This window comes from Rhinolophus sinicus, chromosome 9 (genome assembly GCF_057876585.1).
Source record: "Rhinolophus sinicus isolate RSI-liver-muscle chromosome 9, RSI-T2T, whole genome shotgun sequence".
Taxonomy (NCBI): domain Eukaryota; kingdom Metazoa; phylum Chordata; class Mammalia; order Chiroptera; family Rhinolophidae; genus Rhinolophus; species Rhinolophus sinicus.
The window spans coordinates 26228077-26350551 of NC_142509.1; the positions used below are offsets into that span (position 1 = coordinate 26228077).

Sequence of the window (122475 nt, forward strand, 5' to 3'; positions counted from 1 at the left end):
ACAGAGGTTCAGAAGGATCAAGCAAGTAACACCCACATTTTCAGACCGTCTGACTCAAAAGTGGGGAGAGAGGTCCTCAAACTGCTGAGCAGATCTGCTCACTGGCTTTTCTTATAAACTTTATCATAGGTATGTATGTATGTATGTATGTATGTATGTATGTATGTATAGGGGAAAACATAGTATATATAAGTGTCGGTACTATGCAGTTTCAGGCATCCACTGGGGGTCTTGGAATGTACGCCCCACAGATAAAGGGGGACTACTGTATGCGTGAACCAAAGGAACCCAACGGAGTTCCTCGCCCCTCACTCCCACATCCCAAGGAAAGCAAATGTCAGGAGCCCATTTGCAGCCACCTGGAAGGGAAGCGATCACTGAGCCAGAAATTCTGTGTTGGGCTAATGCAACAGAGCATCTGGGCATTTGTGTAAAAGATGGATCCCTGAGTGCTTCTCCGCACACTTGTGAAATCAGAATCTGCCAGGCTGTGGCATCCAGCTTCCCGGATGGTCCCCAATGATTCCTGCCTCCCAGGGAATCCCCAGTACCCACACTTTTGTCCCCTCCCACCTTGAATAGACCTGACCTGTTATCTTAGACAGTTCAGGCTGCTTTAACAAACATCCCATAGACTGGGGGACTTAAACAACCAGCATTTACTGCTCACAGTTCTGGAGGCTGCGAATTCCAACAGCAAGGAGCTAGGGCTCACTTCCTGGTTCATAGATGGCTGTGTCTTTTTGCTGTTCCTCCCACGGAAGAAAGGGGCAAGGGAGCTTTCTGAGGTCCCTTTTATAAGGGCACTAGTCCCAGTCATGATGGGGGCTCCACCCTCATAACCTAAACACGTCCCAAAAGCCCCACCTCCTAATACCACCACCCTCTGGCCCTCAATCCCCAGTGAGCAAATGTTAGGATGAGAATACACACCCCATCTATCTCTCAAAAGCAAACAAGCACAGTCAGGGCGGCAGCAACCTAACTCCAAGTCTGGAAACAGATTTTTCTCCAACCCTGCAGGGGCACGTTCCGCCAACACACACAGTTTGCATTAGGTTCTCTTTAGAACACTTAACAGCTCCATCTGCAGCTTTGGCATTTGGGCTTTCAGAGCTTCCCCAAGAACTGTGGGTAGGTCATTTTTCTTATTTACCACCCATCAGAATCAAGGGATGGTCTTTCTCAAGAGTATACTCCAATCTCCTTCCAGAAAGCAGAAAATGCATGTCATGTATTAAATGAGGGTTTTCCAAGCTTTGGAGGGGGAAAAAGTGCAAGTTGACTGTACTCCAGGAACCCTACTAAATACATATTTATATCTTTTCATCTATTCAACAATATTTACTAAGCACCTAGTCTTCTAGGTCCTAGAACATGGGTGAAGAAAGCAAACCAGGACCCTCTAGGGATTATGTTCTAGTGCACATACGTACAGAAAAAAGCCTAAAAATATTTAAAGTGGTAACGGTTATCCTGAGGATTGTGATAATGGCAGATATATATATATATCTGGTTTAGAAGAATATTTATAGTTGTGGGGGTATGCTCACAATATATTGCTACATGTAAAGAACTGACTACAGAAAAATATGCAAAGTATGCTATTTTTGCTACATCTATATGGGGTGTGTGTGTGTGTTGCTAGCGGTAATTTTTGTCTGGCGGAATTATAGAGAAATTTGTTATTTAATTTTCTTTCTGCTCTTCTGTTATGCATTGAGCACACACAACCTTTATAAATAGGGGGAAAATATGATTTATTAATAACAACCGGAACTGTTATCTAGCCCTAAGTTATTCTACCCGTTGGTCTATCAGAATACCTGAAATTTCTCCATTAGGGTCACTCATCTGATTAAACATTGTGTTCACAGGGGCTCCTGTTAACATACTGAAGAGGCATAGCACACTGGCCTCTCATCATCTGTGACACGGAAACGTGAACAGGGAACCTAAAACTGAACTGTCACATTGGAGAGCAGAGCCTTCGTGGCTCAGTGCACACAGACAGACAGTGAAGGGGATGGAGGCATCTAAACCAGGGAGGGAAAGTGGGGTGGAGGCAGCCATGCCCCTTCAACTGCTCCATCATCCCAACCCCCAAGAGTTATCCTGGAGGCCAAGTCCGAGCTGTTGAAGGCTAATGAACAACCTGTTTGCTGAAAGGAAAAGGAAATCTGTTTGTAAGAGGTTTTCTTAGTAGAGAACGGCCCTTCCCACATTTCAGAAGCTCCATCTGGGGTAAATCACTCTCCCTGTCAGAGCAGAACACCCAAGGCCTCACTCACCCATCTCTCTCTCACTGTAGCATCCGGATGGCTTCAAACGTCGCCCTGTTTTGTACCATCTGACAGAGGAGCAAAGGGTCCTCGGAATCACAGGGAGACAGCACAGGGAGGGGACGGGCCAGCCGGCACAGAGAACGCTTCCTGGTAGAAGCCTACTACGCGCACTTCCATTTTACTGCTTTCTACACTTTGGGTATTCGTGGTGCTTGAACTCAAGTTCTCCTCAAAGCCTTCCTCTGCCAGGATACTGTGACCGAGCAGACTTAGGGGTGCGGGTTGGATGTGTGATTTAGCCAACATCACTTAACAAGATAGTAGCTGACACAGGCCAACAGACCCCGATCTCTGACATTACTTCACTCTGAGTCTCCATTACAGCTCGTTCTTCCTGCCCTCCCAGGAATCTGAGGCACAGTAATATTAATCATCATAGGAAGGTTAATATTAAAATAGAACGGGACCCAAATTGAGACAGACAAGTTCAAGTCTATCACCCTTACCCCAATCCGACCCGTCAGCAAGTTCGATCAGCTCTTCCTTCAGAATATAGTGGAAATTCAGATCTTCCTTTCAACCAAGGCCACCCCGGTCCGAGGAGCCAGGTCTCTGTAGCCGCCGCCTCCCTGCTCTCCTCCTGACTTCCACCCTTTCTCCTCCACTCCCACAAAGCAGCTGGAGCCCTCTCTTCAAAATATAAATTGGATTGTGTGTCTCTCCCCAGCTTGGAGCCTCCAGCAAATGACCTCTGGCGACACTTAAAATCTCTGTGTCTCACCCTGGTCTACAACTGGCAAGACCTGATCTGTCTGCACTTCACACCTCGTCTCCTGTAGCACCCCCCTCACTCCCCCTGACCTTCTTTCTATCACTGGAAAACCCCCAGCTCTCCCCTTACCCCACCCTGTGGCCTTTGTACTTGTTCCTCCTTCTCCCTGGAATTCTCAGCCCCCAGGTGTCTGCACAGTCGGCTCCTTCTCCCCCTGCAGGTCTCAGCTCAACGTCACCTCTTCTGAGAAGTCCTCCCTGGGTCCATCCAAAATCCCCCAGTCATGGCCATCTCATCAGCTGGGTTACTCTTGCAAAGAATTTGTCACCATCTGAAATGAACATGGTCACCTGTCTGTCTATTTGTTGATTATCTGTCTTCCTAGACCATGATACACACACGACCGGGCAAGAACCAGGTCTAGTTTGTTCAAGCACCAAGTACACAGTAGGTGCTCCATAAATATCCGAGAAGAAAAGAAAGGAAGGAGATGGGAGGGAGGAAGAGAGGGAAAAGGAGACCTGTGTGGGCTCCACAAGCTAACATCTATACCACGGCACCAAATACACAAGTGACAGTTAGCTAACCCACAGCCAGCACACCAGGAAGCTGGTCCCACCCCTCTGCCCACACCTCCACAGTGGGTGCTGTTTGTCCCCTGGCATGAGTCTGGTCATAGCATACTCTTCTAACGAGGTGTGTCGGGACTCAGCCACCAATTTCTCCTTGAAGCTTATCACCCCATCGTGACTGCTTCTCCTTGAGTCACGTTGGTGGCTCTTTCTTGACTCTCATTCTACAGCATCATAATAAGCCCGAGAGAAATAGCCGACACCTATAGAATTCTGTCTTCCAGGGCGTGGCCCAACACGAAAACGTTTCACATGTCCCATACTGATGGCTGCCCAGTGAGGGATGTACCATTATCCTTCCCATGTTACAGATGGGAAAATCAAGGCTCGGAACATCCAAGGTCCCAGGGCTGCTCGGCAACTGGGCTATGATTCAGACCCAGGGAGGCTGAGTGCAAAGTCGGTGCTTTTAATCACTGCACAGGACTTCCCCTGGCAGAGTGAAGTCTCTGAGAAGTCTCCCAGCTGGGAGGTTCTGGGGTACATGCATGGCCAGATCACAGGCTCAGCGGTCCACACGTAACTGGGGAGAAGGTCAGACCTGCCCTGTGCCAGAACCCTTCCCCCTTTCTCTTCAAGGAACAGAAGCCCAGATCTGATTCAACCATTGCTGATTCCCCCAAATCCCACTTTCTCCCTCAGGCAAAGAGAAAGCAATATTCATTCTGCAGGCTCTCGGAATGGTGAATTTGCCCATCAGGCTGACTCTGCAGGCTGGGGAGAAAACAAAGCACTTCAGCACCTACACCTAATAAACCTGGGAGACGTGGCAGCAAGGATTGCTGCTGGGAGGGAGGGCAGGGGCCGGGAGATGTATGGGGCACCAGTGGGAGAGACATGGGGGTGGTGGAGCCCAATCTTCTGCCAACCTCAGAGTTATACACTTCAGGCCCAGTTCGTTGTCCCCATAGGACCTCAGGGACATGCGACCTCTCCTCCTAGCCTTAGGGAGATTAGTCACACACAGAGAGGAGGCAAGTGTTAGTGTATCATTGTGAGTATGTCTACGTGTGCTTGGATATGTGTGTGAATTGTGTGTCTTTGGATACACAACCTCAGTGTGTTTGTGTGTCTTTGTGCATGTATGCATTTGTGACTTTGTCTCTGACTACACCTTTCAGATACATGATATCAATATTCCTTTCAAATAGCCTTTGGAGAGTTTGCACAAGGTCCGCATTCCCCTCCACTACTGAGTGTCATCCAGCCTCATCTTCCTTTCCTGAATGTCAAGGTGCCTTCTCCATTGCTGACCACAGGGTAAATCTTGGAGGTGGTCTTGGGTTATATTCAGGGATAAATGAAGATCTGTGATGGTGATACACTAAGAAAATGAAACGGGTGGTCCCAAGCCCCTCCCTGATGAATACTCTCCATTCTTGCAAGTCAGCTCTTGTTCAGAGCAAAGATTTTAAAATTCTGTATTTATAATCATTTTTAATTTTTTTTGCAACATGTGCAGCCCTTCAATGTCCGTTTCCTCTGCTTTCATAACCTGGAAGCTATACAAGGAGCTGACAGCATCACAAAAATCAAAGCAGCCTGAGTCCAAGAATCATTGCATGGAGGAATGCCTCCCTAGAGGGTCTGACCCTCATCAGAATTTGCATAGGAGAAACAAAGCTTTGTGATGTTAAGCCATCACATCCCAGAAGGGTTTGCTTCTTACTGCAGCATTAGTGAACTTATCCTGGCTAATACAACACCTAAATCATCTTATACATCCCTGATGGTAGATACAAAAACACGTTGGGATACACTGGACTTGAGTATTTCTAAGGTCCCATTCATCGCAGAGACATGCAGATCCTAACCTCTTATGGTTGCATAACCCTAATACTCTCCCCAGATCACAGCACTGGAGTCTCTGTAAAGATAAAATCTCATCCTGACATAGCCACTCAACCCCCTGGAGTATGAGGAAATACATCTAAAGATGCCGTCAGGCCCTCCCAGAATGGCAAAGCATGAAACAGAACATTTTGCCGTGAGCTTCCCATGTTTACCACCTCCCTCGGGACTCAGCCAACTGCATGTCACCCTACGCTGGAGCAGTTCTGGCCAAGGAGTACGAGAAGCCCTAAGCACTGAAGAGGCAGCATGAAAGGAACGCATGAATCACTTCTCCACTGGAGATCCCTGTTTCTTTCTGAGTAAAATCCAAAGGCTGCATGGAGGGTCTAAAGAGGCTGTCACACACTTTAAAGTGCAGTGGACCTGTGAGGTTTTATTATTGCCCTTATTATTATGTAGCCTTCTCCCCATGAAAGCCCTTACAAAACCACCTCCTCCCTCAATGCTCCCCACACCTTCTCCTTTCTGGAGCCCCGCACTGTATGGCTAGATGAATCAAAAACCAACACTCTCCAATTTCCAGGACACTCCTGGAATCATTGTTTGTTTTCCAAGAGGGTGGCTTTTAATTCCTCGGTAGGTGAGACCCTGGCTTTTATTTCCTCTCTCTGCTGTCATGGAAACCAGCACACTGGCAACCTGGCGCGGAAATAAGAACACGGGTTTCTTCTTGCACCAAGCAGAGGAAAGGCTGGGACAACTTCAGGGCAGGCGGAGAGAACTTACGGTTGTTTTGCTCTCCCTTTGTGAGGCCAACAAGGGGACATTTCTGCAGCGCCCTGGGACTGACTCCAGGACCATGGAAAGCTCCTTATGGAGTTGGAGGCTGCCCCTCATTCTTGACTTCTACAAGACGCAGAGTACGTAAGGTGGGAACTGTGCTGTGTTTTTAAGAGTGCCAGAAGCACAGAGAGGAAATTTCAAGTATCGTTTTGTTCCCAGTTCCTCCAAGTGTGCCTAGAGGGTCCGCAGCAGGATCACCTAGGGCCCCGTCCCTTTGGACACCTGAACCATTCTCTTCAGGGCAGAGCCCTGAATTGGGAAGATGTATTTTAACGCATAACCGTAAATAATTCTGATGCACATTCAGGCGTGAGGCTAAATGGACTAGTGTCACACCCGCATTTTTCAGGTGGGAAAATGGGCTAGTAGAGGTAAAGTATATTTACCAAGTTTAAACTCCAAGTTGGAACCAGAACCCACATCTCCCAACTCCCAGATTTGTCTAAACCCCCCAGCACTGCTCTGGGTTGTACCCCAAGGACCTATGCTGGTGGCCCCTGGAGAGCACATGACATAGTCACGCTTTGGAACATCTCTCTGAGGGTTCTCTTCTATGTCACCAATTCTTCCTGGGAGAGGCAAATCATCTTACCATCATATTCACATCCCTGGGACCTATCGCACACAGATACTCAATATATGTTGTTGAATTAACTGATCAGTTCACGTGCCAATGAACAAACGAACCAGTGCCACTCAACAATGGAGAATGATGTCTCTTAATGGAGCTATAAGAAAAACTCACATTTATTGAGCAAGTACCACGTTTCCCTGAAAATAAGACGTAACCAGAAAATAAGCCCTAGCATGATTTTCAGGATGACAGCCCCTGAACATAAGCCCTAATGCATCTTTTGGAGCAAAACTTAATATAAGACCCCGTCTTATTTTCGGGGAAACATGGTACCATGTGCCAGTGACAGGACTAAGAAACACATTTACTGGCACCACACAACAATCAGGGGAAATAGAAACAATTATGACCCTCAATTCAAAAATGAAGAAATGCAGCTTAGAGAGGTTTAGCAACTTACCCAAGGGGCACACAGCGAGCATGGCAGAGCTGGGATTCAAACCCACCCAGGTGTGCTCGGTACAAAGGCAGAGTTCCAACCCACCTTCTCTGGGTGTACTTGTCCTTATAAATGGCCTCTTGTGCACCAGGAAGAAGGTTAAACAAAAGGACAATCAAACCCCTCTGATGTTTTTGGTTACTAGCCATAGCCTCTGTGTGGGGTTTACCAAAGAAAGTTTCCATTCGTTCATTCATTCATTCATTCTGCAAATATTTGTTGGCCACCTAGTATGTGTCAGGCCCTATTCTAGATACTGGGGTGCAGTAACGAACAAGACACACAAGGTCCCTACTCTCGTTCACGGAGACAATTGATAAACAATGAACTAACCGTAGGTATTACCATATTACATAGTGCTGTGTGCTAAGAAGAATACAGCAGGGTACGGGGATAGAGAGCAATAGGACCTGGTAGGAAACAGAGACAAGAGCCAGATGCCAGCAGCTGTATCTTCAAGAACTCCTAAATGAAAAGTAACATGTCAGGCAGCCCACTGTTTGGCATCAAAACTACCAAAGCTTTTGAGTGGTTTCCTCCATTGGACTGATCTTACGTTGTCTTTTTTTTTTTTTTCTTTAAACAGAATTGTCCATGGACAGATGGAACCTGAGAGCTGGAGGCTATGATGGATGCTCCCTTCCCTGGCCTGCCTGGCCTTTCTTCTGGTAGAGACAGCACTGCTGTGAACAGCGAGGGTTGGCAGGAAATGCCTGCTCAGGTCTCAGAAATAAGGACAGACGCTTGTCCATTGACACTTGGGTTCGTTGGGACTCTGGATGCAGGTAACAGAAACCTTCTAAATCTAACACTAGGAATCAAAGGGGACGCTGGTATAAGGACACAGATGTGTTTCAAGGAACAGGGACTTGCCAGGTCTCGGGAGACCTGAAAGAGCAGGCAGAAGGCCCTCAGGATGCCTGCTTCCTCGCTACCTCTGCTCCGCTGCTGGTTCTCTCTCTGCACACAGGCTATCCAGTGTATGTGACAGGGGATAAGGCAGCGGCCTACAGCTCCTGAGTTTGATGGTTTTGCTCAAAGGCATCCCTCTGACACGGGTCCTTCTAGTCCCAGTGCCAAATTCCCAGGGAAGTCTCTAATTGGTCCATTTGGGGTGAGGGGGTCCCCTTTGGGCCAATCAGTTCTAGGCAGGAAGATTGGAACTTCATTGCCCATATATGGCCCCTGAGGGAGTACATATTCCAGGGACCCTGTGCACAGAGGACAGGGGCGGGCGTGGTTGTAGTTTTCAGGAAAAAGGGAATCAGTGTGAACTGTGCAGAATCTCATAAACTTGCCATGACAGTGACACACCTTGGGCCCTAAAAACAAAACAAAAAAAGTGTATACTCTGAGCACTGGACAATTTGGTCAGGGAGGAACGTGGGGTCCATCCTACATGGAAACAAGTGATGGATGTGAGAGAGTTAAGCCAAACCCATGAACTTTGAAAAGCACCCAACTCTACTCAGTAGGTTACGGAAATGGTCTCCATACAGCTCTGAGGCAAAATTATAGATCATCACTCTAATTGAGTGAAATTGGCTGTACATTAATATTCATGATTATTAGAGCAGCTAATTTTCCTCTTTATAGAAAGTGAGTGGGGGATCATTTCAGCTGCTACTTACTTTTCCTCTCTCATATTTCTGCAGGGGAAGTGAAAGAGAATAAAAGACATGGCACTCAGAATCAGCCATCAATTTCTAAACTCTGGGTAATAATTAAGGATTTTTAATTGCTTTGACCTCTTGGAGGGGGCTGGAGAGAAGCATTCTATGAATATAAAATGCACAGCCATGAGCCTCTAGGATTGGCCCTTTTGGCTGGATACAAGCAGATTATCTAAGTGAGAGAAGTATCCATTCCACTGCCCCACCAATCTACCAGGGATGAGAATAACAACAAACGTAACAATAACAGTATCCACAGAGCCCAAGCAGGGTGATGAAGGTACAGCCAAAATGGGATAAGAGCACAGGCAGGGTGACGAGGGCATCCATGCAAGGGAAGGGTGGCAGCAATAACAGGAGAATTGTTTCATTGGTTGAGCAATTAAATATATTGATGATAATGGGAGTTAGATTTCTCACCATTGAAGAGGGGAGTTGCAAATATCAAATATAAAAAGAAAGAAAAACCGGAATGAATTCTATGGTGATGGATTAGAATCAGAGGTATCAATGTAACTTTATGGTTTTCAATATATAGAAAAAATATAGAAATAAATAGAGATGTGTATATATGTGTACACACACATACCCTGAGGGGTATTTGGAACTGTGCTGCTCAATAGCAATAAACACTCTTACCACCCATATCTTTTGTTCTAGTATCCTCCACAACATTGAATGAGGGCTCCTTTGAGAAATGGTTGATTCCAGGGCTGGCTCAGGGAAAGTATAAGATAAACCTGGAACATCTTGTTCCAGAAAGTAAAGAAGTAAAATGGGGGTCATGTGGAAGGCAACTTACAGGGGCTCTCACTGGCCCAAAATGAGGCGACCTGAGCATCAAAATAGATGAGAATAGTAATGGATCCTAACCCACCAAGTAAAACAGGAAATGAGTTCATATTGGTATAAGTAAAGGAATGACTAAATTAAATGTTGGATGATATTTACTTGGTTTAAAAAAACCTTCCCACAAAAAGACTTACTAACAAAGTATTTTACAAAGAGAAAAGGAGTAACTTCACAGCAGAGAAGCTTGACAGAAACCACCTTAGTCACATGATCAAACTGAATGGCACGGGTAATGGGACAAATGGAAATCGCGTGTCACCTGACGGGATTCAATGAGGACACAGTGCCACCCCTAGTGCTATTCCTACCAAAGATGCACGACCTGAATCTATTCCTGAGGGAACATCAGACAAACCCAAAGGGAGGCACATTATGCAAAGTGACTGGCCTGTCCCCTTCAAAAGCATCCAGGTCCTGAGAGTCAATGAAAGACTGAGGAGTGGCCCAGACTGAAGGAGACTCAGGAGACAGGACACTGCGTGCAACAGGTGATTCTAAACCGAACCCTTCGCTGCAAAGGACATTGTTGGGACAAATGGCAGGTCTTGAGTGGGGTCTGAGCGTTAGATGGTTAGTAACGTATTAGGGTTAATGTCCTGGTCCTAATCATTTGATTGTGGTTATCTGGGAGCATTCCTTGTTTTAATGAAATTGTATTCTTGGGGGATTGGTTCCAGGACCCTTCTCCCCACCATGAATATCAAAATCCACAGATGCTCTAGTCCCTTACAGAAAATGGCATAATATTTGCATATAATCTATGCACATCCTCCCATATACTTTAAATCATCTCTAGGTTATTTGTAACATCTGATACAATGTAATGTAAATAGTTGTTACACTGTATTATTTAGGGAATAATAACAAGGAAAAAAAAGTCTGTACATGTTCAGTACCGACACAACCATTGTAGGCCTAACTACGTAGCACACATCAGCAACAACGTAACTTATTTTTCCAAATATTTTTGATCCACTGTTTGGTTGAATCCATGGATACAGAGGGCCAGCTGTATTCAATTCAGGATGACGGGACATCAGGTTGGCAACTTTCTTTGAGGTGGCTCAAGAAAAAAAAAGTTACTTGTGTGGAACTTGCAACTTTTCAATAATAATAATAGTAACATATGCCAATTTGAGTGCTTCCTGTGCACTTTTCATAACTCTGTGTCTGCCTTACAAATAGCCTTACAAAGGATTTCTGATTTATTCCCATTTTACAGATAAGGAAACTGAGGCTTAAAGAGGTTAAACACTGAGGACAAGACCATGACTTCTTTTATCCTACAAGTACTCATTTCATCTCTGGGGACTGTGCCAGGAATTGGGCATACAGTGAGGAATAGATGCTTCTAGTCTAGGAGGGGCTATCGGCAATGACCAGGAAGAAAAACAATGTTGGGGAGCAGGGGGTGAGCCAGGTCATGTGGACCTCTGGAGACCTTAGTAGAATATAGATTTGATTCTAAATCAATGGGAAATCATAGATATGATTAATTCAGGAGAGTGACATGATCTGATTCATATCTCAACGGAACTCCCTAATTGTGGAGAGAGACTTAGATGGGCCAAGAAGAGAAAGTGTGGGGGCCAAAGAGCTAGTAAGTGTCCCCCCATCTTGGGATCTACCTGGCCGCTGTAGGAGCCACTCTGGGTGCCCGCCCCATCCCTCCACACTTTTACCATGTCTAGGAACCCTGGCCCGACTTCCAACTGCTGTGCCAGCTCTCCCATCCCTGCCTTGGGCTTTCTCTGGCTGCCCAGGGCAAGTTGCAGTGCCTGGAATTCATTCTACCTATGCCAGTGGGAAAGCACCCCTCATCCAATGACTTGTCAATTAGTGGATGAATTCCACAGCTCCCTCGCTCAAGAAATATTTAGTAAAATGAGCCATTTCATAGCAGCCTCCAACAGTCCATGTTACATGTCAAAGTTGGGGGGCTCTGGAAGTAAATGAGGTCTGGGTTCTAACCCCAGTTCTGTCACTTAGTGGGAGACAGAGGTGAGGGGCATATAGGCGCCTTAAACCAGAGCCAGTAAAGACCCCTATTTTGTGTTTGAATATCTTCTACTTTAAGTCTCCCCAACAGTTGACACCAGCGTTGTCCAGGAGACCTGTCTGCAATGATGGAAGGTTCCATATCTATGCTGTCCAGTGTGGTTGCCACTAGACACAGGTGTCTACTGAACACTTAAAATGTGGCTGAGGAACTGAATGCTTCATTTGCTTTCATTTTCATCGATTTGAAGGTGAAAAATCACGTGGCTAGTGGTTACCACACTGAACAGCACCAGTCTCCATCCTGGGACAAACGCTAGGGCACAGCTCCCTGGAAGGGAGTGGGAGCCGCAAACCACACACCCACAGCTGACCTGACCTTTGCCACATGACCCTTGCCTTCTGGTCCCCAGCGCCATCCGCAGGGCTTCTCTCACCCTGATCCCGTGGAAACAGCACTGTTCCTTTACAAAGATGCACAATCATTTTAATGAGAACATACAGTGCTAAATTGCATCTCTCTCGCTCTTCCTTGTCTCCTGACACAATTCTCCCTCTAATAAGATTCTCCCCAGCTAACCCATTTTCACAGCAGCTATTCTAAATGGCCATCTTCTGGTTGAGCGGGGACTTATGCGAGGTGCGGGGGATGGGAGAGCAGGAGGCACAAAGCCAGAGGGATTTAGGTCTCTTTTCTCACCTCCTTGGGGACAGGCAGGTAACGTAATCAAGCCAAAGGCATTTCCCTCACGCCTGCGGCTGCCCGCTGCGAGGCCAGCTGACCAGCACCTGTCGCGTTCCGGGTGCGGTTGGCAGCAGAAAGTGCTTTGGCCGCGGGAGAGACAGGCCTAGGGGTCTCGCTTCTCCGGAGTGAACTTTCCTTTGCCCTTTTTGCAAAATGAAAACAGAGACCGTTTCTTGAGAGAAGAGGAGTGGAATTTATTCTCCAGCACGAGATGGTGGGAGGAGCTTTCAGCCCAATTTGTAGTCTGACAGCTAGCTCTTCAAGTGCTGAGACATACGAGTAGCTAAGCGTAACAGGAGTAATTGTTTCCCTGATCCGTTGTATCCATTCACACGTCACGGCCTCTTTAGCTCCATCAGTAACTGACTCCATTCCTTTCTCCCCACCTCCACAGATTCCTCCAGCCCAGCCAGCATCAGCTCTCACCGCGAAGGAGGAAACAGCCTTCTCAAAGGTCTCCTTGCTTGCTTCCTGCTCCCTGACTCCCTCTCACCCAGAGAAAAGGTAGCAGGTGGGACAGGCCACGTTCTGACGCCGTTAACAATCGATCCCCAAAAAGTTCATTACATGTAACAATCAGGGCTTATTTCCTGCCCACTCTCCATTCAGCTAGGACATCACTCCATGTCCCCACTGGCAGGATTCAATTCCCCTAACACTGATGGTTGCTCCTGAACGAAAATGCTAAGCCAACCAGTGTCTCCCCCAGGCCAGCCACCCCACAACCCCCAGACCCCAGCACGCTGCAGGCAGGCGCTTATGTGCTCAGGCTGGGCCCTGTCTCCTCCTGGGCCAGGTTGTGACACAGGTCAGGGGACTGCGGAATCTCTAAGGGGGACAAATTACCATTTCTGTCAACCGCCTTTCAGCAGTTTATGTCAGGAGAGGAAAAAACCACACGGGGACGTGGTCTATTCCCACGTCCCTTGGGCACCCACACCAAGAATGGCAACATAGTGAGTTCTCAGCATGGATTAATTTGAGATTTTACTTCATGGCTCTCAGAATTATGAAAAGGCAGTGTATGCGGGATAGGCCATCCTGATTTTTTTATTGTTGAAATGATTGCATACCAGTAGCAGAGTCATCTGGTAAACAGGAAAGAGAAATATTTTCCTTGCATGGCCAGTGCCAATTTCACCCCTCATGGGCAATTTTCCTGGCCAGGAAGAAGGAGATTAAAAAGGAGGCTTTTTGGTTTTTTTGTGGGGTTTTTTTTAAAAGAGCCTGAGCAGAAGCCAGGATCTGAAATCCTGAGTTCCTCTCTGGTGGGGGCAACAGGACAGGGGTGAGGGAAGCTGCAGCCAGGGGCCAGGGTTACCTGTGTAGGCGCCAATCCCAGTTCAGCCAATTAACATCTGCAAGTGATTGAGCTGAGCCTCAGTCTCCCCATCTGTAAAATGGGGCTATAAATAAGGTTGTTTGAGGATTGAATGGGAGAGTGAAGGTGCCTACAGTTGGCACTTGATGTTACGAGGAGCTTTCACGTTTGGGGGTTGCTTTGGCTCCTCATGTCCGTGTCTTCCCTATAAGCCCACTGCTGCCCTTCCTTCAGGGCCAGCTCCCCGGGAAGCCCTCCTGGACTTGATTTCCTCGGCCTCTGAGGGTGTCAGTCACCTCAGAATCTCTGTACGTTATTTAGGCCTCAACTATGAACTCTGGATATGTCTTGTCTCCCCAGAGAGACCACAGTGTCCCTGGAGTTGGCACCCAGCTCTGATGTCTTTGTGTCCCTTGCTGCACCTGGCAGGGTTTGGACACATGGTGCAACACCATCCCCTATGATCAGTCGTCAGACCACCCTGAGAGGGCTTCTAAGTGCCAGGTAGGCCCTGCCCCTACCCCTGCTTAACACCTTCCAGGGACCCTTGCATCCCAACAGATACTGTCAGCTCTCAGACAAGCTCCACACCTCGGTGACCCCACTCCCACCCTCCGTACCCACTCACCCATCCTCCAGCAGACACAGCACTCAGCTCTTATGAATTTTCCAGACTCTAGCCCGTCCCTGGCCACAAGCTGCCCCACTTCCAAAACTCCCGCTCTCCTCCCCTTACCTCACCTGCCAGTGTACCCTCTCCTCCTTTTGGTCACAACCTCCTGGAGAGCAAGGGCCTTGCCTGCCTCGTTTCTGTCCACACCCCAAGGGCCTGGAACAGTGCCTGGCACAACTATAGGCACTCAATAATTGTCCAGTGAGTGAGTGAATGACTACGTGGACTTCTCGACACTCCGTTTTACTGTGTTTCCCTGAAAATAAGACCTAGTCAGACCGTCAGTGCTAATGCATCTTTTGGAGCAAAAATTAATATAAGACCCAGTCTTATAATATAATAAATATAATATAATATAATATAATATAATATAATATAATATAATATAATATATAATATAAACAACTGGGTCTTATATTAATTTTTGCTCCAAAAGATGCATGAGAGCTGACGGTCTAGCTAGGTCTTATTTTCGGGGAAACACAGTACCTAGAGAATGGGAAATCAAGCTCCCTGCCTGGCTAGCAGAAAGAGGCGTGGCAGAGAAGGAAACACCCTTACAGACATTCACTCCGGAAATTCACAAGAGGGAGGCATGGGGACACAGGAGTGACTGCTCAAGGCAGCCACCAAGTATTCACTGAACATGTGCCGGACTGCTTGGGTTCAAATCCCAGCTCTATCTCTTACTACCATGTAACCTAACCTCTCTCTGCCTCAGTTTTCCATCTGGAAAATGGGAATTTAACCTCCCCCCACCCCACCACCACCAAATAACATTTGTCCCATAGAATTATAGTGGAGGTTAAATGAGATAATACATTTAAAGCAGATAGCACAGTGCCTAGGACATAGTACAGCAACATCAATCTTAGCTGTTCTCATTACTATTATTTTTAATGCTATGAAAGGAACAAACTGCTGAAGGGGTGCAGAATGAGAGAGAGAATGTATTTAGTTAGGGTGATCACAAAAAGCTTCACCAAAAATTCAGTTTGGCTGAGAACTAAAGGATGAAGAGAAGCCAGGAGGGAGAGCTGGAGGAAAGAGCATCCCAGACTGAGGGAACAGCAAGTGCAAAGGTCCTGAGGTGGGACAGAGCCTGATGCTTTCAAAAACTCGAAAGGATAAAGACTGAGAGGACCTGTGGAGGAAGCAAGGTCAGCTCCCCCACCTCAGTGCCTTTGCACATGCTGTTTCTGCATAAAACACTGCCCCCCTGTCCTTACTCTTATCTCTAGCACAGCTCCTTTTGCCAACTTGACTCTTATTTATCCTACATTTGCCAGCTCAGAAGTCACTTCCTTGCAGAAGCCTTCCTTGATTTCTCAGATGGGGTCATAACTTGTTGTTACACCTGTATTCATTTCCTAGGGCTGCCGTAACAAATTGCCACACACTTGGTGGCTTTACTCTTTCACAGTTCTGGAGGGCAGACATCTGAAATCAGAGTCAGTAGGGCTCTGGTCTCTCTGGACACTCTAGGAAAGAATCCTCCCTTGCCTCTTCCAGCTTCTGGTGGCTGCAAGTGTCCTTTCTCTTGTGCCTGCATCATTCCACTCGGTCTCTATCCTCACACGTCCTTCGCTTCTCTCTTACAAGGACACTTGTCATTGGGCTGAGGACGCACCTAAATAATCAAGGATGATCTCATCTCAAGATCCTTAATTTAATTATGTCTGCAAAGACCTTTTTTCCAAATAAGGCCACATGTACATGTTCCAAAGGTTAGCATATGGACATAGCTTTTTTTTTGGGGGGGGGGCACCATTCAACCCACTCAATCTTTTCATATCATATTGAACCTTTTCCTCACTCCCTTAACCACAGTTTGCAATGTCCTATTTATTTCTGAAATCATTTGGCAACAAGAAGGCAGATCCCATGTCTGCTCCACTCACAACCGCACCACCAGCACCCAGCACATAGTAGGTGCCTGGCGTGTGTTTGTTGAACAAAAAGACCGCTGAGCCCTGAGCTCCTGGAAGATGCCTCTTGTCAAGGACATGGGCCTCCAGCCAGAAGTGTGCTCAAGACTTTACAGCCCCATAAATCCATGGCTGACGGCGTGATTAAGACAAAAATGCAAGAAATTTAATTTCCCAATGCTCAGCCTGCAGGGCCTTGGAAACTCATCCCCCGCCCCCCAAACCGATAGCCATGACCATTTGATAAAACACCATGTGGCTTCCTGTTTCCCAGAAATGGTTCCTGGGCCCAGGGAAGAAGCCACATTCGGTCCCCTTGATGTCACGTGAGCATTGTAATTAATGTTTGATAGAGCTCTTCCTAACGGCCTGGGCTCTCTGTGGCCATATCAGTAACAATGACATGTACCCAGCCAGTCTGCTGATGGGTGCAGTTCAAGAGGAAAAGAGAGAGGAGAATCTCAGAAGCAACTTCACACACATTACAGGGTAAAGGAATGTGGCCGTGGATTTGTAGGATGCTTCAGGCTTTTCAGTGCCCATCTGTCCTTGACCTCACGTGACTCTTGCGTTGGGTCTCTGAGAAGAGTAAAGCAAGGATCACTCACTCCGTTTAATGGAAGAGAAAAGTGGAGCCCAGAAAGGGAACTTTCCAATTCATGCAGCTCACAAATGCTCCAGGACCTGACCCCACATCTCAGGACCCCTGACGCCCTCTCACAACATTGATGGTGATAGTGAGAAGGCCAGTATGAGGGCAACTGTACCTAAGCAGTGGGTCAGGTCGAGGAAGACCTGCTAGAGTATTCTACAGCATGTAACCATCTACGAGTTCTGCCAATTTAGTTGGCAAACTCATCCTAGAAAAAGTGCTACATACCTCATTGCTGAATATCACTATGGTCACCTTCGAAGTACTCCCCTTGGGAAGCTGTGCACTGACACCAGCGCCTAGTCCACCCTTCAAAGCAATTCTGGAACTCTTTTTCTGGAATGGCCATCAGAGCTGTTGTATTACCCTTGATGTCCTGAATGTCATCAAAATGTCTTCCTTTTGATATTTTCATTATCTTCGGGTAAAGAAAGAAGTTATGGGTGAGTAGGGAGGGTGTTCCGATACAGTTATTTGTTTACTGGCTAAAAACTCCCTCACAGATAGTGCTGTGTGAGCTGGTGCATTGTCGTGATGCAAGAGCCATGAATTGTTGGTGAAAAGTTCAGGTCGTCTAACTTTTTCACGCAGCCTTTTCAGCACTTCCAAATAGTAAACTTGATTCACTGTTTGTCTAGTTGGTACAAATTCATAACGAATAATCTCTCTGGTATCAAAAAGCTTAGCAACATCAATGTAACACGTTTGCGAACTTAATTGTCAGACCTTGTACAATGTCCTCCTCTTCTGCAAGGTCGTAAGAGAAGAGAGCCCTTTTCAGCGTGGACTGGAATTAGGTGCGACAGTGCAGCGTCCCCCAGGCACCCAGACACCTGCTGACACAATCACTGGGGACCTCGTTCACATGCAGATCGCAGTTCAGCGGGCCTGGGACGGGGCCTGGGGTTTTGCGTTTCTACCCAGCTCTGGCTGATGCCAATGCTGCTGACCTCTGGACCACCTCTGAGTGACGGGTGGTAGACAATCTGTGCTAGGATGCTGCAGGCTTGCAAGGGCCATTGTTAAGTAAGGACCCTCCCGTGGGGCATTGGATGTGAGCCCCTCAGAGATGCGGAGGTCAGCTGGAATGGTGGCCACTCGCACTCTGAAGCTGTGAAGGATTTGGATGTTTCATACACAGGAACTTTTGGCAAATGGTCCCATCTCCTCCAGCCTCAGTTTCTCACCTGTGAAACGCAGGCTTGGGAGGAAGGGGGTTGAGACTCATAGTACCTGAGCTTTCATCTGGCTCCGACATCCCAGGACTCCAGGAATGAAAAATGCAAAGTAGCCTCTGAAGCTCCATCTATAAGATCCCAGCATGGCCCTGGCGATGGGCATCCATTGCTTAGGTCTGCTCAGCATCCATTCCCCATTTTTCTGGTTTCAAGTCTTCATTGTCCTATGGGGAACCCTACCTTTCTCACTTGGTGATGGTTAGACAGGCTGACCCTGTCACCAGCTCCAAGGTGAACACATGGCCCACGTCTGTCCAATTAGAGTGGCTCATGGGGGACATGTGACTCAAGCTAAGCCAATGAAATTCAGCCATGGGACTTTTGCTAGAATGTCTGAAGAACGGGCCCTCCCCTTTCTATCAGGGTTACTAAACTAGTAAGATAAAGGTCTGGTATTGCTGGTGGTCATCTTCACCACTGTGTGGAAAAAGCCTGCCTAAGAGCACAGCTCACCCTAGGGGAAAGCAGAGATGAGAGACACCGACTGAATCACAATGCCTTCTGGTGGACACCTGCATCCAGCCATGCCTGAAACCAACATCTAAATTTTTCAGTCCCTTGAGCCAGCAAATTACCTTGCTTCAACCAATTTGAACTGAGTTTCTAAGGCTGTCAATCAGAAGAATCCTGATTCACACACTCTGGATTCTATTCCAAAGATGAAGACAGTAAATTGGAAGACAATCCCTTCTCACTCACACAGCGGGGGCCATTGTTGGCTTCAACAAATTGCAGAATGTCAGAGCTGGAAGAGCCACCTCATTATACAGAGAAAGAACCTGAGGCCAAAAGCGTGGACTTGACTTTCCCAAGTCCACACAATACAGTTACCAAACCAGGACTCACGCCCGGTTCAGAGTTCCTTCCTTTACATGCCAACAACGAATGAAGACATCCAGCTACCCCACCTCACAGCATCCCCCAAACACACACATCAAATCAAAATGACCTTCCACTCCCCGTCACACTGCCTGAACTGCCACCATCAGGGACCCATTCCTCACTGTCTTCTGTTTCCAAGATGCATCTAAAAAAAGCATAAACCTAGAGAAGGATGGCAGCTAGACTTATTAGTAGAGTGATGCAGCTAGAGAGGTTGCGAATTGTCACTGGGTAACTTTCCAGATGGGGAAACTGAGACTAGGAATGGGACCACGACCGGCCTCTCCACTTTCACAAGGGCATTTGCCTACAGCAGGCTGAAAGCAGAGCTGACGTGTCTCTGGGAATGACACCCGAAGGGAAGAGAGAGGTGGAAAACACCTGGGGTCAGATGGTACCAACTTCTTTCATTCACCTGAACTCAGATGGGCCAGCGGGAAGCATGAAGACCACAGGCTGACCAGGACACAGGCTCTAGACCTGGCCCCCCTGCATTTAAGAGTGTAAAGAACCTAGCAAATTCTAGTCGTTCTTTCTCTGTGGTGAGAACCTCATATTTGACCCTTAAGAAATGGGTGTTGACATCTCTTTGCATTATCAGAGAAAATGCCCAGCCAAGAAATAAACCGCCACTTTTATTTACAGTGTATTTCTCGGAACTCCGAGAAATGCTGTGCTTTTCTGCATAGACCTCAGACCAAAGTGTAATTTGTCACAATACATCAAACTTTACAGTACATAAATCTTTCCCTACCTTATAAAAATATACGAAGAATTGCTCACTCTTTACGTAAATTACTTAGGAATATCCAAGTTGTACACATCATTTTGAAAGGATTTCAATTACTGGGAAGAATTGTTTCTACCAGAGAGAATTTTTGCAGTGGCTGCAGGAACAATTAAAATAGGATAGAGCAGGGGTGTCCAGACTTTTTTCAACGTTTTTTACCAAGGGCCATATGCAGTAAAATACACAAACAGCCGGGCCACTCACTCGAGGTGAAGTACGTATTGCCTCACCTGGTTTATTTAAGTAAACTAAATATATTTTTGGAATTTGCTGTGGGCCAGTAAAAAATGGATTGCGGGCCGCAGTTTGGACACCCCGGGATAGAGAGAAGTAGTACCAAAATGCTCTTGGGGGAAAGAAACCCATCCAGATGAGCAGAATGTGTTGTTCTAACCATGAAATGTCACTTTCATATTGAAGTTCAGTCTTTCAAAGTGTGTGATAGAAATAGAGTAATATTGTAAACAGCCTAAGGGCAAGGACTATACCTAGTTTTGTTCACTACTGTATTCCTGGCACATAGTAGATGCTCAATAAATAACAGCTGAAGAGGAAGGGAGGGAGACTGGGAAGGAAGGAGGTAGGGAGTTGCTACAGAATGTAAATGTATCAGTTATCTACTGCTACAATAATGCTCTATAACAAATGACCCCAAAACTCAATGACTTTTCTATTTGTATTGCTGCTCACAAGTCTGTAGGTTAGCTGGCAGTTCTTCTGGCCTCAGCTGAGTTCACCCACATGTCTGGCACTCAGCTGGCTGTTGGCTGATGGACATAATTGGGAAAACTGGGCTCTTTCCCACATGTCTTTCACACGCATGTGTCTTTCATGTTCTGGTCTGGACATGTTTTCTGGCTAGCCCAGGCACATTCTCGTGGTGACTGCTGAAGTCCAAGAATGCAAGTAGAAATATGCAAGCACTTTTTCCAGCCTCTCTTTGCAATGTTTGCTAACATCCCATTGGCCAAAGAAAGTCACATGGTCAGACCCAGATGCGGAGGGGCTGGGAGGTAGAGGACAAAGGGCATGACTACAAGAAGGACACTAACTGGGGCCATCAATGCAACCAGCTTACTACAATCATGATACCCAATTCCCACCCGCCTCTACCCCACATTCAATGAGCTAAAGCCCATGGAATAAGACTAGAAAATAAGATACTACAGGGGCGGCCGGATGGCTCAGTTGGTTTGAACACGAGCTCTGAACAACAAGGTTGCTGGTTTGATTCCCACATGGGCCAGTGAGCTGCGCCCTCCACAACCAGATTGAAGACAACAAGCTGCCGCTGAGCTTCCAGAGGGGCGGCCGGATGGCTCAGTTGGTTAGAGAGCAAGCTCTCAACAAGGTTGCCAGTTCAATTCTCACATAGGATAGAGGGCTGCGACCCCTGCAACTAAGATTGAAAACCCTGACTGGACATGGAGCTGAGCTGCACCCTCCACAACTAGATTGAAGAACAATGACTTGGAGCAGATGGGTCCTGAAGAAACACTGTTCCCCAATAAAAAAAAATAATGATAATAAAAAGATTCTACTGACCCCATTCTTCATATGGGAATAGTCAGGGCCCAAAGTCAGGCTCTTTAGTGAGAGTCATATTTATTTAAACCAGCAACTGCAAATCTACAGGGGACAGACAGACAATAATTACTGAACCAGACCAGGCAGGGATGGGGTGAACCAGAAACCACTCCCCCTGCCTCCCCAGGGATGACGTGACAGCTTAAGCCAACAAAGGCCACACAATGTAGCCCCAAGGCCGCCAGCTAATTATTTCAAGAGAATCTGGAAATAGGCATTTTGAAGTGAAATCATATTTTCAAGTTAGGCACTATTTTTAAAGCCATTTAACCACATTGAGGACCCTACCTGACTGTAGCCTGAGCGTCCTTGCCCTGATTGCAAACACTGCATTTGGGGGCTCTCCATCCCAATCTTGAACTGAGTGACATTGCGTCACCATATGTGAGAGGTCAACTATGTTCAGAAGAAATGAAGGCTGGAACTGTGTCTGTCTTGTTTACTGCTCTGTTTCCCAGCCCAGAACAGGGCCTGGGATGTAATGCTGGTTAGAAGGAAGGAAGAAGACAAGAGACAGAGGGTGACAGGAAGAAGAAGGAGGCGGGAGGGAGAAATCCACGTTTATGGAGCATCTGCTGTACATTATGCAAGCGTTTTATACACATTTTATGGACCGAGCTGTGTCCTCCTCAGATGCGTATGTTGAAGCCATTACCCCCAAAGTGACTGTATTTGGAGATGGGAACTTTAAGGAGGCAATTAAGGTTTAATGAGGTCATAAGAGTGAGGCCCTAATCGGATAGGACTTGAGTCCTTATAAGAAGAAACAGATCTCCCTCCCCCTCCCGCTTTCCCTCTCCCTCTCTCCTGATGTGTGCACAGAGGAGACGTCGTGATGCGGGCACAGCTAGAAGCTGCCAGCTGCACACCAAGAAGAGAGGCTTCAACAGAAACCTACCTCTTGGCAGCACCTTCAGGTCTTCAACTTCCAGGCTCCAGAACTGGGAGGGAGTCAATACATCTCTGCTCTTTAACGCCCCCTGTCTGCGATATTTTGTTATAGCACCTAAGCTGACTAATGGAACGCACAATCCCATTCAATTTCAAATACAGAACAAAGACATGACATCAATAAATCCCCAACCCAGAGAAAGGTAAACAAACACCTCACATTTGTGTATTATTTTACAATTTACAAGCCCTGGGGCGGAGAGAGAAAACTTTGCCTCTATCTGTCAAACGAGAAGACTGGGACTCAGAGAGGCTGAGAAATTTGCCCAAGGTCACACAGGGAGAACACCAAGTCAATCCCGAACATTGAGAGCACTCTTCCCAGGACATCCCAGCACGTCCCACCTGACACCAGGTCTGTCTTGGACAATACTCTGCCCAGATCCACTCAGCTCCACTCCAGCCTCTCTATGTGGCCACCACCACCAGCCACTCCCTGGGTCTCTTCTTTGGGGCACCGCCCTTGACTGCTGGAGGCTCTCTGCTGCCGCCCAGAGGGTCAGAAGTGCCTGCACATTTCTCCCAGGCATCCCTTCACTGACGACTGTCCGGTGCTCGTGTATGAAAGCCCAGCTCCCTTTCCTAGACTAGGGGATGTGACACACTGCAGGGCACGCCCCCAGGCTGAGGCTACTCTCCCCGGGACTTCTCTGAAATCGTGCTTTGTCTGGCATTCTCCTTTTCCCTACCCTGCCTCCTCCACTTCCTTACGTGTCTCCCCGGGACACATAAATCTTTGTCTCAGGGTCTTTTTCTGGGGAACCTAACCCAAGACCAAATCTCAGTGAAGACACATGCCCTATAACAAGCCTGCTTTTACGCCCTGGGCCCTGGTACAGTGGGAGCCAGGCAGAGCCTGGGGTCTGAATGGAGAATCGCACCTCTGTGGACATTCCAAAGGTAGCAGCCACAGAGCTTTGGGGACAGCTGGGGGTGAGAGTGGAAATGGCGGCCCGACCAGGGATGAGAAGAGAATGAGGCCCTTTGGCCTTTTTTGACTGTTAGTGTGTGTGTGTGTGTGTGTGTGTGTGTGTGTGTGTGTGTGTGTGTATGTGTGTGTGTGCGTTTAGTGTATAAAATGGTTGAAGGCAGATTTTTTTTTAAAAGATCACCCAAACATAAAATAAGCAGTCTACATATTGGGGGTCTCTCCAGCCAGACTGTGTGCGCGTGCTTGAACAAAAATAGGGCCGTCCCATATACAGAGTAAGTGGCATGCCGAAGAGGCGTCAGGAGTGTGGGTTCTAAAGCCGGACTGCCAGGATGTGGGTCTTGACTCCACACTTCCTCGCTGTGTGACCTGAGGCAAATCACTTCACTTCTCTGTGCCTCCATGTCCTCATCTGCGAAGTAGTGGTGATAATAATGTCTACCTTGGAGAATCAGACAAGTTCATGCAGAAGGGCACTCCGCAGAGCCTGGCATACACAAAGTTCTGTAGCAATATTTGCTGTCACCACCACCATCTCGCCATCACCATTATCAGAGATATTATAACTAGCGCAGCTTCTGGCAGGATCCAGCCTGCAGATGTGTTTTGTTTAGTCCAAGGAATGTTGTTGCTTTTTTTCAGATCTATTCTGTTGCCAACATTTCAAATTCCAGAGACTTCACATTAAAAGGCAGATTTCTGGCTTGTTGAAAAGCAGGACCATTGGGCAACACATAGCCCACATTGCCAAAGGGTAAAAGCAGCTAGAGGTGGTCATGGCTGCCCCTGGCTGGGAGGCACGGGGTCCCCACTTGCTGCAACAGCGACTCGGGTCGCTTCCCTCACGCACAGGCTGTGTCTCACAGGCATACATGGCGTGAGCCCTGTGCTTCTCAATACACAGGGAACACATCCTCTGCGTACATTTGTACAGCATGGTTTTTTGCAAAATGATACTTTTAAAATTATTTATTGTTTTCAGCTACAGTTGACAGTACTATTTTATATTAGTTTCAGGTATATAGCATAGTGGTTAGACATATAATTTATGCAGTGATGCCCGATTAGTCCAGTATCCACCTGGCACTATATATTATAGTTATTGCAACATGACTGACTGTATTCTCTATGCTGCATTTACATCCCATGATTATTTTGTAACTACCAATTTGTACTTCTTAATCCTTTCACATTTTTCACCCAACCCCCATCCCGCTGGCAACCATCAGCTTGTTCTCTGTATCTATGAGTCTTTCTGTTTTGTTTGTTCATTTAGTTTGTTCTTAGGTTTCACATATAAATGAAATCACATGGCATCTGTCTCTCTCTGTCTGAATTATTTCCCTTATCATAATAACCTCTAGGTCCATCCATGTTGTCGCAACTGGTAAGATGTCATTCTCTTTTATGGCCGAGTAATAGTGCATCATATATATGTGCCACATCTTCTTTATCCAATTGTCTATTGATGGGCACTTGGGTTGCTTCCATATCTTGGCTATTGTATATAATGCTGCAGTGAACACAGGGGTGGAGATATCTTTCTGAATTAGTGTTTTGGATTTCTTCAGATAAATACCCAGGGGTGGAATTACTAGGTCATAAGGTAGTACCATTTTTAATTTTTTGAGGAACCTCTATACTATTTTCCATAGTGGCTGCACCAATTTGCAATCCCACCAACAGTGCACAAGGGTTCCCTCTTTTCTCCACATCCTGCCAGCACTTGTTGTTTGTTGATTTATTGGTGATGGCCATTCTGACAGGTGTGAGGTGATACTTCACTGTGGTTTCAATTTTCATTTCTCTGATGATTAGTGACATTGAGCATCTTTTCATATGTCTGTTGGCCACGTGTTGGTCCTCTTTGGAGACATGTCTATTCTGGTCTTCTGCTCATACGTAGATTGGATTGTTTGGGGGTTTTTAATGTTGAGTTGTATGAATTCTTTATCAATTTTGGATATTAACCCCTTATCGGATGTATCACTGGCAAATATCTTCTCCAATTCAGTAGGCTGTCTTTTCATTTTGTTGGTTTCCTTTGCTGTGCAAAAACTTTTTAGTTTGATGTAGTCCCATTTGTTTATTTGTTTCTTCTGTTTCCCTTGCCCGAGGAGATAGATCAGAAAAAATATCACTAAGAGCAGTGTCAGACAGTGTACTTCCTCACTCATACAGCATTTTGATGACTCTGCAATTCCAGCCTGTGGTCCCACCATCCCTTATTTCACAGGACTGTTACTATTGAACATGGGAAATAATTCAAGTTTCTCACATTGATAAACAACTGCGACAAATGTCCTGGGACCTACAACTTTGGGCACTTAGAAGAAGGTTGTTGGGAGGGCAAGAGCTGAAACATCACAGACACCCACTGTTAAAAAGATTTAAGACGGGAAAGAGAGAGTGGATGACAAGAGAAGGAACCGTGCTGAAAAGGGGGCTGGGCATTTCAGGAGTCCTCAGGATAACTGTTGGGTCTCCTTTCTCTCTTCTGTAATAGCAGTGTGGTTATTAAGTCATCTAGGGAAGATGTAAAGAACCAAAATGCATTGCATGATCCCCAGATGCAGGGTCCTCAGATCCAGACACAAGCTGAGGCTCCAGTACCCAAGTTTGAGTTCTCAACTCATCCAATACCCCGAGGCAAATCTCTTTATCTCACAGAACTTCTATCTGTCCTCCAATAAATTGGGACAAAGGCCTAGGTCTTCCACCCCAACAGCAACAAAACCACTGGCTGTGGTGAAGGTTGAAAAAAATAATATCCAAAATAAATCCCAGTTGAAATGTTAAAAAAAAAAAAAAATGTGAAGGTATAAACATCCTATAAAAAAGCCCCAAAGAATATTTTATAATCATTTAAAATTTAAACCCCTATGGAGCAAAAAAAATAAATAAATGAAACATAGTACCAAACAACAAATTGAGAAAAAATATCTGCCACATACATGACAAAGGGATTTTTTTTTTTTAAGTTTTTACAATCCATAAGAAAAATGACAAAAAACCAACAAAAATTACTGAGGAAGGGACATAAACAGGCAATTTCAGAAGTATACAAATGGCTTCTCAACTCATAATCAAAGACCCATCAATTAAAAACTGTAAAGTGCTGTTTTCCCCTCTCACTTGTCAAAAATCTTAAAGGTTAATAATATTCAACATCTGGGAGGCTCTGGAATGCAAATTGCTACAGTAGCTTTGGAGGGTGATTTGGCAAGTGACCAGACTGGTAGGGTAATGGGCAGACCTTTTCATCACAGCCGTTACCCTGCAGAGAACCTGTTCCCCAGAACTCTTTGCACAGCCTAAAATGTTTTAGGTACAAGGATGTTTATGCCGTGCTGTGCGTTAGAGTTCTGATGGTTCATTTTAGGTGTCCAATCGACTAGCCTTGGGTGTCCAGATTAGATGTGACTTCTGGGTGTGTCCGTGAGAGTTTCCTGATGAGATTAGCTTTGGATGGGGTGGGGGCAACTCAATAAAGCAGATGGGCCTCCCCCATGTGGGTGGGCACCTTCCAATCTATTGAGCGCCTGAATAGAACAAAAGGCCGTGGAAGGGGAAGTGGCCCCTTTTTTCCTGCCTTTGACTGAGCTGGAACCTCTTATCTCATCTTCTTCTGCCTGGAACTGGATTTACACCATCAGCTCCCCTGGTTCTCACTCAGGCATTGGACTCGGGCTGAATTGTATCACCTGCTCTCCTGGGTCTCCAGATGGCAGGTGGCAGATTATAAGGCTTCTCAGCCTCCATATTGTGTGACCAATTCTTCATGATAGATTAGCTAGATGATAGATAGATAGATAGATAGATAGATAGATAGATAGATACATACATACATACATACATACATACATACATACATACATACATGAGATAGATGATAGACAGACAGACAGACAGATAGATAGCTCTACTGGTTCTGGTTTTGTTTCTCTGGAGCAGCACCCTAATACAATAGTAAAAATTGGAAACGATTTCACCAAAAGCAATGTCCTTCGCGTGGGTAGTTGATTGAGGACCGTGCTCTCCCGGAGCAGGACGGAGGGGCGGGGGAGTGAATACGGAAGGAGGACGAGCCAGCGCAGGGATGCGTTACCAAGTCGGCCACCATCACCTGTGATGAGCGGCTCATGCCGTCCACCGAGGGGAAGAAGGGGGCACACTGCTGCATCAGCTCCCATTGGTCAAGGACCAGGGGCATGGACTCTCTGGCGCCTCCAGGTGGCACACTCAGAGGTTGCAAGCAGGATTCCGAGGGCGCGCGTCAGAGAAGCCCCCAGCACGGCTGGCGGAAGCCTGCCCAGTACGGCCATGGCTACAACAAGAATGATGGTGACCTGGCCCTCCGCGCCAATTTGCTTTGAGGCAGGGGCTGGCTGTGTAGTTCAAGGTTGGCCTTACCTCTCTCCGATGGCTTGTCATGAAGATGTCACCTCCCATGGTCCAGGCCCCCTTGAACTGTCACAGGGGGGCTGTGGATCCACTCAGCTGTGTATGGTCCTGCCAGTGGTTTCTCCTCTCCAAGGGGCAAGACGTCTCTCCCATAGCGAGGCCCGGCGTCATGCTGGATGGAATGACTAGAATTACAGCTCTGCAGCTGTCATTCCTTTTCTTCCCCTGAGCGGATCTCTTTGTCTGATGCTCTTCCACCCAACCTCCTCGCATTTCCTTGGACCGCTGCAGAACGAGCTGTCGTCTTAGGGTTTTCCCTTCTGCTCCCGTACAATAAGCACGAAGTCCTCTCAGCCTTCATAAGGCCTCATGCTTGCTAGTAACCCTGGGAGGGACTGCAGCGGACACCGTGGCCATGCCTTCCCAGGACGCTCTGTCCTCGGGAACTGCCCTCTGTTCTGTGAGCTTCTAGTAGAGCTGTCAATCATAGCTTTCCTGGCAACAGGTGTGGCTATCAGAGAACCCAACCCCCGAGGCCTGCCCGGTTCAGGGATACGCATGCAACTCAAGCACAACCAATCAGAAGTCTTCCCTGGGAATGTCCCTCTAGAGCCCTGGAAAAGAATACGTATTGACCCTGGGGTCGAGATGCTGGAAGGACGAAAATTTGGATTTGCCAGCCACATGTTCCTGCCACTCAAAAAGAAACCTGAAAGAATAACATCAACACATAAAAAGAAACAAGAGCCAAGACAGGGAGAGAGGCCCAGCGGCATTGCTTCATCCCGGGCTTCTGTTGTACCCATCGATCTCGCCACTCCCATCTTTCCCAGATACACGAGCCACTAAAACACTTTGGAGCTCTAGCTGGTTTGGCCGAGATCTTGTCGTCTGCAACCAAAAGGGTTCTGAGTTCACCAGAAATCGCAGTGGGGTGGGGCAATGAAAAGGAGGTGAACAAGGTCTCAGGACTCAGAGTCATCTTTATAAAAGGAAATTGAATTGTGTCACTCCTGCTTAAAATGCTCCAATGGCGTCCATCACCCTGAGAACAAAATCCAGATTCCTCACCATTGTCTGGAAGATCTGTCAAGGTCTGTGCCCTCACTCTGCCTGCACTCCAGCCCCTCCGGCCTTCCCTCAGTCCTCCAGCATGCCTCAGGGCCTTTGCACATGCTGTTTCTTCACCTGCCAAGCTCCTTTCCCTGCTCTCTACCTGGCTCACTCCTTTTCCTCTTTTAGGTACCAACATAAATGTCCCCTTTTCAGAGAAGTCCTCCCCTCCCCCAGTCATCCAACAGAAAGCCTGTCAGCACATTTAGTCTCTCTCATCGCACCCTGGTTTGTCGTCATCATAGGACCTCCTCTGAGTTTATTAATTAGTGTCTGTCACCGTTGCTATGGCAGACCCATACCATGTACACTCGTGTACCCTGCCCTGGACCTGGCACAAATTAGATTTGTTGAATGAATGAATATATCAGTGAGATAATCTAGCTCAGAGGTTAACAATAGTCCCCTGGGGCTGCCCTGGGTTGGATCATCTGGAAGCAGGCCCTAAGAATTTGGATAAAAGTGCTCTATTAGGAAATGTTCCCATGACAAACCCATAGCCAATCGCACAGACAGTAGCCTTCACTCAATACCCAGGGAGCTCTGGGGACAGTGTCAGTCCCATGTTAGAAGTGACCAGGTCAGAGGCAAGGAGCTGGAACATTTATTATTATTATCACTGATGGTGATGGCTACAGAAGCATTAGGAAGTGTGTGGTGGTGGTTTTTGGTTGGCAGTGATTCAGGGGATGCTGGCATATCATGCCCAAGGACCAGGGATGCCAAACACCGTACAGTATCACCCAGTCCCGCACAATAAAAAGTTGTCCCATTCCAGATGTCAAAAGCACCCCTATAGATGAACACTCATCTACTACCGATCCCTTCTCTGACAGATGAGGAAATTGAGGCCCAGAGAAGGAAAGTGACTTTCCCGAAGCAACACAGCAAAAAAGACACGAAGCTAGGGACTAGAACACTAGTCTCTTCACAGCAGCCCTTGAGTCTTAATTCCTCCTGAAACCTAAAAGAGAATATTCTAAGCCCCAAGTGCAAAATCCCTTCTAGGATTCTCGAGGGGAGAGCCAAACCCCTGTCCTTCTCTGGGTGAAGTGGGGAGAAATCAGACTTTCAGACATTAGAGGCCAGTGCCGAAAGCAGATGAGCAAACGAAGAAGAGGGAGACAGTTTTCACCAGACAAATTCTCACCCTGCTCAGTTTCGACATTAAAATGAACTAACTTAATTTCATGCCATATGCAAATCCTTACCAGCTGTCGGCTCTGTAATCACAGGAGACAATGTAATAACTAAACAAGAACAAAAACGCAGCAAATACAGGCTCTGGGCAAGTCCATTGACAGTGGGTTTTATGTCCCTGGGAACTCAGCAAGAACAGAGCATTTAGGGGGACATCTGGAAGAAGCTCTGTGCCCAAACGCCTCCCATCTCCTTCACAAAAACGCCTGCAGCGATAATAAATAATGGCTAAGGACTGATCTGGTCCTTGCGTACCCTGAGCCCCTATGAACTGTGAACATCTCTCTCTAGACCCCACAGCTTCTCTCCAACTATCAAGGTTCAGCTCAGTCCAGCCATCTGGACCAAGCGCTCAGAAGTAGCCAAAAGATGTCTCCGGCTCACTGGGTTTGGATCCCCCTACCCGGAACCAAAAGGGTGGAAGGATGGCTGCTGGCAGGAGTGGGTGGGGGGGCAGTCTTCCAACCTGAAGACACCACGTTCCTCTGCCCAAGCTAAAAATCATAGCAAACATTTATCAAGTGCTTACCATGGGCCAGGAGCAAAGCACACCACGTTCTGTGAATTAGCTCAGTGTTTGCCAAAGCATGGAGGATGATTTCAGGTCACCTGTTCATTCATTTATTCATTCATTCACTCATTCAACGAACATTTATTAAGCATCTATTATGGGCCAGGCACTAGGCTGGGGATACAGCAGCAAACAAAATACACAAAGATCACTGTCCTTGTGAAGCTTAATTTCTGGTGAGACAAACATTTTTAAAAATACAGTTACGATGTATATTAGTGCTTTCCACCTATGATGGCACCAACATTCGGACCTTAGGGGGAAGCTCTATGTTTAAAAGTTGATTTAGAGAAAAATGTCAAGTAAACATTATAATAAAACAGGTAATGCACACAGACGGGTTAAAGGCACTGTTGTCACATTTTACAGCTAGAAAAACAGACTCAGGGAGATGGAGTCATTTGCCTGAGATCACATAGCTAGGACGTCATGCAGTTCAGATATGAACCCAGGTCAGTCTTCAGATCTGGTATTTTAACCACCAGACTGAGCCAAAGGGACACATCAGGTGGCCCATTTCAGTCGAACACTTGGCTTTCTGCCCCCAGCTACCAAACATCATTTTGCACATGGCTTATAGACCCTCTATGAAAATCCCACCAAGAGGCTATGAAACTTCACCTTGCACATGTCTTCGGGTTGAGGAGGATTCAGGCTATTTCATATCCTTCTTTACCTTTGGGGGCCAGGACCCGCATTCACACAGCAGCCTGACGCTGGGCCTATGGAAATGACCAGGTTCCCGCTACAGAGAACAACCCCCGATTACTCATAGCTAATCCCCCAGCCCCACAGGGCCAGATCTCAAGTGCAGTGTTTGTGACCATGTCTCTTACTGGTGTACAAGCCTGCCAGCACCCCAGCCAGGAAAGCCGCTCAGAACATTTTCTTTTCCAACCCCAGGGGGGCCAGCTGCCCAGAGGAGCAATGACATCTCCCACGTATTGCATGCCAAGAGCTCACTCACTCCTCCCTCCCTAACCCGTGTGGTAACCACCGTGATCATTCCCATTTCACAGATGAGAAAACTGAGGGAGAGAGCTAAGGAACTTGCCAAAAGTCACACAGCGGCTCAACGGAAGAGGTGGGTTTCCAACCCCAGATAGTCTGGCCCCAGAGCACTTCTGTAAAGAGCCCAATAGTAAATATTTTAGGCTTTGTGGGCTATACGGTCTCTACTACAACTACTCAATTCTCCTGTTGTAGACATAAGCCACTGTAGACAATATGAAAACAAATGGGCATAACGGTGTTCCAATAAAACTTTATTTATAAAAACAGATGGTGGGCTGGATTTGGCCTATAGGCCGTAGTTTGCCATCCCCAACTTTAAACCTCTGCACATGACGGCCTCTAGTCATTTCTAAAGTACACACCCCTGTCACCCTCTGGGAGTTCGGTCTTTAAGTCAGGAGGCAAATCCTGTGGGGCCCTGAGATTGTGTCACTTCCCAGTTCTGTCTCTTCCCCTCTAAAATGGAAACAGTATCTGCATGGTACACAGAGGCAGACAACGTACATGCACACACACATACTCTGAGAGTTATTATGATGACAATCCAGTGGGATAATGCATGCAGAAAGGATTTATGACATCGTCCCCACATAAACGCTATTATTGTGATTGCTATTACAGTCAGTGTTACTATTATTGGGGCTTCCAGCTATTCCAAGAGCCACAGGCAATACTGAGCTTCGTTGTTACGAGGCTCTGTCCACAATTTCTGAGGTGGCCTCCATCCCTGCCCATCACACTGGACACTGTCACTTGCCCTCCATTCCTGTTCCAGTTGAGCCTCTTCGCTCCCCCCCTGCTGACAGCTGTAAGGGCCAATGCAACACTCCACTCCCTGCAGAATTCAGTCCAGCCACCTAAAGGGAAATGTTGAACAACTTTTCTGCAGGGCTCTCAGGTGATATGGCAACAGCAGGAGCAACTCCAGCCAGTAACCACTCGTTTGTTCTCACCCAGAAGTTTCTCTCAGTTGACTCCTCATTTTCAGTTGGAAGAACTCTTGGGGGGAGTGGGTGTGCAATCAACATCCCCCCCCCCAAAAAAAATGCGTCAAGAACAGTGAGGGGAAGCCTCAGGGAAGACTTTTATAAATGGAAGCTATAAGGTTCAATAAGCATCTAATCAGCTCTAAGACAAGGTGAGCTCTCCATACTTACAAGAATGTTCCATTCGTTCATGCTGGAAATATTTGGGGGTGCGTGCATGTGTAGGCATTGGACTGGGGGCTGCAGACAAGGGCAGCCCCTCATGAGTCCATGGCCTGCAGAAAGACAGTAGGCAAATAATTTGGTACAAGAGGGATGGACGCCCAGGAAGGGGGCAGGGAGCCCTGACCACACAGGGGATGCCCTAAAATCAGGAAACAAACACTGATACATTATTACCATTTAATCTGCAGGTCCTCCCATTTACATTTCACCAGTTGTCCCAATAACGTCCTTTTTTTTTTTTTTTCAGTTACAGTTGACATTCAAGATTATTTTATATTAGTTTCAGGAGTACAGTAAAGTCCTTTTTAATAAAAGGATACAATTCAGAATCAGTCACACATTCAGTTGTCACATTTCCTCTGTGTCTTGCAATATGTAACAATTCCTCAGTCTTTCTTTGGCTTTTATGATCTGGATATTGTGACAAGTGCTGGCCTGATAGTTTGTACAATTTTGCTCAATTTGGATTTGTCTGATATTTTCTTTTAATTAAATAGAGCCATGGCTCACCCAACACCAGAGACCAGTAAGCCACTTACTGCCACCAACTGAGCGGTATGCTTACCGGAATTAGCTGTTTGCTCCCAACCATGTCTGTGCCAGTTGCACTTGCTTCTGAAATTACATCTTTTAGTTACATACTGTGTAGTAGGCTAAAAGTTGAGGGAAAAAGAAAGTTGTTTCTATGAAAACGAAGATAAATGTTTTGGAAAGCCCTGAGAAAATCAAGTTCCCAAATAGAGGTTGATATAGAATTAGTTGTAGGCGTAGACAAGTATAAAAGATGCAGGGGATTATAAAAATCTGGAAGGGCACTATACTCTGTTTTACAGGTGTCTAAATTTTCATTACATTTAAAATAAACCAAGAGAGACAATCTTTTGATTTGTACGGGAAAGATGATATGAGGCCTTAATGAACGCATTTTACTTAATTAAGCCAATTTTAGTTAATTAGGTTCCTCAATTGACCCAATAGTCATTGAATAATGAACCCGATATTAACATTGGAAAATTAATATACACAACGCAAATTCACATACAAAATAAAAGATCAGATACATATTCTAAGATATAAAATTTTCTGTTTCTCTGCTCCAAGCAACGTTTTCAACTAACCCACCAGATACCTGTCAATGGGAAAATGATGTTGGGTTCTATATTATATGTCATCAGGGAAATGCAAGTTAAAATAACAAGAAGATACTACTAAGATCTATTAGAAGAGCCAAAATCTGGAACGCTGACAACAGCAAATGCCGGTGAGGACGTGGAGCAATACGAACTCTCATTCACTGCTGGTGGGAATGAAAAACGGTACAGACACCTTGGAAGATAGTTTGGTGGATTCTTACAAAGCTAAATATACTCTTACCATGGGATCCAGCAATCGCGCTCCTTGGTATTTACGCAAAGGAGCTGAACACTTCTGTCCGCACAAAAACCTGCACACAGAGGTTAATAACAACTTGATTCATAATTGCCAAAACTTGGAAGCAACCAAGATGTCCTTCAGTAGGTGATGGATAAATAAACTGTGGGGCACACAATAAATATCTCCACACAATGAAGTAGTATTCAGCAGTAAAATAAAATGAGCTATCAAGCCATGAAAAGACACGGAGGAACCAGAAATGCATATATCTAAAAGAAACCGACCTGAAAAAGCTACACACGGTGTGATTCCAACTGTATGGCATTCTGGAAAAGGCAAAACTATGGAGACAGTAAAAATGTCAGTGGTTGCCAGGCGTTGTGGGGGGAGAAAGGGATCCACAGACAGAGCACAGAGGACAATGAAAATACTCTGTATGACCCTGTCATGGATCACACCTGTCATTACACATTGGCCCAAACCCATGGAATGGACAACACCCACTGTGAACCCTGATGTAAACCATGGACTTGGGGAGACTACACTCTGGTGAGGGATGTTGAAGATGGGGGAGGATGTGCCTCTGTGGGGGCAGGGGGTAGATGGGAAATCTCTGTGCCTACCTCTCAATTTTGCTGTGAATTTAAAACTGCTCTAAAAAAAATAAAATCTTTAAAAAAAAAATGATATCAGAGACCCAAGATGGTGGGATAAATAAACACTGAGCTTGCCTCATCCCGTGAACACATAAAAATTACAACTAAATTATGGAACAATCAACCTAGAGAACCATCTGAAGTCTAACTGAACAGAAATTTTATAATTAAGGATATAAAGAAGCCACATCGAGACTGGTAGGAGTTGGCAGATATGCAAAATGGTCAACCAACGTGTGGCAGTTGAAAATCAGGAGAGCTATCTTGGCCACAGAGGTTCCCCATGAAGGAGAGAGGGACCCCAGATCCCCCCCACACCTGGCTCCCCAGCAGAGATACTGATGCCGGGAAGAGGAGCCCCCACAACTTCTGGCTGTGAAAAAGAGTGGGGATTCCAACCATCCAGGTGAGACGGAAGGCTGCAGGAAACACAGATTCCCTTTTAAAGGGCCTGCGCAGGTACTCACCCTGGGCTCCGGTGGAGGGACGGTGACTCTGGGGGCTTTGGAGACAGATGGGGAGAGCCTGAATGGTGTACCTTCAGAGCAAGTACTGCAGGGACAGCCCCCATTTTTCCAGTGTGAGGCCTTCCTTCTGGGCAGCCAGCAGGCAAGCACCATTTCCTGTGTTGAGCCCGCCCCCACAGGCCAAATCTACATCTGATTGGCCTGGTGAGCTCTGCTGCTCCACCCTGATGACTCATTGAGACCCTGCCTCACCCAGCTTGCATAGCCCAGCAGGTTGTATCAACAGCTGAATCTTATGGGAACCGGCAGGTGGCAGCGGGCCTCGGTGTGTCCTGGCTATTTTGCGGAGCTATGCTGGTACTGGTAGCAGCCATCGTCAGTTCACAGCCTGGCCTCATGGTCCAGCACAGGGAGCGACCAACCATGGATCGCTTTATAGCTCCTACCAGGTACTACCCAGCTGGTCACAGGCAGTGGCTGACCTGGGCCTGCCCTGGAGCCAATCAACATACTTGGAGGTTGGCTTCAGACCACAGCAGAGCACCACCCATTTAGCTCCACCAGCAGCACACACAAGGGGGTCTCAGCAGGCACCAGAACCCGCTGGGGCAAATCCTACTCCATGGGGTAAGCCTCCTACACAGCAGCCCATAAGCTGTGGATGTGGCCAAACCTCACAACAAGTCAGCCTGAGGGCCAGTCCCACCCACTGATGTGCCAACAGCAATCAGGGTTCAACCATAACGGGAAGGCACACTCCTGGAACACGCGGAGCAGGTGACCAGGGAGACTGTGCCACTGGGCCCCACAGGACCAGTACTACATAAGCCACCTGGCAAGCCTGGGAGACAGAGCAGCCCTACCTAAGACATAGCAAAAAACACAGAGAGGCAGCCAAAATGAGGAAACAATAGACATGTCCCAAATGAAAGAACAGGAGAAAACTCCAGGAACAGAACTAAACAAAATGGAGACAAGCAATCTACCAGATACAGAGTTCAAAACACTTGTTATAAGAATGCTTAAGGAACTTAGAATTTGACAAAGAAATCGCAAGCATAAAAAAAGACATAGAAACCATAAAAAAGAATCAGGCAGAAGTGAATACAATAACTGAAATGAAGAATGCACTAGAAGGAATCACAAGCAGACTAGAAGAAGCAGAGGATCGAATCAGCGATTTGGAAGACAAGGTAGCAGAAAACACCCAATCAGAACAACAAAAAGAAAAAAGACTCCAAAAAATAAGGATAGTTTAATCCTCATTTTGATGACCTCTGGGACAATATCAGGCATAACAACATTCACATCAGAGGGGTACCAGAAGGAGAAGAGAGAGAGCAAAGGACTGAGAATCTATTTGAAGAAATAATAACTGAAAACTTTCCTAACCTGGTGAAGGAAGTAGACATACAAGCAGAGAGTTAAAAAAAAGATGAACCCAAAAGGCCCATTTTAATTTATAATTAAAATAGCAAAGGTTAAAGACAAAGAGAGAATCTTAAAAGCAGCAAAAGAAAAGCCGTTAGTTACCTACAGGAGAGTTCCCAGAAGACTGCCAGCTGATTCCTCAACAGAAACAGAAATTAGCCTGCTAATTTTTGCAGGCTAAAAATTAGCACAAAATATGCAAAGTGATGAAATACAAGGACCTACAATCAAGATTACTCTACCCAGCAAGGCTATCATTTAAAATCAAAGGACAGATAAAGAGCTTCCCAGACAAGAAAAAAAATAAAGGGGTTCATCACCACGAAACCAGTACTCCAAGGAATGTTGGAGAGACTTCTTTAAGATTTGGGGGTCTGGAAGGGAAAGAAAAGATAAACAACATGAATAATAAAATGGCAATAACTACATATCTATCAATAATTGCTTTCAATGTAAGTGCATTAAATGCTCCACTCAAAAACATAAGGTGGCTGAGTGGCTAAGAAAACAAAGTCCTTACATATGCTGTCTACAAGAGACTCACTTCACATTGAAAGACACACACACAGACTGAAAGTAAAGGGGTGGAAAAAGTTATTTCATGAAAATGGAAGCAAACGAACAAACAGAAAAGCTGGGGTAGCAATACTTATACAAAATAGACTTTAAACCAAAGGCTATAACAAGAGACAATGAAGGACCCAGTAATTCCACTTCCTGGTACTTATCGGAAAAAACCCAAAACACTGCTTCAAGAGGACGTGTGCATCCATCTGTTCATTGCAGCATTGTTTACAATGGCCAAGATGTGGAGGCAGCCTGGGCGTCTGTCGATGGAGGAATGGATAAAGAGGAGGTGGTACAATGGAATATTGCTCAGCCAGGGAAGGGACTGGGTTCTTCCCATCTGTGGTGGAATGGATGGACCTGGAGGATATTGTGCTGAGTGGAGTGTCAGACAGAGGAAGACAGATGCAATGAGATTTCACTTATATGTGGAATCTAAGAACAAAATTAACAAACAAAACAGAAACAGACTCACAGATACAGAGAACATTTTGATGGTTGCCAGATGGGAAGGTTGTTGGGGTATTGGGTGAAAAACGGGAAGGGATTAAGAAGTACAAACTGGTTGTTATGAAGTAGCCATGGGGATGTAGGTGTAGCATAAGGAATATAGTCAATAATATTGTAATAACTATGTATGTGCCAGACGGGTACTAGATTTATCAGGGTGATAGATGGGAGGAGGTTGGGCGACGGTGAAAAAGGGGAAGGGATTAAGAAGTGCAAGTTGGCAGTTAGAAAATAGTCATGGGGATGCAAAGTAAAGCATAGGGAATATAGTCAATAATATGACAATAACTATATATAGTGCCAGGTGAGTACTAGATTAGTCGGGATCACTTCTTAAATTATACAAATGTCTAACCATATGCTGTACACCTGAAATTAAAATAATATTGAATGTCAACTGTAACTGAAAACTTTAAAAGGGGTGGGGGGGAGGTGAAGGGCAATAAGTGGTCCAAATGTCCAGGTATAAAACAATAAGTCATGGGGATGTAATGTACAGTGTGGGGAATGTAGTCAATAATATTATGACAGCGTGGTAAACAGACGGCTGCTGGACTTATCATGGTGATCACTTCTTTAGGTTTAGAAATGTTGATTAACTATTGTGTGTACCTGAAGCTGATATCATATTGTATGCTAACTATATTTGTAATAAAAATCTTTTAACAAATGATATCAGGCTGGCCTCTCAGCTGTACCCAGGCTATGTTAAAAGTGAACATTGAAGGGGCGGCCAGTTAGCTCAGTGGGTTAGAGCTCAGTGCTCTTAATACCAAGATCGCCGGTTCGAGCCTCACATGGGCCACGACTAGATTGAAACAACTACTTGACTTGGAGCTGATGGGTCCTGGAAAAACACACTTAAAATAAATAAAAGTTAAAAAAAAAAGTGAACACTAGGAATGTTATTCAAGCTTTAAAAAGAAAGGACATTCTGACACATGCTCCCACATAGATGACCCCTGAGGACGTCGCACTTAGTGAAATAAGCCAGTCACAAAGAGGCACATACGGTATTGCGTGGTTCCACTTAGAGTAGTCAGACAGACAGGAAGTAGAAGGGCGGTGGCCCAGGCTGAGGGAAACAGGATGGGAGCCTCCTGTTTAATGAGGACAGAGTTTCTGTTCGGGAAATGCAGAGTTCTGGGGTTGGATGGCAGGGATGGCAGCACAACACCGTGAATGCACTTAACGCCACCGAACTTCCACCTCAGAACGATTAAGATGGTCAATTTTATGTATGTGTATCTCACCACAATAAAATCATAATAGTAAAATAAATAAACAAACAAGTAAAATATCTAGACTAGCAGAGGGTAAAAAGTAAGGTTATTTCTTCATGCATCATTGATAGCTGAAAAATAGACAACTGACCCAGATTTATATCCTCAGCAAGTATCTTCATGAAATAAAAGAGGTGGCTTTTAAGTGAATCCCATAAAAAGAAAAGGGAAAAAAAAATAAAAAGATCTATAACAATGAGATAGTCTTACCCCGTGTGCTGTCTGGTGCCTGGCACCTGGTAAGCAATGGCTGGTTGTGATCATAATTCTCCCACCCCAGCCTCAGAAAGAGGGAGTTGTGGAAAGCAGGTCATCTCATGCTCCAAAGGGGCCACTTTCCCCGCTACAGTCTCAGAGCAGCTGGGAAGGCTAAGACGGAAGAGGGAAGGCCACGGTTGCTGGTCCTGGAGGAACCTGCTCCTTTCCATCCATCTCAGTCAAGCTGCACTCCCAGCCAATGAACTGATCTCAGGTTGGAGACACCTTTATCGGAGAAACGATGGAGAACCTTAAGGAGGCAAAGAATGAAAAAGCTGAAAGATGCCAGTCACAGAAGACCACCTATTGTATGATTGCATTTATAGGAAATGTCCAGCACAGAGAAATCTATACAGGCAGAAAATAGATTGCCAGGGACTAAGGGACGACAGTGGTGGAGAAACGGGGAATGAGAGCTAAAGGGTACGGGGTTTCTTTTTGGAGTGATGAAAATGTTCTAAAATTGATTGTGGTGATGCTCGCCCAACTCTGTGAATGTACTAAACACCACTGAATTGTACACTTGCAATGAAGGAGTTGTGTACTGTGCAAATTGTATCTCAAGGAAGGTGTTAGTAACAACAACAAAAAGTTGCCTTGGCTGTACACTTATATTCCAGTTGCTCCAAGAACTCCAAAGCTGCCACCGTCTCTCTGACTAGGGCTGCCCTCATCTCCCAATAATTTTTTAAAGAGCATTTCCTCAGCACCTGAACAAAGACCCTTTGATGTCCATCCAAAGCCCTCCTAGGAATTCTTATCTATTTAAAAGGAGGGAATGCTGATTAAAAGCTTGGCTTTCTTGGCTAGCCAAGCACCCATCTTAATTTCCTTGTCTGCAAGTTACTATGGCAACAGAAAGCTCCACTGAGAGCTTTTGGGGTGTGTCCAAAGGGACTGCAATCTGGACCCAGGGTGAACTGCATCCCCTCTGCATAGCAGCCCCCACGCCCTGTCTATGTGGCTGATGGACGCCGCAGGAAGGGGCAGCCTGCAGTCCAGCAGAGCAGGGAACCCTGAGAAGGGGAAGGATGCAGACAGTGGATCCTGAGCCCGAACGCCATGCTGGCCAATTGCCCCCCTGAGTCACCATCCCATGCAGGTAGAGGAGAGGGTACTAGTCACATCATTTAGAGGCTGTGATCTAAAATGGCATCTTGAGCACCTGAGCCAGTCTCCATGTCAACACGACCACATTTCTAGGCAGGAGTAGGTGGCATCTCAGGCCGATGAGAATAATGTGGCCTGAAAGCTTTCATTAAACAGCTGGGGCAAAGGCAGTCGGCAACTGGGAACCCACCATTCTCACAGGTAAGTCTCATACCTGCATAAGCTCCTTGCCTCCAGGGCCTGAAGACTCAGCCACAGAAAGCCAAAGAGGCCTGAAGTGTACACTGTCGAGCCATTGGGCAGAACTACTGGGATTAAGAAGGGGCAGGCACAGGGGGTGTAAGGCAGGCAGCCACCAACTTGGCCCCCAATGACCTTCACCTCCTGGTGAACCTTACGTAGTCCCCTCCGACACTGTACCAAGGTTGGTCTATGTCGTGACCCATAGAGTTCAGCAGAGGGGACAGTGTGTGACTTCTGAAGCTAGGTCATACGTGACATTATGTCCTTGGATCACTCACACTGAGGGAAGTGGGCTGCCATGTTGTGAGAACGCTGCAGCAGCCCTATGGAGCAACCCGCACGGAGTAGAACTGAGGCCCCGGGCCACCAGCTAGCACCAACCTGCCAGCCACTTGAGTGAGCCACCTTGGAAATGGGCCCTGACGAGACTTCAGATGACTGCAGCCCCAGCCTCACCATCCCTGGTCACTGCAGTCTCAAGAGACACCTGGAGCCAGAACTACCAGGCTAAGCTGCTCCAGGATACAGAGTATACGACGTATAAAAATATGCAGAATGTTGCTACATATTATTTAGGATTATATACATATGGGTAATAGCAAGGGGCCATGCAAGGATGTAATAAGCATCAAATTCAAGGTGGTGGTGGTGGTGACCTCTGGGAGGGAGAGAGGGAATATGATGGGGGGAGGGGATGCCCTCGGGCTTTGGTGCATTGGTAATATCATATGGTGTTTCTTAAACTGGGTGGCAGGCACACAGGTACCCATTGTATTAGCTATGCCTTCTGGATGTCTGAAATATTTCATGATTTAAAAAATAGATGTGGATAGCGAAATATCTAGGACAGTTGTGCATGGGTATTTTTTCTTCTTGTTGTTTATTTGTGCCTTCTATCATATCTAGAATGATCCCGTCTTGCTTTTAAGAAATAGAGTAGTTGGTTATTTAACAAGGAAAAAAAGCTGTTATGTTTAATTTTTTTGAAAGAAATATCACTTCCCCACATGACTTGCTGTGAAAAGAACTCATTTGCATGTCTGAGATTGCAATAGATTGGTGACAATCAATTCGACACTGTATGACATGTGCATCCTGAGTCCAGAGCACGAGCCATCAGCTCAGTGATAGCCACACGAGGCCCCAAAAACTCTGTTTCTTGGGGGTGCCTCCGAAACTGGGATGGACCCCACTGGGTATGCATAATGAGGATTAATAGGTAGTTAGGGAGAAGAGCTGCTGGGGTCTCTTCTTCTGTAGCAGCTTTAAGTTAGAAGGAGAAAAAAATATATATCCAAGCAGGCTGGGAAATGAGGGGAACCTGGGAGTGAAGGGAGAGAGAACTGGTGTGTTTTCTTTAAATGAAGTTGAGCCATTCAGCAGCCATCCCAGTGCAATATAGCCTCAAGTTGGGGAGTTTTGTGTTTCCTAAGCTTTTGAATCCGACTCTGCCAGCAAGAAGTGCTTGAATGCTGTTTCTTAAAGATGCATAAGGGTTTTTTGTTTTGTTTTGTTTTGTTTTGTTTTGCATAATGGACACATTTCCCATGCAGCCACTTTCCAGGTTCTTTGTCAAGTGTCAAGGTAAGCTTTTAGAAAACTCCTCTGTGGGCCATGGGGAGGCAATTTCCACCGATGCAGAATACTTAGGACCGAGAAAGCCAACTTTTCAATATCACTTCAGGGACCATATTTTGTGCATTTAACACAGCTGAATGCAGGCAAAGTCGAGAAAGAAAATTGAGTGTGCTCTCCTGACAAATGGGGATTGAATGGAGGAAGTGATGCCAGGTGAATTACTGCCCCCTGGTGTCCACAGACAGTAGTGCCATTATTTGCTGAGAGTCATGTGTGGTACTGCTTCCTGCGACCCCAGCCCATTTTAAAAGAATTTAAGCAGAGAACTGGCAGCCCTCTGTAGCCGGCTGAAAGACATGCCAACTGTTTAAAAGTCTGGAGATTTTGCTTAAAAATCCAGGCCTGACATTTCTTTTGAAAACCTGGAAACTGTCAACTTTTGGACTGCACCCCAGCGTCATAAATGGAGGCTACAGTCGAGAAGCTGCTGCCCACTTTGGACAAGCCAGGTACTGTCACATGCTCCACCCTCCCCAGCTGTCTCTATTGGCTCTGGCCCAGGCAGTCTTACTCACTAACGGTTCTTGTGTAACTTCTGGATTTGCTACCATGGCCTAAACTCATTCAAGAGTTTACACTGGAATCCCAAGAGGTAGAGATGGGATGGGGCCTTTAAAGGTAGATGGTTCCATCACCTTCTGCCTGGGAAGGGACAGAGGTCCACAAGCCCCCTGGTACCCAGTGAGGTAAATGACCTGCTCAAGGTCACACAGCTGGTAAGAAGTGGGCCCTGCATTTGAACACTCATCTGTGTGACCCCAGAGCCTCACTGCGTTCCCCTCCACCAACCATCTCCCTGGTTGCATAGCAGGCTCTCCTCTGGGGAGGGTTTTTACATTCCTGCTTGGGCCATCAGCAGAGAAACTCAGGGGACTCTGAGAGACCAATGTTCAAGACCTTTGCTCAAAGATAGAAACAAGAAACCCCAGAAATAACTACCACCCTGATTTTGTTTCTTAAAAACTCCATGGTTGGTCCTGCTTCAGATATTTCTTATTCAAGTCAAAATTTCTCAAGCACCTACCACATGCTATTCTCCACGCCAAGGGCTGGAAGTTCAGGAAAGCAAGGCGTTACAAGATATAAACAGGGAGCCCAACCAGCAAGGGCCAAAGCTGTTTGGTCCCTCACCTCGCAACATCTCCCCGTGGTATCTTTCATTGACAGCACACCTCTGCTGGCCTGCGCCTGGACACTTCCTTTCGCGCTGTGAGTCAGTGGCTTCCCTAAATTGGGCTCTGACTGAGACCTACAAAATGGTAGTAAGGTCTCTCCCCAGTGGTTGGAGCGAGCGTTTCTTCTGCAGATAACAAATAAAACAGCAATGACTTGGCATCTTTTCTAGGATAGTTGCAACAGCGAACAGTTATCAAGTGTTTGTTCTGTGCCAGACGCATGGGATCTCACTTTGCCCTCACACAAAACCCTATGAAGATGTATTGTCATCACATTACCCCATCTTACAGACACGCAAAAGGGATCAGCGAGGTTAAGTCAATTGCTGAATGTACTCGTGCAAGTGGCAGAGCTGGGAGCCAGGACGGTGTGGCTCCAATGGTGACACCCACTACCACTGACCAGGAGTGGCACCCAAGGGGAATGTGGGTCATGGAGGTCAGATATGAAGCATCAGGTCTTCTGCAGCCGGGCAGGAGCTGAGCTATAACACTGAAGTCGGCTCGCCAAAGGAAGCGGAGCTGCCACACGGCGGCTGCCTCTGTGAGGCTGCCTCACAGCCTGCTGTTCTACAGCTGTGCTGTTTCACCATTGAGCTGTTTTCACGGAATAGCCTCCCTCTTCACCACAGCCCAAACCAGGGACTCCTGTTGGCCGTTGAATTTACGCCAACGACCGTCAATTGACATAACATCTTAATGCTTAGCATCTCTGGGCACATCCTGGATGTTTAATTTCAATATTTGTGAATTAAGGTGGAGTCTTCAGCTCTCTGCATCAAGAAACAATCCTCTATCTCTCTGGGAAGCCAAAAGAAGCAGCCAGGCCCTTCTCTGGAGGATCCAAATTAAAAAGTCAGGGAGGCAAAGAGAGAAGGTCAAGGCGAAAGAACGCACCTTCGTAGCACAGGGTGGAGGATAACTAGGCTGTGAGGTCAGACTAACTGGGTGGAGAGGTGCAAGCCATCCGCGTCCTCATTTTACACCTAAGGAAACTGAGGCTAGGAGAGATGCCCCCGGATGAGACTGAGGGAAGGGCAGCAGCTCCAAGCGAGCGGAATTACGAGGTTCCGAGTTTCCGTCCTTTTCCGTACCGCATCCCCAAACCGCATTCCCCGTGGGGTTTTCCGCACCCGTTACTCCCGCCTGTCGCCCAGGCCCCGCCCCTCCTGTTGTTTATTGGCTGCAACGGGCACGAGACAAACGCAGGAGCCAACCAATAGGAGTGGCCCACGGTGAGCCTTTCCCGGGAAAGCCGACGCGGATGCTAGAACCCGGAAATGCGAGAGGCGGACCAGTGAGGAAAGCCAATCCGCCAAGACGAGGATGGCAGGCCGACCAATGGCGAGTCGCCCGGGGCGGGGCTAGAAGGCGGCGGCGGAGGAGGTCCTGGGAGCCGGCGCCGCGGACCCTGCGAATGCCCGGAAGGCCGCCACGGGCCTTGGCAGCGGCGCGCGGTGAGGAGGGGGCGAGCCCGAGGGTTTCGGAAGGAGCGAGCGGGGAGGGTGCGACAGAGCAGCGAGCCCTGGGCGGGGTCGGAAAGGGTCGGCTCCCCACAGTGACCTTATCCAGTCCCCTCGCCTCTCTGGGCCTCAGTTTCCCTCTTCCTAGCGTAGAGGGGTGAGAGATTCGCGCCTAGAGGAACGCACTTCTTCCTCCCCCGTGCACAGCGGCATCACCGGCAAAACCCAGCTCCTCCAAGAAGTCTGTCCCTCGGGGAGCGCGTCCAGACCAGCTGGACGACAGTGGCCCACACCTTCCGTGACCCACGGCACGCCACGCGTACCCCCTTAGAGAGTATACCAAGCCAGTCCTGTATCAACGAGCCAGCCTCCCGCACTAGACTCAGCCCTGAGCGATCAGAAACCTAATCGACCACTTCTGGGACCTGGAGGCCTAGCAGCAGGAGCAGCCCGGAGCAGGTGCACAGGCCCTGGTTATGAATAAGGTAGAGGTGAGACCGGGCACTGTGGACTCACACTGGGGATTTCCGACGCCTCTGTCAGCTCCCTGTGGGCCTCCCCTCCTGGGAGTTGACTTACCCTGTCGGCGCCTTGTTTCTCTCCATAAATGGAGCTGGGGTAACTCCCTAGGTCAGTGAGGATTAAGTGAGATAATGCAGGGCTAGCGCTCAGCTCAGTGCCTAGCACAGCGTAGTCGCCCAGTACATGCTTGTTAGCCTAATGGCTTGCAGACCTGACCGGCCCCAAGCACATGCCTGCTGTCACAGAGGACAAGGGGTCACCGCTCTGGCCCACACCCTGCTTTCTTGTTTAGATGCTGAGACTGTCCAAACTCTAGGCAGCACCCCTGCTGGACAGCAATGTGGCTAAGATAAGAGTGAGGGCATGGAGAGGTGGCCACCCATATGGCAATAAATCAGGCCCCCAAACAGTTGTGTTTGCCAAAGGATGGGCCTGAGCACTACCTTAGCCAGTCTGGGTATGTGTGTATGTTGTGTCCCAGACACCCAGTGTTAGAAGCCACAGAATTTGTGGTGAAAGTGCGGTATTTTAGAGCAATGGGGTCCTGAATTCAAGTCCTAAGGCTGTCGCTTGTTCAGTGGGTGACTTGAACCAAGGGACTTCGCCTCTCTGAGCTTGTTTCTTCATCTGGAGAGTGGGGTGATGATAGCGTCAGCTCCTGTTGGAAGACTGCAGGATACAGGATGCGAAGTTCTTAGTGCTTAGCACAGGGCCTGGCACACAGTAAGTGCTTACTGTGTTGGGCAGTGGTGGCATTACTTTTCAGTCACACCACCCTGGAGGTGGCACCAGTTCTTCCAGGCTCACCCCTCCCTGTTTATATCCACTTCTTGCTTGCCCCCACCACCTGGTCATAGTGAGTTAATAGGCGTGGGGGTCTCCAGACACTAGCTGGAGACAGAAACGCATCCTAAGCGTATCACTTCCCCGGCCTCACCTCCCACAACTCTTGGTGCCTTGCAGGTCCAGCTCTCTCTGGTGACTGGGTATGTGCCAGGGGCCTACCCCTGAGTCCAGATGACACTCCTGCCGATGGCTTCAGTAATGGCAGTGACTGAACCAAAATGGGTCTCCGTCTGGGGCCGCTTCCTGTGGGTGATGCTGCTGAGTATGGTACTGGGCTCCCTGCTGGCCCTGCTGCTGCCGCTGGGGCCCGTGGAGGAGCAGTGTTGGGCCTGGCTCAAAGGCTTCTACCTGCTCAGGAGCAAGCTGGACAGGGCACAGTATGCCATCACCAAGTGCACCAGCCCATCCACGGAGCTCAGTGTCACCTCCAAGGACGCAGCACTGCTGGTGGTCAAGACCAAGGCCTCTCCGGGTAAGACAGCAGGGGTCTCTCAGTGCCTTTTTTTGGGGGAGGGCGGGGGGATTATGCCATTTATTTATCTGTTCATAATTTGTGTTGTTTACACTTTTTAAATTTATTGGAGTAACATTAGTTTATAACATATAAATTTTCGGTATATAACTTTGTAATACAACATCTATGTACTCTATTGTATGCTCACCACCCAAAGTCTAGTCTCCTTCTGTCACCATGTATTTGACCCCCTGTACCCTTTGCCCTCCCGCCACCCCCCTCCCCTCTAGTAATCACCATTCTGTTTGTATCTGTGTGCTTGTTTTTTTTTTGTTTGTTTGTTGCTTTGTTTTACGTCCCACACAGTGAAATCACCCAGTTCTTGTCCTTTAACATCTGCCTTATTTCACTTAGCGTGATACTCTCAAGATCCATCCATGTTGTTGCAAATGGCACTATTTCATCTTTTTTATGGCAGAGTAGATATTCCATTATATGTAAGTACCACATCTTCTTTATTCAGTCATCTGTTGAAGGACACTGAGGTTGTTTACATGCCTTGGCTACTGTAAATTATGCTACTGTGAACATAAGAGGTATATATAGAGAGGATGCCAAAAAATGTATACATACACATTTTAAGAAGGGAAAAAACTGTATTAAAATTGTAATACTCGATATACCAATAACAAAAGATGAATACAAGTCATGTGTATACGTTTTTTTGGCACCCCCGGTATCTGTATGAATAAATGTTTTCCAAATTTTCTGGTAGATACCTAGGAGAGAGGTTGCTGGGTCCTATGGTAGCTCTATTCTTACTTTGTTGAGGAACCTCTATACTGTTTTCCACAGTGGCTGCACCCATTTACATTCCCACCAGCAGTGTGCGAGGGTTCCCTCTTCTCCACATCCTCTCCAACACTTACTGTCTCATTGGTACTACCCATTCTAACAGATGTGAGGTGGTATATCAAGGTTTTGATTTGCATTTTCTTTATAACAAAGGGTAAAGGGGGTCAAATATACGCTGACAGAAGGAGACTAGACTTTGGGTGGTGAGCACACAATAGAGTACATAGATGAGCATCTTTTCATACATCTGTTGGTCTTCTGTGTGTCATCCGTGGAAAAGTGTCTATTCAGGTCCTCTGCCCGTTTTTAAGTTCGGTTGTTTTTTCCTTGTTGAGTTGTATGAGTTCTTTATATTGGATATGGGCCCCTTATCAGAGGTATCATTTGCAAACATCTCCCATTCAGTTGGTTGCCTTTTTGTTTTGTTGGTCTTTTGCTGTGCAGAAGCTTTTTAGTTTGATGTAGTCTCATTCATTTTTGCTTTTACTTCCTTTGCCTTTGGGGTCAAGTTCACAAAAACCCCTCTAAAACCAAGTTTAGTGCCTGTGTCGTCTTCTATGTATTTTATTGGTTCAGGTCTTATATTCAAGTCTTTCATTCATTTTGAGTCAATTTTTGTGTATGGTGTCAGCAGTCTAGTTTCATTCTTTTGCACGTGGCTTTCTAGCTTTCCTAACACCATTTATTGAAGAGGTCTTCCTTTCTCCATTGTATATTTTTGGCTCCTTTGTTGAGAATTAGTTGCCCATATATGTGTGGGTTTATTTCTGGGCTCCAAGTTCTGTTCCATTGGTCTGTGTCTTTTTTTTCTGCCAATACCTTACATACTATTTTGATTACTGTAGCTCTGTAGTATAGTTTGAAGTCGGGGGGGGTGGTGCCTCTGAGTTGTTTTTTTCTCCTGATTGCTTTGGCTATTCAGGGTCTTTTGTGGTTTCATATAAATTTGAGGATTTTTTTTGTTTTTTTGTTGTTGTACTATTTCTGTGGAAAATGCCATTGAGATTTTGATAGGAATTGCATTAAATCTGTGTATCACCTTAGGTAATATGGGCATTTTAAATATGTTGATTCTTCCAACCCATGAAAGGTAGAATATCTGTTCGTCTTCTTTAATTTCTTTAAACAATGTCTTGTAGTTTTCAGTGTATAGGTCCTTAACATCCTTTGTTAAGTTTATTCCTAGGTATTTTATCCTTTTTGTTGCAATTGTATTCTGCAACTTTACTGTATTTATTTAAGTTTTTTGGTAGAGTCTTTAGGGTTTTTGATATATAGAATCCTATCATCTGCAAATAGTGAGTTTACTTCTTCATCCCCAATTTGGATGCCTTGTCTTTCTTTTTCTCATCTAATTGCTCTAAGACTTACAGTATTATGTTGAGTATCAGTGGCAACAATGGACGTCTTTGTCTTGTTCCTAATCCTGGAGGAAAAGTTTTCCACTTTTCACCAAAGTATATTAGCTGAGAATTTGTCACATATGGCCTTTTATTATGTTGAGGTGCTTTCCTTCTATACCCATTTTATTGAGTGTTTTAATCATAAGTGGATGTTGTAACTTGTCAAATGCTTTTTCTGCATCTATCTATATAATCGTGATTTTTATCTTTTATTTTGTTAATATTATGTCAATGTGATCATTGACTTGTGTTAAACCATCCTTGCATCCCTGGAATGAACCCCACTTGATGATATATGACCTTTTTAATGCATTCTTGTATTCAGTTTGCTAGTATCTTGTTTAGAATTGTTGCATCTGTATTCATCAGATATAGGCCTGTAATTTTCTTTTTTTGTATTGTCCTTGCCTGGTTTTGGTATCAGGGTAATGCTGGCTTCGTAAAATGAGATAGCGAGTATTCGCAACTCTTCAGTATTTTGGATTAGGCTGAGGATTGGTATTAAATCTTCTTTGAATGTTTGATAGAATTTACCAGTGAAGCCATCTATCCCTGGATTTTCATTTTATAGATTATTGATTACTGTTTCAATTCCCTTACTAGTAATGGGTCTTTTTAGGTTTTCCCATTTTTCATGATTCAGCCCAGGAAGACTGTATATTTCTAAGAATTTGTCCATTTCTCCTAGGTTATTGAATCTGGTGGCATATAGCTTCTCTTAATATTCTTGTATAATCCTTTGTGGTTTTGTGGTGTCCATTTAAATTTCTCATCTTTCATTTTTTATTTTGAGTCTTCTCTTTTTTTCCTTAGTGTGGCCAGAGGTTGCTCAATTTTGTGTCTCTTTTCAAAGAAACAGCTCTTGTCTTTTTGTTCTCTATTTCATTTATTTCCACTGATGTTTATTATTTCCTTTCTATCAATTTTGAAGTTCATTTCTTCTTTTTCTAGGTAAGGTGTGATATTAGATTGAGATTTTTCTTGTTTCTTGAGGTAGGCCCATAATGCTTGCTATAAGCTTCCCTTTTAGTTGTGTTTTTGCTGCATCCCCAAAATTTTGGTATGTTTTATTTTCATTTCCCAGCTTTCTTTACCCGAGCTCTGCTGGGGTGTTTGGGGCAGAGAAGGCAAGTTCATGATCTCATGACTCCACCCTCCCAACCCCCACCATCATCAGCAGAGGCAGTCAGCTCTGCTGTCTTGTTTAAGACTTCCCAGCCACCTCTACCTGCCTGTGCCTCGATGGGGATCTGGGAAGGGAGATGCCTTTTCCAGGAGAGAAAATGCTCTGCCCCTCTTACAATCCAGGCTGTAGTGAAGTCTGCAACCGAGCTTCTCCACTGCTCCCAGTGGACACCAAACCTTATCTGTGGCCACCATCCCTGTCCTTACCCAATTCTGACTCCCCTACTCGTTCCCGTATACCTACCTTCAGATGTTCCAATGCATGGATCTTTCAGGTGTGGTTGTGTGTCAAGCAGGGAATCCTTTGTTGAATTAGAGTTGTCTGACTTGTACATTTAAGGGGAGAAACAGTGGAGTCTTCTCACTCTGCCATGATGAGGACATCTCTCTCAACACTTGTTCATGTGATAGATATTTAGAGTGTCCTGTATGCAGGGCACAGGGTATTATAGTGAAGAAGTCAGCTCTGAGCTCCCAGCCTAGACAAACTGACAGGTGACAGATACAGTGCCACCAGTGCAGTGATGGAGGAGCAGAGGGGGCTGCAGGCGCACAACAGGAAGGCTCCCTGGGAAGGGATGCCCGAGACCCAGGTGTAAGCAGGAGTGACCCAAGGGAACAGGCATAGGGGAGAGTGCTCCAGGCAGAGACGAAAGGGTGAGAGAGCCTGGGGCACATGAACTAAAGGAAGCCGATTAGGCCTGGTTGACACTGACTGGTGGGGCCAGTGGAAGAAGCCAGGATGTCGAGTAGGGTCCAGCTGAGAACCACCAGGTGAAAAGAATTAAAGGGCCCAGGGATAGGGAGGCCTCGGGCTAGTCCAGCAGGGAGGTCCTCACAGCCTGGTCTCCAGGGGCAGAGCAGGTAGTCAGGCCGCGGAGCACCAGAATGGCCAAGAGCCGGCGAAGATGCAGGGAGGGCCCTGTGACGGGAGCTGTGGCCACAGAGGAAGCCATTCACCGGGGCGGGGGCCAGGTGATGCCTCCCAGGGTACGGAGAATGGCTTTGGGGACAAGAGGACAAGGAACAGCCTACTGCCCCATGGGGCTGAGGGAACCATACGTGGAGTGGTAGGGGCACACTGAAGAGCATGAAAGAATGGCTGGAACGAGCCGCCCAAGGCCATGCTTCCCCTGGGGGCCCTGCAGTTGACAGCTTACCTCAGTGTCCTTTGCCACTCCTTGCTCTCCCTGACAGTGCTGTTTTTGGCTCTTTTCTAGGTGGTACGTTGGAAGCCAAAGCGGCTTTGAACCAAGCCCTGGATATGAAACGCCAGGGCAAGCGGGAGAAAGCCCACAAGCTCTTCTTGCACGCCCTCAGAATGGACCCGAACTTTGCAGACGCCCTCACTGAGTTCGGCATCTTCTCCGAAGAAGAAAAGGACATCATCCAGGCCGATTACTTGTACACCAGAGCGCTGACCATCTCGCCCTACCACGAGAAAGCGCTGATCCACCGGGACCGGACGCTGCCGCTGGTGGAGGAGATCGACCAGCGGTACTTCAGCATCATCGACAGCAAAGTGAAGAAGGTCATGTCCATCCCCAAGGGCAGCTCCGCGCTGCGCAGGGTCATGGAGGAAACGTACTACCATCACATCTACCACACGGTTGCGATCGAGGGCAACACCCTAACCCTCTCGGAAATCAGGCACATCCTGGAGACCCGCTACGCCGTGCCAGGGAAAAGCCTGGAGGAGCAGAACGAGGTGATTGGCATGCACGCGGCGATGAAGTACGTCAACACGACGCTGGTTTCCCGCATCGGGTCGGTCTCCATCAGCGACGTCCTGGAGATCCACCGGCGGGTGCTGGGCTATGTGGATCCGGTGGAAGCTGGCAGGTTTCGGACGACACAGGTCCTCGTGGGACACCACATCCCACCCCATCCTCAAGACGTGGAAAAGCAGATGCAGGAATTCATACAGTGGCTCAACTCCGAGGACGCCATGAACCTGCACCCAGTGGAGTTCGCAGCCCTGGCCCATTATAAGCTCGTCTACATCCATCCTTTCATCGACGGCAACGGGAGGACCTCGCGCCTGCTGATGAACCTCATCCTGATGCAGGCGGGCTACCCGCCCATCACCATCCGCAAGGAGCAGAGGTCGGAGTACTACCACGTACTGGAGGTCGCCAATGAAGGCGACGTGAGGCCGTTCATCCGTTTCATTGCCAAGTGTACGGAGACCACCCTGGACACCCTGCTCTTCGCCACAACAGAGTACCCAGTGGCGCTGCCAGAGGCCAAACCCAACCACTCTGGGTTCAAAGAGACGCTGCCTGTGAAACCTTAACCTTCTAAATCCTCCCTTGGAGATGGGATGTCCGGGAGGAGAAAAAAAGAAAATCAAAGAAACTGAGCATTTCTAGAAACCTTGTCATCTCCCAAAGCAAAAGGAGATAGATAAGGAACTTAAACATTCTTTACCTCCAAATGCTTTTTTAGTTAAAGAAAAAAAAAACTAAATTATTAAGCCTTGTCTCTAAGATAACTTATAATTTAGCCAAGTTATTTATTTTGTTCTTTTGAGCTAGTAAATGTTGTGTCTGCTGTCCGTGCTGATGGCCTGTCCTTGTGGTGGTCCCAGCAGGCTTTGGGGGCACCAGTGCTTCGGGAGGGACCAGAATAGCTTCTGGAGCAGAATTTGCACTAAGGTGGGGAGAGGCCAAGAGCTGTGGGACAAGGTCCAGAGCCATAGGACTAACTCCTCCAAGTCTTTCTCTGAAACTGGCCGAAAGGTTCTGTGATTCTACCTGGGAGGTCAGAACCCGGTCCCAGTTTTGAGAAATGACTGAACACTTGCTTTTTTAGAGGTTTTTGCTCCCCTACAAAGAGGTTAGTGTTGTAACTAATTCTTACTGGTAGAGCAAACTTCTGAGATGTGAAATAAAATGAATGTTGACATTTCTAGTTCGATACCTTGCTTATTTCAAGAAGAGTCTTTGAGCCAGTTAGTTTGCAAACTCTAGTGCCAGAGGCTATTTTTCCATATCAAGACTATTTTTCTAATAAAGACTAGGGGAGTGGCCAGCCTCGCTTTTTCTATCAATGTTTTTCTCACTTCATTTGCAGCAACTCAGACCAGATGTTTTAGTCTAGAAGTTCTCTGGGGTTTACTGAACCACTCAATCATGCTGCAGATGAGGTAGGTACTGTGCAAGTGAGTGAGTGTGCCCTCACCCCCATTCTGAGTTTAACGTCTTCTATAGGTAGATGTAAAGGAAGAGCTGAGAAAACAGATGCCACATCAACACCAAATAAGCACTTTTGATACTGAATTAGAGCACCAGTTTCTACTGAACCACGAAAACCCTTTAACTATAGCCAAGACGTGTCTCTGTCATGCAGTCTTATCCCCTTACTGACCTGACCCCACCTCCCACAGCCACCGTACTGTCCAATGTCCTCTTGGGGAAGCAGAATGGATTGCCTTGGAGTGGCCTTAGTTTTCAAGCAACTTGGAAAGTGTTACATGGAATACAGCCAAGTTGTTATTCTATAGAAATAGAAAGAACCTTCTCTTCCCATCATAAATGGCACAGGTGCCAATATGACTGCTGCTATTTAGTCAGAATTGTCAGAAATCTTTGCGTTCCCCTTCCAGGGACAGAGCCCATGATGTCTAACACTGGACGTCACTTTGTCAGTGTCTGAATGGTGGTGAATATGTACAGTGTTGTCTCTGATTTGAGAACTGAGATCCTGAGTAATGAGGTCACTATTATGTAGCAGATGTTTATACAGATATTTAATTGTAGAATAAGCACACTGAGAGTGGTTTTCTGAAGGATTAAGGAAATTAAGTATAAAGGTATATGAAATGGCCCCAAGTGATAGTTGTCCAAACCTTTATAGAAAATATTTTCCTATTTGTATGCTGCCATAAAGTATTTCTTAAACCCTGACTCTTCTATCATCTTGGTTTTATAAGCACACCAAGGAAGCCTGACACAAGTCCTTGCTTTGTATTATAGAAATTGGCACTTTAGCTGTATGTGAAGGATATTATTTTAATGAATAACTAACTCTAATAAAGTATTTTACTACGTTAAATAAATGCCTCAGACTTTGCTGTCTTATTCACAAGACGGTCCCATTTGTCAGAGGGATGCAGAAGGGATTTTTTTCAGGACCTTAGCCCTACTCTTTATATTCTGGCAGTAAAACTGATCTAAGACCGTATTTTCAATAGGAAAATGAGACAGCTGGTTGGGTAAGCTGCCTACGTAGGCTGACGGATGGATCACTGACCTTTCACTAAGACTGAAGTTACTGAAATGATTTTTTCTGGGGAAAATCCATAAAGCCAGTCACATCTGGAAAATCCCTTTCTAGAACAGTCAACACCCCAAACCTAAACTGGGTCCCGTTTCAGTGCGAAAAGGTTCACTTCTGTGATGAGCCTGTGCTAACATTAGAGACTATGAAGTGAGGTCAGAGAATTGGCCAACAAGAGAAAACAGTGAAATGTGAAGCAGCAGAGTAAAACCACCCAAACCTGGATCGATAAGGAAATACTCATGGCTCTTCGGAATTGGTCTCCAACCGTCCCAAATCCTCACCCACCGAACGGGCTTCCTCAGGGAAGTGAGTGGCCATTCCAGAGAACAAGAGGCTACCACACAGCTTCTTCTGACTGCTTATGAGGTGAGAAATAGCCACTGCTCGAATTTAACTCAGATTACTCACAACAACCAATTTTTGTTCTGTGCAAAAAAGAGAAAGACAATGTAGAGGGGGAGGGACCTACAGAGTAAAAGACTTAAGTTACTGACCAATCATAACTTACGGGGGGGAACTGACATTTATGAAACAATAGGAAATTGAATTTTGCTGACTAGGTGACATCAAGGTATTATTGCTAACGTTTCTAGGAATGATGATAAAATTACGGCCCTTACGTTCTTATCTCTTAGAGACACATGCTACAATATTACTGGGTGAGTGCTAAGACGTCTGGGATAACCCTCAACATAATATGGGAGGAAGGCGGTGGCGGAAGAAATGAAGGAAGATGGGCTCTGGGGTGAGAAATGCTGACATTCAATGGTAGCTACCTAAGGAGTTTATCTCACTATTCTTTCCTTTATAAAAATTTTTCCATGAAAAGTTAAAGTTAAGAAATGTAGTGAAGCCTGACTGATGCACAAAAACTTAAACAGATAAGAGAGCTGATTTCCATCACATCGGAAAGAATTCCGACTTTTCTCCCAGAGTGCCTTTATAAAGTACGTTTCCCCTACTGAACTGCCAGTGTCACTTTTTAAGCAATAAATATTTGATAAATGAGAGGTAAAAAAAACTTAAAAGCTAAAGTGTCAAACTGCAATAAACTGAAGTTTTAAAACGAAGACAAACTGCACTTGAAATGATTTAAATCAAAGTGACAATAGGATTTGACTTACAAAAGTTCTATTTACACATCTATTAGGTAAAGCAAGGTACACCCATTTCAAAATACATCTGCATTTGAATGCACAGCTCAGCACCATTCCACAAGTTTTTAAGAGATCTTCAGTTTAATAAACAAAGCTAAATGGGGAAAATTTAAGTTTGTACTTGACATGGTATTTAAACAAAACCAAAGGGCTGAAACTCAATATTTAAACAACACAGTCCACTACTCACTAGGCAAAGAAAATGGTCCACAGCAGATGGCACACAGAATTCCTATACAAAACAAATGTCACAAATATTTTGCTTTTAGGAAACATAAAACAGTGGGTTGACATGTCATTTACAAATACATAATATAAAAACACACAGCCCCTTCAACAAAAACCCATCAAATAGTTTTTATGTGACTTCTCCTATCCCCACCCCTTTACTAAAATAGGCCATTCTGGTGAATTACTAGCATCTGCCATCTGCCATTTTGTCTTTTAAAAATTAAAAGAGTGAGGGGCACATGTGCTATGCAGAGTGTAAGAGACGTGTCTTATAAAACGAGGCCAGAGTCTCAAAACGATGTGTTCAAGTTTCACTTCCGTTTCTAACTCTTAAAAACAAAACAAAACAAAAAAACCTCTTAGAAACTACACCCTGTGCCCACCCTATGGAGTGATTGTTTTCCTCCTGTCGCCCTCAATATGAGGGAGCACTAAAGCCTCCTTCCTTGGACACCACTTCCCTTGGTCTAACCCAGAGGAAACTAGGTGGGTGCAGGCGCTTCCATACCCAGGGTACAGCTGGGTGACTGGTGGTCTTCCTGGCCAGCATGAAGTAAGGCATTTCCCTTCTCTCGGAGTCCCGTTCACTTTCGCAGAAGCAACTTGGCAAAATCAGCATTGGACATTTTGGGAGCTTCAGTGGCTGCTGAGGTGGCTGCTGGTTTGGGGGCAGGCCCATTCTCAGCTTGAGCTACTGCAGTGCTCGTTCGTTGCAGGGCGCGAGGCAGCAGAGAAAGCTGGGTCCTTCCCCTCCCCCGCCTGCAAAAGCAAACACTGAATGTACTCTTTCAAAGCAACAATTCATCGCCCCTGGTTTATTTGTGAAAATAAGCCAGGATAGTCTTAAACCACTCCAACTAAAAGATGAAAATTAACAAACAAGAAGGATAAGATAATGCCTAAGTCTCCTTGACTTTGACTAGAAGGTAAAAATCACTTTAATTTGGCCTTTTTCCCAATTTTGGCCTGGACCAAACCTGTGTCATGTAGTCACCACAGGAAAGAGAAAAATGGCTATAATCTTTCAGACCTCACCAAATCACCTTGCAATTTTGCTGTCATCCCTATCAAGTATAGATGTGACTTTTCTAGGGTGACAGCCAGAGCTGTAGATTACCCTGGCAAGCATACGGTGGTCTGGCTTCATTTTACACATATGGATTCAACCGGCAAAGAGGACTTTACAATAATCACAGCCCCCAAAAATCTGACCTTAAATAAATCACACGTGTAAACTGGTGAGTACCAGGAAGGGTTCCCCTTCTGGGCTTGCACTCTGCGTGGATGTGCTGTGGACACCCTTCCCTGGGGACCACAGTGGACAGTGGCCCTGGCCTTGTCCTTGACGCTGCACCACCAGAAACGAATTCACTGTGGCGCCGGCCAGGACAAAGTCCGCACTGGCGGCCCTGCAAACACTTACGCTCCATATATCTGCCGCGGCACCATGGGGCCACCTGGTCCTTTCCTTGCTTCAGGCTGCTCTGGAACTTTCCTCTGAGGGGGATTGCTGATGGCCACTTTGATGACGTTCTCTTTGATGGTCATGCCGTCCATCTTCATGACAGCCTGCGACGCCTGGGATTCGTTCTCGTACTCCACGTAGGCCAGGCCCTGAAAGAGCCAGGTCACAAGCTGTGAAGCCACGACGCACCTTCCTCCCTCGGGTGAGGTGGTCAGCCCATCAACAGGTGGCCTTCCCCACCTCCGCCATCCCCTGTAGGTTCATCTCCCTGCTATACTCTTCCTCCCCGTTTCTATAACTGACTGTAACGTCAGGTAACCTTAAGTTCAGCATCTCTTGTGCTTACTCCAGCAAAACAAACAAAAAACAGACAGACGGATCAGTATAAATCCAGCAAACGGATGAGGCGCCTTGGACAGGGGGAGCAGCCCAGGTGGGCCCTAATGTCTATGCCTTCACACCCCCTACCCCCCATTTCATACTCTTTAACTCTCAATTTACCTGGATGGGAGGTGGAGGGGAGAGAGGTAACCCAAACTCTTGCTTAAAGAATACTACTCAAAATGCAGTACAAAGAGGATTTAGCAAGAGGCTGAAGAGGGGCTAAAGGGGATGACATGAAAATCGGGAGTCGGTGGAGGGACCTGAGGAAATGACTGGAGGCCTAGTGAAAAGGAGTCTGGGCAAGAGTGAGGAGACTGCAGAGGACGGCCCCTCACCCCAAGACCCCACTGTGCCGCCCCTGCACTAATTTGTGGTAGCTTTTTCCCCAAACACCTGATTCTTTCTGTAGTACAATTAGCTACAAACAAGTTAATCTGACTCCAGATGGAAGCAGAGCCTAGTGTGCCTATCCTTCGTTAACTTATCATCTGTTTCTTAGCAGATTAACTAGGAACCCCCTTGAGAACCACATAATCTCTGAACGGACACCAAACGAGGCTGTCCAAGCCTCGGAAGGCTACGTGCCATCGGCTCAGACGCTGACCTTGGGTTTCCCAGCTCGGTTGGTAACCAGCCTGATGTCCCTCACGGTGCCATGAGCCTTGCAGATCTCTTCGAGTTCCTCTTTAGTGCAGGAAAAAGGCAGACCCGAGATAAAGAGCTTGTGTTTCTCCAGGGCAGTGCTGTACCTGAACACCTACAGGAACAAAGGAGGGGAAGAAATCAAGCACTCAGGGCCCAACCAGCACACCGACCAGCTCCAGCCGGGACCAGCCAGGCAGACCAGAGTCGACGGGGTGCTGGGAACTGTTGACTTGGTCGCTCTGGGCAAGTCAATTAACCTCTTGAAGCCTCTACATCAGGGGTGTCCAAACTGTGGCCTGTGGGCCAACTGCGGCCCACGATCCATTATTAATTGACCTGCAGCAAATTCCAAAAATATATTTAGTTTACTTAAATAAACCAGGTGAGGCAATATGTACTTCACCTCGAGGGAGTGGCCCGGCTGTTTGTGTATTTTACCGCATATGGCCCTTGGTGAAAACCGTTGAAAAAGTTTGGACACCCCTGCTCTACGTCCTCCTCTGTAAAACAGCAAGAATGAAAACAGCTGTTCTCCGAGTTTGGGTCAGGGTCCACTGAGGTAATATACAAAACATAAGCACTCAATGGAAAGTAGGCATGATTACAATTCCTAATTTTATGATCACCTGTCAACAAACACAAGCTCGAAGTGACCGAGCCCTGAGTCAGACCTCAATTAACCAGCTTGGAACAGACCCCAGTTAACTCTAGAAGTTTAGTTCTTAATGGAGTACAGCTATTCCCTGCGTATTTTGCATATAAGTTGCAGCGTGAAAAAAGCATTGTGTCTATAGCAACCCTTCATGAAAGGCACGGTTTTTTCCACGAACATACCTTAAAATCGGGATTTTTGCTCTTATCCACACAGGGGGAAACGAACATTGGCCTCCCTTCTACATTCTTCCGGTCCAACTCCAGTGCCTTCAGGGCCGACTTCTCCTCTTTAAACTCCACGTAGCAGTAACCTCGGAAGTCGCCCCGGTTGCTGAAGATGGGACGGACCTCGACCACTTCCCCACAGGCCTCAAAGAGCGGCCGGAGTTTGGCGTCCGGCTCGTCCATGCTGTAGGGCAGGTTGCTGACAAAGACGGTGACGCCGTCCTTGCTGCTGTCGTGCAGCACCTTGGGCATGTCCCTCTTCAGAGCGGCCGCCCTCTCCTTCTGCTTCGAGGGGGGCTCAATGGCTACGGGCGTGCTTCTCCCAAAGAGGCCTGTTTCCGCCTCCAGGGCTTGTGCCTCTCCAGCTGGGGGAACGCTGTTCTCAACCTTTCTGCGTTTGGAAGCCGGCTCTACAGGTGGGCAGGAAAAAAGGCGGCAATGAGTAACTGCTTCCTGTGAGGGAGCGGTTCCGGGTACATGCTCTTCCCACCACAGATGCCCGTGAGGAACACGCCTCGCTCCAGACACCATGGTGCACGTGCCCAGCCTGTCAAGTCTTCCCTGGCTCACTGGCTTGTCCTGCTGGACCCTGACTATATTCAGATACGTGGACTGAATCAAGAATAACAGATAACACGCATCCTCAGCGTCTACAATGACATAAAAGGTCAGGGGTCTCAGAGTTCAGGCGGCAAGTTCCAGCGCCCCTCAGCCAGGGCAGGATGGGGCCTGGGATCCACTCTCGGTGAGTCGCAAGTGTGCGCTTCACCTGTAGGCTGCACTTTGCAACGTGCAACAAAGGGTCTGTAGTTCCTGAAAACTTAGACCATTGTCTTGTGTCCTTCAAGAGTGTAACAACATTCTATTCCAACCCATTCTCCTCACTGCCTCCAGAGCCACAGCACTGAAACCCAACTGGCACTGGCCCCCTACTTGCAGACCCTTCCATCTGTTCCCTGCTGCTTCCTGATGAAGTCTGACCCCTGCGTGCTGCATTCAAGGGCAGCCCTGAGTGGGGCCCGGCCAGCTGGTCCGCCTGCAGCTCCAGCCTCATCACCTGCACCTGGTGCCCCGCCCGCACCAGGACTCAAACCCCGCTATCTGCGGCTGGCAGCAAATGCCAGGCTGTTTTGTGCCTCACACTCTGCTGGCACCGGCTCTCTGTCTGGCTTCCCTTCTTTTTCACTTAACAGAAACTCCCTTCTCCCCGCAGATGTCCAGATGCATGTAACTGGACGAACTTTCTTGCAGGGAGCTGTCCCACTAGTGCCTTGGTTGGCTTCCACCATAATTCACACCTACATCTCCCCAAGTCCCAATTACATGCCATTGCAATCACATTTGCCTTACCCTGCTAAACCAGGAGCTCTGAAGGGCAGTGAGCTACCATGGTCATGTCTGAAGGCTCCAAAAAGTTGCGCGAGAAAGGTCAACTGAATGATGACTCCATTACTATATCCCTCTGGCTGACAACTTTGTACTAGGAAAATGTAAGGTCCTTTCATGTCTAGACACAATTCTTCACTATGACTAAATTTGCTGAAATAAATCTGACCCACACCTGCCCATTCCTGGAGTTGCAGGATCGACAGAAACACTGGTTGGAAAATTCTACCAAGTCAAAACCATGGGTGGGGCTGAGCTAGGCAAGTGTCCGTGCAGGGTGGGGCTACAGCAGGGGTTGGGATACTGGAGCCTGAGTAGGATAAAGGCGTGTCCACACATGGGGCAGGAGCAGGGACAGCTTGGAGTACGGGAGCCCAGGTGGGGTGAGGAGGGCCACCGCACAGGAGGGCAGTGGTGGCAAACAGCGCAGCGTAGGGAATGGAGCCCAGGTGGATGGGCAAGGGTGTCTGTGCAGGGCAGGGCCTGGCACAGGGCGTGAAGTAGGCAGGGACAGGAAGAGTGACAGCATCATGCTAGCAACGTGTTCTCAAATGGTTCAAGAAAAGAGTTCTCTGGACAGTTTTTGCAATGTCTCTGGAAGGCTGGGATGCCCCAAATAAAACTGCTGCAAAGCTTTACCTTCCTCATCGTCGCCCCACTCTTTCTCATCGTCCTCATCTGCTTTGCGCTTGTCTGTGCCTCTGGTCTTTTTCTTCTTTTTCAACGCTTTCTTCTCGGCCCGGGTCTTCTTCCGATATTCAGCCTTTTCTTCTTCTTGCTGGGCGAGGGCGGCTTCCTTCTCTGCAGCCTGGAAAATCGGGAATCTGATGCAATACTGGACGCAGCAATGACATGAACTATACTGACTTGTGATGAGAAGAGGGACAGGGGGACCGGGAGTGGGAACTCACTACCCAAGTCAAAGGACGAGGCCGTGAAAAACGAGAAAGATGTGCTCACAACCTTCCCCTGCCAGTGTTTCTCAGGCTTCCCAGGACGCTGTCTCTCAAGTCCACAGTACATTTTACAACATCCCCAGTAATTATTCACCCAGAGAAAGAAAGACTCAATCGAACTGGGGCCCTCATTAATTTGGGGGTGTTTATAATCCAATCACCAGACTACGTGAGGCTCCTTTCTATTCTTTTTCATCTATTCTAGCAAATCCAAAATTCCCCCACTACCCATTGTTTGGGCTGAAGTTTTAAGCAGATCTGAAAAATAATACAAGATAGATTTAGATATTGATTCAAATATTTTGTAATAAATACTAAGTAAAAGACAGTTTTTAAGAACACCTCAAAGGTTTTGAAAAGAAATATTATAAGAAACACGGAAGAGTTATCAGAGCTTCCTAAGACTTCAAATAAATGGCATAATTACCTTAATTCTCTGCTCATTAACACGAGCTAATCGAGTTTCGGTTTTCTGAACAGCTATATCCCAATCTTCTAAAGTACCTTGATAGAAAGAGAGGCAAACTTTCACTTTTTAGGTTATTGAAGGCTATCATAAGATTTTCTTAATTTCCTCACATTCCAAAAGAGATCTCTCCCATCAGACAATAAAAACTGGATGGAGAATCAGCTCCCAATTTTATGATATTATTATATATAGGCTTAAAGTTTTAGAATTTAAATAGTCCTTCCAGGTATGTTTAAAACAACCGTTCTCCTTTAAGAAAAAAGACTTCGGAAACTAGAATGTGATCTAATATGGGCTCTCCCTGGCAAAGATTATGAAAACATTCTAAAGCAAACGGTACAAGACATTTATATGAAGACTGAATAATTTTAAGAGCACCTCAAATGATAAATGTGGGGTATTTTGTAATTTGTTGTTTGGGTGTTTTATTTCAAGTTCTGAGGGCTTCACACCCAAAATCCAGACCAATGTCCATGGATAAATTCACATTTGCCTACTGGAAACTTAATACTGGGACTCTGAAATTCAGCAAGTGATGTACACATAACCAAAAATTGATGTCGCCATCTTCCTCTCTGTGCTCCTCTGGAGTGTGTGACGTTGTGCTCGAGCAGAGGTTCTCAATTGGAGTGACCTTGGCCCACAGGGAACACTCAGCCATGTCCGGAGACATTTTTGGTTGTCGTGACTGGGGACGGGGGGATTGTTACAGGTACCGGGTGGGTAGAGAGAGGCCAGGGATGCTGCTAGTGCTGCTACAGGCCCTGCAATGCACAGGACGGCCCCACACCAAGGAGTGTGAGAACCCCGAGCTAGAGCTGCATGATGGAGGGAGGGTCCTCTTGGTTTCTGGAGCATGAGGACTCGTTGCCATGGGTGAGCCCGGGACAGCCTTGTTAGCATGCGCCACATGAGGGGTTGTAGCCAGAGACATGGTCTGTCCTTACAGACTGCAAGCCAGAAGCAGAGAGCCCAGGGTCCCCACCTTCTGTCCTCTCCAAGGTGAGCAGCACTTCACAGACGTGCTCCGGGTAGTCGCTCGTGCACTGAACTGCTCGGTGCAGCGCCTTCCTGCAGTGCTGGCTGTCACCGTGTGCCCTAGGGCAGAAAACAAACAGGTGCTGCCACCAGGACACAGAGCAGAAGGCACACAAAGGGAGAGGGAGTCTCCTCACAGACAGTGAGTGCCACGGAGCACAAGCTCAGCCACAACTCTAGCTTCTGAGGAGACTGGCTTCCAGAACTAGCCACACAAAGCACTTCTGCATACCGAAGTCCAAAGGCTGTCACAAAGGAAGTGACATGTCACTGTTTGGGGTGCAACCTAAAGTAGTTAGCTGTTTGCATAGGACACCATTTTCACTTTCTAATATGGTAAATATTAACAGATAATTTACATCTACAAAAGTTTTTGGTGGTCCTCAAATTGTAAGAGTATAAAGGGGTCCTGAGACCAAAAAACTATGAGAACCACTAATCTAGAGGAATAGTCAAGCATTAAGAGTGGTTATGTCTGGGGTTGGAATTATAAGAAACTTTCACTTTCTACTGAATAAAAAAGATGGCCATATTCTTTATATCTTCTCATGTTATTAGGCATATTTTACTTATTTAAAATAATTTTAGAGGTTTATAATACATACACTATAATTATACTTTCTTTTTTTTTTTTTTCAATTTAAGCATGGAAAAGTCTTAAATAATACCTAAACCATTAACTAATGGTGGTTACGTCTGGGTCCATGACTGCAGTTAATTTGGGGTTTTTTTCCTCTGTGCTCTTCAGTATTTTACATTTTTATATACAAAGCAAATATACTAAAACAATAAATACCTTCAAAAAAGTCAAATAAAACGTTCATGTACAAAAATCAACACCCACCCTTCCCCCCCCAAAAAAATGAAAAGAAATGCATCGCTACAAGAGCCCAGGCACAAATATTATGTGTGGTCCTCTAGCACTGCCCACGAATGATAAACAGGCTGAAGGAAGGCGGTGGCCCACTGTAAAGAGCAAGACCAAGCCAGCAGGCGTTGGCCAAGACCGAAGAGACTGTCCTGCTGACAAAGCACCCAGGTCCTTACCTTTCCAGGTTGTAATACTCAAGCCACATGTTTGCATACTTGGCATTTCCTTTAGTCATGATGCTATCCCAGAGCTCCCGAGCTTTCTGCATATTATTACACAGTCGAGCCTAAGATGTATTAGAAGGCTCAGTTAGGAGAAGACCTGAACCTGATGACATCGACACCCATTACAAAACATACTTCAAACAGACATGCCTAGAAAAACCACCCCTGACTATGGAAATCCCTGGACATTCCCCGGGCTGCCCTCCATGGTAACAGGCCCAGCCCAACCACTCCAGCCTCTCTGCAGTGACAAGCCTCAAGCTACCTGCCTACGCCTCTTTGTTGAGAACAAAGAGTGGTAGCCCAGGGGACAGTGCTGGCTGGTCACTTGTTTATTTTTGTCAACGTTAACTTTAATATGGGAGGCAGTGTAGATCTAGGAGCAAACGCCAGCTCCACCACTTACTAAGTGACTTGGGCAAGTTACTTAACCTCTCTGAGCCTCAGCTGCCTCATCTTTAAAATGATTACACAAACATCCCATCTAGAAACTACCCGATAAATGTTTCTTTGATCTGACTCCCCCTCGGAGAATAAAACTTTCGAATTTTACAATTCTCGGAGCTGATCAACGGCAGCTCCCATGTCTTACGTGGAGGTCCTCGGCCCCGTAATAACATTCAACTCATTATATCCTCTAATTAGTCAGATGGTCTGTCTTCCGCATTAGGTTAAAGCTTTCCCAGTGCGGGCGCCCTTTCTAGCTCATTTCCCCAGCACCTCGGAAAGCGCCTGGCACAGTACCCACCTGACATGCTCTCATGAATGAGGCACTGAGGGAAGGAGAAGTAAATGAGGAAATGCCTGGCATGCAGACATTTGCTACACATCTTCTACCCGGGAGCTAATATTTTCACTAAGATAGAAACAAGTGGGCACCGAGCTAGCTAAATGCCACGAGTCCTAACAGAGCCTAGACCATCAGCTGGGATTCTGCCTCAATTTTAGCCACACCATGAGACAAAGGTGGATGAAACCAGCGGGTGGGTCAAAGCCATTTACCTCAATTCTTGCCCAGTTCTGCATGATAGTGCAGCTTGGATCCCCACTCTCGTTGAAACCTTTAAGAATAGAAAGTGAATTCTATTACAGAGACAAAGAACCTCTGCCTGAAAAGGCACATCAGCTGAGAACAGGAAATTCAACGGAACAAAAGCAGTAGGTTGGAGCCACACTTACGTTCTTCCACCTCCTGTTTCAGATACTCCAAAGCGCGAGTGAATGCGGACCTCAACTCTTCCAGCTCTTTACTGGAGTCTGGCAGAAAGTGCAAAAGAGGTTTGGCTTTATGAAACCACAGACCATGTTTTTTTTAAATCCTACACTGAAACTCCCGGGAGCCTATTATGTACCTGGCATCATGCTGGGGACACAGAAATAAAAGTGCCAGTCCCTGCCCTCACCACATAGTGGGGGCAAGAGACAGTGGAGCAGAGCACATTACGGGAAGTACGATGACAAAAGTGAGCACAGGGAACCCAGCGGAGGGGGTCTCCCGCTGCCAGTGAAATGGCTGAAGGCCCCCGGCATGAGCAAGAACGAGTTCTGGTTGCTATTTTCTTTTGTTTGCGAGGGACGAGGAGAAAGGCAGGGGATCCTGCATACGTCCAAAGATTTAAAAGAAACACAGCAGTCTTATTTAGAGAACTATTTAGGATATACAAAAGAGAGAGAAGAGAGACACAAAATGAGACGGAAGCACTGGCAGAAGGCTGCCTAAAACTTCAGGACCTTTACTCTCTTCCTCTACAATCCACAGCACGATGTGTCAAAAGACTTACACAGCAAAAATTTTTAGGGGAAAATAGTTACCAACGACTGGTCTACATCATTTGCCTAATCACGATGTATTTGGGCAAGTAGAACATCTCACCAGAAGATATGTTAAGAAAAAGTTCAGTTCCGATATGAAGCGCATGAACTTAAATACCTTGTTTGAAATCAACCCTTCTCCTCAGGTAATCAAGGTACGCTTGCCAAATCTCCACATAGTCGGTGGCCTGAATGAAGCCAGCACTCAAAGCTTTCTCGAAGGTCACTGGAGTTGAAGAAAAAGCCAGAGTTTGTTGCCAATTCAAAAGAAACTAACATAAAGTTACCAAGATTATCACGAAACACCTCTACTGACTATAAAATACTACATGATTTAAAATAATAATAATGAGATGCAACAAAGTGAAATGAGCTAGAAAGAAATGTTCAAGAGAAAAGCGACTATAACATTGCACAAACTGTTCTAGAGAGAGCACATTCCATAAGACACCCTGCAATAAAAGAGTTCCAGGTCAAGTAAGTTTGGAGAAAAGACCATGACTCTTTAAAAATCACAATAAATACCGGCATGTTAAAAAGCTCTAAGAAGCCAAAAATACAACCAGTTTATCTCCCACTTAGAGCCCTTCTTTTCACTAATACCCAATATCCCAAAGTAACGCTCTGGGGAACGCCGACGTAATGCCGCTGTCAGAACTCTACGCTGCTAACTTGAGACAAAAAGCTTGTTAAGTCTTCCCACAAAAACATTCGCACCAGCAATCACTTGATGATCAACTCCGTGTCTTTCCATAGCTAAGAGGTACCGACTCCACAGGGCAACCGTCCAGGGGCAGTTTCTAACCGCACGATTATGTACAGATAAGACCAAATCCTTTACTTTCAGCTGCCGATCCTACGATAAAGAATTGCAGAGTTAGGAGATAAAATTTTATGGTTAAGACTTCACCACTGACGAGACATTTCCAGCACAACCAACTGACAAAAGGAATTTCCTTAGAAATGTCTCGTGACTGGTTTCTTCCACAAAGAGGTATCATGGAGGAGTGGGGGAGACAAGAGGTAGAGAAGAGAACCTATAAAGAGCCTTGAGAGACATCAGCCAATCCTAATGTACGGACCTTGTTTGGAACCTGATTCAAATCTTTTATATACACTGAAGTCTTTACCAACAGCGATTTCTGGATTTGCTTCAAAATAACACGGAATGGGGAAAATGGGTAAGGACATGGCTGAAACTAGACTAGTGTCATTAGGGAATTGTTGAAGCTGGGTGATGGGTACATGAAGTTTCATTTTACTAACCTGTCTACATTTATGTGATTACATTTTTCCATAATAAAAGGTTAAAAGAAAAAAGTAATCTGTTATAAAATCCTTAACAGTAAGACTATGCAATTGTTTTTACAGTTAGTGATCAGTTTAAAGTAACTTAAAACACTAGGAAAACTCCCTAAGTGAGTTGACAAAGAGAAAAAGAAGATGAAGGAAAAGAACAAAGAGCAGCATGCAACTACCTCCAAGCACTCTTACTGATTTTCTTTAAATAGATCCCAAATTAGTAAACACACACACACAATGAAATCAGAACAGTTATCTTACTAGGTACTGACTGTAACGGATCCATAAGTCTGGGACCAGGCAGTTCTCAACCAGGGCGCGCTCAAAGATCAACTGAATGCGAGCGGGATCACCAACTTTCATCTCAAAATCGATGTATGCTTGATATTCGGCCAGCCGGGGTGCTTCTGCTTCCAACTGGGGCAAAGGAGAATCACAGTGAAGTTGAAATGAGCTACTCGGTACTGTCAGGAAGCACAACACATCTTCACATTCAACTTTGGCGAGACCGGCTGCACCAGCACCAGCTCCCCAAGCCCCACTCTCAGCGCCTCTGCACATGGGGACTACAGTTCCATGGGCAGAATGAGCGCCCAAAGAGCCTCTTCACGGCAGTAGCTACCACGGCTCCATAAACCCTTTTCTAAATCCATCCCTAGACTGCAGGCGACTTAAATCTCCCATCAACCCAGAACTGAATGAAAAAAAAAACAGCTTTGCCAATGACCACTGTTAGCCACCCTTCCAAAACAGAAGTCACTGTCACGGCCTACGGAAAGCAGTGAATGCTGCCACACAGGAGTAATTCAGTGCCTGGTGCTATCTCAGGCTTGTCATTCCAAATATCGCTCCCGCCAGAGTTCAGGTACATGCAGAAGACAGAAGAGGCCATGCTGAATGTGTGCTGATCCGAAGTCATACAATTAAAAGTCTTTTTTAGACAAAATCCTCTTATCACCTTGTTTTCTTTGCAGCCACACTCCGAGGATGGTCAAAACAAAACTGAACTGGCTGAGGGCGTCGTTAATGAGGCTTTGTGAACTACAACTACACAGAAATCATTTCCGTGTGGAAAGGGGGGAGGCAGCACGTGCAGACCAACAAGAGAGCATCCAGGCCCGAACACAGAAAACGAGGTTTTAGAGCCTCCGTTTCTAGTAGTAATAACAACAAATTAGTTACCCAAAAGAAACTAATTAGTTACCCAAAAGAAACACTGTGCCATTGAAAACAACCAAAACTGCTAGATTACATATGAAAAAAACGCCTTGAACATCACCAACAAACTGGTAAAGAAACAAGAAATACGAAGGACAAACACCTAGAGAAAGTGGTAAGTGAAGGGTAAGCTCTTGCTGGCTTAAGATGTATTAAGACTTTGACCTTCACCACAATCCTCTGAGGCACGTATTGTTACTGTCCCCATCTTACAGCGAAGGCAGCTGAAACACAAGGAGGCCGGGTCCTAACCCGAAGTCAGAAGGCTAGTAAGTAGCAGAGCTCAAGTTCCAACAGGAGGCAGCCTGGCTCTCAACATCTGTGTTCTTACTCACTATACCACGAGAGAGACCAAAAACATAGCCAAGAAGCCCAACAAACCACAAGCAGGATAAACACAAAGACATCGACACATGGACCTCCGATCATGAAATTGCAGGACATCAAACCAAACCAATGACATCTTCAAGTCAGCCGAGACAAAATAAGGATTACCTTCAGAGACGGCACGAGTTAGACAGCTGACTTCTCAACAGCAACAACAGAAGCCAGAAGACAGAAGGATATATTTAATTGCTGAGAGAATACAACTATCAATCTAGAATCCTATATCCTGAGAAATTAAGTTTCAAGTAAACCCTTTTCAAACAAACAAAAACTGAGAAAATCCGTTACCAGCAAGTGTCCAGTGTGGGAAACTCTAACCGGTGGACTTCAAGCAAAAGAAAAGTGATTCCAGATAAAAAAAAAAAACTAGGGTGCACAAAGGAAGAGCAAAGAAAGCGGGCATGCATGTACTGAATGTAAAGAAACTAGGACGGGATGATATAGAATTAACGACACTGCCCTGTGTGCCAAACGAAGAGACAAGAAATCCAAGGTAACAAGGGCGTAAACCTGAGGCACAGCAAAGGAAGTTAAAAGCATTCTAGGACCAAGAGAACAAAATGCCCCTTACAAATAATATTATTGTTTAAAAAAATGTATGTATTATTGTCAACACAGAAAATCCAAAAGAATCCATAAAGTATTAATAGTAGCAGGAGTTCAGCAAGTTTAATAAAAATTAATACAAAAACAACTTACAATTTATATACCAGGAATAACTAGAAAATCTTGAAAAAGATACCCTTTCCAATAGCATCAAAAACCACGTAGAAATACATCTAAAAAATATGTTCAAGATTACCAGATGAATTTATAAATTTATAAAACTACAGAAAGACAAGGCCTATTTTAAACAGCAGAGGCCCATGTTCATAGATTGGAAGATTTGATATTTAAAAGGTGTAAATTCTTCCCCAAATCGATCTACCGTGTTTCCCCGAAAATAAGACCTAACCAGAAAATAAGACCTAACCAGAAAATAAGCACTAGCATGATTTTTCAGGATGACATCCCCTGAACATAAACCCTAATGCATCTTTTGGAGCAACATTTAATATAAGACTCGGTCTTCTTTTTGGGGAAACACGGTACAGATTCAATGCAATTCCAGTAAAAAATGCAATAGCTTTTTTAATAGAACTTGAAAAGCTGATTCTAAATTCAGTGACAGCATTAAGAGCTGAAGAAAGCCAAGAGCCTCTTGAAGAGCGACAGGTGTGTTGGAACTCATCTACCTAACATCAAAACTTACAAAATTATCATCATTTCGACAATGTCACATAAACCAGCGGGCGGCCCAGAGAAGGCAGGAAGAGTCCCACACATAACAGGACAGCTAATCTATGACAGACGTGTGACTGCCGTCAGTGAGAGAAGGACAGAATCATCACAGTCAGTGCTGAAACAACTGGTTCTCCATATGGAAAAATGAAACGAGGCCCTGCCTCCTACCAAACACAGAAATCAATTCCAGATGAAGACCTAAACGTGAACTTCAAAACTATAAACTTTCAGAAGAAAACAGAGCAAAGGATATTAATGACTTTGGAGAATAGAGAGATTTCTTAGCGTAACAAAAGCACAAACCCTATGGGAATGAATGATGAATCCAATTCAATTAACATGAAGAACTGGTCATCAAAAGATGCCATTTTAAAAAATGAGAAGACAAACCACAAACTTGGGTGAAAAAATTTGGATAAACCAAAAGGAAAATGAGTCCAAGACTTTAACAGGCATTTCACCAAAACAAGGAATCTGAATGGCCAATATATGGGGAAAGATGCTCAACTTCATTAGTAATCAGGGAAATGCAAATTAAAACAATAATCTCAGACTCATCAGATTGGCTAAGTTTAAGGAGGTTGACATCTAAGGGCAGCAAAAGCAATGAGAAATCTCAGATACTGCCGGTAGGAGTGTAAATTGATAACCGGGAAAACAGTTCCATTCCTAGTTGTACACACAGAGAAACTCTTTTCCACGTGTACCAAGAGATACGGTTGGAGCCACGCTGCTGCTCCAAGCAACACCCTGGAAACAACCCAACTATTGAAGAACTTGGATAAATTGTTTATACACAGACAACTTTATAGCAAAACAAATGGACTATAACTGTATACTTATCGGTACAAGTAAAACCCCAAAACATGTTGAATGAAAGAAAATTACAGCTTGATTCCAAGTTCAAAACCAAGCAAAATTAAACAATATATTAATTAAGGATACATTCACAGGTTGTGAAACTACAAGGAAAAGCAAGGGAACGATTATCACAAAAGTCAGGAAAGTGATTACCTCTCGGGAGAGGGAAGAGGAGGCAATCGGAGAGGGGCACATAGAAGACGTCTAAGGTACTGGCACTGCTCTATTTCTTAACCTGGGTGGTGGGTACATGGATGTTCACTGTATCATTAGTACGTAAAGTGTAGGTACACATTTATACACTCTATATATTTCACAATAAAACAAGTTTTAAAGCTATTGTTTTACTTGCAACTATCGATTCGGGACAAGTTTGCAGAGAAGTTTACTGTAAAAGAAGCCAACACTTACCAGTGCATCTTCATAGGGTTTGTATTTCTCCAACTGCTGTAGTGCTTTGTTATAGTTCTGAATGACCGACTCTGGTATCGGCTCTTCCGACCATTCTTCATACTCTGCAAATGTTGCCTCCATTTCTATTGAAAGATGGATTCAGCCCCGTGGGTCTTGCCATTGGGTTTTTACCAATCCAGACATAGATTAAACCGTGGACCCAGGTGCCACTAACCCCTCCCACATCTGTGGCCATAGTAACTCTCACTGATGGAATCCTGAGCTCTTCCGCTGAAGCTCAGACTTGACCTTAGCCTCTATCTCAAAGTACTCTCCCAGGCAGCCCTGCCAATTAATTAATTAATCAGAGTTAATGAAACTAATTGCAGTGCTTTCACAACTCACTTAGTGCTTCTTAGGTTCTACCACTTCACAACTATCAACACATTTGATTCTCACAACTCCATGAGGCGGGTTCTACTGTGATCCCCATTTTGCCGTTGGGGAAGCACAAGCAAAGAGTTATATCAACTGTCTCCAGTGAACGGTAGCGCGAGGTTTTTGAACCCAGGTAGTCTAGCTCAAGTTCACTGTGCCACGCTGCCTCATGCTGGTATTGGAGATGAAATCTACAAGCCAGTTCCGTTCTAGCCTTTTCTGCATGTCACCCAAGAATTTGACTGGAGTGCCACTTTATAGTTTGTTAAATCAAATCCAAATAAACCATGAAAAAGAGAAGTAAGCCTGGGATCAAGGAAAAACTAATCGTGCCCAGGGAACAAGATGCCAAACTCTTGCGAGGCTGGGGAAAACCCTCTCAGCACTGCTCACGTACAAGCTCCAGAAGCGCAAAGGCTGGGCCTGCCAAAATATATTCACCCCAAAAGGAGACTCCTTACCAAACCCCCAAGAAATTCAAATATGAATACTTCTCATCGACAATGCTTCTGAACCAAATCACCCCTCCACCCCAGAGAATGATACAGACCCACGTAAAATCCCCACCCTGTCACGGAAGAGGTTACCCCTGAAGAGAAAATGCTCAGAATAGAACTCTGATTCAATATAGTTTTCCCAAAAAATACGGGGCGGGGGAGGGTCGATTTCCCAATTCCTTTCAGAGACCCTATCTCTGCCTCTCCGACAATGTTGTAATATAGGAAACTAAGAGTCAGGAAGTCTGGCTTCCAGTACTGCGTGACCCTCATAACCCACCAGAGTATTAACAATTCAAGACACATTTCTACCCAGGGCCACATCACACTGCCACTGTGCAGCGAGAATAAGAATGCCGGCTCCACCTGCCTCACGGGATGCTGGGAAAGGCCTAATTACACGACATACCCCAAAGCGTTTTAAAAACCACGAAAGGCTGGCTGTTGATGTGTGTTTCTCTTACCATAGAGTGGGATCGCCAGCTGCCGCCGGAAGAGACTGTGCACTTTCTCCAGCTGTGAATCAAAGGTTTGGTCCCGGTCAAAAGGGGAAAGGAAGCCAGCTATGGGCTAAAGAAGCAAATTCGTAGTAAATGACAAACTTTGGTTCTTCCTACTTCAAAAATTATTTCAACACATTTTTAGTCCAAACTAAAAAATGTTTAGTCCAAACTAAAAAAATGTTTATGATCTCTTATACATTGTGGCAAATGCTTCAAGAGGTACAAAAATAAATGTTATCTTTGCTACCGATGATGAATCGGAGAAAAAAAGAAGAAATATAAGAAACGTATGGAAAGCATTATAATGAGGCAGAAGCTAAGTGTCATCAAAGCAGAGTATCAAAGTGTGGCTTGCTTTAGGCTGCTTTTCAGAGCCGAGTTTTATTGTTACGAAGGGAGGAAATCAGGAAAGATTCCTGGGGCAGCTGGTATTTGGGGTGTGTCTGCAGGCTCTCCAGAGGTAGTGAGAGAAGGAAACTGACTCCCAGTTGAAGGAACATCATGACTTAAAAGTACAGTGGCCAAAAAGTACAATATTGCGGGGAGTGTGGGACAGAGGCCATGCAGGCTACGTCTGCTCCAAGAGGGAGCCACAAACGTCAGCCAGCGGAGTCAGCCCTGATGCCTTAGGGCACACTGGAGGCACGACAGCCGACTTTCAACCGAGGCCACTTTAATAACAATAACGTAACTAGTAGAGGGCTTCGTATGTACCAATAATACCTTTGTGTGCACACACAGTGGAGAAGTGACACAAAGGAGACTATAAAATTCCATACACTGCAGTGTAAATAATGCAATTATTTTGGGGACAAATCTCTCGCAGTTACTACTAGACACGATTTGGGGGTGGGAGGTGACAGGGTTACGCTTATATATTATCCTGGAACCAGTAACTAAAACAGTATTTTTCACCATAAGGAACAAATTGTAGGGTCATCTGCTTTATAGTCAAAGACATCATTCTAGCTACTCCACGAAGACTATTAACTTCACTTACTTTACTGGCCACACGCTAAGGAATGGGTGAAGACCATTCTGTTAACTATGTCCCTCAAGGAACACGGACAAGGACAGCCCCGACTATTCCAAGGGAAGCACTGGTCACGAGACAGGGTCACTCACCCGGGCGGCTTCCACAATCGCACTTTCAAACTCCCGATAAGCCTCCCAGATGGCCAGGCCTTTGGTCATGTGTAAACCGACGGACGAGAGAGCCCTTTCAAACACAGAGCGGACTTTCTCAAGGCCACCTTTCTGACCGATCCCGCCGACTGAGTACTGGCCGTACTCCAGCCAAATGTTTGGACCTGAAAATGAGAAGTGTTCTGTTAGTTTGGGATATAAAACACCCAAATATCAAAACTGACGCATAACAAAAGAAACGTGCCCACCAAAAAAGTACTCATTCATGCAAAAAGGACCAGAGCACCATTAACAAGCGTCCCAATTTACCTACGCCAATACCACAGCCTGAAACGGAAGGATAGCTAAACAACGTTCCTACTGGGTACAACTGTTGAGATTTTACTGCAAAAATAGTGTATTCCAGGTAGTAATATGTACAAACATGATTATAAAGTTTATTTATTAAAACTGAAGGAATCCAGTAATAGATTTCAATGAAAATAGTTACAAATCTGAGTCAATCTTCACAAAGATTTCAAAGCCTCCAATTTTCCAACTTTTGAATCTTGATTCATTTTTAAGCCTTCTGGTCAAAGTGAAAGAAAAAAATTACAGTACCAATCCTGTTACTACAAATCTATATTTTAAATGTCTATTTTTAATGATGTTTAAATGACAAAAAAGGATCTGCTTGCCTTATTTCTTTCACTGCTTTTTAAACGTTTTATATACTCACTCCCACAGCTTTAAGACCAGACTAAGGAATTAAATTCTTCATGCATGCACCAATTCTTACTGTGCACATTTTGTCTATATTTTTCAAAGACCTGACAATTATTTCAGAGGCCTATACACTAACCTTGTCAAATAAAAATACTAAAAAGATAAAGAAGTCCATTTGAGAGTTACTTTGTTTTCCTGACGCTTGCTTTATCATTGAAGTAGGTTTATTTCAAGAACTTAGACAAAGCCACTCTGTTTTCACTCACCAATATAAAGCTGCTAGATGGGCTGCAAAATAAAAATGCAAATAAGCTAGCTCTTGGAGCTGAAGCCCTTAGTGAACGTAAGTCAAGTTTTCAGATGGGCTATGACACCGCTGCTCCTCTAAGAGGGGTCATTTTCAATATATTAGATCGTGGCTTCTCCCAACATTTAAATCATCTAGAGACAGGCAAATATTCTGAGTAGTGTTTTACCTTAGAAAACCTAAGGGTGCAGAGGCCACTATGACTATGACAGGCAAACAAAAGGATGTGTCACTAGATCCCAGGTTCCAAAACAGGCACAAAGCCTCTGCACGAGGTTCCTCCAAAGACCGAGGAGCCTGATTTTCACAATCTCTGAAGAGCCAGAGGAGTGTAGCCATATCCTGTTAGAGGCGCCATGACCACCTCCTGCACAGCCTGACGTCAGCACTGAGTCCATGCTGAGGAATGATGGAGGGCTACACCTGGTATCTTCAAATGCACAAAAACATAGTTCAAAACTAAGAAGCAGGGAAACGTGGCTTTTGAACATTCAAAACCAGTGACGTTTCCACACACTAAAGCTCCTGAAAATAACACGAGGACCCCGTGGGCTCCCATTCAAAACTCCTTATGAGACATAACCTATGAAGCGTGGTTATCTGGCTTCCTGACCCCCAGCAGCCCTGACGTCGCTGGTGGGGAGGGAGGGCATACTGACAGCAGCACCACGTGACAGCAGAGAGGCCTAGGCCTCCTGCACAACCATAAAGGACTGGAAACCACGACAGCCTGGGGAGGGACAAGAGATCCTTAGAGAACGAGAACTGCTGCTGCTAATGATGACCCTGAGACGTGAATAAAGGAGGAACAGGATCAGCAGAAAACATGGGAATAGCATGCATTTGGAATTCTGTCAGACTCTAAGAGGCCACGCGGGCAGCAGAGGCCCAAGGAGAGCTTTTAAAAACACATTCGCTATAACTATATTCACAAAACACCTAGTATTTTCATTATTCAAATTATGAAAACTGAACACTTGATCAATTCTTGGCTGGTAAAGGTACATGAACAATTCCCTCCCTCGGAGCGGTCTATCATCTACGTACCGATGCTTCTCGTAAGGGGGAAAATGCCCACAGTGTTGAGTGAGGAAAGTCAGGGAAGAAGGAAGTTGGATGTAAAAGGGGGGATTTTTTTTTTTAAGGCTTTTTAAAAACAATTTGTCCATAGCGTTTCCTGATGTGGTGTCCAATGTATGTAGAGAAATTATTTAGAGAATTACACAATCCACAGGGTAGGGTAAAGGCACTTCAAGGAAAGTTGGGCATCTACACGTCACTTGCACAGGTAAAACGTCCGCACCAGCAGACCAGGGAGAGACCTCTGGGGTGACGGACGGTTCTGTACCTCAATGACGGGGTGGCTACCCGAATCTATACAGTGTAAAACTTCCCAGAACTACACACACACATTATACCGAGGTCAATTTCCTGGCTTTGATTTTGTACTCTAGCTACAAGATATTGGGAGAAACTGGATGAAGTGAGCACACAGGACTTCTCTGTGCTATGTGTGCAATTTCCTGTAAATTTATAATTATTTCAAAATAAAGGGTTTTTTAAGGTTAAAAAAAAAAGAACCCATTCTGTCCAAAACTTTTAAAAAGCCCTGCAATGTGTAAAAGGTGATCTTCAATCATGTGGAAATACCACGTAAGTTCTTCCTATGAGTGTATTCGTTCACTTACTACAAATATTTCTCCTATGTATACAGGCGCAACTTGGAGATACTTCAGGTTTGCTTCCAGACCACCGCCACAGAGCGAATATTGCAATAAAACAAGTGACACAAATGTTCCGGTTTCCCAGTGCATATACGTTATGTTTGCACTATATAGTCTATAAAGTATGCAACAGCATTATGCCTACGAAAACAATGTACATACCTTAATTAAAAAATACTGTACTGCTAAAAAAATCACCTGAGACTGTTGGAAAAATGGCGCCCATAGACTTGCTCGACAAATCTCCAATTTGTTTTTTTAAAAAAATGCAATGATCTGTGAAGCGCCATAAAGCAAAGCACACTACCACGAGGTATGCCTGTATTTTAAAACCAAATATCCTCAATGAAAAAACCACAGACGATGATAATAACTGAACTCACAGCTCTCCGATTACTAGACTAATGCTCTCTTTTCTGGGCAGCAGCATCTCACAATACGATCCGCGACAGCAGAGACTGAGGCTACATACATGACACAGCCAGACACACTGGAAAAGGCCCCCGGGGAACTTACAAATGTAATCCTTCACGGCTTTCTCAAAGAGGTCGTACACGTGCTCTCTGTCCAGACCGTCCAGGGCCATGGTGATCTCATCATGTAGCCACTCCAGCCAGAGCTCTGCAAGACAACACCTCCTGCGTTAGCACCTCCCTCACCACAGGGCGGGCAGAAAGCAGGAATCTTCCTGCACGTCCTCAGCACGCAAATGTTTCATCCATCTTACACAAGCTGGCACAGTTCACAGAAACGCAATTCTTAACACCTGCACGGAGCACATCGAAGGTTTATACTTCTAAATAAGATCCAATCACAAAGATCATAATATCCTCCACCTGTTGGGCATTTTATGTTTTGCAAATTCTGGGTTTGTAAAAGCAGTGTGGCTGGTGAAGGGTTACCTACCTTCGGTCAAGGGGAAGATCTCACTCATCTTCTGGCGGGCCATCCTCACTTTGGTAAGCTCCCCTTCCAGCCGGAGCAGCCGGATGAGGTCCACGTGGCAGTTGTAGTCGTAGACATTGATGGACAGCTAAAAGGAAAGGGCACAGAAGTTGAAAATTAAAATGCCACCATCAAAATGACTTAGTTTTTCTCACCACTGGTGACAACGCACATGTCTGCCACAAACAAAAGAAACGTGCTATCTGGGAGAGCCTCTGAAACAGAAAGGCAACATTTACCCTCTGGAAAAGGGGGGGGGGGGGAAATCAATGAAAGCAGCTTTTTCTTTCCCTTTTTTCTTTTAAACTTTTATTTAGTTAAGTGTTTTTCCAGGACCCGTCAGCTCCAAGTCAAGTAATTCTTTCAATCTAGTTGTGGAGGGCGCAGCTCACAGTGGCCCATGTGGGGATCAAACCAGCGAGCTGGTTGTTAAGAGCACCGCGCTCTAACCAACTGAGCTAACCGGCCGCCCCCAAAAGAAGCTTTTTATAAGAGTCATAAAGCTCCCTCAAATCTCTTACAATTCCTGTCAGAACATACTTGGATTCTCTTTAAAATACAGGAAACATTCTAATGAAACAAATAAACACAAAGTTTGACCTCAGGCAAGTTATTAACTTTTCTAAGCCTTCATTTCATCTATAAAATAGGGAAGACGCTTGTGAGGATTTTAAAGACAATTTAGTAACGTGCTTTAGCGCACGCCAGGTACACAGGTAATAGCTCTTTTCTTTCACCAAACAAAAAGGAAGGGGGGACGGGGAGGAGGGGTGACCCATGTTGGCAGAAACAAGAATGACAACAGATTGGTGTCTGTTGAAGCTGAGTGATCAGTACATAAAGATTTATTTTTATACTTGAAACTTTTCAAACTGAAAGTTACAATAGTAAAATAATTGCTTGAAAAGCTATCATACATCTGAGACAAAAGAAAGCTAAAAGAATTTCTTACTGGCAGACTTACTCTTCTCCAAGAATAGCTCAAGGAAGTTCTTCAAACAGAAAGGAAGTGATAAATCTTGGCGCATCAGGAAGAAAGAACAACAAAAAGAGCAGAAAAGTGGGTAAATTCTCCTTATGAGTTTTCTAAATTGTATGTGATAACTGAAACAAAAATTTCATGACTAGCCGATACCCAAAACAATGATATTTAAAATAGGATTGGCAAAGGGGCGTAAATGGAAGGGAGATTTTCACACCTCACTCAGTGGTAAAACACAAATACCACGTAAGTCAAATATACTGAAATACAAGCAACCATTAAGGAACTATACAAAGCAATACACCAGAAATCACTATAAATAAACCAAAATGGAATCCTAAAAAATGTTGAAGTAACCCATAGGCAGCCAAGACAACAGAAACAGAACAAAATATGAAAAGAAGAAAATAAAATAAAATGTCAGGCTTTAGACCTAACGTATCAATAATTACATTAAATGTATATGGTCCAAATATACTTGCTAATTAATAGGAAGAGAATGCAGAGAGGGTAAAAATACAACCCAACTACATGCTGATTACATAAAACTCACTTCATATTCAAGGATGTAGGTAGGTTGAAAGTAAAAGGATGGGAAAAGACAGACTATGCAAACAATCAAAAAGCAGCAAAAATGGTTACATTAATAACACATAAAGAGCAAAGAAAACTGTCAGATAAAAAGGGACATCACGTAATGATAAAAGAATCAACCCACTAGAAACACCAAACAATGCTAAATGTGTATGCACCAAACAACAGAGCCTCAAAATAGATGAAGCAAAAACTGATAGAACTAAAACAAGAAACACACACATCTACAATTATACTGGGGACTTCAACATCCCCCATTTCAGCAACTAAAAGAACTACCAGATCGATAACCAGCAAAGATACAGAACTCAACACCACCAACAACCAATATATTCTAATCGACATACATAGAATATTCTACTCAGTAATAACAGAGTACACTTTTTTCCCCTTCACGTGCCCACAGAACATTCACTGAGACCATATCCTGGACCATAAAACAAACCTCAACAAATTTAAAAGAAATGAAATCATACAGAGTACATCTTCTGATCACAATAGGATCAATGCAGAAATCAGTAACAGGAGGAAAATCTCTAAACACTTGGAAATTAAACAATACACTTCTCAATAATCTATGGATCAAAGAGGAAGTCTCAAAGAAAATTTTGTAATACATAGAACTGAAAGAAAATGAAAATACAGCAAATCAAAATAAGTGGGATACAGGTAGCACAGTGTGGAGAGGAAAACTTAAGAAACTAAATTCACTGCATAAAAAGAATTATATACCATGACTAAGTGGGATTTGTTCCAGGTATGCAAAGCTGGTGAAATCTTTGAAAATCAATCACTGTAATCCACTATATCAACAGGCTAAAAAACAAAAATCATGACATCCATTGACAGAGAAAACGCATTTGACAAAATCCAACAACCATTCACTATAAAAACTCTCAGCAAATTAGGACCTTATCAAAATTAAAACGTTTTTCTCTGTAAAATTATTTAGAGGATGCAAAGACAAGGTACTGACTGGAAAAAAATATTTACAAACCATGTATCTGACAAAGGACTAATATCTAAAAGTTATAACCCCAATTCAACAGTAAAAAACAAAGAATCCAATTAGAAAATGGGCAGAAGACATGAACCAACATATATATCCAAAGAGAACACACAGATGGCTGACAGGTCTATATGAATGGTGTTCAACATCATTAGCTATCAGGGAAATACAAATTAAAACCAGAATGGGGTATCGTTATACACCTAATCGAATGGCTAACATAAAAAATAGTGACAATACTAAATGCTGGAGAAACAAAACAAAACTGGCTCACGCCTACATTGATGGGAATGCAAAATGGGTAGAGCAACTCTGGAAAACGGTTTGGCAATTTCTTAAAAATTCAACATACAACTGCCATATCACCCAACAAGGGCACCCTGGGGCATTTTCCCAGAGAAATAAAACCTCTGTTCACACAAACACCCCAGGTGAATGTCGTAACAGCCTTATTCCCAACAGCCCGGACTGGAAACAACCAGATGTCCTTCATGGGTGAATGAGGAACCATGGCACACCCACCCCAGGGAATACTACTCAGCCATTAAAAAGGGATCAACTAATACACACACAATGCAGATGGATCATGAGAGAAATTATACTGAGAAAAAAGCGAATCCCAAAAGGTTACAAACTGTACGAATCCATGTAGACAACATTCTGGAAATGACAAAATCCCAGAAGTGGAGAACGGACGACTGGCTGCCCAAGGTCAGGAACTGTAGCCATAAAAGGGCGACGGGAGGGGATTCTTGTGAGGGGACCCATCTGTGTGATGACCGTATCCATGTCACTCTGGGTCAAGACACTATCGTTTTACAAAAGATTATTACTGGGGGAAACTGAGTAAAGGGTACACAGGAACTGCAGGGAAATGTACACTTATCTCAAAAGGAAAAGTTTAATTTCTTAAAAAAGCTTTCACACAAGTTGGGGTATGGGGTTACCGTAAGTCGACGTGGAGACTAGACTAGTATCTACTCTTCCATCTGCCACAACATTTCAGCAATAAATATTTCCCTCTCCAAAGAGAGCAGATTACCTATACTTCACCCAATTAACATCTGCCATCTAACAAGGTACTCTTAATAATCTAGACAGTGGCTATTGCATTAAAATACACAAAGGAAGGTTTGTCTTACCAGGTAGCAAGTCTCAGCAATAGAGTTAGACCAGGAAATTGACACAGAATAGACAAACTGACCAACTGAAGCACTCAGAAACAAACCTAAGCCGACAAAAAATAGATGACAGAGGTGGCACTGGTTGTATCCACTAAAATGAATTCATGACCCCTGATCATGACCCCTATCTGAAAAACACTGACTTAGAGACCCTCTTCTATACAGAGGGTGCCAAAAAAATTGTATACACATTTTAAGAAAGGAAAACTGTTAAAATTGTAATACTCAATATATACCAATAACAAAAGATGAATACAAGTCACGTGTGACTTCTGCAATGACAAGAGGTGCTCAAAGTGGTCCCCATCAGCGTCCAGACACTTCTGATGACGGCGAACTACTGCTTGAACAACGCTGACCAAAGTGTCCACTTATACACATTTTTTTGGCACCCCCGTATGTTCAATAGTAGCACAGTTCAACAGTAACAATGCACCTGTATTTTGTTTGTAATAGGGGGAAAAAAAAACAAAAAACGGTAGCAATCCAAATGCCATAAGAACTGATAAACTGTGGGATGGCTCACACAGCGATACACTAAATATACAGTAGTCAAAATTAATGAACTGCAGCCACAAGTAACACGGATGAATCTCAAAAACCCACTGCTGTTGGAAAGCAGTCCCAGAAGATTATGTATAGCCTGATACACTGTTTAAAAAGCTCAAAAACAAACAAAAGTGGACAATCCACTGCTTACGGATACATACTTTGGTGATAAAACTATACATGTTTTCAAACAGAAGGAAGCACAGGAAATTCAAGAAAGCAGTTACCTAGGTTTTAGGAAGGACAAGGGAGGAGGGCACAGACAGGACAATGGCATAGGGAACAAGCCCACAGGTGCACGAAATGGCACCGAGGAAGTTCTAACTCTTTAGACAAGTGGTGGCGTAAGTGGTATCCCTCTGACTACCACACTTTATAATTCACAGATATGAACAGTGTTTGTATGTCTCAATTCACATACAAAAAGATAAAGAAGAATCGGGAACAGATAAGAGCATGACCCCTATTAATTCTTTTAAAAATCTTAAAACTTCCAGCAATGTTCTCCTGCTCGTGATTTATAAAACCTGACAAGCGGAACCCATCCCATGATTACGTGATGGGTTAACAAAGGACTGGACTCAGTCAAGACACAAGTGTTCTAACCTCCTCCACTGGTTCTTGGTTTCCGCCCTTGTACCAGGCAGGCACTGGAGTAAATCTTTGGCTCTCAAGTTGGTTGTCACAACACACTGATCTTTCAAAACGGACTGTCAAGTGTGTCACACAAGTAACAATGGTTTAGAAAGTTTGTGGAAGAAGTACTTTCCTCAATAAAGCACAGTCTAGGTTCTCCCTGTCACCCCACCACTCGTAATTCACCTGGGTCTGACTGCATTTTCTGAGAATGAAGAGGGAGAGAGAGTCCTTACTAGTTAGTGTGAAGAATGTGTACGCAAGTGCCCCCCACATGAGTACCACGTGTAGGTCAGAAGAAAAAGGTGTAAAAGTCACTGAAGTAGACGAACTGGCTCTAAGATGACTTTTGGTCTAAATTTCTGACTTGTAGGCGCAAATAATGCAGATTCTGTATCTGGGGAGGTGGTCTGCAAGTGTGTCTATTAAATGCATAATGAGATGCATTTAGAAGAGACATTTCCACAAAGTTCAATCAGCGCTGACAAAGGGGTACACACGCTGGTCTCAGATCATTAACCTCAGAGGATGCTTTAAACAGAGGCAGCCGAGCCAGCGCACAGGTGACGGCTAACTGATTTCCTAACTCCCCAACAGCACACGCCCTGGCCCTGGAATGGGGGTGGAGACATAACAGAGGCCTGGGGAAAGAACGCACTGCTGCAACCACAGGAGAGGAGAATGGAGCAGGCCTTGGCACAGCATCTACCATGCGTCAAACGCTGCGAGGAACTTTACAGACACATGAGGGAGGAAATACTGCAACATGGTTTTGCCCACTGGGACACCAGAGGCTCAGAGAGCTGAAATAACCTGTTTCAGAACACCAACACAAATAATGGGAACTCTCGGCTTTTGTTACAAGGGCAGGTACCACGGGTACTCACTTGTGAGCTTTCATAAAATACACTCAGGAATGAGAACTGGAATTGGCAAACATGGCAGCTGAGGTTTTCACAGGCCTATCTGGAAGTCATTCATCATTATGTTCCACCGTAAGAGTAGTTACAGCAGGAAATAGAAGCTGTGGGATTAGGAAGCGCTGGGAGAGGTTTGGAAAAATTGGGTCAATTTGCAGACCCCAGGACAAAGGATAAAGCCAGAGGCTCTTCAATTCACCATCCCTGGCCAGATCCCATCCTGTGTGGTTACCTTCTGAGCTCCATCCCAACCTCAGTGGCCCGATGCGGGGGGGCACTGTACCCAGGAGACCTCTGCTCTGAGCCACCCTCCTCTCTAGAAAACTGGATACCTTCCATCAGGGACTTAATCTCTCTGCTTCCAAACCTCCCTTCACTAAAACAGATAATCCCATTTCCCCTACCTCATGGAATGGTAAGATCCAAGTGAGCTAATGGTTCACTGAAAGGCCCAAGGCCCGAAGTCTGAAGGAGACATTTCCATCAGGACAGGGACCCAGCCTGGCACCCCACATTACACTGCGTGTGCTGAATGAATAAAAGACTGAATGAACTTCGGCATACTCATTTATAAAAAGCATGGTAACCACCTGCCTATCCCACCTGGTTCCTTTGACATTTGCACGTGCTGATGAGTGGGGTGCGCTATACGAATGGGGGAAATTACGCTTCCACAACTTAACAAAACTATTCCTGCTAGGGAGGACATTACAAGGAATCTCACCCTCAGCAAGGTTGAGGAAGCTAGGTTAACACTTCACATCACTAAGCGATTTCGTATCCAGTGTAGCGTTTGGTCCACAACCTTGAAAAGTTCAAAACCCCCCTTTTATGAGTGACATTGAGCAAGTCATCTCATCATCTGTTCTGAGCCTGTTTCCTCGCCTGTAACATGAAAATGTGCTCGATCTGCTTGCCCCTCCAAACCCACGCCACCCTCTCCTCCCTGTCCTGTGCCCCCTGTGTGGACCACATAGATGGGGTGGCTGGCTCTCTTCCTTCCAGCTGCGTTTGCCCAGCAGAAACCACTAGCAGGTGTTTGGAGACAGGAAGACAGGTAGCTCAGGGTAGTTCTTCCTGCCCCCCAATCCCTGAGGAAAACTGGGGCTGCATTCCTTCACCAACGGTCTCCTCAGCTCCTCTCAGGTGTCCTCTCCACACAGTAACTCGGGAAACCAGCCATTCCCCTCACCTCTACCAAAAGGCACACCGAGCCCTGGCGTACTAAACCTTCACTCCTGATTTCCCCGCCCACATCTTTTATCAACACGACAGTCTCTGTATTAACCTTTTCTCTAATTATCCTAATAGGAAGGCGGATAATGTCCCATGTCCTGCTGGGACTCTGGATTACACAGGAGTTACAAATTAGAGATAATGATACTAAAAGGAGCCAGGCACCTGGCTGTATACGGTTACTGATACGACAATCATATGACGCAGGAATTGTTGCTCCCAGTTTACAGATAGGGAAGCCGAGACTCACAGAAATTAAGAAATCCGACCAAGCGCACACAGACAGGGAACATCACCACTGGGGCCTCAGCCCCCAGTGCTGAAATCGAACCTTTCCATCTCGCTTATCATCCTCAAGGTCAATAGATTTCCTGCCACACCGTACTTCGTCACCGTCATCATTCCTACAGGAAAATAACTCCTACAAATAGAATCTCATTCCTACCGGCGGATAGAGTTGAACAGAGTGGTTAGGAGTGGGAGCTGCGGAGTCGGTTCAAAGTTCACAGCCTGACTCGCCACGGGCAGGAAGTCTCATCTTGAGCAAGAGCATTTCCCCTCCACGAGGAGCCCCCGTTTTCTGCAGTAAAACGGGGACTACACTGCGTCCTCACTGGGTCGTTGCGAGGGTTCAGGGGGCTAACGCGTGCCAAGCAGCAGGCGAGCAGTCAGCGCCCAAATGACGGTCGCTATGGTGACTAATAGCGGGTCTGCGGCTCTAGCGGCTTTCTTACCGCTCAGAGCCGGGGAGGCGGGCCGGCGCCCGGGAACCCGAGGGAAGGAGCCCGCTGCCCACCCCCGAGCGCACCTGCTCCTCCAGCCTCTCGATCTCCAGCTGGTTCTTCTCCTCCTCTTCGTCGTACTCCCACTCGTACTCGCCGGGGGAGCTCTCCGCTGAAGAAGCCATGGCGTACTCATCTCCATCGCTCTCACTCACGCCTTCCTCCTGCTGGTCCCTGCCTGGCCCCATGGTCTTGTATGTCGCAGCGGCCACAGCCCGCGATAACACCTTCCTTCTCGTCTTAGCCGCCTTAATCTCATCCTCCTCACCCTCAGCCTTGGGCCCCGCCTGGGGCTCCGTCTCCGGTTCTGTAGCCGATGTTGCGGCAGCCGTCGCCATCTTGCGCTTCCAGTCACTCCCGGGTTTTCACTCGGCCGCCGAAGACCCGCTGGAGTAGAAGCTGCCCGCGGCGCGCGCCTGATCAAAACCTAGCTCTCGTCCCACCTAAAGGGACAATGTGAGCCTCGGGTGGTGGGGAAATCTCTCAAAGGCACTCAATTCATGCTATTTTATATGCCAGCAAAAGTTCTCGTGAGAAAAAACAACTCACTAACACGGCATGTGTTCCGCCGCAACTTCGGACAGAAGTTGGGTCTTTGGACAGGAAGTGGAGGCCATTAGAGGAAGTCACTGCGTGAGCGTGATGACTGTGGGGAAGGGTTTGGCGCCATCTTGAGAAGGTCAAAAATGATTCTGGGAATAAATGCTTTCCTTACTGCCTACTCTCTGACCTGGAGCGTGGTTCAAGTCTGTCATCAACTGATACTGAAACGCAGAGAAAACTCCAAGCCCTCGGGGATCGATTTCCCCATTCTTGAGAAAAACCCATGTCCCAAAGAAATTCCTCCCCATCATGTTACTTACTGCCTGGTGCCTAGTGGGCGTTACCTACACGTCTGCGTTTTCTTTTTATAAGATCATATTCTGCAAACCGATATTAATAAATTGCATTACTAAGCATTTAATTAGAAACTCTCAGTTGCCAGGCATTGTCAAATAAGTTGGGAGTTTACTGTTTATATAGTAGATACAGGCATAAACATAGGTACATACGTTTTTTAAAAATCAGGACATGGTGTTCGTTTCCTTCTCAATTAAGATTCCCATTTTTGAGGTAGGGAAGTACTGGCGTGTTTATTTATTGTCTTTCTCCTTCATTAGCGAGCTTAATGAGGCAGGAAGTATGTCTTTTTCTTTCCGTTGGATCCCCAAAGCCTACTATATAGCGCCTTGACACATGGTAGGTACTCAACGCATATTTATTCATGAAAGAATTGTCCTTGAATTACGTAGTAAAAAGAGAAGATACAGGCTAAAAGAGCTGATGTCGTTTGCCTAGGGTCACAACCAGGAAGAAGCGGTACCGGGATTCTAACTCGCCATTGTCCGAATCCGAATCCCAAATGAATCTCTCTGAGCAACCGTGGACAAGTTGCTAAACCACTCTGAACCTCAACGTCCTTAGCTGCAAATCAAGGTTAAGAAAGGTGGACTGGCTGATCCTATGCGCCGCATTCCGGCAGCGGGCTTTATGAACGCAAACTTGGGCGCCGCACTACAGCCCAAGCTCTCTTGGATCCCAACGCTGCACGGAGAACAATCCCTCCTACGACTTCAGACCTTCCCGCTCCGAGCCCCGCCCGCCCCAAAGGGCGTGGTCAAGGCGGGGCCAAAGCGCTGACACGTGCACGGAGAGGGAGGGCGCAGGCGCGAAGTTGCGGTGACGTAAGGGCGCGCGCGCTCCTAGCGGGGAGCCGACTCGCCGGAGCGCCTCTGCCCTTAGTTTCGCGTTTGGCCTGCGCAGGCGCAAACCCGCAAGATGGCGGCGGCTGGAGCTGGCCGCCTGAGGCGGGCTGCGTCAGCGCTGTTGCTCCGGAGCCCCCGACTGCCGACCCGGGAGCTGTCAGCTCCGGCCCGGCTCTATCACAAGAAGGTAGGAGCGGGCGAGGGGCTGCGCGGACTCCGCACCGATCTGGGGGTGGGAGTGCGAGGACCACAGAAAGAACCCAAGTGTGCCGTTGCCCGACGGAGGTCCAGCCTAGGGAGGAGTGGCCGTGGGATTCTGCGCTGCCCGGGGAGCCCCCATTATGGGCCGGGGTAGTGACGGCGCCTGGCCGGGGATGGAGGACCCGCCCCCTCGCACGAGTCTGCCTCAACTAACTTTCCCTCGAGCAGTGACACTAACTGCGCATGTAAACAAATAAGTGCCCGAGGGCCGCGCCGTTAGCTGCGATGTCCGTCATTCCAGCCTTAAACATGCCGACAGCCCAGGAAGGAGGGTCCTGTTAGGACTTGCCAGCCTGACACACACGCACGCACACCCACACCCTCTCCCCGACACCGGCGGGCTCTGGCTTCAGCCAGGCCACCGCCCTGGCCAAGCGACCTTGGGCAAGTCACTGCTCTCCGCTGAACTTGTTTCCCCATTTGTAAAATAGCTATGTTAGCATCCCCCTATACGAAATAATGCTCGGGAGTCGTCTGCGTGGTGCCCGGCACACGGAGACCATTTATGGTGCCGCTGTTGTTATTCTTGCAGGAGTTCGTAGCCTCCAAGTGGAGTCAGACACGTGACCAACAATCATGTTTTTTATTTTCGTTTTGTTTTGGGGGAGGGGTTGAGATAGGTGCGTACTTTGCAGCCCTGGCCTTCCGGGGGCGTAAAGTCCTTTAGACGTGAGACTCGCGCACTCGAGACGACTAACTAAAGAATGCAGTAAATCAACACGAGGCAAAAGTCCAGATGGGATATTATCTTGGAGGTCCTTGAGCTTGGCGCCAACATCTGCGGTTGGCTTGGTGGAGGGAGGGGACTGGAAGATCGGTATACGTACGGTTAACTGGTAAACAAATCTCAAGGTTATTAAAGACTTCGGTATGCCAGTTTGAATAGATCTTGATTCTGCCTGGCTTCAGCCCATTGCCAAGGACCTTGCTCCTCCCCCACCCAGGGGTGTGTCTTGTTGACGGTACATTCTGACTCAATTCGGGCTGGCAGCCCTTCCAGCCACCAGGGTGCGCTGCCGCACCGGGGCGATTTCAGGACCCTGAAACGGTGATGGAACTGATTTTTTATCGTCATACAGAAATGGACACGTTCCATAGCATTGTTCCCCTGTAACAGCCTTCTTGAGGCTCCTGGGAAAGCCTTCAATTTATGGACCATAGGTATTTTTAGACTGTTTTAATAGTAATCATTGTCCACTAAGAATGGATTTTATTTGGAAACAATAAAAATGTTTGAGCCCAAATCTGGCGACTTTGGTGGGTAAAGGTCAACTAAGTATATGTGGTGAAAAACCCTATGGAACGAAGGCGTGATTTGGCTGATTTTTCTCAAATCTCTGGATCACAAATGGTTCTCACTGACATGAGTGTAAGCCTTCCTACCCAGGTGATATTTGGTATTCGGTGATCACCTGCCAAGTTCAGGTTCCTGACTTCACGGAGCTTCCCATCAGGTTGAATCAGCGCCAGAAAAGTGATCATGATTTCTCTTAACCCTCTCATTTCAGGTTGTTGATCATTATGAAAATCCTAGAAACGTGGGGTCTCTTGACAAGACATCTAAAAACGTTGGAACTGGATTAGTGGGGGCTCCAGCGTGTGGTGATGTAATGAAATTGCAGGTAGAGCTGGTTTTCATTTTTAATGTTAGTAATTGGTAATCCCAGTGTTTATACAGTGCTTCATAGTTTGCAAGCATTTGCACATATATCGTTTCATCTGGTCAGCATTTTGGTTCCTGTGAGATGGGATGAGTCAGTGTTATAAATGATTAGAGCGGGAGCCCGAATCATAGTTCTCCTGTTAGTGTACTATGCTGACCCTTTCTGATATAGTGAACTAATCTCACCTTTCTACTCACTGAATCAGCTTAAATTCCAAATTCAGCTAAGGAAAAAGTTTTGTGAATTTTACTGACCAAAGGAAAACCACAACCGTTGAGTTAGCAATCCCCAATGAGATAAGAAATGCAATAAATCAAACCTCCTCCAACTTGGAGACAACAGGAAGGCCTGACTGGCACTCTGGGTAAACGGTAGCTATATCCACGATCTGCTTCATCATGGTGGGTGGGCCATTTGCCAAAGTCTTGATGCGTGTTGTAGAAAACAGAAACAAGGCAGGAGGGAACCACTAAATGCAACTGGGCTCTCAAGAAAAAAAGCATTAACCAGAGACCTTTAGTGCAGATCCTCCCTGTGTTTTAAGAGGCAAATGGACCCAGCAGCCACCAGTAGAACTTCATAGCCAAAAAGCAGGCTAGGGTTGGGGAAAAAAACAAAACAAAACAACGGGGTGAGAGGGCCTATTCTTCCACTGATCATTACCAGCTAGGCCTATATAATTCTGTATAATTGTTCCTACGTTTAACTTTTCATCACTGAATTCTTCGAAACAAAGCAAACTCAGTAATTAATGCCAAAACTTAAGTGTAGAAAGGAAGACCAGAGCTCCTGGGGACAGCCCCAGTGACCCTCCATGAGTGCCGAGTTCTACAGGGTGGCCTAACACCTGTCTCTTTTCTAGATTCAAGTGGATGAAAAGGGGAAGATCGTGGATGCCAGGTTTAAAACATTTGGTTGTGGTTCTGCAATTGCCTCCAGCTCCTTAGCCACTGAATGGGTGAAAGGGAAGACGGTAAGCTTGCTTGCAAATCTGACAGAATTAAATAACATTCTTCACAAACCTGGCTCTCAGTTAAGGGAAGTGTCTAGTGAGTGGGGGGGAAAAAGGAACTATGATTTTTTTGCTAAATATTCTAAAAATTTTTAACTTTCTCCTACCCAGATCTTGATTAAATTTTTCTCCACCTTGGGAATTGTGGATAATTTTGTTAAATGTTTTTTAGTTTGGGGGTTTTGTTTCGTTTTGTTTATGTTGTTGTTGAGCATTTTTATTTGTTTAGGGGTTTTGGTGGTTTTATTTTTAATTAAAAAGAAAAAATGGTCCTCACCTCTCCATCTAACAAAATATAAAGCTGAAAAGAAATCCTTGGTTTTCTCCAAGGTTGCTCACGTTGTTATAATTTCTTAGGAGTCTCAGTCAGGTCAGGAGGCATTGAGGGTGGTTCTTCTTGTTTATTTCCATCATGCTTCAGGAAGGATTGCAGGTAGCTTACAAGGATTCATGAAATAACAAACTGGCCTGTGCAAAAAGAGAGATTGAAGAATTGAAAACACAGTGATGGTAGGGGAAAAGCGAACAAACACATCAAAACAATGATCCAGATGGCTGGTCACAGGCCCTCTGAGAGTGGTGATAAGATAGGGTGAAACAGCTTTTCCATCTTTTTTATCTGTCGAAGCTTTTTTCCCTAGCAGCTGCAGAAGTAGAAGGTCCCAAGCCCAGTGACGAGCTGGACTTTCTAAAATCTAGTCGTCATTAAAACCTCTTAGAAAAGCCAAACTGCACGGTACTCATCTTTGTGTTCCCAGGGGAGCAGAGTCATGGAGATACATGCTTGGGGAGCTGGACAGCTATACAGCAAAGCCGTGCTCCACATGCCACCTGCTTCCTGTGGCCTGGGGCCTCTGGTTGGCAAGCTTCTCCGGGCCACGGAAGCATAGACCTGACCACAGTTCTGGCAGGAGATGCCTCTGACAGACTTGTCAAGAACTGGCCTCAGGGAAAGGGGAAATGAAGAGACAAAGCACCTGTGCTCCCAGGTCTCAATATTTAGGGGGCTATGGGTTGTGATCAGAAAATGGGGGAAGAAAGTCTTTTCTTTGACCTTGAGATCCTCCCATCTGAGTTTCGAGGAACAGAACTTAAATCATAATTCAGTGGAGTTAGAGGAATTGGGAAATTGGGGGACAGATGGGGAAATTTGGCTTCCCCTCAGGCAGTGGGCCCCGGTTCCACGTGGACAAGGAACTGCCTGCCTCCTGTTAGGACTTCGGGCTCTTGACCAGCATCATTTTCAGTCTGGAGGAACGAGTCTCCTTTCAGCAGAGGCTGAGCCTAAAGAGAGCTCTCATCCCAAGACCTATCTGTGCCACTTCCAGAGTGCCCGAGTGCCACCAGCCTGTCTGACACCTCTCCTGGTGCCATTCAGCACTTCTAGTTGACGGGACTTATTCTGAACATTTGCTGTAAGGACATCGGAGAAGCTGATAGTCATAAAACCAGCATAGGAAATCACTGCTTTCAACAAAAATAAAAGCAGACCCTTAAGAGACTTCTCACAGGTTCTCCCAGCTTATAGACGTGTCTTCACCAGCCTTGTTTACCCCAGCCAAGCAATGCAGGTGTGTATACTTCGTGCCTGAGAATCCAGGCTGCAGGCTTGACATGCAAGTGGGGTTCCTCAGAAGGTCCTCGGTCCTTTGTGTGGGGTTAGTAACAGAAAGCCTGTCCTGAGAGCCTCTTTGATTTTCCCTTGGTATTGCTGTCCGTCCAGAAAGAGCGCCACTAACACTGCTTCTCTGTCCCATGTGCCTCTCAGGTAGAGGAAGCCTTGACAATCAAAAACACAGATATCGCCAAGGAACTCTGCCTTCCTCCTGTGAAACTGCACTGCTCCAGTAAGTACTCTGCTCTCCAGAATGCCAGCGAGCTTGGACAGTTGGGAAGAAGTTTGTAATGGCGTCAGCTTGCATTTGTGACAGAGTAATGATGTGTCCCTTGTGGTCACGGAGTCCGCCTTATAACGGTCAGAGGGCTCAAGCCCTGTGGTCTTGCAGCCAATTCCAGGCGAGTCCTACAGGAGGTGGAGTGTGCCAGGCGTCGTGCTGAGCACTTCCTGGCATCGTTTCCAAACCTCAGAAATGCCCTCCAGGCTACAGAAGGTGTAAATTACCTCTCCTTTACAGATGGGGAAACGGGGGTTCGTGTTAAAGCACCCCAGTCAGATGGCTTCAAAGTGGGAGAGCCAGGATCTAAGCCCCAATCTTTGATTCCAGAATCTGCTGTTCCCACCCCATGGTAGTAAACTAAAGAGCAGCAGAGGAGAAAATTCAGATTTCACCATAACCTTATTCGTGGTGTGTTTCTGTTATTTCATCACTTCCTGTCCACATGCTGTTGCTGTTGGGGTCGCGTCTGTGTATGTGGAATGACTAAGCCCAGCTATGCAGTCTTCCCCTCCGCACTGTCGGAGGAGAAAGCCCAGATGCCTTAAGACTGACACTTGGCTTTCCAGATCAGTCTGTCTTAAATCTAAAGCTATTTCCATCTTCTCTCAACCTTCTTGGGAAAGGAGGGAATGACAAACAGCAGCCGTAACATATCGGTGGAGATTTACTGACCAAAGTAGTTAAAAATCAGCTGAGAGCCAGGTCTCTTGCCAAGGTAAGACTCACAGGAGAAGGGCGTGCTGGGACAGGGACGCACTGACGCAATCCTCAAGAAGTCTGCTAAGACCCGAGTTCTTTGCACTAGCACTGGAATTTCAAGTACCCATGAATAAAGGCCATTGCTTGTAAACATTTGCACAAAGCTTCAGAAAAACGCCAGCTGTTTCATTCGGCCTCTGGGTGCTGAAACCTTGAGCTGAGGCTCTCTGCTGTTTGCTTGCTTTCTGCGGTCATTCCAGCTCTCTCCATTTTTATTTCCCCCCGTAGCCTCACTTTTAATATCGATTCCAAAGTAAATTTTCAAACTTTGGGTTCTTAGAGGGTGATGTGGCAGACACCATCCCATCAACAAATGACATGGCCCACGTTACGTCAGCAGCTTAATCAACATCCGCCATGAGGTGTGATCAGACAACATGGTAAATGTTTATGTTTAAAAAACTATTACAGTAAAAGGCACATTGCCATTAACCCCCCTCACTTCGAACACACTTATCCCATCGTTCTTGCCACTTTCTGAAGCAGTTCTGGAAGTCCTCTTTCGTGAGTGTCTTTAGTTGTGCTGTCATGGCTGCCTCGATGTCCTGAATCTATTCAACACATTTACCTTTCATGGTCATTTTGACTTTGGGGAAGAGCCAGAAGTCACACGGTGCCAAACCCGGTGACTAAGGTAGACAGGACACACTATAATGTTTTTATTTGACAGAAATTGCCGTACCAGAAGTGGTGTGTGACATGGAGCCTTTCCATTCTGATCAACAAATACAGCGAGTGCTGCTGCCAAGTGCCATCCAGCAGAAAGGCAGGGATCTTCAGTACGGGAAGTGGCACATCGAACCTTAGTGACAGTGGGTGACAAGCTTCAGCTTGTTTGGTGCAGTCAGTTGGCTGTGAACTACAGTTGAGAGAAGGTGTGTTTTAAAGTGTGCCGTAAATCATCCATCATGACAATGCTCTGTGTTACACATCACTTCTGGTATTCAGCAATTTCTGTCAAATAAAAACATTATAGTGTGTCCTGTCTACCTTAGTCACCAGGTTTGGCACCGTGTGACTTCTGGCTCATCCCCAAAGTCAAAATGACCATGAAAGGTAAATGTGTTGAATAGATTCAGGACATCGAGGCAGCCGCGATAGCACAACTAAAGACACTCACGAAAGAGGACTTCCAGAACTGCTTCAGAAAGTGGCAAGAACGATGGGGTAAGTGTGTTCGAAGCGAGGGGGTGTATTTTGAGGGGGATTAATGGCAATGTGTCTTTAATAAGTTTTTTTATTTAGATATCCACCATATTGTTTGATCACATCTCATACATTTACTCCAGACTTTCATGTGAGCAGATGAGAGTTAATAAATGTGTCCCTACTATGTGTCAGACACATTATGTAAGTCCTCATACAATCCCAGCAAGAAAAGCATGCTTGTCCAACTTTACAGGAAAGAAAGTAGATTCCAAGAGGCTAAAGAAGTAGAGTCCCAGGTATTTAACCCCAGTCTGTGTCCAAAGCCAGCACAGGAAGAATCTGGCTCAGGAAATGGCTGGCTGGTGTCCAGGCTTGCTGCTCACCCCAGCACCCTGGCTAGGTGACTGTTAAGCCTGGCCCAGCACCGCTGCCCTCAGCTCTTAAAAGACTCCATTCCTAAGATTACTTCTGTGTCTGGAAACTTAGGCTGTCTTTCCTCCCCTGCCTTCCAGTGCTGGCTGAAGATGCGATCAAGGCTGCCCTGGCTGATTACAAACTGAAACAAGAACCTAAGAAAGGAGAGGCGGAGAAGTGAGCCCTTGGCGAAGCTTCCAGCTGGGCACATCGGCTGCTTGCCCACCCGCCGTGCAGTCACCATAGATTTCCGAAGCCCCTCACACTACAGTGAAAGAGCTATGCGACTCTCACGTTTGCTGTTCACACTGTGGCCCTAATGCAAGCAAGATACACAGTGTCATTGTGAGTCCTGTGGTTTCTTTCAACCCGCTTCTATCCCCTTAACCCAGCTATGTATATTCTGAATCGTGTGTATGGCCTCAAACTGAAATCAGTAATGAAGTCCCCAGCTTTGGTCGTCTGTGAAGGGCACAAAGGTCTGTTTTACCTGAATCTGTTTGGGGGAAGATTACCAATAGAATGCCTTTGTAAGATTCTTTGCTAGAACCAAGCATTGTATATAAAACACACCTGCATATATACAGTAAATAAAAGAACGCAAGACAACATTTTTCTCTGCTAAGCCTTGTCTCTTGGATCCCTCACTCACCCCAAAGTGCTGCCCAAGGTCCTTTGGTGTCCCCCCTGCTGGACAAGGATGACACATGCACCTTTCTGAGCAAACTGGGCAGTAAAGACTATGGAGATTTTCACAAAGCCAAGTGCATGTCATGTTTCGTGAAATGAGTTAAGGTGAAAGTTGATGGCCATCATGTTTCGTTGCTCTTTGCAGAATAACGGATGGACAACTCTTCATGAGAACGAAAATTCGTTTGTAATTTCACTGGTCTGTGAAATCCTAAAACCTGACAAGTGCTGACTTAGACAATACCCTAAAGCTGTGGGCCATAGGTAAAGAGCACCTAGGGGATGAGTTTAAAATATAGATTTCTAGGCCCTGGGGTCAGCTTTAGGTCTGGGCAGGTGATTCCAACTTGTGTGGTGGCGGATGAGCCAAGCCATAGGCAGAAACTTCTTTGGGCCCCTTCTGTATCATGCACAGGTGTGACCTTCACACAGTTCATTCTGAGCTGTCCGTGCATGGTGAACTGATGTTGGAAATACCCATCCCTGGCACAGACACGAATATCAGCCCTTCTAATCACTGTCCCCTCTGTGGGCAGACTTCACTGCCCAGTGTGCTCCAAGGTGCGTGTGTCGTCTTCCCCACCAGGGTAGAGGGCAGGGTGTACCTTTCTGAGGTACCCACAGTCATGCACCAGCTAAAATCCCACCAAAGGAGGCCCAAGTTCCTAGTGAAAACATAATACTGAAATAACAGTTACGTTTCAGATCTCTTTGAACTCTCCCAAAGTAAGACGTGTTTGTCTTTTTTGATGGTGGTTTTTGTTTGGGCATAGGCTGGCTGCCTCTTAACCATACCTCCTTTGTTTAAAAAAAATATATATATGTGTGTGTGTGTGTGTGTGTGTGTGTGTGTGTGTGTGTATTTAAAAATCCTCTGGGTTGTGGGGAAGGGCACAGAACTTCAAAGACCATTCCCTCTGCAGCCTAGAAACCACAGGACCTTTATCATCTCAAATTAGAGCCCCTGGACGGAACCATGTCAAATTGTCCTGGGTGGCACGTTCTATCTAATTCATCGTCCCTCTAGGATGTGCTGTTCTGTTTCCCTTCATTATCACCTGTGGTAACACTGCAATTCCCCATCACTCTTCTTTGTGATTTTTTTAAAAAATGAGATGGTTTTGTCCTGGTCAACATCCTCTGAAAGTTGAAGCTGAGTTCTAGCTACACATCAGAAGCTTCTCATATACAGCCAGAGCAATATTACCAGAACAGCCCAAACCTCAAAATAGGTGGTTGTGCAGCTAAAAGAAATGAATTGGGTTTTTTGTTGTTGTTTTGAATTTTACTTTAAAGACATGCCTTTTCCCAGACAAGTCTAGTTTTAACCACACGAGGGCATTGTGTACCCTTCAATGAGCTCAAGTCCAGGGTTTATAGGGTCTCCAAGGAGGTCTCAGCATCACCAAGTAAACCCTGCCATGGCGATCTCGACACACGAGTTACGGCTGTCCATCACGCGCCATGCCCTGTGCCAGGCCCTTCCATCTGTAACCCTGTTAGTTCTCGTAACAGCCCACTGAGGTTTTTTTCAAATGAGGAACGTGGCTCAAGCGGTCAACTGACTCTCAGGCCCTCTCACTTGGGCTGCGTGAGGCCCAGGCTTCTCCCACCTCATTTCCTCCAGGCAGAACATCCCACGGATGCAAACCTCACATCAGAGGCTCATCTGTGCACTGAGCATTCGCACGAATAGCAGCCAACACAGAAGGAGCCCTGATTCATTCATTTGGCCAGCTCACCACCACGCACCACGGTCCTCACACTGGCCGTGCATCAGACACATCAAGGAGCCCCATTTCATCCGGATGTCCAATTAAATCCAATGCCCTAGGGGTGGGGCCGGGGCACTGGTGGTTTTGAAAAGCTCCCCGGGAGCTTCCAATGTAACTACAGGCCTTTGCTCATGCTGTTTCTCCTGCCAGGAATGCCCTCGCCAGGCACCTTCCCTTAACCTCCACTCAGCCTGGGAGCCTCCTCGCAGGCATCACTTCCTCCGGGAAGCCTTCCCTGATTCCTCCAGGCTAAACCAGGTACCCCTCTCAAATTCCACAGTCCCCTGTTCTTCCCTAATCACATACATATCATGGACAGCATTGTACTATGCTGTTTTCTTATCTTTGTATGTCATTACCCAGAGACTGAGTCTTCTTTTTTTAATGTAAATTATTTTTTTTCAATTTTAAACAGGTAACACACTACTAAGAAAAAATTCAAACAGCCTAAAAGGGAACAGTGTGATATATAAGTTTCCTTGCCACCCCTACTCATTCCCCAGTCTCCTTCCTCACAGGCAATCTCTGATACTTGTTTCTTACATGTCCTTCCAGAGAGTTTCTAGGCATATCCAAGTATACATATGTTTACATAGACTGTCCTTTTTCCTTTTTACAAATGGTAGCATGCCTGACAATTAAGTTCATGAACTCATCCCAGAAAAAGTGCTACATACCTCATTGCTGAATATCACTACGGTCACCTTCGAATTACTCCCCTTGGGAAGCTATGCACTGATGCCAGCACCTAGTCTACCCTTCAAAGCAATTTTGGAACTTTTTTTCTGGAACGGCCATCAGAGCTGTCATTGTATTACCCTAGATGTCCTGAATGTCATCAAAATGTCTTCCTTTCAATATTTCCTTTCTCTTCAGGTAAAGAAAGAAGTCACTGGGGGCCAGATCAGGTGAGTAGGGAGGATGCTCCAATACAGTGATTTGTTTACTGGCTAAAAACTCCCTCACAGACAGTGCCATGTGGGCTGGTGCATTGTTGTGATGCAAGAGCTCCTTTGGGACCATTTTTGCACACCTTTCTCATGCCAAGATTTTCAGTTAAGGTTTTCCTAACTGTTTCTCTATCGATGTTTACTTGGTGTGCTATGGTTCTCACAGACAGCCTACGATTTTGACGCACAATTCTATGAATTTTTGCAATGTTTTCATCAGTTCTGCTCGTTACTGGCCGCCCTGACCTCTCTTCATCAGTGACGCGTTCTCTCCCCTCAGAAAAATGTTTAATCCACTTGTACACTGCCGTTTTCTTTATAACATTAACTCCCTAAACTTGGACTAACATGTCCCTGATTTCACTTCCACTCTTGCCAAGTTTAACATGAAGTTTAATGTTTGTTCGTTGCTCTAATTCAAGCTCAGACATTCTCACGACGACACACAAAAACACATGACAATAATGAACGCCTCTCAGCAAGACCCCGCCACACGTCAACACGAACGCAGCTGTGAGACACTGATATACCAAGGTTATGAAACCTTACCGAGCTGTTAGCACAGTGCTGCCAACGTAGCACATGGTGGCAAGTTCACAAACTGAATTCTCCGATCTCGTACTCCCCAGACTTCTGCATCTTTTTATTTTCCTCTTGAACGTATTTCCCCACATCAGTTCCTATTGACCTGTCTCTTTCTTATTAACAGCTACACAGTGTTCCATGTGTGATGGTCTATAATTTAGTCTTCTATTGATGACTGTGTATGTTGTTTTCACAGCAATATCATAATTGTGGAACCCAGCACCTGGTGTAGTTCTTGACTTACTAGGGGCTCCATGAATGCTTATTAGATGAATGGATTTGTGGGTAAGGGGATAGATAGATGGTTGGGTGGGTCAATGGATGGGTGGGTGAATGAATAGAAGGGTGGATGGATGGAGGGGTGTGTGAGTGGATGGATGGGTGGGTGGGTGGATGGATGGATACATAGATGGGAAGTGGATAGAGAGATCTGTGGGTGCGTGGGTGGGTGGGTAGGTGGATAGATGGATGGATAGATGCAAAATAGAGTTATAGAGAGATGAAATGACTTGTCCCTGATGACACCGCTAAGAAGTGGTAGGCAAGCTCTGGCTGAGATGCTCTGCCCACCTCCTACCCCCTTCAAAGCACCACATCACAGCTGCTCTGACCACGTCTCTAACTTTTCCTAGATGTGATTCCTGGATTTTGGCCACTTGGGGCCATACCCAAAGGCACGGTTTTAGAACCTCACATTAAGCATTGTCCTGTCAAAACTAGCTGTCTCTATCATGGAGTCTTCTTAAAAAGCCAAGCAAATGAGGGAGCACTTCTTTATGATTTAATCCTCTTGAACTTGAGGCAATAGTGCAGACTCTGTATCCATCCTTGTGACAGGACAGAAGATTTCTACGTCCCACTGAGTCTTAATAGAGTTAGGGGGTCCCCAGAGATGAGCTTCAGCCCCAACCAGAAGATGGATGTGGAGCACCTCCCTCATCAATGGCTTTTTCTGGCCTGTCTGCTTGCTTTCTCGACCCTCCAAGATGACAACAGCCAACCCCTTAAAAAGCAACCTCCCCAGAGAAAACTGTCCCCACACAGGGAAGCAGCGTCAGGACAGAGCAGAGTGAGCTTGGAGAGCTGGAATCAGACAGCGTGGGTTCAAACTCTGGTCACTTTGTGTGACCTTGAATAAGAGCCTTTAACCACCCCAAGCCTCAGTTTATTCATCTGCAAAATGGGAATAATAATAGTGCCTACCCGGTAGGGTTGATGTGAAGATTAAATGAGATGATGCACATAAAGCGTGTGGCACATAAAAAGAATTTGTTGTTATGACAGTTGTCATGATTACGTATACACTTCAGCCTTGACTCTGCCAGGCATAGTTGCTGGGTGTTGTATAGATGAGCTCATTTACTCCGCACAGAAGTCCGAAAATACTATGATTATCCCTTTTTACAGATGAAGAAATGACAAGGTAAAGTAATGTGTCCAAGATCACACAGCCAGGAAACGGTGGAGGCAGGATTCTAGGCCAAGGCTACTATTCTTTTCTCCCTATAATGATTACTGCCGTTATCATTATTACTATTAGCATTGGTATTATAATTATTATTACTATTACTTACAGTACCGATTGTTACTATTATTACTATTGTTACTACCGCTAGTAGTAGTACTATTATTACTATGTTTTAAATACTGTAATCTCCGGGCTTCCAACCTATGGTGTCTGCCATGGGACCAGTCCTCACAGCAAGGCCTCCAAAACCATACAAAGCTGTGGTCTCACTGCACCCATGCAGGAGACACACAGACATAACTTCTGTCACACATAACTTGACAGGCAAAGTCACTCCACAGTGCGTGGCCAACCACAGGGCACAGCTATTCCCCAGGCCCAGCCTCAAATACCACCAGTACCATCCCCACCCAGCTATCTTTGGAAATGTCATGTTAAATACTCCCACCCTTGGCTTCGCTTCAGAGAAGCCCAGCTCTCAGAATAACTCCAAAAGGCACCCGGGGTGAGGACAACTCTTACTGCCCTGGTGCTGCTGGTACAAAAGAGGTCCGAGGGGCCTCCCTTCCTGCCCCTGAGGCCTCAGGAAATGGGTCAAAGGATTGCACTGGACCCCACTCCACCCAAATATCACACACAGCCCTGTGTCACTGGCTCCTTTTGAGCAGGACCTCAGGACATCAGGGAACAATCTTGGATGGGGACATGGGGGCTTGGGCTCTGACCCCAGCTCTGCCATGGTCTCTGCATGTGACTTGAAGCAGATACTTAACTTCTCTGAGCCTCGATTTCCCTTTCTGAAAAATCGGCAGCGTACTACCTCCTGAGTCATAGAATTGTTGTGAGGATTAAATGGACGATCAAACGTGAAGTTAAAAAAAAAATAGGACAGTGCCAGACATGTGGTAAGTACTCAATAAATGTTAGCTATCACCACCATCCCCATCCCCACTCTCCCCACCATCATCATTACCATCATCACCATAATCATCCTCAATATGGTCATGCTTATCATTGTCACCACCATCACTGCCGCCATCGCCGCCACCACCACCACCATCACCATCACCACCACCATCACTGCCGCCATCACCACCATCACTGCCGCCATCACCACCATCACTGCTGCCAACACCACCACCATCACCATCACCATCACTGCCGCCATCGTGGTCATCACCATCATCGTTGTCACCATCATCCCTGCTATTGACGAAATTGTATCCCCCTAAAATCCCTATGTTGAAGCCCCACCCCTCAATGTAATCGTATTTGAAGACAGGGTGATTATGAGGGAAATAAAGTTAAGGAGGTAATGGAAGTCATAATTGTGAGACCTTCTAAGGAAAGGTCTCACACACTCACTCAGAGGAACGGCCATGTAAGGGCAAAGCAAACATCTACAAGCCAGGAAGAGAGCCCTCACCAGAAACTGAACCCTATCAGAACCTTGATCTTAGCCTTTCAGCCACCAAAACTGTGAGAAAAGGAATTTCTATGGTTTAAGCCACACAGTCTGCGGTATTTTGTTATGGCAGCCCTTGATAATACATCCACCACCATCACTACCATCAACATCATCATCATCGTGACAGGGCAGATTCCTCAGGAAGCCAACGCTCAGATGGAAATTAGCACACAGGGTATTCATTCGGGAGGGTTCCTGGGGTCAACACGTGTGGAGGGGCAGTTAAGAAAGCAGGATAACTATGGACACTTGTCTCGTTAGGGAGACCACCTCAGGGATGATGTAGATGCCTGATCACTGCACTGTACACCTGAAGCTGAAGCTGAACAATAATGAAGGTCAACTACAATTTTGTATATATAAATTTGAACAAGACGTGGAGTACAGCATTAGGAATAGAGACAGTGGAAATGGAATGGCTGCGTGCGATGTCAGAGGGGTAGTGGATGCGGGGAGGGGGGTTGTCACTGTGTGAGGGATATAAATGATAAACGTCTAACCATTACAATGTTTTTTTTCCTATTACAATGTTTTGTGCACCTAAAACTAATTTTAAAATGTTTTTAAAAATTAAATAAATAAATAAAACAAAACAAAAAACAAACAAAAAAAGAAAAGAAAGCAGGATAAGGCAAAGGGAGGCGATGGGCAGCAGTGTCGCCTCACCAACAAAAGTCTCTGTCCATCTCATGGGGAGCTCTAAATCTGATGGCCCCTCAGAGTTGTCCAGCACTGGGGCCCCTATCATTGACAATCTCTAAAATGTATCGCACTGTTAGGTTCGAGACTTCCTCTTCTCACTCTTTTTGCCAAAGGAGATTTGTATCTTACAAAAAGAGGAGCCAAGAGCAGCGCTCATCACCAGTGAATAAATCACTGATGGTGGAATCCCAGGCATCTGTCGGGCTACTGGGGCAAAGGAGCTTTGTGGGAGCTTCTCACACTGTCCCATTTGCCGTGCAGCCCCAGAATCTTATTCAGTTTTTCCCACAACAGCAGGGCCCCTGAGGACCATCTCCCTTCAAGGGGGTGCTCATCCATTCCAACCCCAAAGGCCCTGGACAGCGTGGCCCTGCTCCCTGGCAAGACTTCTTGGGGGGCTGCCAGGATCCGAGTCTTCTCTTGACCTTTCCCACTCTTTTTTCTCTAGAGTTGAACCAAAAGACAATCTGCTCATGCAGGCGCATTCTTTTCTGGCCGAGCTCACGGAGCTGAGGGCCTCCAGGGAGAGAGCCTAGATCAGGGATGCTTGCACAGGGTGGTCCCGGACAAGCGTGGGCCTCTCTCATTTGTCCTCCTCAGATGGACAACCGGAGAGGGGCTATTGTACAATGAGATGAGATGACAGGTGCACAGGACAGCTGGGCACACCATAGGTGCTTACTAAATGCTCGTTCAGCCACAGGACAGGAGGAGTCAAGAGGGAGATCATGCCTCTGCTATATGCAGAGCAAGAGCTTTCCATGGACTTTCTCTCTGGCCTCCAAAGCTCTGCCCACCTTTCACTTCCCTCAGCCACTGGATTCCCTGCTGTCCCTCAAACTCACCAAGCTCACTCCTACCTCAGGGCCTTTGCACTTGCTGGCCCCTCTACTTGGAGCCCTCTTCCCAGAGCTTTCCAAGGCTGCCTTTTCCATTCAGGTATTCCCTCACATGTCATCTCCCCAGACAGACCCCCTGGTCCAGCCTGGCTTAAGTAGAAACCCATAACTACGCACTGGCTCATCACATTGTTGGTTTTCTTTGAAGCACATAACACTCTGAATTTATCTTGCCCAGGGAGAGTGCATCTGAGGATTCACCATGAAATCTCTGATGCCTAGAACAGTCACTGCATACAATATAGGAAGCATTCCTGAAGGCTTTTTGGGTCACCAGCCCACACCTATAGTGAGGGCCTGGAAAAAGCCAGGAGGGAAGAGATCCATCCTCACTCCCTAGGCAAACCTTTCTCCCTTTCTGTATTTTCAGTTTATCTGCAAAATGAGGGATTGGACCCAATGAATCCATATTCCCTTCCAGCTCAAACAAAAATATTCCACAAACTTGGACAACTGCGCATTTTAGCCAATAACCAGCTCACGCCAGAACATGATTCATCTCTGCCGATTCTGCCTAGCAACCAGACCTTCTCCCCACACCCCGAACCAACTCCCTCCCCACGAAAAATTCCTCCCCCACCACCCACTGGCCCAGCTTCCCCGCACCCCACCTCCGCCGGCATCCTGGAGAGGAATGCAAGGCTTCAAGATACCCCCCTGCCTGTCTGCCACCGGCATTTTAACGCAACCTCAGAATGTCTCAGGCTATGTCTGGAACAAGAGGGGGGAGCTGCTCTCACCACCCCCAACCCCGGGTTAGTACAGGAAGCAGCAGCAGAAGTCAGGCCGGTGGAAAGCGCTGACCCAGCACAAGGAGATCATTTCTATTCTGATGCCTCACCCTCCTCCAGTGTCCAGCTCCTCAGGCCTTGAAAAGTGTCTGTGTTTTAGGGAGAAAGAAGAGACAGGGGAAGTGAGCGAGGGGGAAGTTCCATGCTTGAGACAAAACCAGCTCGTTCAGATTGTGTAGAGAAGCTTTCATCCAGTTCCCTAAAGTGAGATAAAAAGGACTATCTCATCTTAGTAGATATGGGAAATCATTTGATAAATGTCAGTACCTACCGTGTTTCCCCAAAAATAAGACCTAGCTGGACAATCAGCTTCTCATGCGTCTTTTGGAGCAAAAATTAATATAAGACCTGGTCTTATTTTACTGTAATATAAGACCGGGTCTTTAATACGATATAATATAATATAATATAATATAATATAATATAATATAATATAATATAATATAATATAATAATATAATATCTTATAATTACTGTTTGCTCCAAAAGATGCATTACAGCTGATTGTCTGGCTAAGTCTTATTTTCGGGGAAACACGGTATTTGCGACAAAATCTCGGCAATCCAAGAATAGAAAGTAATTTCCTTAACTTGAAAAAGGACATTTACCAGAAAACAACAGCAAACATCTGGAAAACTTTGGAAGCATTCTCATTAAGATCAGGAACAAGGTAAGGGTGTCCACTACCCCCATCAACTCCACCATCACCACCACCTCGACCACCTCCACCATCATGGACCATCTCTACCACCACCACTTCCACAACCACCAATGATATTGAATTAGAAGTTCCAGCCATTGCAATAAGACACACACACACACACACACACACAAAGTAAAGAGAAGAGGATAGACAGGAAGCTATGAAACAGTCACCCATGGATGCTTTGATCACATCTACCTAGAGATCCTTCTTCAATGAGCAGTGACAAAATGACCTGCAGTGGAGATTTGCCTTTGCCATTACCTTTCTGGGCGACTTTGGGTGTCAGTTTCCTCGTTTGTAGCTCTGTGGTAGGACTATACCAACTGTTGGCAAAGTATGCTCCACTGAGCTCTACAGGCCCCTGCAGGGGGCAAAGGGAGGCAAACGGGCCCTCTGGGTATCCCATGCCCCCTTCCAGGATGCAGCTTGATGTTCATTCAACTTATGTTAGCATTCCTAGTAAGAATTTATTAGGACAAAGGATTCTGTGGCCCCCAAAAAGTAGAAAATCAGCAGATACACAAGCAACACAAAAGGGGACTAAGGATAGAAACAGGCAATTCATAGGAGAGGAACTCCAGAAGGCAAAGCGCCTATCTCACCAGTAATCAGAGAACCATAGCAATGGATACCACTTCTCACCTATCCAATTGGGAAAAAAACTGAAAACTAACAGTATTGTCAAGGATATGGGGAAATGGGAATACTCTTAGACCAACATGAGAATGGAAATGGATGATGCATTTTAGAAAAGTCATTTGCCAGCATCTCTGAAAATATTACGCATGTCCCCTTGGACCCGGCAATCCCACCAGGATCCAGGAGCGTGCCACTGTCTACAAGACGCACATATGCAGAGTATCTTTGGAAATGTGTGATGACAGCAAGACTGTCCAGCTCTGCCATCTGTGACCTCCCTTTGTGAGCTCTCCCAGGGCGTGTTCTGGCCCCTACACCTGATCAGGAAGAATCCTGAATTGGCTCCATTCCAGAGACACCCAAAGCCCAGGTGAGCTGAAGTCTGGGCTCACCCCTCAAACAGGTGCCTTCCATGTGTGACAGTCACAGTCAGGGCTGCCCCCTGGAGCTCAGAGCTCTTTCCCCCGCCCATAGGTAGACCACAAGCCATAAGGAGGTTGAACTCCCAAGCCAGACATGACCTGAGGCCTCTACCCCACTCACCAGCTGTGTGACCTTGGGACAAGTCACTCACTTCTGTGGTACCTCATTCGTCGGCAGTTCACCGAGTTGGGTTGGTTTCCTCATTGGCTAAATGAAGCTGATCAAACCGTCTTTGTAGCGATTTTTCACATGAAATCATTTATGTGAAAAAGTGAATTGGAAACTATTGACTTATATCTACGTTCCAGACCCTTGTTCCAAAGCGAATTCTCTCTGAATATCCTCTCACTTGACAAGACCAATGTTTCAGTTCTTCTGCACTTATGGGCACGTAGGCGGTTTCGTCTTTTTCACTTATTTGAAACAACGCTGGCCTGAATGTCCTGGCACATCCATCTCAGGGTCCACATACCTATTGCTGTAGCCAGGTTCCAGAAAAGAATTTCTGGGGCAAAAGGCAAGGACATTTACAACACTGGTAGATGCTGCCATCTGACCCTCCAAAAAGGCTGTTTCTCTCTCACTCCAGTCTGCTCAAAACCAGACAGTGCGAAGATCAGATCTGGACAAAGACAAAATGTTCTTATCTTATGAGAGGTCATGAGAAAAATTCAAAAGTGTTCTAACTGGTTCTCCAATGGCTGGCCCAGTCCCTCCAGCCGGAGCTCTGCTACAGGCCAAGCTGTGGGGAAATGGGCCTGTGGGCCCAGCCTGTCCACCTTAGGTTAGCTAGAAGAAAGGACTTCGGTTAGTGACGGGGGGTGTTCAGATGCTGGAGAGACGACCAGAGGAGCTGAGAGATCTCTTCCAGGGGTCTCTTATAATGGGGAGCGTTTGCTCTCTCTGGGATGGATTAAAGGGGGGAAAAGAAGCCAGCTTCTCCCAAGGCCTTCTTATCCAAGAATCAAGTGATTTTTTTTATTTAGGCAAAAGTGGCATCCTGCAGTTATTTCCCCCAGGTGCTGATAATAACGCCTCACACAGGAACACAGAGTTTGAGGCCCACCAGCTGGGTGAAAATCAGAGCAAGCCTCCTCCTTTCTTTTGTCAGAGATGGGACCCTTAGGCCCAGAGAGGGCAAGGAACTCGCCCCAGGCAGCACAGCCAGGAAAGGGCAGAGCCCCACCTCTACCCTGGGGCTCCAGATCCTGCCCAGTACCTGCCCAGAGCCCCCCACTTCCAAGTTCACGCCTCCATAACGCCCCAGGGCTGTGGCTTGGACTCCAGACCCTGTGGACTCCTCGTCTCTTGCATGCAGCATCTCCGGCAGGGCGAAGGGCGTTGGAGTCCAACAGACAGGCTTGCTTATTTACCAGCAATGTGACCTCCGGCTGGCCCCTTTAGCTCACTCTGTAAAATGGGGATAAAGGCCCCCTGTTGGGTCGTGGTGCCAACGATGCTGTGCTGGGTGAGCAGCCCGAGTTGCCGCCAGGGGTGGGGCGTGCGCATGCGCCATTTGTGAATTAGGAAAGGCCTGACTCCACGGCCCATTGTGGTCCAAGCCCTCTTCGCTGCCTTTCCTCCTTGCAGATTGCGAGGCCCGTAGCACCCAGCAGCTGTGAAGACACCTGAGCCAGCTGAGCTGAGCAGCCAGGCGGAAGTTTGGACACATTGGCCTTGGGCCCCTTCCTCCAACCCGGTAGCCTGCATTCATTCATACGTTCATGAATAGGTTTGCAGGCAGTGTGGAGCCGTGACTGTGGGGACCAACAGCCCCAGCAAGTTCAAAGCCCAGTTCAGGCACTTTCTGGCTGTGTGACCTTGGGCACGTCACTTCACCTCTCGGGTTCCGTATGCCTCCCTCAGCTTTGTGAGTACCCAATGCATAGAACGTGTTTAGTGCTATGCCAGCTACACAGTGGGTATTCAAGAATTGGGGACCGAAGGAGGTTCCTGGAGCCCCTCACATCACACCCTCTCCCAGGGCAGGGGCAGAGGAGATGTCCAACTGTCCCAGTGTCACCTTTCCCCTCTGCTCTTCATTCAAGGAGCTCCTTGAAGGGAGCTCAGCACTCTCTGCTCAGCGTTCATTGAGCACCTATTGGATACCCAGCATTCATTGAGCACCTATTGGGTACCCAGCATTCATTGAGCACCGATTGGGTACCCAGCTCCATACTATGCTGGACCCACAGGGCTTGGAGAAATCACAGAATCTGAGATGAGATTCCGGCCCCCTCTTTGGAGCTTCCTGATGGTAGAAACGACAGGACAATCAGAAGGGCCAAGAGAAATGGAGCTCCTTCTCCAGTCTGGGCCCCAGGTCAGGTGCTCAAGGAGCCTTACAACACGGCAGGATTTGTGGTTTCACAGGTGAAGCACTAGGGTTCCTGAGAGGGGGCAGAAGCTGCTCAAGGTCCTGCAGCCTGGAGGTGGAGTTCAAGCTCTGAGATTTGAACCCAACTTTTGTGATGCAGACACCTTCTGTCCGTCCCCCACTGTGCCTGGAGGAGTTTCCTGCCAGTGTCTGTGCTGATGAGAATTTGGTTTGTTTTATAGATGGGAACACAACAGAGAAAGGAGAGGACCCATTCTAGGTCCCTTGGCAACTAATCACACTGGGTCCCCCTCACCTTTCCAGCCCCCCAACCCCAGAAATAGCCCTAGCACCTGCCCCCTTGGGCCCAAGTCCCTGGGCTCCCCAACGCATATCGCCAGCCATGTCTCCAGCATGCTCCCCCAGACAATGTTTAAGCCCTGGCTGGGGTCACCAAACCCCAGAGGGAGACAGGGAACAGCTGCAGCATGACCCCTGGCCCCCACTGGGAGCCAAGCCCCACCGAGGGGCACAGGGGTGGGGGGGTGGGGAGGGCTTTTCAACACCCACAGTGTAGTGTGAGACTTTCCTCTTTCACCACATCCTTTACCCCTCCCTGAAGTTCGCAGGACTCCAGTCGCTGCTGGAACTGCTCTGGTCGCACCCACACTTCTAGGGCCCTCTACCCCCAAGATGTTAAGACTCTAAAATTTTAAGCACCTAAGAATCACTGATCTCATAATTCTGAAGTTCTAAACCTAGACCTGGAGAGAACAGGCAACTCACAGAGCAGCCAGACATTTAGAGACAGAGGTTTCCTCCTTTACGCTTCCCTGCACACAGCACTTCACAGTTTCCAGCTAACAGAACCTCACATTCATTGAGCAACTGCGGGGTGGGGTGGGGTGGCTGTCCTCAGCACTTTAAGTGAATGAATTCTACTTCCACCAACCCTCCAGGGTAGGTACCACCATGATGCCCATTTCACAGATGAGGAATCTGAGGCCCAGAGAGATTAAGTGAATTACCCAAGGTCACACAGCTGGGAAACGGCAGAGTTGGGATTCCAACCCAGGTCCTCTGAAGCCTGCACCCCTAACCATCATACCACACTGCCCTGCACATTGTAAAGTGCTTTTACATCTATTAACCTCTTAGTATTGGGGGGAGGGGGAAAGGGCACAAGGAAAAGGCTGTGGTCCCAGCTTTACCAGGGAGGAACCCAGCGCTCAAAGAGGTGCGCTGACTTGCCCCAAGTCACACAGCTAGGAGGGGCCTAATTGGGTCTCCTGGTTCCTTATTTCCGGGTCCCACTACCTCCCCCTCCCCTTGCTGTTCCTAGTCATGGACCCCTTTGCAACCCCAGTCTCTCCTTTTCCCCCTCCAGACCCTTGAGCTGAGTCCAGCTCTCCAAACCCTAAGGGAGAGGCCCCAAGTGGTCACTCCAAGACCTGGACCCTGCAGGCTTCCAGGGTAACCCCAGGAGTCCCTCCCTGCAGGGGCCCAGTGGGTGGTGGGATGCCCTGCTGGGCATCGCAGAGGCCTCTGGCATCAAGACCCTGGCAAGAGCGGATTTACAAGCAGGGTTATTTTATACTTTGCAGCTGCTGCCATAAACCCTGGACCCGCCTGGGGAGGGGGAGCAGCTGCGGGGGAACCTCCCAGGCCCTGGAGCCAGTGCCAAATCCTTCCTGCTATTTCTGAGCAGCCGGAGGAATCCTGAAATGAAAACCTCCTGAAAAAATGGCAAATCTCTGTCCCACTCTGGACAGCCTTATCCTCTCGCCACATTAGATGAAAAGCCAGGATGCAGCAGAGCTGAGCTAGACACAGCGCCAGACTGTCCACCAGAGACCCGGATTCTCAGCAGCTCTGGACAGGTCCCAGCTCCTGTCTGGTCCTCTCATGCCCACGTATAAAATGAGGGGCTGGTCTCAATCAGGGGTTCTGGGACCCTATGAACTTTAGAGGGCCCCTAAGGTCACTTAGCTCAATCAGTCCCACTGTTGAAGTTTGTATGCTCTAACTACTGGCTGTATGACCTTAGACAAGTTACTTGACCTCTCTGGGTCTCCCTTTTTCTCATCTGTAAAATGGGGAGAAATAATGACCATCTCATGAAGAAGGTTGTGAGGAAGAAATAAAACAACACCAGTAGTTCCCAGCAGATTTATTTGTAATAGCCCCAAACTGGAAACCACCCAAATGTCCATCAGTAGGTGAATGGATAAACAAATTGTAATACATCCACACAAAGGAATACTACACAGCAATTAAAAAGGAGTGAAATATTGATACACACAATAGCATGAATAAATCTCAAAATATGTATGCTGAGTGAAAGAAGCCAGACCAAAATAAGAGTGCACACTGCATGGTTCCATTGATATACAATTCCAGAGAATAAAAATGAATCACAATGACAGAAGGCAGAACAACAGTTGCCTCGGGACTGGGGGCAGGGTGTGGAGAGGAGGTAAGAAGAGTTTACAAGCGGTACAAAGACTGTTTCAGAGGCGATGGATGTATCCATTATCTTGATTGTGACGATGGCTTTTGAGTATACAATATGTCAAAATTATCAAATTGTACACTTTAAATATGTGCATTTATTGTGTGTCCACTATGCCTCAGTAAAGCTACAAAAAGTAAAGCGCCAGACATGCATAAGAGTCCATTTATCTGATGTTATTAATCATTGTGGTTGTATCCGGATGAGTCTTTGTTGAATTTTCATCTCCTCCACTAGAATATAGCCTCAGATCTGTTTTGCTAATGGTGTGTCTCCAATACCTGGCACATAGTAGGTGCTCATTAAATAGTTGTGATTGGAAAACAAAGGGTTTATGACCCTGCAACTTACTTCTGGGCCACCTTGGAACCCAGGGGTTTAATGAATTCCAGCCAGGGCAGACTCAAGGATTCCAAGCCTCTGTGCATGAGAACCACAACAGGCCAGACCCACAATGCCCTGCAGTCGCTGTCAACATCCCAGGGGGCCAGGTGAGGTTGAAACAGGACCCATGATGAAACGCAGTGGACACAAAATGCACGTGCCCCCACCTCACTCTCAACAGAGAGACTCGGCCTTGGGACCACAGACAAGTTCAACAATAAGGCGGGAGGCTCAGCTCTGAAGAGCCCAGGCTGAGGAGCCAGACAGACCTGGGTTTGAATCCCGGCTCTGCCAGGCAAATCACTGCACCCCCTCTGAGCCTCAGTTTCCTCATCTGTAAAAAGGAGGTAATGATCTTGCTCATCTCCCTGTGGAGAATGTGGAGAGAGTTAAATGTGGTTATGTACGTGCTAGCACATGTGCCTTCCTCCAGCCTCACAGGCACGCGCTCACACATCTGGAGCATCCACCCTGTGCCAGGCAGTGGGCCGAGTGCTGGGGAGACATTGGTGACATAGGCCCCTCTCCTCATGGGCTTTGCACTTGGTGGTGACACCCTTGAACACTGTGATTTAATTGGTCTGGGTAGGGGTTCCTGAGTCAGGATTTCTAAAAGCTCATTGTGCAGGTGGAAACCCCTGCCAGGTGGGGTAGGATCATCCCCTCTTTACACACATGGAAATGGCGGCCCAGAGAGGTGAGGTGACTTGCCCGAGGCCACACAGCCAGGAAATGGTGGAGCTGACATTGACCCAGGCAGTCTCACCCCAAGGCCCAAACCATCCCAGAGGGTTAAAGATGATGTATGTGCCCAGGGCAGAGCGGCCCAGGAGACATGAGTTCATGACTCCCGCTCTCGCCCTGGACATGACTCCTGGCCAGCAAACATCCAGCCTGTCGTGCTGATCAGAGAAGGGCAGGGCATGGGGAAGGGGGTTATTCAGCACCCCCACCCCCATTCCCACACTGAGCTGGGGTTCATGTCTTGGGGCTGGTTTTGCTCTCTCTCCCTCTCCCTTTAGGGTGACAGCAGGCCTGGGGCGCCAGGACAGATGCCGGGCTGAGGGCCCCTGTGCGGTTTCACAAGCCCTGGGACAGTGGGGGTCTCTGTTCAGGCCCTCGCAGATTCCCGGATCCTTGGGAACAGTGGAACCCCCACCCCCTTCCCCAAGCCCCACTCTCCCCCCAACCCTAGCCCAGCCACACAAGCTCCGAACCACTGTGTCCCTCTGTGGCTCACTCCCCACTGGTGCCCACCCAGATGTGTGCCCATAAAAGACCCCCCTCCTGGTAACTCCATCGCAGATGGCGGGAAAGATTGAAGGGGCTCTAAGCAAGAATAGGGCCCTGCTGTCCTCTCCCCCAAGGACTTCTTTCATTTATTCAATCATTCATTCATCAAAAAAGCAATAGAGCCCAGTGGAGAAATCAGCCTCTGGAATCAGACTAAGGGGCCAGAATCCTGGCTGTGTGACCTGGGCAACTGACTTCACCTCTCTGGGCCTCAGTTGTCTCTTCTGAGACATAGGACTAATAACAGTACCCACCTCGTAGCGTTGCAAGTTTCAATGAGTTAATAACATCCAGTGCTTAGAGCAGTGCCTGGCACATAACAGATGCTCATTAATTGTGAGGAATCACTGTCACAAAGCCAGGGGACTGTGGAAGAGGCTGGGTTGGGGCTGTCAGGGAAGGCTCCCAGGAGGGAGGGACATCTAGGCCAGAAGCTAAAGGATGAAAGGGTTTTAGCAAGGCAAGGAAAGGTGTGGAAGGATGTCATAGGCAGAGGGAATAGCAGCTGTAAAAGCTCAGAGGTGAGGAAGACATTGGTTGACTCCTGCACTGGGGCTCAGACCACCTCCTTAATCCCCCCCACACACGAGTCCCAGTGGACACAGGCTAAGGCTAAGGCCCACACTCCATGCCCTCTGGAAGGCCAAGTTGAGTATTAATGGGGAACCAATGACCAGGGAGCTGTTGTTTGGGAAACTCACCCCTGTCTGCTCCCAGGGATCTCCAACGGTCTGCTTCTCTTACCTGCTTTTTGCCTGTCATGGGGAAGCTTAATGCATTTCCCAGCCACATCCCAGTGCCTAGGACCCCACAGGAGCTCAGGAACAAGGAGGGAGCCTGTCACACCCAGAGAGGTTGAGTGACTTGGTCAGAGCCACACAGCATCCGGGTATTCAGTATTTGTATTCACTTCTCCCCATGTTCTTGGGCAGGAGCTGGTCTGCTGAGAAAGGGAGGGCCCTTCCCCACTGAGCAAGACAGAGGCCATTGTGTGTTATGAAACCCAAACCCAGGCCCCCTCCGGATAGATGTGGGGGGATGTGGGGTTGGTAGAGGAGAGGGGCATCAGAGGCATGGCCTCCCTGCCCCCATCACCCCGGGGATCCAGCACGTGCTCCTAGCCCAGCCACATCTGGATTCCAGCTGGCAGCTCCAGGGCGGAGGGGGCGCAGTGGCCACAGGAACTTGCCATCAAACACGAGGAGGAGCCTTGTGGCGAGGAGACAAAGGCCAGGGCTGCTTCCAACCCCAGGCGCCAGCAAGGGTGCGGTGAGGGTGGCATCATCCGAGACCCGTCCCATCCGCAGCCACTCTGCAGGGGTATGGGACACTGAAGCCTCGGCTGGGAGCACCTCCATTCCCTGTCTCCTCAGGGAAACAGAGAGGCGGGTGGCTCCCCTGTGGTCACAGCAAGTCACGGAGACGTACATGGAACCTGGCTGTGTGGCCACAAGTCCAGGGCTGCGGCTCAGCCTTGGGAGCACGAGTTATCACCCCCAAACCCCTGGGACGCCCTTTCTTTCCTCTTTCTCACATCATTCAGCCCCCAGGGCCTAGCTGATATGTCTCCCCCAGGAAGTTGCCTCACCCCCACAGAACAGTCCAGGGGAAATGCACCCCCCATCTCCCATCAGACTCATTCCCACCCTCAGAAAAACAGCAAGACTCAGGCCAGAATAAAGGTTTATTGTGCTGGTTTGTTATGTCTCAGCACCTGGAGAGTTGTGCAGAGGTGGAGGGGCCCAGACGGAAGCATGGGAAAGAGGATCCCCCACAACCTCCCCAGATTAAGACGGAGCTCAGGCTCCCTGGTCAAGGACTAAAGAATGCTATGGACACAGGCTGCCAGACAACGTGCATCATCTAAGGGCTGGGGGCCAGGGCCCCCCTGCCCAGGCCGGGCGTCAGAAACCATCCCCCCCCACCCCAAGCTTCAAAAAAGGTTCAATTCATTTGCTCCATCCCCACACACGTAGCGGGATGAGAGACAGCACTTGAGAGGGTCCAAACCCCCACACCTACACCCCACACCCCACAACACCCATAGACTGCGTGTATTGGGGGGGAGGGGCGTGCCTTACAGAACATTTAGAGCAGTAATTTCCAAAATGTGCTCTGCAACATTTTCCTCTGTAGCTGCAAAACAAAAAGGCACTTCACGGTCAAAAGCAGTTTGGGAAAGGCTAAGTGAAGCAGGGGCCTTTAACTGCGGGCCTGGTCTGAGCCCTGGGGTGCTCTAAGGGGAGTAGGGGGAATAGAGACGCAGTGTTTCTGCAACTCATTGGACTCTCAAATCTTTTTTTCCACAGGGTACCTCAGGGAACCCAGTTTGGGAAATGGTCATTTAAGGCCCTGCCAGAACCCTGAGCAAGGGCCCCTCCGGGAAGCTTCCTCATTAATCAAGCCCCTTTCAGCGGTAGCTCTAACCGCACCAACCCCAGGCACTTCTGCACCTCCCTTTCAACCTCTTCCAAAACTCCCAGTTGTTTTGTTTTTCTTTTCTACCTCAATGGAAAAGCAGCAACGTTGGCACTGTCACAAGAGACCTGCAAAGTATGTTTCCCAACTGACGTGGCGGTAAAGAGGACACAGCCCCAGCCCCGCCCTCCCAGGGAAGCTGCGCTTTGGAATGTAGCCCTTTGGGACGGCAGCAGCGGCCAATGTTCTAGAACTTGGTGAGATTCCTGGGGTCGACTGGAGACCAGTATCTCTGCCCACTGTAGGATCAGGACACGCTGGGATTTGCAGCTGGGAGTGGTCGAAGAGGCGACCTTGGGGCGCATTAAGGACCAAGAGCCTTTCTACACCCGAGGAAGGGACCACTAGGGTTCCGACAGTCAGGGCCACAGCCCTGGAAGCTTGTTAGACGCTGGGGGCGATACTGCCGCAAGCACAGGGGCTTTCGGGGGGACCAGCTGGACCCTCAGCTTCCTGGGCTAATGAGGGAGCCGCTTCTGGCTCCCCTGGGCCTTCGCCGGCCACCACAGGCCCCTCTGCCACTGCTGAGCAGGGCTCCTTCGGCACTTCTGGTTTCTCCACTGGGTCGCCACACCCCTGGGCTTCCTGGTCCACCTCCTGGCTGCCCTTCTCTTCTTCCTCTGACTTGCCCTCCATCATCCTGGCTCCATTTCCACTGGCCGGGGCCACTCTGGCGGGAGACTTGAGGTTCTGGGTGGCGGCAAGGATGTCAGCCTGCAGCTGCTGAGAGGAATCCAGGGCGTCCTCCGGCCGGCCATCGGAAGCCCTGTCTGGGACCTCGCTGAAGGCCTGGGGACCCCCGGCCTGGTCACTCTGGTCCACGTACTTCTTCTTGGGGAAAGACGATGGGTAGTAGGCCGAGGCCTTATGCTTCTGGCGGGTGATGACAGCGGCACATATGATGAACATGAGCAGGAAGGTCAGGGAGCCCACCACGGAGATGAGCAGCACATACTGGCGGAAAAAGTCCACGATGCCGTCCAGGAAGTTGGTGGGGGGCTTGGGGCCCGCCAGGAGCGTGGGCTGGGGCCCCACCGACGTGGGGCTGAGGGCTGGGGTCTGGGGTGGTGGGAGGCTCGGGGAAGAGGCCGATGAGCCCTCAGCCTCCCCGCTGCCCCCCATGTCCTCCAGGAAGGCGACCTTCAGGGGCACGGAGTGGGCGGCCATGGGCAGCGCCCTCAGGAGCAGTAGCAGAGACACAATGAGGCTGGGGGCCACCGCAGAAACCATGTTGTCCAGGACCTGTGGGGAAGCAAGGCAGGAGAGAGCTCAGGGTGGGCTCCAGGGTCTCAGGGGACCCTGAGGTGGTCCAGGAAACAGGGCTGATAGTCTAGCAAGTTGCTTCCGTTCCCCAGGTCCCCAGGAATGGAGCCTCATTCCTTTAAATGCAGAGTTCACACCTGCCCCCCACTTCACTCTGAAGTCCTAGAGGGACCCACAAAGAGTCACCGCACATCACCCTGAGGTCCTGGGAGGCAGGGGCTGAATCTTACTTATCTTGGCATCCTCAGGGTTTCGCACCATATCTGATATACAGTAAGTACTTCATAAATGTATCCCGACTGACTTGACTGAATTCATAATAACTTACCCTTTTACTGCTTGCCATGTGCCAGGTACTATTTTAAGTTGCTTACATGGAATTTCTCATTGAAGCTTGGGACCCACCTGATGAAGGAGGCACTATTATTGGCCCCATTTTCCAGATGTGGAAACTGAGACTTAGAGGATTCAGTGACTTGCCAAGGGCTGGGGTTTGGATCCAGGCACCAAGGGAGAGACGATGGTAGGGCTGAGTATGTGAGAAAGTGGGTAACTATAAGCTGACATCCCCCCTCCTGTAGGGAGCCCTCCCCAGCAGCCCCCAGCCCCTCTAATGGTCCCATTCCCTTCTCCAAAAGATTCATAGGTTTTGAAACCTGCAGACTGAGCTCCACAGAGGCCTGCATGCCAAGAGCATGCTGGGAGCATCTGCCTCATGGCTAACCTTCACCTACAGGCTCAAAGAAGGATGTGGAGGCCGCAGGGGGAAACCCCTTCTGTCTGAGGCAAAGCTGGAGCCTGCTGGAGCGTGAGTCCTATGGCCACCTCTAAATGGGAACCAGATGAACCCTGCATCTCCCTCCCCCATTGGAAGGCCACTCCCCACATGAATCCCCAGGCCCTATCTGGCTCAGACAGCCCAGGTAACTAATACATTCCTCATGGCCCAGGTTTACAGAGGAGCCCAGCTTCTAAAACACTAACTCTTCCAGCCAGCCTGAGTAGGGCTGGGTGCTCAGATAAACCCAGGGACCCTTTTCTGTGACCCCCCCGATCACCCGCTGAGAATCCCACCCTGACCCGGTGGAGGGCCCAGGATGCTTACACTGGGTGGGGTTAGATGTTCCAAGATGGAAAAGCCTTAGGATCACCTGTCTGAGGCCCTGTCTCAAGGGACTGAGATGGGGAGACAGAGGCCCAGAGAAGGCAATGGGAAGGCAAAGCCACACGGTAAGTTCCTGGGCTGAAGGGGGAAGTCAGGTTCCCAACACCTTGACTGCAGGTTCCCTTGAGTGCCCAGGCCTCAAGCCCTGCTCCATAAAACAAATGACCATACCTACCTCACAGTAACTTGGGGATTCAGGAGATGAGGTAAGAATGTTGCTGAGCCGTTGAGTGGCTTGTTCTAAGTGAGCTAGGGCTTCCCAACTGTCATTAACTGAAATTAATTGCACTCATGTGAATTTGGACAAACTGGCTCAGATGGCAAAATAATAATAATAATAATAATAATAATAATAATAATAATAATAATTCCAGGACATAAAAAGAGGCAACACTACTCAGGGGTTCATTTTAAATCAGCTGCTCATTCTTACTTTCATCATGGGTCACTCATCTGAGCCCTTCTGTGGGTAGAATCCTGCAGAAGCCCTGCGGGCTGGCACTGTCATTGTCTCCATATTTCAGATAAGGAAACTAAGGTTCAGAGATGGACAATGACGTGCTCAAGGACACACAGGCGGTACGTGTCAGAGCTGGGATTTGAACCTTGTTCTGTGTGACTCTAAGAATAGTGTTCTCCCTCTCTGTCTCCCTCTCTCTCTCTCTCTCTCTCTCCCTCTCTCTCTCTCTCTCTCTCTCCCTCTCTCACCCAGTGATGGCCTAACACCCCCTGGGTGACATCACTTGTCAGGTGGAACAAGGCTTGGAGATGCTACATGAAATTTGGGAGCCTTCCTGGGCCCTTGCCTCTCTGACACTAGTTGGCAAAGATTCCTACAGACAGCTGTGACCTTGGGGTCTTTGTCTCACCAATCCCCACCCTTTCTGCCTTCAGTCAAGTTCCAGGAGGGACTTCTCATGGTGGCAGCTGAAGCTTCTCACCACAGACCGTAACTAGGACCAGCGGTGGCTGAAGACCAGGAGGCCTTTCCCAGGGGCTGACTGTGGGGTCCCCTCACTGAAGTTCTGAAGGCGGCAGAGTGGTGTCAGGCCAGTTAGGCGGGGATTTGAATCCTGGCTCCATCTCCGTCTAGCTCTGTTGTGTGGACCTTCTGGGCCTCATCTGTAAACTAGGGGCGTGCAGGGTGGGGAGATGACCACAGGTCCTGCCTGGCACAGAGTCGCTGCTTACTGAGGAAAGGGGGCATTCAGGAGGGGCTGGATTTCTACCCCAGCAGAGCTCCAGCAACAGCGGACATTTCACACCCAAAATCAACAAATGATTATCCTCACCTGACGTGTACCTTTGCTCATTGTCTCCCCCAACCTCCAGAAGAAGACCCACTTTTTCACCTTGTTGGGGGAAGTCTCCTCAGCTCTGGCCAGTGAGGAATCCAGGACCAGACACACACATGCACGTATGCACGCACACATGCAAACATACACACACTCACAGCAGGGAGCTGGACAGAGGAAAAGGCTTCCTCCTCCTGAAGCCTTAGGGTCAGGGGACAGAGGATAAAGAAAGAGGCCAAACAAACTATCTCTGGCTCTTAATGGCCAATATCCCAACTCTCAGAGTCCCCCGTATCCTCAAAACCTTTCCTGGCTCCCCAAGAAAGGTACAGGCAAAATGTGGGGAGCCAGCCAGGCCTCAAAGGGGATGGCTGTGTGACCCGGCATGACGAGAACCCTGCCTTCTCTGGGCCTCAGGTTTCCCATCTGTAGAATGGGCACACTGGACAGCTCTGAAATGGTCGTTCTGCCCATCAGCTGCCCCATCTCCTTCCTGGGTCCTAATTTTTTCCAGGACACAGGAACTCACAGGCCTTTAGGAGCTTTAGAGGGGTCAGTCAGCCTCTCTCATTTTACTCAGCCGAGACTGGCAATAGCCTGCCTAAGGTTGCATGGCCTGTTAGCATGGAGCCCTGAATGGAACCCGGAAGGGAGAGGCCATTCAGAATACCCTGTACATGTGTGTCCCAGCTGTGTGTCCTGAAGCTGGACATGTCACCTCTCTGGGCCTCAGTTTCCATATCTGTACAATGGGGATAAGGGCCACCTCCCAGAACTATTGTCAGGACAAGAAATAGCAGTGCTTAGTGCATAGTAGGTGTCAATTAGAGGGTGCCCCGTGATTGGCCAGGACTCCCAGCTTGGAGCAGGGCCTCTCTTTAGAGCTCATCACACCCAGGTTTTATTGTTTTAAATGTGATGGCCCCAATTGAGGTTAGGAACATGCAGGTGATGCAAATCCACCCCTAAGGTCTAGGTACCCCAAGATCCAAGGCTGAGGGGCCAGAGCAGCCACTGCACCCCCACCCAGAGACTGGCAGACAGAGATGGAAGGGCGGCCCACAAAAAACCTGGCTTCAATTAATGGCTTTTGGGGGAGGGGGATCTGGCTGCAGTACTGCACCCCCTGCTCTGGGGCAGCCAAGGACAGGGGCCTGGGCCCCTTGGAGGGGAGGCCTGGGGAGGGACAGGGGACTGGAGGGGTCAAAATCCATACACACAACATGCAGAAAGCAGCAGCAGCAGCGTGGATCCACACAAAAACATCTAAGGACACACAACACTCGGGCCCCCCAGATGGCTCACGCGGCCCACCAGTACAGATCTGCAGAGGACACACACGGACACAAAATGGGCTCACTCTCTGACAACATGTGCACATACACGACCCCCTGTAACACCGTGGATCCCCCCAGACGGGACAGCCTCAGTCCACACCACCCTGCTGCTGACCCTGGGGGCAACCATCCCGGCGTTCTCTTTGAAGAACAGCACAACCCCCCATAGCCAGGCCACAACTGCACACACACACACACACACACACACACACACACACACACACACACACAACACTCTGGCCGAGCCAGCAGGCACACAGGGCGCAGAGAAGGAGCACACACATTCCAACCCCTTCACCCTTAGCACAGATCACCCACGTACCCAGCATCCAGCACACCCTCAAAATTCATACACACCACACACTCGGAGACGCCTCCAAAGTCTCTAAACTCCAAGACACCCCAGGCTCCACAGACAGAGGAGGGGACCCCAGGACTCACCAATCCCTCCGCACACGGGCCTGGTGCTCCCGCCAGGTGGAGCGAGAGAGAGTCGGTGCCGGTGCCGGGGCGCTGCTCAGGGCTGGCCGCCCCGCCCTCCTCCCGCCCCCTCCCTCCCTCCCTGGCTGCGGGGCCAGCTTGATTTCATTAAGGGGTTTGGGATGGGGGTAGGGGAGGGGCGGGGCTGCACTGGGCCACACACATCCCCCCTCGCTCATACTCCCGCAGGCGCCCCCTCCACGCTCCGGAGAAGCCCAGATGGGGCATTTCCTCCCTGACCGCAAGTCCCCAGGGCAGGCTGGGGCAGACAGACAGACAGACAAGGCTATCCTGCATTGCGTCCCCCAGAACAGCGAGCTGGGGTCCTTCTCTCCTTCCAAAGAAGTCAGGTCAGGGAGGTTCAGAGGCCCCTGGAAGAGACGAGGAAAATCCCCATCCTTGGTTCCAGCTGTGACTCAGGTTTTCCGAGGCTCAGGGTGCAGAGTGGGAGCCAGGGTGTGTGTAAGGGAGAGCATGGGCGAAGGCCTGATGGAAGGTCCAGGGATGGTGCAGGGAGTGAGTTCTGGCACCCAGTTGGGCCCTTCCCTCCTCCAGGCCTCAGTTTCTTCATTTGCAGAGGTGGAGGGAAAGCTTTCTGTGCTCCCTCTGGCTTTGACATTCTAAGATCGGTGGCTTCACAACACTCCAAATAGAGTGACTAGAGCAGGAGTCGTGGCCCCATTTCACAGATGGGGAAAGTGAGGCAGGGTGAGTTTAAGTGGCTCAACCAGGGAACTGAAGTAAGTCAGTAGTAGCCCTGGAACCAGCACCTCTGGCTCACCTGAGGAATGCAACGGGTCAGTGGACCTGCATTCATTCATTCATGCTCTCATTCATTCATTCATCAAATGAATGTTATAGATGTTATTAATGAACTCCCGTCGTGCACCGGGCGCTGTGCCAAGCAGATTTCAGAGGTGAATCAGACACAGCCCAGACCTGAAGGAGCTCACAGACTTCCAGGGAGAAGAACACATACGTAAATTACTGTTTTACAAAACAGAAATGTGTCTGTGGCAGGAGAGAGGCCAGGCCAAGGGTGGGGGGCAGGGGACAGGGCAAAGAGAGGTCCACTGAGAGAAACGGGCAGGAAGTAGTCCTAGAATACATAGCTGTGAACTAGCGGAGTCTGAACTACAGAAGACGCTGGAGAGGCATTCCAGAATGAAGGACCAGCATGGATAAAGCAGCCTGGCTGGGAATGCCACACACGGGCAAGGTGCCGTTAGCAAATTTGGCTGGAGCGAGAAGCGGACAAAGGGAAGAGCAGGTAATGAGGGGTGGGAAGTCAGCTGGAACCAGGCTAACGTCTTACAATGTCATTCATCCAGCCTAAGGCAGGGGCCCGTTCTGGGCTCCTCCTTTGGGGACAGGTGGCCCCTACCAGGAGCCCCGGACCCAGAGGCAGACAGACCCAGGTTCAAATCCTGCCTCCACTGTATCCTGCCCCACACAGACCCTCTGTTTCATCATCTGTAGCATGAGGATAGAGGCTCTCACGAGGGAAAAAGCAGAGGCGAGGAAAGGCATGAACATGCTAGGCAATACACAAGCACTGGCCAGAGGCCAAGTGTATGAGTCTCCTACAGCTGCTGTAACACATTACCGCACACTTAGTGGCTTCAAACAGCACACATTTATTCTCTTACAGTCTGGCAGCCAGAAGTTAGCCATGGGTCTCACTGGGCTAAAATCAAGGTGTCAGTAGGGCTGCGTTCATCCTGGCATCTTCGTGGGGAGAATCTGTTTCTTTGCCTTTCCAAGCTTCTAGAAGCCCCCTGCATTCCGTGGCTCACAGGCGTCTTCCTCCGTCTTCACAGCCAGCTGCAGTGGGCTGACTCCTTGTCACACTGCCATCTCTCTGGGATTGGGATTCTCTCTCCCAACCCCTCTTCCACCTTTAAGGACTCTTGTGAGGACAGTGGGCCCACCCGGAGAATCCAAGATAATCTCCCCATCAACGAGCCTTACTTTACT

General features: G+C 47.1%; 4 protein-coding genes across 10 annotated transcripts; 2 read left to right on the forward strand and 2 right to left on the reverse strand.

Annotated features, from left to right (window-relative positions):
• Positions 1–45170: 45170 nt before the first annotated feature.
• On the forward strand, positions 45171–54633 carry FICD (FIC domain protein adenylyltransferase). Of its 4 annotated transcripts, XM_019757520.3 has the most exons (4): positions 45179–45302; positions 45516–45793; positions 46794–47148; positions 51794–54633. In XM_019757520.3, the coding sequence occupies exons 3-4, from the start codon at positions 46848–46850 to the stop codon at positions 52867–52869; spliced, it is 1377 nt and encodes a 458-aa protein (XP_019613079.1). In that variant the 5' UTR covers positions 45179–45302; positions 45516–45793; positions 46794–46847; the 3' UTR covers positions 52870–54633. The 4 variants fall into 4 exon arrangements, with proteins under 4 accessions (XP_019613078.1, XP_019613079.1, XP_019613077.1 ...); XM_019757519.3 differs by lacking the exon at positions 45516–45793 and having other exon boundaries at positions 45171–45302; XM_019757518.3 differs by lacking the exon at positions 45179–45302 and having other exon boundaries at positions 45632–45767.
• A 1443-nt stretch (positions 54634–56076) lies between these two features.
• On the reverse strand, positions 56077–86416 carry SART3 (spliceosome associated factor 3, U4/U6 recycling protein). 4 transcript variants are annotated; one of them, XR_002139677.3, is made up of 20 exons: positions 86003–86416; positions 78046–78172; positions 77656–77760; positions 74383–74567; positions 73219–73324; positions 71838–71962; positions 67938–68093; positions 67092–67230; positions 66493–66600; positions 65742–65819; positions 65565–65623; positions 64515–64624; positions 63415–63527; positions 62388–62464; positions 61644–61812; positions 59574–60028; positions 58699–58851; positions 57669–57859; positions 56754–57004; positions 56077–56246 (listed from the first exon to the last, which is right to left on the reverse strand). XR_002139677.3 is itself a non-coding variant. In XM_019757493.3 (19 exons), the coding sequence occupies exons 1-19, from the start codon at positions 86312–86314 to the stop codon at positions 56830–56832; spliced, it is 2943 nt and encodes a 980-aa protein (XP_019613052.3). In that variant the 5' UTR covers positions 86315–86416; the 3' UTR covers positions 56077–56829. The 4 variants fall into 4 exon arrangements, 2 of the variants coding, with proteins under 2 accessions (XP_019613052.3, XP_019613053.3); XR_012492736.2 differs by having other exon boundaries at positions 73219–73270; positions 86003–86413; XM_019757493.3 differs by having other exon boundaries at positions 56077–57004.
• A 1305-nt stretch (positions 86417–87721) lies between these two features.
• On the forward strand, positions 87722–95487 carry ISCU (iron-sulfur cluster assembly enzyme). Its single transcript, XM_019757515.3, has 5 exons — positions 87722–87908; positions 89491–89604; positions 90509–90619; positions 92427–92505; positions 94977–95487. The coding sequence occupies exons 1-5, from the start codon at positions 87795–87797 to the stop codon at positions 95057–95059; spliced, it is 501 nt and encodes a 166-aa protein (XP_019613074.1). The 5' UTR covers positions 87722–87794; the 3' UTR covers positions 95060–95487.
• Positions 95488–114146: 18659 nt separating this feature from the next.
• TMEM119 (transmembrane protein 119) lies at positions 114147–120564 on the reverse strand. Its single transcript, XM_019757435.3, has 2 exons — positions 120460–120564; positions 114147–116200 (listed from the first exon to the last, which is right to left on the reverse strand). The coding sequence occupies exon 2, from the start codon at positions 116186–116188 to the stop codon at positions 115343–115345; it is 846 nt and encodes a 281-aa protein (XP_019612994.1). The 5' UTR covers positions 116189–116200; positions 120460–120564; the 3' UTR covers positions 114147–115342.
• Between the last annotated feature and the right edge of the window lie 1911 nt (positions 120565–122475).

Bases quoted from the DNA above. Each gene is read 5' to 3' on its own strand.
- TMEM119 (XM_019757435.3), bottom strand. From the start codon at position 116,188: ATGGTTTCTGCGGTGGCCCCCAGCCTCATTGTGTCTCTGCTACTGCTC.
- SART3 (XM_019757493.3), bottom strand. From the start codon at position 86,314: ATGGCGACGGCTGCCGCAACATCGGCTACAGAACCGGAGACGGAGCCC. The intron at 68,094-71,837 runs GTAAGTGTTGGC...CCTTTGCCCCAG, and splicing joins AACCCTATGAAGATGCACTG to TTGGAAGCAGAAGCACCCCG. The intron at 65,820-66,492 runs GTATTTAAGTTC...ACTTTCTGCCAG, and splicing joins AAGGGTTGATTTCAAACAAG to ACTCCAGTAAAGAGCTGGAA.
- ISCU (XM_019757515.3), top strand. From the start codon at position 87,795: ATGGCGGCGGCTGGAGCTGGCCGCCTGAGGCGGGCTGCGTCAGCGCTG. The intron at 89,605-90,508 runs GTAGAGCTGGTT...TCTCTTTTCTAG, and splicing joins GTGATGTAATGAAATTGCAG to ATTCAAGTGGATGAAAAGGG. The intron at 92,506-94,976 runs GTAAGTACTCTG...CCTGCCTTCCAG, and splicing joins TGTGAAACTGCACTGCTCCA to TGCTGGCTGAAGATGCGATC.
- FICD (XM_019757519.3), top strand. From the start codon at position 46,848: ATGACACTCCTGCCGATGGCTTCAGTAATGGCAGTGACTGAACCAAAA. The intron at 47,149-51,793 runs GTAAGACAGCAG...GCTCTTTTCTAG, and splicing joins CAAGACCAAGGCCTCTCCGG to GTGGTACGTTGGAAGCCAAA.